The sequence below is a fragment of the Pantherophis guttatus genome, chromosome 4 (assembly GCF_059756535.1).
Source record: "Pantherophis guttatus breed Tessera chromosome 4, ASM5975653v1, whole genome shotgun sequence".
NCBI lineage: Eukaryota > Metazoa > Chordata > Lepidosauria > Squamata > Colubridae > Pantherophis > Pantherophis guttatus.
Window position 1 is genome coordinate 27,381,199 of NC_142066.1, and position 112,563 is coordinate 27,493,761.

The following is a 112,563-nucleotide window of genomic DNA, read 5'->3' on the forward strand; positions in this document are numbered from 1 at the left end:
TCAAGGAATACTTGTAGTAGCAAATCCTTGGCATTTTGATTCATTAAGGATTAAAGCTATTAATATATTATAACAAAGAAGAAAATAATCTTCTGACAAGCCAGGGAGCATTTGTGAAGAACCACATTTTCCTTTTAGATATTTTTACCCCGTTTTCTTTTTTTCACATACAGCTCAAGGCGGCAAACATAGATACTTCTTATTTTCCTAACAAAAACAACTCTGTGCAGTGAATTGGGCTGAAAGAGAGTGACTGGCTCAAAGTCACTCAGCTGGTTTTTCATGCCTAAGGCAGAACTGGAACTCGTTGTCATCTTCTGGTTTCTAGGACAACACCTTAACATCACTGGGACAAACTGGGTCTCTCTGCCTTGCTGAAATCAAGATAGGAGATTATCTAAAATAGCCCGCACAGTTTATCTCTCAGAATAGAAGACAAGATGAGAGATGATAAATATGCTGCGAAAGCCAGGCTAGACACCAAGAATCCATGAGCTCTAGACTCGCCTTAGCCATGAAGCCAACTGGGTGACATTGGGCCAGTCACTCTCTCTCAGCCCAAAGAAGTAGGCAAGGTCAAATCACTTCTGAAATGTTGCCAATAAAACTGCAGAGACTTGTCTAAGCAGTCGTCCGAAGCAGTGGTGGGTTTCAAAAACTTTTACTACCGGTTCTGTAAGTGTGGCTTGGTGAGCATGGCTTGGTGGGCGTGGCAGGGGAAGGATACTGTAAAATCTCCATTCCCACCCCACTCCAGGGGAAGGTTACTGCAAAATCCCCATTTCCTCCTGATCAGCTGGGACTTGGGAGACAGAGAATAGATGGGGGTGGGGCCAGTCAGAATTTTTACTACCGGTTCTCCAAACTACTCAAAATTTCCGCTACCGGTTCTCCAGAACTGGTCAGAACCTGCTGAAACCCACCTCTGGTTTGGAGTCAAAACATTGTCTTGAAGGCACACACACAGAGAAATGGAATTGAGATTTAGTTTTGGGACAAATTAAAAGTATTACAGAATGACTTTGAGTACTAATTGGTTTTACCGAGTTGCAGTTTACTGATTAAGCCACAAATGGTTCAGCTTCACACATACAAAGCTCAAAATCATGATTTACAAACTATAGTACCATGATGGCGAACCTGCGGCATGCAGCACTCTCTCTGTAGGCATGCGAGCCATCGCCCCAGTTCAGCTCTGCGGTGCATGCACGCACGCCTCCCACCAGACAGCTGGTCTTCGGGTCTCTGCCGCGCATGTGCAGGGGGGAAGCATGCAGAGGGACGGGGTGCATGCACGGGAGTGTGCACACATTGCATTTTGGGGGTTCGAGTGTGCGTTTGAGCACTCGGTCCGGAAAAGGTTAGCCATCACTGCTACAGTAATTCAGTTCATATAGCAAATGGTGCAAACTAAAGTGCACGACTTAGCATGCAAGAAGAACCCTTTTGTATCTCTGTTGCTGCCATAGTTACTGTTGCTATGGGGGGGGAGCTTCAAATCACATCAATACAACCTTCAGAACACATCAAGCCAAAGTTAGCTTAATCATGATTTACTAGGGAAAAAAACCCAGCTACCCATTAGGTAACAAATAAGTTGATCACATTTTAGCTTTGTGTACTGTATGAACCCACTCGTAGTATTTTGTTGCGTGTACAAACAGAGCTGTATTGCCTGAAGCAGCTAAAACGATGATTGAAAAATCAATCTTATTTTCTCCTTCAAAACCTAGATGGAGCATTTCTAACCTTCCTACAATCCTAACATGTAGGGTCAATTCAGGAAGTCATAAAATCAAGATGGCGGCCACAACTGCACTATCAAAGCCATGCATCCATGTCATGTAAAAAAGGAACAGGGATGTAATTGTGTTGTCACAGTCAGTCACTATCTTGACTGACAACCTTTCCTGCAGAGGTGAAATGCTCCCGGTTTGGACCGGATCATCCAATCCGGTAGCGATGGCGGCGGATGGTTCGGAGAACCGGTAGCAAAAATCCCTGCGCTCACCCATCCCCATGCCCAGCTGAGCCACAGGATCATCAGACGCTTTTTTTTTTTTTTTTTACTTTTAAAAGCATTTTTTCTACAACCTCTTCTGACGAAAAAATGCTTTTAAAAGTAAAAAAAAAAGCCTCTGATGATCGCACGGCTCAGCTGGGATACTCAGAAGCTTTTCAAAGCATTTTTTTCTGCAACCTCTTGGCCGAAGAGGTGGTAAAAAAAATGCTTTGAAAAGTCTCTGACGATCCCAGCTGAGTTGCCTGATCGGCAGAGGCTTTTCAAAGCATTAGAAAAAATGCTTTGAAAAGTTTAAAAAAAAAAAAAGTTGGCCACGCCCACCCAGTCACATTACCCCACCCCCCCCACCAAGCCACACCCACAGAACCGGTAGTAACAAATTTTACATTTCACGCCTGCTTTCCTGCCATAAGTGAATCACTGCAGTTATTAAGTCAGTAACATGGCTAAATGAATCTGGCTTCCACACGGACTCTGCTAGTCAGAAGGTCACAAAAGGAGATCACATGATCCTGGGACACTGGAAGTCACAAATATGAACCAATTGCCAAGCACCCAATTCTTCTAATCACACGACTATGGGGATGACTCAACAGTTGTTAAATGTGAAAAACAGTCATAAGTCACTTTTTTCAGTGCCGTTATACTTCGAATGGTCACTAAACGAATGGTTGTAGGTTGAGGATTACATCTAGTGCAGTGATGGCGAACCTTTTTGGCACCCAGTGCCCAAACTGGAACACGTGTGCATGTGCACTCGTCAGAGTGCCGGAAACCCAAAGAACAGCTGACTGGCGCGCATGGGTGTGCCTGTCAGCTGGTCTTCGGTTTCCAGCAGGCGTGCTGGCCAGCTGGTCTTTGCATGCGCTGGAGCACCGGAAATCCAAAGACCACCTGGCTGGTGCACACATGCCTGCTTCTTTGCCGTTGTTGGCCATTTTCAGGCCAATTTTCGGGCCACTTTCAGGCCATTTTTGGCCTGAAAACAGCCTGAAAAACAGCCTGAAAACAGCCCAAAAAAGGCCTGGAAAAAGACCCGTTTTTCGGGCTGCTTTCCAATGCTCTGGCACCCGTGAAGACCAGCTGGCTGATGCACCTGAAAACCAGAAGAACAGCAGGCGACAGCACAAGTGCCCACGGAGAGGGCTTTGCATGCCATCTCTGGCAGGCGGGCCATAAGTTCGCCATCACGGCTCTAAGCTGTGTAATAAACTGTGTAAGCTGTGTAATAAACGAGTCAAAGGTATTGCTCCTCTAGACTAGGGGTGGTGAACTATAGCAACTCTACAACCTGTGGACTACAACTCCCAGAATTCCTGAGTCAGCCAAAAAGGCAGCAGCTGACACATACACCTATCCAAAGGAGGCTCTTGTATTACTTCTTCCTTCTCACAACATATCCAGTAGTTTCATATTACCATGAGAGTCTTATAAGGCGGAACAGTCCTGACCAGTGTTTCTCAATCTTGATAACTTTAAGACATGTGGATTCCAACTCGCAGGATTCCCCAGCCAGCATTAAATCCACATTTCTTAAGATTCTCAAGGTTGAGACACACTGGTCCAGACCTTGAGAGAGTTGTTAAATCTCTGCCGCTCTGTCAAATTGGATTGTTAGCTGCCTCCACATCACTGCTGATTCCTGGCAACTGCCTGGACTGTTAGTCCCAACCGTACACTTGGCAAGATTTTTGGAAGTGGTTTGCTCTTGCCTCCTTCTCACTCGGGCTGTGAGTGTGTGGCTGGGCCAAGGTCGCCCTGCTGGCTTTGTGCCTAATTCAGGCTCAAGGTTTCTAGCGTGGTGCCTTTACTACTACACCAAACCGGTGCTCCTACCTGTTTTTACTGGCCATGTTTCTGAAATATTGTTATATAATGGTCTTAGCTCTATGTTGTTACCCTATTCATTGGGACTGGGAGAGCCAGTTTGGTGTAGCGGTTAAGGCACCAGACTACATGTTCTAGACTCGCCTTAGGCGCAAAGCCTGCTCGATGACCTTGGACCACTCACCCTCTCTGTTCAAGGGAGTATTCTAACCCAGGGGTCTCCAAGCTTGGCAACTTTAAGACTTGTGGACTTCAACTCCCAGAATTCCACATCAGAGACAAGGTGAGCTCTCACTGCTGTGTATAAACATGCTGTCACTTGAACCTTATGCCCAGAATGACAAACATCAAGGGGGGGAAAAAAAGATAGTTACATTAAAAACTGCAAATGCTAATCCATATGTATATGATGCAGGTTTAATATAATGGTAAATTAACAGAAATACAATACTGGCCAGCCATATTGGAGAATACTTCAACTGAAATGGCTTATTTCACTGCCCAGGTACTACCGATGGATATTTCCCCTCCCCACCTCTCTCTTGTGGTTAATTATCTTGAGACCAAGGTTGAAGTAGATAAGCTTTCAAGCAGAGGACAGATAAAGTAGGCCCCTTAGCCAGGCAAACTGGACAGGTTTTGTTTCCAAAACATAAGCAAATACCCACATGTGCAGTTATTTTTTTTCAATAAAACATAATACAGAAATGCCCAGATACAAGGCTTACATTCCACAGAAGATAAGGAACTGGGATTTGGTCAGGAACGTAAGTTTATTAGATGTTCAAGGACCTATCAAGGACTTAAAAAATGAGGAGGGATAAAAACCCAGGAGAAGATTCAGCTGTTGGTCAGCAAACAATTCCATATTGGGAAGGGGAGGGGCTACTCCATCAGAACCCAGAATTTGTAGGGATTGGAGAAATGAGTCTGCCCAGCCAGGAAGTCTTATGAGGGGCAGCAGAATGGCAAAAGAATATGAAGCAAAGCCAACCCAGTGTTAGGTTTTCATATAAACTTCAAGAACATACAACTCTTCACTATGTTCTAATTTCTTGTTTAGAGCAGGGGTGTCCAATCTTGGTAACTTTAAGACATGTGGACTTCAACTCCCAGAATTCCCAACCAGCCACGCTGGCTGGGGAATTCTCAGAGTTGAAGTCCACACATCTTAAAGTTGCCGAAGCTAAATATCCCTGATTTAGATAATATGCCTTGCTTTTTAGTTTGTTCTCCGTTGCATATTTAATTATTAACACGTAAATGTGAGCTTTCCTTGTTCCTAGGCCATCGCAATCTTTGAGATGCTACTAGGCACCTAACAAAATCAGCAATTTTAAGTATCATTTTGAAATTATACAGAATCTTAGGCCAACTCAAAATTCCACCCTTCCTACAGCCAACCAAAGGAGAAATATACCAGCTCCTCAATATTACCATTAAAATGACAAATACTCTTTAAATTATTTTGTAAAACATTGCCTTCTATTAAATACTTAGTTTCTCTGCCCTGAAACTTCACACCAAAGCAAAGGAAACTGAGCATTCTTTTGGCTGATAAGTTAAAACAAGGAGAAAACATGTCATATCACAAGATTAAAAATGGGAAACAGAATTCATCCTTCTCAAGCTGCACCAGAGTCCCTCATAAAATTGTTGTTGTGAAGAAAATTTGGACATTGTGTGCTAGAAATGCTGGTGAGAGCTGTAGGAAAAAGATGGGAGATAAATAAAATAAATACAAAAGGCTGATATTTGGAGGGGGGTGGGAAGAGAGAGGCTGTTAAGTTTTGTGATTTTTAAAAAAATCAGTGGTGTGAATTACATACACACTTAAAAAGTGTGAATTACTTTTCAATATCTAATATCCCTTTTCTAATATTCCTTTGGTAGCATATATACTGTGAAGTAAAAGTTCTCAAATCTTGTACTAGTGGGCTTCTCTAAATCAATCTGAACCTTTTTGGAGATTCTCAATTAATTACAATTATGATGTAAACATGTTACCCCTATTTAACCTTGGAGATAATGGCTATTATAAGGGACATAAGATTTCTCTACCTTGAGGAACAGAAAGTACATCTAACTGTAGTCCTATCAAGAATAAAATGGGAAAAGAAAAAGGAAAGAGGAAAGAAAACTACACAGACTAAAGAATGATGCATGTTAGATTTGTGCATATATATCTTTTTGGCCAATTGTGCTGCCTTTTAGTACAAGATCCCAGTACTAAAGTGATTGGGAAATACTCCAAGGGGGAAATATCCAGCAAAGTTTCCTTATTTTCTGGAGCAAGAGAATGACTCTGCCCTAAAGCTCTTTCTCCAGGATTATTGGCCAAGGTCATTTCAGCACTGTTAATAAGATCACCCACACACAAGTACCTTTGGACGCTAGACACTTAACCAAGGGGTTTTTCCTCCTTCTTCCCATGGCTCGGAATATTCCTGTTCTGAAATCAAAAACTTTCTGGAACCGATCAGGGCAATAAACAGGGAGATATTCCTCTCTACCCAACACACCTTATAATTTGCCAAGCATGTGCAATGTACTCTATTAACAGTAGTGGAACATTGGTAAATAATAATAACAATAATAATTTTTTTCATTTCAAGTCCTTGCCTTAAAGTACTGAACTAGGAAGGAGGGTGAGGGCAGGCAGAGTCCGAGAACATCAGGCAGAAGTCTACCTCCAAAACGGGAACATCTGTGGCTGCCACTGTGGGATGGAGGTAGTGCTGGGGAAGGAGGGCTATTCTTAGGGAGTTCAGGATAGCCCTCCTAATCAATCCCTCGGTGCAGCTTGAGATGGCGGGAGAGGTTGCTCAGGGTGATGAACCCCTTGTGGCAGACAGTGCACTTGAAAGGACGCTCGCCACTGTGCAATAGACGGTGCCTTTTCAGGTAACATTCATGCCGGAAGAACTTTCCGCATTCAGTGCACTGGTAGGGTTTCTCACCGGTGTGCACCAAGACGTGACGGTCCAGATCTCGGGGACTGCGGAAGAATTTCTCACATTCACTGCACTTGTAGAGTTTCTTGCTGGGCTGAGTTGGGAATGTCCGGAGATCCAGCTGGGGCAACAGGTGACGTTCTAATTCGCTGCCTGGACCTGGCACTGGCGCTGTGGACACAGCGTGGCTCAGCTGGTGCTCCTCCAGGGCCTGCAAGTTCACAAAAGGCTGGCCACATATGCCACAGGTGAAAGAGGGCTCGCCTCCGTGGGCAGTCAGATGAGCTGCAAGAGTGCTACTGTTGGCAAAAAAGGTTCCACACTCACATTGGTACAACGTGTCTGGGGGGCGAGTATCAGGAGAGTGGCAGGATGGACAGCCTCTGCTGTGCCGCTGGTCCTCCTCCTCCTCCTCCTCCTGCTCACCTCCTTTTGGCTGTTCCTCCATGCCCTTCAGTTCCAGCATCCTCCCATCCCTCTTCTGAGCTTTCTTGGAACAAAGCTGGCATGGTGGGGGCCTGTCCTTGGCATGAGTGAGTTTATGGCGTTCCAAGAGGGAAGCAGCATTGAAGTCTCTCTCGCAATCAGGACATTTAAAGGGTTTGATGTCAGTATGAGCCAGCCAATGACGGCGAAGTTCAGAGGCTAGCTGGAAGTGCCGCCCACAGGCCCCACAACCAAAAGGAGCAGCCCGGCCTCGGCCAGCAGCACAAAGGTGCCCCAAGGCACTCTGCTCTTTGCCGCAGGCCAAGCAGCGCGGAGTAGGCGCTTGAGGGGCTGCAGCGGCAGGAGATGCCCGGTGCTGGCGCTTGAGGTGGCGGCCCAAACTGCTGCGGGAGGAGAAACGAAGCTCACAGATATGGCAGCAGTAAGGCTTCTCTCCAGTGTGGACCACCTGGTGGTGAAGAAGTCCTGTGGAATCCCGGAAGCCTTTGGGGCACATGGTGCAGCGGTACGGGCGCTCCCCAGTGTGGCTCCGGATGTGGTTCACCAAATTAAAAGAATGCTTGAAGCTCTTGACACAGTGAGGGCACTGGAAAGGCTTCAGTTCAGTGTGTCGGGCAAAATGGCGCCGCAGGTCCGAACGGTAGCGGAAGCTCTTGTCACATTCGGAGCAATGGAAGGGGGCTCGGGGGCCTGTTCCATTGACCGTCAAGAGTGAGGGGTCATCCTCAGCATCTGAGTAGAGAACAGCACATTCTTCCTCAGTTCCAGGGGCTGTCCGAACACCTCCTGGAGCCTCCTGGGAACGCTGGCCCTCTGGCCATGCTTCAACATGGCTCTCCATCTACCCAATGTACTTCTAGAGAGCAGTAAGAAAAGAGTCAGAGCTGGAGGGGTTCACAAGTGGTTGAGTTCAAATCCCCAATAAGGATAGCCCCCTTCTCCCAATGTACAGGTAACCCTTGACTGCAATTGGGAACAGAATTTCAGTTATAAGTCATTCGGGTTACATCCATGGAACTGAACCTTATTTTTTTACCATTTTTGTAATGGTTGTTAAGTAAATTCTCCCAAATGCGACTTTTTTTGCCAGAAACTGAGGGGAGGGAGAGATTTCAAAACCCCAGCCTCCCTATGTAACTTCTGCACTTCACCTTTGCTGCTTATGCTTATGCCTGGGACTCTCAACTTTGGTAACGTGACGATGTGTGGACTTCCAACTCGCAGAAATTCTTGCCTATGTGAACTTCAACTCCCCAAAATCCCAACCCAATGTCTGGGATTCGAAGTCCACACATCTCCAAGCTGCCAAGGTTGAGAAACACTGCCAAATGCTTTCCCTGTCATTAACCCAGAAGGGGAGAAAACCCCCAAAAGTCAGTTTAAAAAGCAACCATGGCCTAGAAACCAGCAGCAGCATGAAAAACTGGCTGGGTGACTTCAGGCCAGTCCCTCCCTCTTCTCTCAGCCCAACCCACCTCACAAGGTTGTTGTTATGGGGAAAACAGGAGGAGGAGGACTGTTTAGGTACCTTTTGCACCTTGAGTTGTATATAGGCAAAATAAAAATCTTTTTTTTTTTTTACAAAAACCACAAATCAACTTCTGGGATACTGACCACCCAACACCTCTTATCCTAAGAAATCCACCCACTTTTCTCTTCCTGACTTCAAACCAAAAGACCCTCCAAGTCCTTCCTCTGCACTGAAGATGCCCCAAAAAAGAGGAGTTTTTGCACCTTCCGTGTCCCCCATAAAGCCCCCCAGATCTCCTGGGCTGCCGTTCGCCTAACCTCCAGCTAACCACGGCCAGCTCTGGTTTTCCCAGCCGGTTGAAGTCCAACTTTTGTCTAGACTCCAGGCAGAATTGGGGGGCGGGGGAGGAATAGAGGGATCCTTCCTAACCCATAGTTTCTAGACCACGATATCCCTTTGCTGCTCCCTAACAGCGCTTTGGGGGTAGAAGTAGCTTGCAGGGATCGTAGCTTCTGCCTCTTTTCCACAGGCACTTTTGGGGAACCCGGGATCCGAACTCGGGGCGTTACGACTCTGCAAACTCTCTAACTCCCCCCTCCCCGGCAACCCACCCCCTTCCCCTTGTTGCTCGCCCCCACCCCGTGGGCTAACTAAAGGCGCGCGCGGAGGGGGGGGTTCTCTCCGCTCAGTTCCTCCACCCGCCCCCCCCTTCCACCTCCCAACGTCTACAGTACTCACAACTTCTTATCGGCGCCGACATTTTAGTGAAGGGCAGATCCTTCGACGGACGGCGACAGGGAGGCGAACGTCTGCCCTCACTCCCCCACCACCACCACTCCTCTAGAGAAACTGATCAAGGGGTTCGCCGCGAGGAAGAGTTGACCTCTGGCGACAGTCGCTGCCCCCCACCCTCCAATCCAACCCCGATGGAAGTTAACAGGATGCTCCTCCCCCCGCACCTCCCCCATCTTTTCTGTGGGCAAGGAGAAGAGAGAGGAGTAGAAGCGGCATGTTCCTTGTGGGCAGGCGAACGGTGGCTTCGCTGCGGCGCCATTTTTGATTCGGGCTGCTTTTTCAGGGCGCTAAAGCCTGTTTGTTAATGCGACGGCAGAGGAAACCTTGAGCCTTGATTGAGTGGGGCAATAAAGGGCTGCAGTGTCCATAACTCAAGGAAGAGGGTTGCGATTTGGATGGCAAGGGACGGAAAAGAATTTGGGGTTCCATGTTTAGTACTGGCATTCAAAAGAGCGGAAAAGCCACCATGTTTGCTTTGGGCAACAGGCAACACGGCGAGGCATCCTCTTTGTCGTTGTTGAGACAAGCTCTTCCCTATAGTAGTAATAATAATGATAATAAGGCTTCAGCTGCCATGTTTGATGTGGGCAAAGAAAAAAAAGGTTACAGGACTGACAGTGGGATTTAAGGAGGCGCCAATTTTTCATTTTGATCACCCTAATTTTTTACTGAAGTAGAGAAGGAAGTGGGAGAAGGGATGCTTCTCTTACTGTATGTTAATTATAAAAATGTATTTTCTGCAAGCAAAAAAAGTAGAAATCTTCTCTATCCCAATAAAACGGGGATATAGAAGATAGGGGCCTATAGAAGAATTAGGTGATAGACATCCCTCCCCCTCCCCCAAAAAATGTTTATCTAGGCCATGGGTGGGCAAATGTGGCTTTTATAACCTGTGGATTTCAACTCCCAGAATTCCTGAGCCAGCTTGGCTCTCAGGAATTCTGGGAGTTGAAGTCCACAGGTTGTAAAAGAGCCACATTTGCCCACCCCTGTCTTAAGCTATGTTAATATACTGTCTGAAATTGCATTCTGTGGCACAGGTGTAGAGGACAAAGAAACCATGATATGTGAAAATTAAGTGGCAAGATGAAATGGTGTGGGTAGGAAAATATATATATATAATCAGGAGTTGTTTTTAATTGATTGGTTTACTGGTAGGAAAGTCAAGTCCTTACTTATTTTCAATGACTGCTAAATTAGATCACTGCGAAGAAGACACACCTGGCAGAGAATTTCAGCATGAAGTTACAGTGACCATATGTCCTTTATTTCAGGAAGCTGAAATATGCATTTTCGTACAAGTTTTTTCTTGGCTTTGCTCTTGAATTTTCCTTTGTAAAACGAAGTTATAGTTACCTTACTTATCCTTGAAAGGAAACAGTAATAAGGATATAATAAATAATACTAGAATAAGTAGAAACTTGTTATTCTGTAACTATTAGGTTCTTGTAATACATATATAGCCTTTGTATTTGTATAATACACATATATTGTACCTTTATATCTGTAACACAAATATTTCTTTGTATTTGTATCACATATATTATGCCTTTATATTTGTATCTCCTATAACAAACATATTCTGTTATTAGGCCTCTGTAATGTCGTCTTCTTCCTGTTTTTCTTGTGCCATCTAAGAGCATGGTACCGATCTCAGTTGGAACTGCAGACATCATCTGGGAGATAATTTACACTTCAGCCCTAACTGATACCTTTGATCTGTATAAGATGGTTCCTTGCAGAACCAGGGGGCCAAATGAGCAATTGGGAGAACAAAGGAATGTTCAAGGAAGAGATAACACTAATTGGGATGCTTCTATTCCTTTGCAGGGCAACAAGGAATACACAAATCTAAACTAGGAGGCCAGAATTGGGTACTAAGTTGATGTCTCTGAGGGTGTAAAAAGGACGCCATATCTTCCTTCCTATCTCCTCACATGCATTGTATCTGTATGTTCTGGATATAGTCCCACCCAGTATTTTGTTTTTGGCCATAAATAAAATCTGCTTCTTTTTGCAAGCCTCGTCTTGAATCTCTCTTTTTGGCATTCTGGAGACTCAAGTATATTTTGGGACCTTACATTCTTTAGGATCTCTTTGTCCCTTTTCATATTTGTCCTTTTTTTTTTCCCCCAAGAAAATATACCGGTACTGTACATATGGTCCATATTGATGTGCATTGAGACAGTTGCCAGGGGTGACAAAAAAAGGTTAGTTTTACAACTTGCTTCAGAACCCCTCCCTTCCTCTGGCACTCCAACCTCCTCATTTAGCAGGCAAAGATTACAGAATCCCTTCCTGAAATGCTCCTTTTCTCCCTTTTTAGGTGTGTATGGACTTTCAACAACAATTGAGCCCAAAATTTATGTTGCTAAGTGAAACATTTATTAAGTGAGTTTTGCCCCATTTTACAAGCTTTCTTGCCATGAATCATTGCAGTGGTTAATAACATTGTTATGTGGGTCGGGCTTCCCCATTGACTTTGCTTGTCAGATCACAAAAGCTGATCACATGGACACTTCAATTGCCATAAATATGAATTGGTTGCCAAGCATCTGAATTTTGATCATGTGACCATGAGGATGCTGCAAATATCGGTGTGAAAAATGTTCATATCACTTTTTTCAGTGCTGTTGTAACTTTGAATGGTCATTAAATGAATTGTTATAAGTTGAGGACTGCCTGTATAGGAAAATTTTGGGTTGACCAGTCATTTACACAATGGGAACCATACAAGCACAATGTAAGCAAGCTTTATCCTCCCCTTTTGTTTCATTAACATGGAATTTGCCATCTACTGTTATTCTGATGTCTAACAAACAGGCCTTCCTCATTTATGAGTGAATGTAAAAATATTAAAATAGGATATAAATAAATAAATAGGATTTTATGAGCTGCAGCTCACTTCATAAGATACAGAAGGTGGACTGAGTAGGATTCTAATTGGGATGACTGGGTGAGGCAGATAGGGTAAAAAAGGTTGGTTATGTGCATGCACATCAGATGTGGGGCCCATTACTAGCATTTTATCATTTGGGAACTTCATGAAAAACCCAATATTTTTGCTGAGATTGTGTGGGTGCCTGAAACCATTGAATGTTAGTTTAGAATTTACCAAGTCAGTGGCATTGTTAAAACCCCTTTGGGGCTGGTAGGCAGGGGTCTTGCAAAGTCCACTTTGAGCTATTTAAATGTTAGGTTGTGTTTAAATCACAACCTAATTTCCCTAGATACTGGGCAATCTGATGGTAGATGAAACAGGAAGGCAGTAGCTACTGGCCACCATTATGTCCACATAGCCCAACATCATTATTGGTTGGAGCATGATTTGACCTTGTTGGATATCCAGAAAATTTGAGTTCAGGAACACATATTTTCTCAAAGCAAGTAGAAGCCTTGGGACCTCACAACAACATAGCTAGGAAGTACAATCCCTACATCATGCAAGGTAGTGCAATATGCAACCTTGAAGCTGTTGCTGCCATCAACACCACCTATTAAAGGGCGTTGTGTCAAGTTTCTGATAACAGTAACAATCATTTCTGTTGCAGCAGACAATGACACTTGTGGTGAGGGAAGGCTGTTCAACAATCATTCAATTCCTTGGCAATGTGAAGTACTGACAGCTGGACAGGGATATCAAAAACGCTTGCTCCAGGTGTGCACCTAGGCTAAAACTCAGGCAACTTCTATTGTTTAGTGCCAGTGCAGGATGACAGCTCCAATATACAGCCCTGCAGATGTTTATTATTTATTTATTTATAAAATTTATAGGCTGCCCATCTTACCTCAAGGTAACTTTGGACGGCTGTAATCCATTTGTTGTGCCTTTCGCTTGAATAGCCTAATTTATTTTGACAATGTGGAATTGGTTATAGTCCAATCTAGGATTTCTTAAGACCATTCTTAATTGTATTGCACTAGTTACACTAAATAAAATCACTTGTACTGCTAAAAAATATAGTATTAATTGCTATCTTCACTAGAAATCAGGAACCTGGATTCTGTGTTTCCAATCACATCCCAAAGTCCCAATTGTAAAACCATAATAAATCTCCAATTGGGCCATACAGGACTACACTTTTTCACTGTCAGTTGATCCAAAATGGTTGACACTATTGTGAAAGGGTATGTGGTTCTGATCCTGAAATACAAATCCTACGCTGTAGCCAAATCAAGATGTGCAGTAAACTACAGACTACCTTTCTGAATGTATATTAAAAATATGTACACACATCTCTGTAAAAAGAGAACCAAAATTTAAGACATTTCAATATAGCTAGTCTCAACAACCATTGAACAATCAGCAGCAACCAGTGGTGCACCACTGGAAAACCTGAAGGACCAGATGAGGGACAGATCATGGGAAAAAATTATTTTGACATGAAGAATCAATACCAACTTGATGCCACATACTCACTTAGTCATGACAATTTCGGTAAGCACATCCATTGGGAAGGACACTGCCTATTACTTCTAGTTATTGGGTACTGGGGTGAACTGGTAGTTGACCAGGGGTGAAATCCAGCAGGTTCTGACAGGTTCTGGAGAACCGGTAGCGGAAATTTTGAGTAGTTCGGAGAACCGGCAAATACCACCTCTGGCTAGCCCCAGAGTGAGGTGGGAATGAAGATTTTGCAATATCCTTCCCCCAGGACTGGGGAGGGAATGGGGATTTTGCAGTATCCTTCCCCTGCCATGCCCACCAAGCCACGCCCACAGAACCGGTAGTAAAAAAATTTGAATTTGACCATTCTGGTTGACCATATAGAAGAATCAAATAGAGATAAAGAGGAAATGAAATCTCTATCAAGGAACCTATGACTGTAATAATTCCCTTTGCTCCCCTCCATAAATATACAATTTGTTAATTACTTAACAAAGCTAAGTTTATTAAAGCAACTTATTAAAAGACAAATTATGGAATGTCAGTAATTAAAGAATATGCATAATGTTTTCATAGACACAATATTTTACCATCTACAAAGAAAACAGGTTTTATGAGGCTATTTTTTTCTAAAGAACCATATTTCTCATTTTAAAACAACTATTTGCAAAATGTCTTTATAGGCACTGCTGTGTTACATATACAATGGTCTCTCCCAGCTTTTAATATTTTCAGGTTTATTTAGAGGCCAAGCCAACTCTTAACCATGTTTAAGATCTCCCAAGCTAACAGTAGCACATCCTGCTCTTTGCAGGCAGAGAAGGCCTCATGAGGAATGGTGGGTAAAGCGTGGTATTTGGGATACTGTGTTATCTTGTCATCCACGCCGTGCTCCCTGAGCAGCTCTATCTGCTCAGGGAGCTTAGCCAGCTCACACCCATAAGATGCCGCCTTGTCAGCCAGCTTTGCAAGAGAGAGATTCCTCTCAAAGCCACCTCCCTGGTTGTACTCAACTGCTGTCAGAGTCTTCTCCATAGCCCGGAAAACCATATAAAGCAGCCATTCAGTGCTGCCATTTCCAGCATTGCTGGCTGCTACCTGCAGGTCACATTCTGCTTGACGGAGCCAACGCTTTGCCTCTAGGAAACAGTGCTTTGGTTGTGATCTTGAAGAGTTTGGTCCACGTTGATGGTATGACCAGAAATTGTAATTGCTGCATCCTCCTCCTCCACCACCACCACCTCCACCTCCACCACCACCACCTCTTCCAGCTGACCTTCGGCCGGTAAATTCATAGTGCCACTGTTGATGTTGATGAGCTTGCTGATCCCATTCACTCCAGCAGTCTGAGAAGTTTCTGCGATGGGATGTGCTACTTTTGGATCCTCCATCGGAGCCATTTGACCACATTCCCTTCTCCATCTCCTTGATCTTTTCTTTAAGGTACTTGAAGAGTTCGTTAGCAGAATCTTCTTGGCCAAGATTTTTATCTGGGTGGTAACACAGATATAATCTTCTAAGGGCTTTCCTCTTCTCCTCTTCTGAAAGTCTCCAAACTTGAGCTAGGCATTCATCTATCTCTTTCTTGACTTCCCTCAGTGGCCGTTGGTGCCAATGCTCATTCATATCTGGTCTCGCCATTTGGGCAGCATCAGCGGAATCTATGGGCAGCATTACCATTTTATTTGAATTGGAGACTGGCTTATTTCTCTTGAAATGATACAAGTCATAAGCAGTCACTTCTTCTTGCTGACCTCCCAAGTCAATGCGGTATGTTTGTATTTGACCAGCACCATTCTTCTGTGACTCAAGTACTTCAAGGACAACAGCATACAGGTAATGCTCTTTGGGCTGGGAAGAATCCAGATAGCCCACATAATCTCCCTTCACAAAGGTATGCAGAATGCTCATATCCAGGCTGTCATACCATTCCTCAGGGATGTCTTCTCCTGGAGGAGGAAGGCTATAAGCATTTAGGTTTGCTTGCTGATACAGGGGAACTCTGTGATTCTCTAGGACTGCAGCAATACCTTTAGGTCCCTTGCAAACTAAAATCCCCATAAGAATCCCCATAGCTTTATGATTAAGTCTTTCTCCCAAAAGCTTATTAACTTCAATGGCTAGAATTGAGGAAATATATACTCCCTCTTGCAGACCCATGTTTTCCTGGTGAGTAAGGTAAATCTTTGTCTTGTCATCTGGCATTGTTGCAACATGCACTGTCTTGACACATTGAGTTCCCTCTAAAACTTGCAAGTTGTAGACCATTACAACGGAGAGCTTTTCACAGCACACCACTTCTAGCTGATCTGGAGAGAAGAGTCCATCATTCATGCCTTCTATCTCCTCTGTTTTACTCTGCCATTTCAGTAGTGCAATCAGCGCATTCTGGAATTCAAGAGAAACCAGAAGTTCTTTGAGATTGTTCCGAAACTCACAGTGTTCCTGATAGATGCACAGTTTCAGAGAGGACTCTTCTAGTTGTTCTTCAACGATCTTATTAAAATGCATAGGGCGCAGGTTTTTAGGTAGGACGCGCAGAAGATTCCACTGCTTATACTTGTCCGCTGATATGAAACATTCAGAGAGATCGACCAGAAAGCGAAGTGTGTTTTTCAAAGCAAGGGGTTCTTGGCCAGATGAGTATAAACTAAATACTAAAGTGTTTGATGGATATAACTTCCCATCAATGCAAGGGAGATAAAGTTCTTGCAGCTTTGAGAAATCTATTGGCTTTTTTGCTTCTTTTAGGAGCTGGAAGAGAAACTGAGTAGCCCTGAGCACTGTTTTAGTAAGATTGGGTTGCAGTTTCATCCGTTCCGTAGTCTCTTCTTGGATCCTGGCCAGAACACTGGCATAATGATAGATGGTTGCCTCAGTTTGCACTCCAAACTTCTCAAAGACATCTATATACGCCCCTAACTTGGATGGCAGCATGTAGAGGTATGGCCGAAAGTCACTTGAGTGCTGCAGGTGGACTACCACATTTTCTGCCTCAGCTACTTCATTATCCTCTGTCAGTATCACAGGAAGTCCTCTAAGGGAAGTCACATCTATTTCTTCCTGTTCTGACAGGAATTTGTACATGTGTTTTAGAACTCCTGCCCGAGTTTCCTTATTTTCTAGGTTATCACAGGTCACTTGACATACATTGCTCAAATTTTTCAACACCACTTCGGTAGGTAATGTGCGTATCACACCAAGTTTTTTTAAAACAGCCCTATCTTCTTTCCCTATATAGCCATTAAAAGAGAAAGTAACTGCTGAAGTCCAAAAGAGTTCAACCCTTTCTGAACAGTACAAAGAACCGTGTGGTGCCACTGGAGCTTTGCAAGGAGCGTATGGCAAATGAAGGCTACACAGTTTATCATTGATGACACGCTGTACAAGGAAACGGATCTTGGACAATTTTGCCAGGAAGGAATCAGACAGCTCATCTTTTGCTCTGGAAAACAGGTATTCCAAGAGTGCTTTACTTTTTTTCCGGACATTTTCAGAAGTGGCACCATTGTTGATTGCCTCTTGTTCAACCTGGGCAGCACATTTCAAAAAGTCTTCCTCAGAAATCACTTTCTGCAAGCCCAGGTCCAATAAAAAAAAATTCACTTCCAGCTTTCTGATTGGACGCATTGAATCATAGAATCTCTTTGGTACAAATCGAGCGCCCAATCCCAACTCTTGAAAAATGTCATTATCCTGATAGAAGTATGATACAAGACGCAGCACATTCTCCTTATCCCGAATGAAGGCAAAAGACTTGAATGTTGATATGACATCTGCTTTCTGAGTCTCATAGTCGTCATTATACTGTGACTGGATGCTGAACAGCAACTTCAAGGCTTCCAGTACTTGGACTTCAGGAAGACTGGGTACCCTAGGCAAAAGCACCATAAACTGTTGCAAGTCATTCATTTTTCCAATACCCAAGCACTTGCTCACCCTTTGAATCAGATCGGTGTCCTTCAGTAAAACAGTCCTTGCATCCATTTCATAAAGTTTTGTAAAATTCTCACAGAGCTTTGGATTTTTGGATACCAGGCGATACACTTTTTCATATGAAACTAAAGATACATATTTTCCTTGATATGTCTCAAATACAGGCAAAGCTTTCAGTTTTGCTAATAATCCTTGATTGTTTAGCTTTTTAAGATCCTTACAGAAAAAAATCAAGAGTAAATCAAAATCCAAGGGTTTGAGTTTATTCCAGCATAAGCTACTGTGGATAGACAGTTGCTCTAGTACTACCATAGGGTCTTCGATCTTCAGCAGTTCTGGATTGATGCAGGATACAGTCAACTCTGGAGGCAGCAGTGAGGTATCTATTTTGGCAAAGCCCAGCTTACCAAGAATTTCACAAACTGAGCTTAAGTTATTAGGCAACAACGTACCAAGGGATTCCAGAGGAATCAACTCACTGGAACCACAGACAGGGAGCAGAGTGCATCCTCTGAAGAGAACAATGAAATCTGCAAATAACTGGTTCACTTTTTCCTTATTCCCTGACACACAGATTTGACTTTGAAAGAACTTCCACACTTCCACTAACCAGCTCCTCTGGCGTTTGCGATCATTGCCCCAGCTCTCCAGGGTCAGCATCTCCTGGATATAAGCCACAGATTCATCTAGAGTAAAATCTTTCAGGAACCCCATTTCTAAAAGAAGCAGATTTAGACTGTAATTTACAAAGGCAGAAAAGCAGTGCTGACGATGTGGGAAAAGCTCAGAAGCACTTATATTCTGATAAACAGGTTCTTGTTGGCTGAAACATCTCAGCACATTATCATTGGTCACCAGTAATGGAAGTCCTTCCACACAATTCACATCATCAGAATCTAATCCACTTAGAGAAAAGGTTAGGAGGGCAAAGCAATTGGAACGATTCTTTAGAGGAGTTTGATTTAGGGAGCATGGTAAGAAGTTGAGCAGACTTTTCAAAAAACGACAGAGGGAAGGAGAATTGAGAGTCACTACATCAATTCCTGCCATGACAAATTGCTTATGTATATTTTGTAGCTGTTGAAAGGCAGGGACCAAGCTCATACCCAGCTCCTGAAGAGTGCACTCAAGAAGTGAATCCTCTATTGTATTCTCCAGGAAATAGGGGCCTCTGGTGGAAGCCTCTTCTTTGGGCGCACTCCAATACACAATTATTGTTTCAATTTTATATCTTTTTTTGTAATTAACATTTCTCTGATAGACTGGCAACAATGGAAGCTGGTCTTTATGCATCAGTTTATACAGATGGATCACTAGCTGCTGCCAAACGGCGGGTACATCCTTGGTCACAATTGGGAAATATTGCAAATACTTCCAAGCAAGATGATCATGACATGCCTCCAGTGTGTGGAATTTCAGTGGCTCACTCCCCAGTGACTGGCACAGGTTTTGAAGTAACTGGCCATATAAAGGGGCCAGCAGAAACTGCATGAGTAACCTATTCCAGGTTGAACTGACATCCCCTTCACTGCAGTCCTTCCGCAAGTCACGCCGAGCCGAATCAACAGCAAAGTTCCCATTGACATGGATGGGAAGGCCTGTCCTTCCTGGCAGAGGCAATGTGCAGAAAGCTCTCCCACACGCTTTTCTACTAAGACAAGCAGCCACACCGCCGTACGGAAGTAGCATGCCCTCTATGGTCTCTGTGCTGTCCATTCCAATTTGCCTTCCAACCCACCAGATGCTGGGATCACACGAGAGATTAGTGCTGATCTTCATTTTGTAGAATACAGTTACTGGTTTGCTCATCTCCAGGCCTCCTGCTGCAGCTGCCTGTTGCAGATGTTTCTGGTACTCGAGCCTCCCAGGCTCCCCTCCTTCAGTTTCAACCCGCAACAGCTCTTTGGGTCTCTTGTCTTTCTCACCCATAACAGAGAAAATTACAGTGCGAATGTGATTGAGGAACATCATGAGGCATTCTGCATCCTCTTTAAGAGCCTCCAGTATATTCTCCATATCTGCCTCAGACACCGAATTCTTGCTAATAGGAGAGGTGGCTGCCCCTGCAGGAGTACGCAGGGGCAACCGGAAAACTGTGCCGTGTTCCAACTCAAACACATCAGGCAAAAAGGTGTCATAAACATCCAAAAAGGTATCTCTGAAATCTTTTGTGAGGTTGTACTGCGCACCAGCTGAGACCTCATCGGATTCTGTGAGGTAACGCAATGTGGGGTCAAAGACACATAGTGTTCTGTCCCCTGTGACAAACGCAGGGCAGTCTGTCAAATGGAAAACAGTGTTGAATCCCAGGCCGTATTTTCCTACAGCATCCCGCCTTCCGCCTTTGCCTCCACAGCCTAAGCGCTGGATCCCCTTAATATCGCTCATTTGGAAGGTCCGGTTGTTATAGATGCAGAGGGCTGGGCCTTGAAGGGACTTCCACTCATCGCTGAAGACACGCTCTGTTGGATGCTGGCGGCGATCCCAAAGGAAATGGATGACGCTTGCACCAGCATCGTCAGCGTTCTGCAGCAGCTCCTTCAGCACATCCTGTGAAGAGGAATACTCCCGGAGGATGTTAGACAAGCGGGTACACAGGTCTTCCTTAGCTCCAAAATCTGTGCCCCAAACAGAAAATTTCTGGATCCGACACATGGACAGGCGATGGCTCTTTCTGGTCAATATGCCGCAACGTACAGCAATTTCTCGTGGAATCATACTGTGGCAGAAGAGTATTCCACTCTCACGTTGGAGCCATGCAGTATCATCAAAAAACAGCTTAGGCAACTGTCGTAGGACTTTGTCCTGGTCTGGGAAAAACATTTTCTGGGACAAGTAAGAATCCAGTAGTTGATTTTCTGGCAAAACTCCAGCAAGCCCTGTATTTATCAACCTAAGTACAATTTTTAGTTGCTTCTCAGAAAGAGGCCGTCCAGCTGCATCCTCAGCCAGGGTTTCCAGGACAGAAGCATAATCATCCAAGGTAAATATGTCTCGCAGACCGATACACTCCCACAGATCCTTTTGTTGCTGGTACTCCTCAGGCAATTTGAAGAGGTATGGAGTAGCGTCAAAAGCCAGGTTGTGAGCCACTTTAGACACTGGCACAAAGCCAGCACTGACCAGGACGAAGGGGAATGTCTGTGCCCTTTGTTTCACCTCTACCCTACTTTGATTGTTCCGGACTACATCATTCAGAAAAGCATAACAATTTTGTGTTATCTTAGCCAGCTTTTTCTTGGAGAGAGCATTGGAACAAAAGGATGCTCTCTCCAGTTGCTCTAGCACTGTTCTTACGGGTGGTTTGTATTTCACTCCTAGGAATTCCATTATCTCCTTAGAGAGCTTGGAGCTTTCCCCAAGAGCTTCCTTGTCCAGGATCGGTTCAATCAAATGTACCAAGGAATTCTGCTTGTGGTGGTAAATCTCACTGGGACGGCAGATTTTACACATATTCCCAGGAAGCACTGCCGGCACAAAGGGAATATCTCTAAACAAAACCTGGGTAGTATTTCTGGAACTTTCCTGGAGATGGTCAACAAGGAGATCCAAGATACAGCAGACTTTCTGGCATGCTGTGTCGGGGTTCTGATGCCACAAAGCTTCCACAGTTCGGGCTCTGCTTATCAGTTCTTCCATTGCCACCCAATCTTTGGTCATGCCAAGATGTTCCAAGCGCAACAGCCTCTCCGGCTTCAGAAACTCTTCACCCATAGGAAAGCAGCCATCATCAGGACTGTAGAGAGGTGCAACACAGCCCTCTGGGTGTACAAGTTCTTTAATAGTTTTCAGCGCTTCATTTGGAGTAGTAGGAATGCAAGGCAGGGATTTCAGGTGCTCATTCACCCTGGCATCGTTCATATCTAGGGCACGAAGAATCAGGGCATTACGATCAGGCGCTGCAAGCTTAGCAAGATTGGGTAAAACAAGCTCCTGAAGGAACCGTGCCCAGTTATAAGTGTTTAGTGCAGAGCTGTTTCTCGAGGTGCAGGTGTTGAAGCTCAATTTAACTTTCTCTGGAAGAGAAACTGCAATCTGTGGTTCTGGTAAGAGTAACGAGAAGGCTCTGTCTGCTATAGAACTCAGTTGTGTCTCACAAATGACATCATCATCCAAAATGCAAGCATGATTAAGTGGGCGCCATTTTTGTCCATCAGAGAAGAGAACTGGCTGCTCCCCATTTACTCCATCGATTAGTGCTTGATAGAAGGCTTTGGCTGCTTCAGTGAAAGGGTACTTGATACTGTATACATCAGGCCAAAAATCATAATACTCATAGTCCTCCAGCAGTTCTTGTTCGTACATGTCTCGGAGCTGAGTTAGGGCCCCAAGCCATGCAGCTGTCACCGAATCTCGTAGCAGTGCTATATTCCACTGGCCCTTTTCTGTAGTGTCCCAGAGTCCTTTGCGATTGCTAAGCACAGCGAAGGGGGCTGTGAGATGCAGTGGGAGACCTGATTCAATGGGAAGAGGTAAGAAGCAAAAGGCACGGCCTTTAAAACCATTTATATCTGGGAGCCATCGTCCAACGGTGATACTAGGCCGGAGTGGCAAGGCTATCCTAGCAGAAGGAGGCAAGAAATGGATACCCTTTTTCCTTCCCTTTCTGAATAGTTCCTTGGCTTCTCCAGTAGCTGAGCATGAATGGAGCAGAAAATGGTGGATATCCACAGCTGACTGCCATGTTATTCTCAATCGGATAAGGGGAAAGCCCATCTCATCATTCAGTACTTCTCTGCTTACTGTCGCCAGTGGCTGGGCAACTTCTGGAGAACTGGAACCATGTGTAAGGCAGGAGAGTGATACCTCCTGCACATTGTGTAGGAAAATCAGCAGGTACTGGGACATCTCCTGGAAACCAGTTCCTAGTCCTTTGATCCGGCTGGGTCCAAATGGCTCAGGGCAGATCTGAGATTTTTTGGCCTCCTGTTCGGTGCGGAAAGGCAAACGGATCAGAGTGCCTTGGTATTTCTCTCCAATTCGACATCCAAAGATCCCTCTGAAGGGCCAAAATTGCTCTGGAAACGAAGCGGCGACTGTGGAGGTTAAATTCAAACGGATGCCTGGTCGGGCTGAACCACGGATATGTTTTTGTAGATGGGTGACATTGGGATCAAAGATGAGGACGGTGTGACCACTGAGAAGGAAAGGGACATCAGTCATGTGGTAGACAGTGCAGAAACCTAGGCCAAAGCGACCGATCTTGTTCTCCTGGTGCTCCTTGGTGGCTGCACCTAGTTGGGTAATGTTGGAGAAATCTGCCTCAGTAAACAGTGCATCGTTCTGGGCCCAAAGGGCTGGGCCTTGGCAGGCAGCCATGCCAGGATCCAGAAGTCCTGTAGTAGTGTTATGCTGCCGGAGGTCTATTAAGAAGCGGCAAGTCTGAGCACCAGCATCTTCGGCATTTTGCAGCAGTTCCTGAAACACGTCAGCATCCTGGCTGTACTCCCGAAGGATGTTACGGATCCGGAGAGTGATGGGCTCTGAAGGCCCCCAAGCCTCAAACAGTTCTAAGCCTGACAACTTGGTACTCAGCATCTCCACCCCAAAAAAAGCAGCTGTGGCAGAAGAAACGGCTTCATGCACCAAAATGGGTAAATCTCCACCCAAATCAGCAAGACGGGCCCGATCCATGTCACAATACAGTGCTGAACTGGCAGGGCGAAGAGCAAAACCAACCAAATCTTTGATTTGCACCGGTATAAGCATTTCCTCTCCCCCGTGGTAACTTTGATTGCTAAGCCAGTCCAAGGCAGCGATGAAGAGGAGTAATTCAGACTGCGTACCGCCTTTTGGTCTGGCATTGATTTTTTCTGCCAACTTCCGAAGAGCCTGGTCTACATCTTCCTCGCTGGGTGACTGCTGGACACCCCATTTTGCAAAAAGCTGCTTGTATTGTTGGAAAGCCGGAGGAACTCGTGGCATCAGGAGTGCAAAGTCCAAATCGTATGGAAAGGACAGAACCACGTTTGCTGGCCACGAGAAGCCGTTCCCATTCCACACTGAAGGGCATGCAGGTGGATGCTGGAAATCAAAGAGATGCTGTTGCATGTGTTGATAGATGCTACACAACTTTGCAGTTATCCGGGGAGTCTCTTCAGAGCAATAGGCTTTTACCAGGTCAGCTAAGTTTTCCATCACCTTTTCTGGAGGTGGTGAGCTTTCCAGGCCCAATTTTTCTGCAGCATGGGACCAAAAAGCATTTGTCAGTCCCATCACCTGTCCTACAAGAGCCGCATACCTCTCCGAGCGAATTGATTCAGGAGCTAGGAAGACTCCAGCTGGCCCACGTTTAGAGGAATTGATGGCAGGGACCCAAGGCAAGGACCTCAGCTGCTCTAGCGTCTCAGTAGATAAGCGTGACAGTAGAGGACTCTCGTTGCAAACCCGGATAAGGGCCTGTGATTTGGCCCTGGCGGTTGCCGTTTCACTTACATTTACTTCCCTTGCAGCGGTTATGGCATCTGCTGGAGAGACAGCACTAAGATCCGATTTCAGACCCAGCGTACGAAGGATTCGCAGCATTGCTTGCTCCCGAAAGGGCCCTTGGGGAAAGTGGCTGGGTCTTAATAAAGCCAGCAATGTGCGGTTCTCTGGGTCGTAGAGATGACAGGGACGGAGCAATTCTGTCGATCCACAATCCACAAATGGAAGATCACGGCACAAAGCTTGTAGTTCTTGGCTCTGGCTAAAGAGTGTGTCTCCGTTGTGCAGTAACCACAACATGAATTGCTTGGCATCCTCAGCCCGATTGGCATAGAGCCCCTTCTTCATTGCTCGGACACACAGCAGGCACAGATCCGGCGTCCCCAGAAGCTTTCCACGGATTTTGAAAAGCAAGTTTCGTTCAGCTTCATTGCGACACAAGAGCACAGGTTTTGGGGTCAAGAGATGTGTAGGCACAGGTGGGACCAAAGTCTTTTCTAAAGCCAAATAATCCTGGGCTGATACCAAGCCTGGCTTGGAAGGGGGAAGAAGAGAAGGCATCTTGGAGAACAGTGGCAAATTACTGAGGACTCTGATATCTTTTTGAGAAAATGAGGCAGCCGTAGAGAGAAAAGTGCTCAAGCTTTCAATCTGGCAGGCCGACAAAAATGTCAGGTGATTTTCTACATCTGCTAACCCCAGATGGACAAAAGCTTGCAGGACATTGCTAGGTGTGGGTTCTAGAACGTATTCTTTCAGCTGGTGGTGGGACCAATTGGAGTCCCAGTTCTGGATCACAGTGCAGCCCAACAGTTTCAAAATGTTAACCACTTCATCTGGCAAAGATTGCCCATTATGCCTCTGGAATATGAGGGTAGGGTGAGGCAAAAGCCGGGCCAATTGAATGACACTGGGAGAATTGTGCAGAGGAGTCAGTGGTATTATTGGGCATCCCTTGAAGGGCTCCAGGGAAGAAGCATGGTGTGTCAGGAAAGTCCAGAAAGCAAAAAGCCACTCAAGGGGAGGTTCCCTGGGGTGCTCAGTGGGCCTCCAAATAACAGGAACAGATTTGTTGCCCACCCAATCTCTCGGGAGAGCTCTAGGAAGATTCTTCTCAATGATGGCTTGATTTAAGGAGATCAGATTCTTGAATAACCCTAGAGAGACAAGAAAGACACAAGGATCAAAAACCAATGTTTGTGCATCTCCGTTGGAGGAATGTCTGTGGAGATTCTCAGTCATCCAAGGTCACGGTTGTCTCAAAGGTGCTTTTTCGAAAGGCAACTGGACTTCGGTTTTTTCCTTGAAGAAGAAATTTTGTCTCTCCTTCAAGAAGTTTCATCAATTCTGCCTGGAAGATGGAAGGATTTGTTTTGACATCAGAATTAGTTCTGAATGGTTAGTTTTTTTTTCAGAATTAATCCTTCCTGCTCTCCCCAACTCCAATCCAATCAGAACTGATGAAGCTTCTTGGATAAGAAGCAAAACATCTTCTTCAAGGAGAAAACGAAGTCCAGTTGTCTTTTGAAAAAGCACCTTTGAGACATCTCAGCTGGAGCCAAATTGCTACAGAAGTATTTTTGGTCTGTACTGAAGGCTCTATCGCAGAGGTCTGTGAATGGTCTGAGATCACACTATTGTCAGGTCCTTGGAGGTCTCTGAACATGATTGATTTCCCGCAGACATTTCATTACCCAACTAGGTAACACCTTCAATGCCCCAAGGATCTCTTAGCACTAAGAACCTACAGTTCAACCCTGAGCTACAAATATTAACTTCTATAGGTACCCCACTATTTTTCCAGCTAATTGCAGCTGATGATTCTAACAAGCCCTCAATTTCATTTACTCACATAAACCTTTTTGCCTCATCAAGGCTCCGATCAGAGAAGGCGTGGCTATGTCATCAGATATGTATGTGTCCAGAAGGGTCTCCCAAGGCAAACAGGCCGTGATGGATACCCCAGACTAATACCGATCACAACTGCCAACCTGCATTGGACCAGTATGGCAGATTATGGTCTATTCCAGTGATGGCTAACCTTTTCCGGACTGAGTGCCCAAAGCACCCCGGTGCATGCACTCACGCCCCCTCATGCGCCCTACAAATGTGCAGCAGAGACCTGAAGACCAGCTGGCTGGCGGGAGGCGTGTGTGCATATGTGGCGGAGCCCACAGAGAGGGGGTTGCGTGCCATAGGTTTGCCATCACAGGTCTATTCCTTCCACTGGCCAATAGAACCTCAAAAACGGCCCTCATACCCCCAAGGCCTTAAGGCAGCGGGAAGACCTGCCCGACGACAGAGGGTGCTAAGACACTGGCAAGTATTTCAGGACCAATTGGCAAAAGAAAGCCCAGGATCGTATTGGTTGGAAACATGCGGAAGAGGCCTTCATCCTGCAGTGGATAGACAATGGCTAAAGTGATAATGATGATGATAGGAGGAGGAGGATTCTAACAAGAACGTGAATATGCTGTTGGAATGTGAGGAGCACTATTACATGCACTCTAAGCAGATTTGACAGTCTCACATACTTAAAGGACCTCTGAAGGCAGTTTGTGGCCAGACGTCAAAGCATCTAGTTCACTCTACAACTGCCGGAAAGAGTCTTTGACCTCCTTCAGGAGGAAGTTGCATTTGCTCTTTGTTTTCTATTGGAAGAAAATCCTGAATCCCAAAAATAGCAACAGAACCACAAAAATAGCAATAGCAATAGCACTTAAGACTTATCACAGTGCTTTTCAGTCCTCTCTAAGCGGTCTAGAGAGTCAGCATATTGGCCCACACAAACCACTGCACCACTGAGGCTCCAAAACAGCAAGGAAAATGATTTCCTGCTCCTAAGTGCACCAGTAAGTCAGGTGTATCCTATGGTGAGAAGCAATTGCAATGTGGAAAGGTTCACCGTCATTCTTCTAGGGCCCTAGAACCATGATGGCAAACCTTTGGCATGTGTGCCACAGGTGGCACACCCAGCCCTCTGTGGGCACGTGACCCATCATTCCAGCTCAACTCCACCGCGCATGTGCACATGCCTCCTGCCGGCCAGCTGGTTTTTCTCTCTACTGCGCATGCGGGGCGCATGCGGGGAGAGACGTGTGTATGTGCATGTGGTAGGTGGGGTGCGGGGGGGGGGTCATGTGCGTATGCAAGGAGATGTGCACACATGCATGGGGGAAGTGCAGGGGGTCACATGTGCATGCATGGGGCGGGGGGAGTGGGGAGACAGGGGAAATCATGCGCAGATGAACAGGGACAGGGAGCAGGGGGTCACACACGGATTGCATTATGGGGGGGGTGCACATGCTTTCGGCATGTGATGACAAAAAGTTTAGCCATCACTGTCCTAGAAGAATCTAGGGGATGGTATTTTTCAGTCTGTCTGATCTCAGAGGGCAGCTGGCTGCTGTGTCCACATGGACATGCTAAAACCCATTCATACTGCCCTTCAGTTATATTCAATTAACTCCATCCTCCGCCACCAATATCCCACTGAGATGGTGGGAGCTGCTGTCAACTGGATAAGACTGTACCCAACCACTCTAATGGGATTACCTTGAGGAACACGAATGAGAGCCACAAACCAAGACAACACTGTTACTGTTTTAGTTGTGGCCCTTTTCTTTCTGTTCCTCAAGGTTATTCTCACAGCCCATTACACTCCTGTGTCTGAGGTGCTCACATATGGGAAGGGTAACAACTTACCTTTTTTGGCAATTGCTTGCAAATGCTTCAGCAACACGGGATTTAGATCTTTGGGAAGAAATTGATTGGCCAAACAAGGCAAAAGAATTCTGCAAAACCAAGAGAAAGGTTCCATAAATAAACTAGGTCTTACTCTATATATTTTAAGGTTGTAAATACTACAGAGGCCCATCAAACATTGATGGGTGTCTGAAGTGGTGTAGGGTTTCCTGCCTGGGCAGGGGATTGGACTAGAAGACCTCCAAGGTCCCTTCCAACTCTGTTATTCTATATTCTGTTAAGGCAATCTGGTTTATTTACCAACTCGACAAGGTTAATCCTTGACACTCTAGCTGCCACCACCCTGGATGTTATTTTCCATCGTTTTCTAAACAAACAAGTGCGTTTTCCATTTTCTACAAGCCAGCTGCCATTCTTACTTTTTATATGCTACCTGTTCTATTTGGGGCCTAGCAGTATACTTACAAATTAAAAAGATTTCCATTTAATTTTCTTTGCTTACAACACAAGGTATTTTGGGAAAGTACGTTCACTAGAAGTTTAGAGTGTGACATTTCTAAATGCATCTGTTGACACTGAGCTTCACCTCCTCTGGAACAAATCAGTAAAGTTCCTTTTCCGTTTACGATTAAAGCATTTTGAATTTCTATCTTGACACAAGTTCAAGTCTGACTTGATTCAGATAATCAAATCAGGAGGTACAGTGTGCTGAAGGAGAAAGGATGGGAAAACAAAATTTGACTATTGGGGGTGGGTGGAATGGAGGGAGGCTGCTCACCTGGGAAAGTCAGGGTTCTCAACAAATACAATCTCTCCAGCATCTCCAAAGCAGGTGTAGTGCCCATTGGCTGTTGGAAGTAGAGGCAGATTCTTCAGTTCCAGGTAACATCCATCTTCAACCAAATATTCCAGTAACAACCTTTTCTCAGACTCTGTGAGGCAATTCCAGAGTTTGGCAGCATGTTGCAGAGCCCCTCTCGCAAACTTGGCTGTGGCCTCCTGCACTACTCTCCCATCTTTTGCACCCAATACCAAGGCTTGACGCACGTGAGGAGGGGCAGCTGCCAGCGGTGATCCTGCCAAAAGGAGGGCCTTCTCCAGCACCATACCTATAGGCTTATCCAAGACGGGCTTTGGCAAAAGGATGGCTTCAGAAGGATGGAGCAAGCGAGAGTCCCCCTCTCCGACCCTCACCAAGAGTTTCATGTTCCTTAACCTCTGGCATATTTCAGTTACTAAAGGCTTGTACCGGAGTTGTTGGCTATGAGTTGGGTCTGGCCATGCCCCATATGGGTCCCCAGGACAGGAGGAGGCCAGCACAACCATTTGGCAATAAGCAACAGGCAGTATCTCTTCCATCAGTATGTGGTTCCAGCGGCCCTCAGCCCCCCGCGCCTGGGACCCCTCCTCAGACCATTGCACATGCCTCCTGTCGTCGGTGAGTTGAAAGGGAGCACTGATGTGCAGTGGCAATCCAGTGACGTTTTCCTCAGTGGCTGGGAGAGGCAAGACGCAGCTAAGGCGCCCAGCGCATCTGTCTTGCAAACAGTAGGCCAAGGATAATGCTGGTCTGGATCTCACCTTCTCAGCCAGGTCCCACAATCCTGGGAGGGCAACTTCTTTTGCTTCTGCCGACAGTATGAGCCACTCACAGCTGGCGGCTTTAGCAACCCCAGTACCTTGTAAAGCAAGTGTTTTGATGCAGGCACTGGTCTCCAATGTGGTGCCAAGACTATAATCAGCCAATATTTCCGAGATACTTCTATTGCTCCCATGGTTCGGAGACGCTTTGGTTGGTTTGGTCACGTCTTGAATAGCATTTGACTCACAATATGGACGAGTTGAGATATCAGCCTTTAGCAGCTCACAGATGGCACCATCGGACCCAACGAAGGCCAGGGTCAGTTTCTGGATGTTCCTGAGAAACAGCAAGCTAATGGGGGCATCATTTAAGAACGAGCACAGAAGTTCCTGCACCCGTTGTGGACTGTAGATGTTGTCTGAGATCTTGGAAGGGCTCTGCCGAATAGGGAAGCGAAAGAGGGTGCCAGGGAAGTAGCCCTTGACTGCTGGGCAAGGTTTCCCAAGGGATTCCAGTGTTGCCCAGAATGGCTGGAATTGATCAGATGCCTCCTCCCATTCCTCTATACTCCACAGCTGACCTCCTTCCTCTAATGCCGTTTGCTGGGTGTCCAGCACTCCCAAAAACTCACCAGAGAGAATTGATGGAAAATCTGAAGGATGAGAAGGAGAGAAATTTAACTTCACAAGCATGAGATGGACACTCCTACTTCAATTACTTTCCTTCTTTCTTATTTCAGTCCCTATTAGTCAGTAGTAGTCACTGCCTTACTTTATCTTAGACCTTATTTATTTATTTTATTTATTTATTTTATTCAATTTGTATACCGCCCTTCTCCCAGTGGACTCAGGGTGGTGCACAGCCAGAACTAAAACATATACCAATACAAAATTTAAAATTATTAAAAGAATTACATAACTTTGGCCCAAATTTAACACAATTCGAATTAAAACCCATTGACAATTTAAAAGCTAAAAAAAGACTAAAAAAGACTTAAAAAGGGGGGGGGGTTTCACGACAGCCATGCTTGATGGAAAAGAAAAGTTTTCAGGCACGGCGAAAGACCCGGAGATCCAATATCCTTTGTATCTCCGGGGGCAAATCGTTCCAGAGGGCAGGAGCTGCCACAGAGAAGGCCCTCTCCCTGGGGGTCGCCAACCGACATTGCCTGGCTGACAGCACCCTGAGGAGTCCCTCTCTGTGGGCGCGTACTGGTCGGTGGGAGGCTATCGGCGGCAGAAGGCGGTCCCGCAAATACCCAGGTCCTATGCCATGGAGCGCTTTAAAGGTGGTAACCAATACCATGAAGCGCACCCGGAAGACCACTGGAAGCCAATGCAGCTCATGGGAGCGCCCCCTTGCTCCCATAATCCCCCGCGCGGCCACATTCTGCACCAGTTGGAGCCTCCAGGTGCTCCTCAAGGGGAGCCCCATGTAGAGAGCATTGCAGTAGTCGAGGCGGGAAGTGAGTGACTGTGCGTAAGGAGTCCCGATCCAAAAAGGGACGCAACTGGCAAATCAGGGGGGCTTTTTATCAGGTGATAAAAAGCCCCCCTGGCCACGGCCGTCATATGCTCTTCTAAAGACAGCCATGCATCCAGGAGGACGCTCAAGTTGCGAGCCCTGTCCGTGGCCTTAACAGTATTGTAACCCAATCAATACTTGGACTGCCAGGAAATATTAATGTTGTAGACCAGATAACCGGGCAATGTACCCCAAGAACAGTCAAGCGATTGCAATGGGACAAAATTGTGCAAAACAAAGTTGAAAATGGCAGAGAATGGTAAATCATTGAATTGTTGCTAAGTAAAGAGCAAATGCATTCAGCAGACTTCAATTTCATTCTACAGCCTGGTCCCAAATGTGTTTTTCCAAGGGGCAACTGGACTTTCTGATTTTTCTTTGAAGACATTTTGCTTCTCATCCCAGAAGCTCCTTCAGTTCTCTTCTTGCATGAGAAGCAAAATGTCTTCAAAGAAAAACCACAAAGTCCGGTTGCATCTTGAAAAAGCACCTTTGGAACAACCATGACCTGGATGACTGAGATTCTCCATAGACTAGCTACACATTCTACAGCTGTCTTTCTCAACCTTGGCAATTTTACGATGTGTGGACTTCAACTCCCAGAATTCTGGGAATTGAAATCCACACATTTTAAATTTGTCACAGTTGAGCAACATGTTTAAGAGTGTCTTCGTGATTGTTGAACCAACTTCCGGTTGGCTCCGCGAGCTTCGCTGACGCTCTTTCGTGAGTGCCCGATCCCCGGCATCGTAAATGCCGCCAGAACAGCCGAAAACCAGCTGTCTGGCGGCAAAAAACCCTCTCCCCGGGCAAAGGGGAGAGAGAAGAGCTGACAGGCGGAGGTAGAGCCCCCCAAGTGTGCTAGGAGAAATCCTGGGGCTCGAACGATGTGGGCTCCCTATAGAAGCCTGTCAAGCTGCTCTGGACCTGGGATGACTCCGCGGAAGCGGAGATAGAATTTAATTTAATTTAATTTAATTTCCAATTTATATACCGCCCTTCTCCCTGAGGACTCAGGGTGGTGTACAGCCAAGATAAGAACATAGAATACAAATATTAAAAACAGTTAAATATATATATAAATTTTGGCCCGAAAGTTAAGAAATCACAGACTGATTAAAAGAATTTTAAAATTTCTTCTTAAGCCAACTTGGCTTGCTGGAAAAGATGGGTTTTAAGGGAACGACGGAAGGCATTGAGGTCATGGATTCTCCTTATCTCAGGGGGCAACTGATTCCAGAGGGTAGGAGCCCCCACAGAGAAGGCCCTCCCCCTGGGGATCACCAGCCTACACTGTTTGGCTGATGGCACCCTGAGGAGGCCCTCTCTGTGGGAGCACACGGGTCGATGGGAGGTCGTCGGTAGCAGCAGGCGGTCTCGCAGATAGCTAGGCCCTATGCCATGGAGTGCTTTAAAGGTGATAACCAACACCTTGAAGCGCACCCGGAAGACCACCGGGAGCCAGTGCAGCTCGCGCAGGAGCGGTGTTACATGGGAGCGCCATGTTGCTCCCATCACTACCCGCGCTGCTGCGTTCTGGACCAGTTGGAGCCTCCGGGTGCTCTTCAAGGGAAGCCCCATGTAGAGAGCATTGCAGTAGTCAAGGCGAGAGGTGACGAGGGCGTGAGTGACTGTGCACAAGGAATCCCCATCGAGAAAAGGCCGCAACTGGCGAATCAGGCGAACCTGACAGAAGGTCCCCCTGGTAACAGCCGTCAGATGTTCCTCCAAAGACAGCTGCCTATCCAGGAGGACTCCCAGATTACGAGCCCTTTCAGTGGGGGCCAAAGACTCGCCCCCAATAGTCAGTGATGGACTCAACTGACTATATCGGGATGCCGGGAGCCACGGCCACTCAGTCTTGGAAAGGTTGAGCTTGAGCCTGTTCCTCCCCATCCAGATCCGCACAGCCTCCAGGCACTGGGACATCACTTCAAGGGCATCGTTGGGGTGGCCTGGGGTGGAGATGTACAGCTGGGTGTCATCAGCGTACTGATGGTATCTCACCCCAAAGCCACGGATGATCTCACCCAGTGGCTTCACATAAATGTTGAACAGAAGGGGCGAGAGGACCGATCCCTGCGGCACTCCACAGATGAGAGGCCTCGAGGTCGACCTCTGCCCCCCTGCCATCACAAACTGCGACCAGTCGGAGAGAAAGGAGGAGAACCACCGCAACACAGTGCCTCCCACCCCCAACTCTTCCAGCCAGTGCAGCATGATACCATGGTCGATGGTATCAAAAGCTGCTGAGTGATCTTAACAGGACCAGAACAGAGGAGCAACCCCTGTCCCGAGCCCTCCAGAGATCATCAACCAACGCGACCAATGCCGTTTCTGTGCTGTGCCCAGACCTGAAACCCGACTGGAACGGATCTAGATAAGATGTTTCCTCCAGGAATTGCGGAAACTGTCGTGCGACCACACTCTCAACAACCTTCGCAATAAAGCGAAGGTTGGAGACAGGACGATAGTTAGCCAATATTGCCGGATCCAGGGACGGCTTCTTGAGGAGAGGCCTCACCACCGCCTCTTTCAGGGCAGCGGGGAAGTAACCCTCACTCAACGAAGCATTAATAACGCCCAGGAGCCAGCCTCCCGGGAAGCCAGTACCAACCAGGACGGACACGGGTCCAGTAAACATGTGGCCGCACTAAGTCTCCCCAAAATCCTGTCCACATCATCGGGAGTCACAGCATCAAACTCCTCCCAGATAACATTCTCAAGACTGTTCCTTGTCACCCTGCCCTGATCTACCCAGTCAGAGTCCAAATCCCCCCGGATCTGAGCGATTTTGTCATACAGGTATTGTCCGAAATCCTCCACCCTGCCTTCTAAGGGATCCTCCCGCACTCCCGGATGGAGCAGGGAGTGGGTCACCCTAAACAGGGCAGCCGGACGATTCCCTGATGACGCAATAGAGGTGGAAAAGTAGTTAAACTTTGCCGTCTTTATCGCCACTAGGTAGGTCTTAATATGCGACCTTACCAGTGTTCGATCAGATTCAGCGAGACTGGCCCTCCAACCGCTCTCCAGGCGTCTTTTCCGGCACTTCATTTCCCTCAGCTCCTCAGTAAACCAAGGAGCCGCACGGGATCGGCACCGGGTCAGAGGCCGCAAAGGCACGACTCGGTCCAAGGCCCCACCAGCCGCCCGATCCCAGGCGGCTACCAGGTCCTCGGCCGAATCATGTGCTAGATCCTCAGGAAATGGTCCAAGCTCCGTCTGGAACCTATCAGGATCCATCAGGCGCCTGGGGCGGATCCATCTGATTGGGTCTGCCTCCCTGCGGCGAGGGGTCGCGGTTCGAAGATCTAGGTGAAGGAGTGAGTGGTCAGTCCATGACAAGGGTTCCATGTCTATGTCCCCTATAACAAGACCACTCAACCACTGGCCAGAGACAAAAATCAAGTCCAGAGTGTGACCTCCCCTGTGAGTAGGGCCATGAACTAACTGGGTCAGGTCCATGGCCGTCATGGAAGCCATGAACTCCCGAGCCACCTCAGACGTTTCACCAATGGATGGCAAGTTGAAATCACCCATGACTAAAAGCCTGGGTGTATCTACTGCCACCGTGGCTATCACGTCGAGTAGCTCAGGTAAGGCTGTTGCCGCGTGGCGGGGAGCCAGGTACGTAAGCAGCAAGCCCATCTGAACCCCACGGCCCCACCTCACAAGGAGGGACTCACATCCGGCTATCTGAGGCACAGTGGTCTCCCTCGAACCCAGATCCTCGTTAATAATAACCGCCACCCCCCCTCCCCTCCCCTGGGCCCTCGGCTGATGGAATGCTCTGAAGCCTGGTGGGCACATTTCAGCCAGAGGGACGCCACCCTCCAGGCCCAACCAGGTCTCCGTAATACCCGCCAGGTCCGCTCCTCCTTCTTCTATAAGATCGTGAATGAGGGGGGCCTTATTGACCACGGACCTGGCGTTGCACAGCATCAGCCAAAGGCCCAGATCCTGAGTATCTAAGCCATCTAGTATCCGAGCGGAGCCTTGGGGACCGGGACAAGCAATTGCTCTCAGACAGCGAGTGCGAGCCCCCAACACCTGATATGGTCCCCTGCTCCCGCTATATTTGCCCCTCCCATCTACTGTGCCGATAGTACAACCCTCATAGATATCGTCCCCCATCCCTTTCCCAATCCCTCGTCCAGTGCCCCCCAAATCGTTACCCTGTGCCGGGCACGGCTCTGACCCTGGTGGATTTCCCCCCCCCCCATCTGCCATAGTCGTCTTCCCAGTATCTCTAAAAGAATAATTACAAACCGCCCCCCCAGAACCCCTTAAAATCTTAAAAAATTTCCCTAAAAAACCCCATAAGTTCTTCCTTGCTCCATGCCATCTCTCTGGACTCCAAAGTCCGTCATCGAGATAGGCCCTCGATAATGTGGGGGGCCAAACCTGCGAGAGGGGAGAATCTCCGCCATGACCAAATTCTGCTTATAATAAAGGAGGGGACTTTTAACATCTTTACTTTGATTGCAGACAGAGCGAATGAGGAGAAAAAAGAAAAAAATTTCAAGTAACACTTTAAATCCGTTTTAAAATGAGAAAATGGCGCCTGAGGGCTTGAGGAGGAAGCTATTAGGGAAAGTGCTTGTTAACGCTTGTTAATGATTGTAACATTGATACAGCTACTGGATTACACCTTAAGAGAAAGTTTTAAAGTGGAAGCGGCAAAGAAAAGAACTTGGTACTGATCTCAATTAAGGTTCATTTTTAAACTGTGTGGAAAATAGTTGGAATTGTCGTCCTGATAGCTGGATAAATATAAATTGTCTGAAACATGGCTGACAATAAGGCTGGAGGATCACTGCCTGGTGAATCAGCAAATTTTCAAGCTGTGACTGTTAAAGCTTTTCAAGAACTTTTAGACTCTTTCACCTCCGCTCTTTTGAAAACAGTTGAAAGAGCTTTTCAAAAATATATTTTGGAAAGTCATAATCATTTGTTGGATGGGAAAAAAGAGGAAATTACTCAGAGGATTCTGATTTTGGAGGATCAAGAGGCTGTCAGGACTGAAAGGGAGATTGGCATAAATGGAACAGAGGTCTCGGCAGACGTTTCCACTCAACTGATAGAAAAGCAACAAATAGACTCTATTGCAAGCTCACAAACTTTATGGCAACAAATTTTGGTTTTATGGACAAAGGAAGGTATTGAATGATTATACAAGCAAGAAGAGTCGAAATGGAGACTTTAAATTAGAAAAAGTGATTTCAAGAAGAGAGCGAGTTTTCCAGATACATCAACCTCAAATTAACATTTTTAAATTTTTGAAAATAAAATTGGGGGAAGGAACAATGCTGAAAGAATTAATAAAGAAAAAGGATTGGAAAAAATATAGAAAGAAGAGAAGAATAGAAGATTAAGTTTTTTTTTCTTTTTTTCTTTGGGGAAGGAAGACTTTAGTAATAAATTGGAAAGTTTAGTCACATTGGTTTTGTTAAAAATGGCTAATTGAAAATTTGAAAGATATCTTCCTGTAGATTTTGAAATTTACATTTGGCAAATATGTATTTTAATGGTATTAAGAGGTTTTTAAAATGTTTAACATAAGATTATATTATTTTAAAAGATATATGAGATAAAATGTGTAAGATTTCAAGATGCCCAACTTTTTGAAGCAAAGAGGATTAATGTTAAATTCAGAATTCTATTACAAAATGATAATTAGTTTTGGATAGTAAAAGGGCTGCTTTCCAAAAAGTTAGAGGCATTAAAATGGTTAATTGAAAATTTGAAAGATATTCTCCTGTAGATTTTGAAATTTATATTTAGTAAATATGTGTTTTAATGGTATTAAGAGATTTTTAAAATGTTTAACATAAGATTATATTATTTTAAAAGATATATGAGATAAAATGTGTAAGATTTCAAGATGCTCAATTTTTTGAAGGAAAGAGGATTAATGTTAAATTCAGAATTTTATTAGGGAGTAATGTTTAAAAAGAATGATGTTCGAGGGTATGGAAATGAAATTTATTCATGATTTTTACTGTTCGTAATACTGCTTAAGTATTGGATTATACATCAAGAAAAAGTTTTTTTATAATTAGGAAGAATGAATTTAACTTGATTGGTCTTGAGAATTTATTTATCGGGAGGTTGATGAATTGGAGCAAGGGGAGTTAAAGAACGTGTGGGAGTTTTGAACTTTATAGTTAGTTTATTTTAGCATATGTTTGTTAGATGCTATACCCTGTTTTTGCTCTGGGAAGTCAGTGGGGGGTGGGGAGGGTGGGATAAGGGTTGGGGTGGGAAAAAAGTGTTGAATAGAGAAATGTTTTAACAGAAAAGTAAATATAATAATAAATGAAATGATAATATTAAGTTGCGATAGTTAGAAGATTATAAGAATAAATGTACAATTAGGATGATAATGCAGATAGATAGAATAAATCTGAAAAGAAACTGAAAGAAAGTATCTATGATTAGAATACAGGAGTTGCTCAGATACTAAAGGATGAGAATATTCCACAGCAAAGAAGTAAGGAGAGAGGAGGAGAGGGTAGGAAGAGGAAAGGGAGGGAGAGGAATGGAAGAAAGGAGAGGAGGAAGGGAAGGGGATAGGAGTAGGAGAGAAGGTGAGAAGGGGGAAAAGAAGAGAGAAGTGGGGGAAAGGAAAAGGAAGTAGGATGAGGTGGGAGAGGAGACAGGAGAAAGTAGGAGAGAAGAGGAGGGAGGGAAGGGAAAGAAAGGAGGAGAAGAAGAAGGTTTGTTGTGGAATGAGGGAAGAAAGAGAAGAAGAGCAACTCCAAATGTAATTAAAATGCCTTACTTTAATGCTTTCTTTAAGGGAAACATGTATATGTAGGATTTACTATGTATAAGAAAATGTACATTTTCTATTATGTGGGGAGGGGGAAAGGGTGGGGGGAGAAAATTGTTTGTATTTTTTATAAAACTTTTCAATAAAAAAAAAAGAGTGTCTTCGCTTTACTGGATGCCCGCATATCACATTAGGTTCTAACAGCCATTCCTTCAGGCTAAATCAAACCTGGCAAATCACATTAAGGCTTAGTGCCCTATACAAACCTTATTGCACTAAACCACAGGTATTACATTCACAGTAAGCTACAATTGGCTGGATTTGCACAAATCAATAAATGATAAGCCATAGTTGATAAATCAGGCAGCAAAGTGTGTTTTGTTTGGTTTTAACTTATGGTTAAGGCAATGTGGGAAGCTAAACATTAGAGGATACTGACAAAAAATCTCCTCCCTTATCTAAAATACCGGGGATGTGTCTTGCTGGATTTCATGCGTACAAACTAAGCACAGAACTCCATTTTCTCAAATCATTTCAGAATTTTGGCAATGGCGGTCAAAGGAAAAACTATGCCCAAGGAATGTTTTCAGAAATGTCTGTTGGTTTTGAAATTTGCTCTCCCCTAAATCAAGCCACACAGAGCTACTCACCAGTAATATGGTAGACAGAATTGAAGCCTAAGCCGAATCTACCAACAGTAGATGGATCATCTTCCTTATGACTGATGCCAGGACTTTTGATCCCCTCCCAGTCATCCTCAGTGAAAATGCCATTATTGTAAGCCAGAAGTGCAGGTCCTAAGAGAGAAAAAATGTGGACTTAAACAAACTCCTTTGTTAACGTAAGCGATTAAAAGGTAAGGGTTCCCCTCGCACGTATGTGCTAGTCGTTCCTGACTCTAGGGGGCAGTGCTCATCTCTGTTTCAAAGCTGAAGAGCCAGCGCTGTCCGAAGATGGTCATGTGGCCGGCATGACTAAATGCCAAAGGCTCATGGAACGCTGTTACCTTCCCACCAAAAATGGTCCCTATTTTTTTACTTGCATTTTCTGTGTGCTTTTGAACTGCTAGGTTGGCAGAAGCTGAGACAAGTAAAGGGAGTTTATTCCTTGAAGCATCCCACCTCCGAAGGTCATTTTCCCAGCCCACTTTTGCCGCTTTCTGGCCCCTCTACCCCATGTACTCCTCTTCTTCATTTCCGCCAACCTCTGAATGGTGCATGTCTGCAGGGAATTCCAATAGGCCAGTCAATGTTCCCTTTAACCAATCATAGAAGAACATAAACTGTCATTCAGTCAAGGTTCCACCCACCCACACCCCCACCCTGACTTACATCAGCTCCTGGAGTAAGAAACCTCCCTCTTAAGAGCCCTGGTGGCACAGTGGTTAGAATGCAGTATTGCAGGCTACTTCTGCTGACTGCCGGCTGCCTGCAATTTAGCAGTTCGAATCTCACCAGGCTCGAGTTTGACTCAGCCTTCCAACCTTCTGTGGTGGGTAAAATGAGGACCTAAATTGTTGGAGGCAATAGGCTGACTCTGTAAACTGCTTAGAGGGCTGTAAAACACTATGAAGCGGTATTCATAGTACTTCATAATACTATGAAGCGGCTATTGCTACTGCTTCACACACCCATGCTTCCAGGCTATGCTATGTTTGATCATTTTGCAAAAGTTGTGCTTGTGCTCTGAAGAGAATGTTTCCAAGGTGCCAACTAAACATTGACTATTGAAATGTGCTCTACATAGGGCTACGCTTGAAGAGCATTTGGAAGCTAATATAGCTGGCATAGCGGATACTACATGGGGTCCCTAGAGTAGCCCATGTTATACCACTGTTCCTTGCGCTGCACTGGTTGCCAGTTTACTTCCAGGTCCAATTCAAGGTGTTGATTCTTACCTTTAAAGCCCTGCATGGAATAGGTCCAGACTAGCTGAGGAACTGTCTCACCCTAATGGGATTAGCCCACCCACCACCCCAACTGAAGCAGTATGCTGCAGATCCTGTTGGTTAAGGAATTCCAGCTGATGGGGGAGCAGAAGAAGAGTCTTTTCTGCCACGGCTTCTGTCCTGTGGAACATTGTGCCCCCAAGGTGAAATCTACCCAAAGTGAAACTCTTTCGACTTTCTGAAGGGCCTGAAGACCTGGGCTTGAGGCCCTGATGGGGGCTGATTCTGGAGATGGTTAATGGACTAAGATAACTTCACCTCCTCCCCATATACATCTTGCTCCCTTCCTTCTCATCTTGTCAGTTTTAAATTAATTTAAAATAATTTGAGTATTAATATTTATTGTTTCCATACTTCCACCCAGAGTTGCTTCTAGAAGACATCAGCAGTAGAGAAGTTTAAATCCTATCCATCCATCCATCCATCCATCCATCCATCCATCCATCCATCCATTTATCCATCATTCTTCCTATCTATAAATTCCCACTCATAATTGAGATAATCAAAGAACCCAGTTCTGTAGCCTGGTGGTATCTTATCAGCCTTTCAGTTAGGACAAATCAAAAACCGACAGGACTGGGATTTTAGGAATAAATAATTGTAGTTAAGATAGACTTGAGTCAAACTCTTGACAATTTATCCAAGTTTCTCTCTGTCCCATCTTATAATAAACAACATTAAGGCATGGTTATTTTGACTTTATTTTTCACATTCCCCCTTTACTCAAAGCTTGAAATCTTTTCCGGTCGTTAAATACCACTTGTTCAGCATTTAAGTTTGAACAGTTGCTAAATGAGTGGACATTAAATGAAGACTACTGTTTCCCCCCGAAAATAAGACCCGGTCTTATTAATTTTTTTTGCCTCCAAGAGGCATTAGGTCTTATTTTGGGGGGGGGGTGTCTTCCACTGTCTCACCGGCACCAACAGCCCCGCCCAGCAGGTGCCTGTGTGGCTCTGGGAATGCCTCTGACAGTGAAAAGGGGACCGGGGGCGCCACACAGTTCCTTGGCTGCAGAGATCTTTCCTGAAGGCCTCTGATGATGAAACAGCCCATCCCCCACCCTAGCTTGATTTTTACCTGTGCGCTTCGCCCACCTCGTGCAACCAGATGCAATGGAGTGGGTGGGGTCTTAACTAGGGCTTATTTTTGAGGTAGGGCTTATATTGGGCATACGTGTAAAATCAAGCTAGATCTTATTTTCAGGATAGGTCTTATTTTTGGGGTAACACAGTATTTGCATCAAAACTTTGCAACTAATTAACTCAAGAGTTACAGTTAGTCTCCATAAACCCCATTCTTGTCAGCCTTCCCAAGTGGACCAGATCAGAAAAATGAGCAGATGAGCTAATTCTACCTTATTGTAAGGTTACATTAACAGAATTTTGCTAGTTCAAAAGAACAAGTCTCCTGTACTTTTCTCTCCCTCTCAGGAAAGAAAAGTGTCTCCCTTGCAGCCTTAGGGGAGAGGCCCTTCCGACTCTGCGCCCATTACACAGCAGTGGACTATAATCTCTCTTCTCTGACCATTCCCTAGGCAACATCTCTTCTTTCTGGCTCCCAAGGTCATTCTCATATACCAGGGGTCCTCAAACTTTTTGAACAGGGGGCCACTTCATGGTCTTTCAGACTGTTGGGGGGCTGGACTGGGTGGGTGGGTGTGGCTGGGTGGTCATGTGACTTGGGGGCATGGCCAATTTATCAGTCCATTTTGCCAGTTTAGCAGCCCACTAAATAACACCCAGAAATTAAACTTTAATTTGTTTTCCTCCTGGGGGTGTTTTATTCATTTTTGTTTGACTTTTCTTTTTACAAGATCATTTTTTGTTTACGAGTCTAGTGGTCTACTGCAGAAAATTCAGTTTTGCAGCAATTCTTCTCAGCCCCAAGGAGGTTACAATCAACAAGTCTCTATCTCTCTCATCTCTCTCTCAGGAAAGAAAAGTGTGCTAGAAGAGCAAAGGGAGGTGGGGAAAAGAAACCTTGCAGAATTCCATTCCATACCATTCCCATTCCCATTCCCATTCCATCCCATCCCTATTCCCATTCCATTCTCTCCTATTTCCACTCCATTCATTCTATTCTATTTGCATTGTGGCAGTCTGAATTCGCTTTTGGGATATCACTGGCCACCCTGGAGCTTCCTCCCCATGTGTCAAATGTGTGCAACAGGTTCGGGCAAGGGCTTCCCACGTCTGGTAGGCAGGTTTGGGCCGGGCAGGCATCACTCGGAGCAGATCTGGCAATGAAGCCCCAAGGTGGGGGCTCAGTGGCGCTGATCTGCCGGCCAACCAGCCCTTCCTGACTCCCTCTCCAGGAGTGGAGATGGCTATCCTTCTTTGGAGGGCAGGCAGCCTCGTCCCTATCTCGCTTACATGTTGCCAGCCCTACTTTGCCAACAGGTGCCTGCCGGCTTTCAGGAGCCTCTTTCGGGCCAGCGGCTTGCCCACTTGGAGGATGCTGGTTGATCCCCACCCCGAGTCTGGGAATGGAGGAAGTCCAAACTAAGAAATAGGCAGAGGGACACCATAGTTGCCCAATGCATTAGTCCCCACGGCTGCCATTGGACCCGGACGAGGGTGGGGCCTCTTCCAGGAGGCTGAACCATGCTTGGCTGCTCCCAGCATTGCATCACTAACTCAGCTCTCCCACCATGTGGCTGTCAGAGGGAAGGGAAGGGAAGGGAAGGGAAGGGAAGGGAAGGGAAGGGGGGAAGGAAGGAAGGAAGGAAGGAAGGAAGGAAGGAAGGAAGGAAGGAAGGAAGGAAGGAAGGAAGGAAGGAAGGAAGTAGGTCGTTCAGAGCAGCTGACACCATTGGGTCCAGGAGCGAAAGGTGGCGGCCTTGTAGGGTAAGAGAACTATCAGCCAAGGAAAGATTTACGACCATCGCTCCACTGAGGGGAGAAAAGTGGAATGGTCCCAACAGAGAGGTTGTATCTGTCGCATAATTATGCATCTATTCCAACAATCCTGCTTAGTGCCATGGTGGCCTCTCCCCTGAGGGCCGCCTGCTCGCCATCCCCTCTGCCTCTGGCCCCGCATCCAGCCCAGGACTGGGGGATCCGCCATTTTCATGCAAGTCCGGCCGCCAGGTGAGAGCGCCGCTCTGGGGCTCTGCATGCTCTCAGGCTTCCCATCTCTTTCTGCTTCTGCTCTGCTTCACCCAGGACAAATGGAAAGCACGCAGGTACCAGGAACTAAGCACAACTCTTGGAAGTAATGCGTAATTACGTGGCAGGCGCAGCCTCTCCCATTGGGACCCTTCGGTTTTCACTCCCTCAGCGGAGCAATGGAGGACTGAAATGGTAAATCCCTGGTAAATCTTCAAGATCTTTCCTCAGTGAAAGGCGCATCCCTTTATTGGCCGGCAGAGTGCTTCTTGGGGTGGGGGAGGCCAAAAACGGGTCCCTCGGAGGACTCCTGGGCCTGTTTTTCCCTCCCCCATCTCCACAAGCACTCTGCCAGCCATAAACAAGCTGCGCAAAGGCCTCCCGGGAGCTCCACACGGCTTTTTTTCCTTTCCTCATCCTCACAAGCACTCTGCTGGCCATAAACGAAGTGCACAAAGACCTCCCAGGAGCTCCACGCGGCCAGAAGCACTCTGATGGCCTTGCCTTCCAGTTCAAGCCGTGGGGCTTGCTAATGTAAATCCTGCGCTTGGCTGAAGGGTGGGGGCCAGGGGTGAAATGCTCCTGGTTTGGACCGGATCACCCCATCCGGTAGCGATGGTGGCGGGTGGTTCGGAGAACCTGTAGCAAAAATTCCTCCATTCCCCCATGCCCAGCTGACCCGTGCGATGATCAGAGGCCTGTTTTTTTTACTTTTGAAAGCATTTTTTCCACCTCCTCTTTGGCTGAAAAAATGCTTTTAAAAGTAAAAAAAGAGGCTGTGATGATTGTGCGGCTCAGCTGGGATCATCAGAGGCTTTTAAAAGCATTTTTAAAAGCATTGTAGAAAAAATGCTTTTAAAAGTCAAAAAAAAATGTTGGCTACGCCCACCAAGATCACATTACCCCCCCACCAAGCCACGCCCACAGAACCGGTAGTAACAAATTTTACATTTCACCACTGGTGGGGGCCAGGGGGTGGGCTGGGTGAAGTGGGCGGGGCAGCCTCTGGGTCCCCACGAGCCAGATTAACGGCTTGGGCGGGCCATATCTGGCCTGAGGGCCTTAGTTTGAGGACCCCTGTCATATACCATTAATTCTGCAGTCCTGGTGCTGAAGCTGTGGGCAGCAATTTTGTGGGGTTACCTACTGCAGACCTGTAATCTCCTGGAAAGGAAACAGCATCTCTTCAGCTCCTGCCAGGATTCCCAGGTAAAACCAGACAGGAAATAGGACTAAATGAATGAAGTCTACCTAATTGTAAGGCCATCTGAAAGCACAATCTTCCCGCCTGCCACTTTTAACTGCTTGATCTATTAAGTCAGGTCCTTCCTCAGTTTCCTTCTGTAACCGTTAAGCCACTGAGGGCTCCCGACCATCTTGTCTGATGGTATCCTAGTCATCCTCTCTCTCCTTCTCTTCCCCAAGGTCACCCTTGCATTCCATTACATCAACCTCTATACTGGAGGTGGGGAGATGGTCTATTTGGTGCTGGAAGAACTGGCACCAGCCCCCCTTGCTTCCCCCCCCTTTTTTTTCCTCCCAAGAAGGGAGAATGGCTCTATTGTGGCTATTTCTCTGATCCTGGGGAGCTATGGCATTGTGGGAATGGGAATCTGACCAAAAACAGCATGAGAAGCAAGCCAAAAATGATTCCATTCTCATAGACCTCTAATCTTAGTAGTATCTAAATACTATTGTTAAAGTAATATTTAGCTGCCAGCTACCTGCAATTACTGCAAGTTCAATTCTCACCAGGCTCAAGGTTGACTCAGCCTTCCATCCTTCCGAGGTAGGTAAAATGAGGACCCGGTGTGTGGGGGCAATAAGCTGACTTTGTATAAAATAGAACACCGCTTAGGGGGGGCCAAAAGCCCTACTAAGCAGGTATATACAAAAGTATGAAGGCTATTGCTTAAAAGCATTGTAAGCCGCTCTGAGTCTCCGGAGAAGGGTGGCATATAAATCAAACTAATAATAATAAAATAAAATAAATTAATACCAACTTCCTGGAATCAGAAAACTAACAGATGATCCACAGTCTTCTGTGGCCAGGAATTGATATCAAATGAGGTACAGGTAGTCCTTGACTTACAACCAGTGGTGGGATTCAAATAATTTAAAAACTGGTTCCCTGCCCTAATGACCAGTTGAGTGGGCGTGGCCATGGTGGGCATGGCCAGGGGGTGTAACAGGCAGCACTGGGGCTTCCTGCACCCCCCTGGGAGCAAAAATGGGACGCGGGGGGGACTGTCTCCCATGCCCTGTTTTGGGCCTAGTAGGCCTCCCTACAGCCTCCTGGGAGTGAGTAGGCCTAATAAGCCTCCAGGCTGCCTCCTGGGAGTGAAAATGAGCTGCGGGTGGGGGGGACTCTCCCCCCCGTAGCCCGTTTTGGGCCCAGTAGGCTTCCCTGTATTTACCTGGGAGACAAAATGGGCTCTTGGAAAATACAGGGCAGGGAGGGGTAGGGCCAGCCAGCAATTTAACTACCAATTCACCCGAAATGGCTGAATCCCACCATTGCTTACAACCATTCATTTATTTCAAAATTATAACAGCCCTGAAGAAAGTAGCTTATGACCAGTTTTCATACTTTTGACCATTGCAGCATCCCCAGTCATGTGATCAAAATTGAGACACTTTGCAATTGACTCATGTTTATGACGGTTGCAATGCCCCGGGGGTCACGTGATCCCCTTTTGAGACCTTGTGACAAGCAAAGTCAAAGGGGAAGCCAGATTCATTTAACAAGTTTGACTAATTGAACAACTACGGTGATTCACTTAACAACTGGGGCAAGAAAGGTCTTAAAACAGGGCAAAATCACTTAACAAATGTTTCACTTAGCAACAGACATTTTGGGCTCAGTTGTGGTCATAAGCCGAGGACTACCTGTAACTCCTCTCCCTCCCTCCCCCTTTCTGCATTTGAGGAGAGAACCCTATTCGGCTTCCCTGCATAGGCAGAATATGGGTTGGAAATGTCATCATCACTTGACACAGGCCTTGTTTTCTGCCATCTCCCGTAATGGGGAAACATTTTTTCCTTGCTGCCATGTGACTATCTTCTAAAAAGATTTACTGGCAAGGCTACTTAGGAAGCCAGCCTTGAGAGGAGGGAGTGAAGAAGGAGTTCCTGCTAATGGAAAAAATAACCTAAGCCTCAAACTCCCTTGAGATGCTCTGATGCAAATCACAAAACTAATGTTTCAGCCTTTGGGGGAAAAAAAACAACTTGCTTGTCTGCCAAAAGCAACATGGAAACATCTTGATTGTCACCAAGGCCGCAAGTGGAGGAGCCCAAAACAAAAAAAATTGCACCTAAAAAAACAGCCATTGGTAAACAAACGTTGGTAAAATGCGATCTTGATTTTACAAGCTGAATGTATGGTTTGATCCTAAGAATCAAGGCGGCACAGTGGTTAGAGTGCAGTACTGCAGGCTACTCCTGCTGACTGCAGTTTGGCAGTTCAAATGTCACCAGGCTTATATACTTATATACCACTTCACAGGGCTTTACAGCCCTCTCTAAGCGGTTTACAGCAGAGGTGGGTTCTACTTACCTTTGCTACTGGTTCGCAATGGGATTGCACGTGCGCAAGTGAAGCGAGCACAAGCGCCTTGCTTCTGAACATGCACAGATCGCTGATGACAACATCCAGGGTGGTGGGCGGGACCTCCTGCCAATTTTACTACCGGTTCTTGTGAACCGGTCCGAACTGGGAGCAACCCACCACTGGTTTACAGAGCCAGCATATTGCCCCCAACAATCTGGGTCCTCATTTTACCCACCTTGGAAGGATGGAAAGCTGAATTATCCATGAGCTGGTGAGATTTGAACTGCCGAACTACAGCTAGCAGTCAGCTGAAATAGCCTGCAGTACTGCACTCTAACCACTGCACCACCTTGGCTCAAGGTTCACTCAGCCTTCCATCCTTCCGAGGTGAGTAAAATGAGGACCTAGATTGTTGGGGACAATATGCTGACTCTGTAAACCGCTTAGAGAGGGCTGTAAAGCATTGTGAAGCGGTATATAAGTCTAAGTGCTACTGCTATTGATCTAAGCGTCACCCAAGTTATTCAGATGTGGGTTATCAGTACAGCTAGTCTGGTCAGCTAGTTAAGGAATCAATAGCAAGTGACTTCTGGCGGGGGGAGGGAGGAAGGAGAGAGAGAAAAAGAGAGAGAGAAACTTGTCCAATGAAAACTAACTCAAAGGGTGGCGTGGAGCATAGTCGGGGTGATACACATAGGTGTCTTAAATTAGGATGTCCATGAGGAACCCGCTAGTAATCACCCCAAAAATGCAGTTTATTTTCAACATTCTCTTGTAAGAGCTCATACAGGTAGTCCTTGACTTATAATTTTTCATTTAGTGACTGTTCGAAATTACAACAGCACTGAAAAAAGTGACTCATGACCATTTTTCACACCTATAATCAGATGCTTGGCAACTGGTTCATATTTATGACGGTGCAGCGTCCCGGGATCATGTGATCCACTTTTGTGGCCTTCTGACAAGCAAAGTCAATGGGGAAGCAAGATTCACTTAACAACCCCGTTACTAACTTAACAACTGCAGTGCTTCGCCTAACATCTGTGGCAAGACAGGTGGTAAAATGGGCAAAACTCATGTAACAGCGTTCTCGCTTAGTAACAGATTTTTTGGGCTCAGTTGTGGTCGTAAGTCGAGAACTATCTCTAAAATATGAGGCTTTTAAAAATTTAATTAATTAGCATCAAATTAAATGGGGTAACGAGCCCTGCTGCCTGCAAAGTGCGGGGTCCCCTATTGCCCAATGTACATCTAATAGAAATGGAAAACCATTCCTTAAATCCCTTAACAATGAGTAGTCCTCGATTTACAACAGTTCATTTAGTGACTGTTCAAAGTTACGTGACTGAAAAAAGTGACTGATGACCATTTTTCACACTTATGACCATTGCAGCATCCTTATGGTCACGTGACCAAGATTTGGCCACTTAGCAACTGACTAATATTGCAGCGTCCCCGGATCATGTGAATCACCCTTTTGCAACTTTCTGATAAGCAAAGTCAGTGGGGACGCAAGGATCACTTAACAACCAGGTTATTAACTTAAGAACTGCAATGATTCACTTAACAACCGTGGCAAGACAAGTCATAAAAAGGGGCTTAACGACATAAATTTTAGGCTCAACTATGGTCGTAAATTGAGGACTACCTGTGCAATCTCCTTGTGCTATAATATATCCAGTTTTCCTTCTATCAGTTAAATATGGGTCACAGGTCTTTGTGGCAGGAAGACTGCATCACAAACCACACAATACAGATCTCCACCATCAGGATCCGCCCACCCACCCACCCTTGACAGCCGGAATTATTTCTGGGTTAAGGTGAACAGCTTTTAGTCCTCCACATCTTCTGCTCAATACCTTGGGTGCTTGCCAGTCCATCAGAGAAAAGGCTTTGTGTTCCAAAACTCCGTTCGTCATAGAGTAAAATCACCTCTTCAGCAACTGCATCATCCGCATTCTGGATCAGCTCCTTTGAGAAGAAGCAGAAAAGCAGAGAACATATTCAGGTAGCCGGTAAATATTAAGCTGTGCCTTTACGAATACACCATCCTTTAAAACTCATCTGAAATGAAATGCTACTTGTCCCCCCATGACTCTCTCCCAAAGGTCTTGGGATTTCCCCGAGATTTCCTTTCCAAGGTTTTAGGCTTCATCTCTCCATTTCCTTCAGTTTTAATCTACCAGAGTTCCTCACTGTGATAAACACAAGAGACTAAATGTGCAGTTGAAATATAAGTGTATCTATTCGTGTACAGATAGTCCTTGTTTAGTGAACATAACTGGGACTGGCAGCTTTGCCGTTAAGTGAAGTGATCGCTAGGTGGGAAATCATGTGACTATACTTCGGTATACTTTTCCTTTTCTCATTTCCCTGGTCTTTGGAATGCTCACTTAGTGCTGGAATGAGTAGCAACAAGGGAATTAATATTTGTATTTATATTCATTGGATAGGAAGGGATTACAAGAGAGTAAGGAAGCACGCAATAATGAATATGCACTCAAAGCAATATGAAGGTGCTCAGGGCTACACAAACAGCCCCATGTACTCTTCATATGTCAGCTTACTCTCTTGTAATCCCTTCCTCTCCAATCCCCAAGGAGGCGAAAGAAAACCAAGTAAGGCACAGCACAATGCATACTGACTATGATGGTGATCATGTAAATGAAACTGCTGCAAGATTGTAAAAGTGGTCACTGGTTGTAAAGTTATTTTTCAGCACTTCTAAGGAATGAGGCAGTCAGTACCCTGCTTCCTTGAAAATAAGACATCCCCTGATAATAAACCCAATCGGGCTTTTGAGCGCATGCGCTAAAATAAGCCTCCCCCTGAAAATAAGCCCTCCCCAAAAATATTTAAACGCAGAGGTGGAAATTAGGTAAAATGGCAAGAGGAGCCCCATCTTGCTCCACACACCCCGAAATAAGACCTCCCCAAAAATAAGGCCAAGCAGTTATTTCGGGGTTCCCTAACCTCTTGACCTACATGTGGATGGGAACTGCAGTTGTCAACATTTCCCTTAGCATGGATAGTATAACAGTTCCAAAATCCAAAAATTCCCACTGTGAACTGAATGTATAATTATGCCCCCCTTTCATGTGTATTTTAATTCTAGTCATTCCTTCAATACTTTCCAATTTTATAAGGTAAATTGAAATAATTGAAATACATATATTATTATTATTATACAATAATACATAGATTAACAGAGTAAATTAACAGAGTAAATTATATTTACTTAGAAGTAAGTCCCAAATTACCCAGAAAGGCTTACCATAGCTTGAATTTTTCAGCAATATTGTTAAATAAATTATACACATTAAGGATAATTTTCCTTACTTTTCTTTCATGTGGAAAACAACATGGCTCTTTAGATATTGCTGACAAATAAATTGTGGAATATTCTAAAATTAGGAAGCATGTTCTTTTGCATCAAAATGCAATATTGCGCTTATCGTTATATGCGTATAGGTGCATTTAACCATCCAATTAACCAAAACAAATCAAAAATAGTTCAAGGATACATTGAATTATATTTATGAGATGAGAAGTTATATAAATGTGATGGAATGAATGAATCAATGAATGAATGGACAAATAAAGTAGCTGGAGTCTACTTTTCTGTCAATATTTCCAAAGACAAAAAATTTAGTGCTTAATTCTTCACAAACCCACCTTTAATATCTGCCCTCCATCTGGGTATTTGCGAAGGATACCCTGTAAATATTTGAGGATAGGTGGCGGTTTCTGCCGAAAGCCCTTCCTGAAAGAGACACAAACTTTAGATACAGCGTTTGGAAAGTCCATGGCGTATGGACCTACTAATAGCCAACTTCTAGAAATGCCTGTCCAAATACAATGTGTAGCTACTCCATCTATCTAAAGCCAGCATAGGAGTTTGTGTCCCTGCAGAAGGACTACAGTAGGAACAATAATTTCCAACAAACAAAGGCAACTGAGGAAGGCAGATTTGCTTAATCAAGGCATAATCACTTAACAACTGCTGTGCTTTGCTTAGCAACTGTGGCAAAAAAAAGTCAAAAAATTGGGTATGAATCATTTAACAACTGCCTTGCGCAGTAATAAAAATTCTGGTCCCAATTGTAGTCATTAAGTTGAAAACTACCTGTAACAAATACAACGCCCCATAAAATTATTCGAGCAAGCGAAGATAATTCATGATTAAAACCAGACAAGGAATAACCATAATTTAAATTTTGAATTATTGGCTCCATCAATAAACAGTTTGCTTCATTGCACGGCAGGCAGAGTTTACCACGAATATTTAAAATAGTCAGCTCTGGTTCATATTGTTGCATTCATGCAACGCATTAAGCCATTAACAAACCATATTCTGGCTACATTTAGCCCATCTCAGGCCCCATTTCTCTTAGAATCCTCACAAGGTGATTCTAAATTTAGAACAAAAGGTCCGAGAGTGAGATGGGCCATCTCTAAATTTGATAAATTGATAAAATAGAGCTGTGATCAGTGGGACAACTTAGTCTGATCCCCCACAAGCCTTGGGCATGATCCAGTGGCCATCCAAAAATATTGCCAAATTATAATATTTAATTGGATGGAAGAAGATAATATTAGTTACTATAGCTGGATATACTCTGAAAAAAAAGTACTTTGAATGCTATAGGAGCAGTTAACCTCTGTTCTCTTCTTTAAAACAGCCAGAACAAAAAAGTTGTTTCACTTTAAACATCAAGTCAAGTTCAATGAGTGGTTTCCTTAAAGCAACAGATTCCACTTTTTAGGGTCATAGAATTCGGTTGCTTTAAGGAATAGCAACAGAGGTGCTGCATCTCTATGAGATCCAAAATTCTTTCACCACATTTTATTTGCAACCCATCTTTATTATTTTTGCAAATATTTCAAGGTGTCAAACATATCCAACACATCTTCCTTCTCCTACTTTCCCCACAACAACAACCCTGTGAGGTGGGTTCGGTTCAGAGAGAAACTGACTCAAAGTTATCCAGCTGGTTTTCATGGCTTAAGGCAGGACTTGAACTCAGTCTCCTGCTTTCTAGCCTAGTGTCTTAACCACTAGATCTGAGGTAGCTCTCTTAAATTCACTAGAAAGAATGGTGTTAACTCTGTTCAAAGTCTCATCTAAAATTGCTGGTAGTGAAAAGCAGGCTAGAAACATTAATAAAATATATATCCATGTATTGTTATTTAGAATCAAATTTATGTTATGTTCTGATTCTACCTACTTTGGGGGTGTAACCATTGCCCCCTCCCCCAAAAAACTCTGGGGGACTTTTAAGATCCTTATAGAATTTAGATAAAAAGAAATAGAAAAATATAGAAGAAAATTTGGGCCACCCTACTACAGCAATGGGAGGGATCTGGGACAAAGTACACAATAGTGTAGAAGTCTTTTCTTCTTCTTTTTTTTTGTGTGTTTACATCTACACACAGGGTTTTGTGTTTGTGTGCTCCTACGCTATGAAGTCAGTTTCTGTCTAATCGCTGCAGTTCTCTTGGCAAAGTTTTTCAGAAGTGATCTGCCCTTGTCTTTTTCTTGCTAGGTCTGAGAGAGAGAAACTGATCCAAAGTCACCCAACTGGCTTTGTGCTTAAGACAAGACTAGAATTCACGGTCTCCCAGTTTCTAGCCTGGTAGAGGGTAGGCTGGGACCTGGATCTCCCTCCTCCTAGCCTTCCTAAGGAGGTGCGAGCGCATGTACATCACACAAAATCTTCTATATGGGAATATAATGTCACATTCATGTTTCCCCTAGAAAGTGATATGCAACTCTCTATGCATACACACCCACAATCTGTGCATAATGTAAACATATGCTAATGTTTCAACCATTACATTACACTCACTCCCATGTATCTGGGATTTCCATTTTCACAATTCCCAGCCATAATCCTTCTGCCTTCTCTCACACTCTCTCTCTCTCACACACATACAAACACACACACACAAGACATACATACATATACTTCCTTACTTTTTTCTCTCCTTTTGAGACATCTTCAACCTGCAGGAACAAGAGGAAAATATATAAAATGAAATATACGCATAACATAATCACACCAATTAATTTGAACTGAGTGCAAATTAATTCTAGAGCGAATCCAACAGATCTGATCCTTCCCCACCCAGCTAATCTGGAACAAGTCAATTTTTAGGAAAGCTGGAAACCATTTGAGAGGAGGAATCCATTTCCACATTGAACATATCTTCCTATTTCTATCTCAAATCAAAGCTGGTCTTTCAAAACAGTTTTAAGGCCATTAACCCGCTGACATTTATTGATTAAAAACGAAACTTGGAAACAAAACCCTTGAATCAACTCATTCGCGACTGGGAACGTGATTCAGCAAACCAGAGTCTGACTCACCGCAGTAGATCCTATCCATTCCCTCCTCTCTCAAACTACATTTTTCAAATCCAGCAAGTTGGGATCCCTACGCTGCCAAAACTTCGAACGGAGGCACAAAAATTATTTATATACAGATCCACTTCGCCTCGCTATGGCAAGGCTATTTATTGTAGGGTTTTTTTCCTAATTGGCTTTTTTTTTTTTTAGTGATTACCTTCTAGAAATTAAAAGAATCTATAAAGATCTGTGCAAGTTTCTGCCCGAAGCGATGCTCCCAACTATTCCGGTCGCGCGATTCAGAGATTGAACTAATAATGTTGAGGGGAGATGGGATTAGAGAGCTGGTTTGGATCCTGTCCGGCTTTCTTGAACCGTTCTAGCCCCTTTTCTCTTTACCTCTCCCCCGAAACCTGGCACGCTGCTCCCCATCACTACCTGCACGCCACTCCCGGTCTTCAGGCTATTAGGTAATTCAGTGATGCTCCGTCGCTTCTGAACAGGAAAAGATCCAAGCGGCTCGCCGACGCTTCTCCGCCCAATCAGCAGAGTGTGGGCAGCGGAGATGCCTACAAGCCCTTTAATAACTTTCAACCTTTCCTGCTGGAGAAATGGAAACCGAAAGTGATCCTGGCGGTGGAAGAGAATGGAAACAGAAAGAAGAGCGAAGCGGCCGCCAGGGGGAAGTCTTTGTTTCATTGAGGGGGAAAGTGCGGGGGACTGAGCGCACTGCTCAGAGCAGAGGACCTCCGGCTTCTTTACTCAAGGTGTAAGCTTTAATAAATAAAAATAAAATAATTTATTCTGAAAGGCAGTTCGAGTCTCACCGGCTCAAGGTTGGCTCATCCTTTCATCCTTCTGAGTTTTGTAAAAAAAAAGAACCCAGATGTTGTTGGGGGTGTAGGAAGTTAGCACCCACCCCTTTCCTGGAAGAATGAAATATGTTAGGAAATATTAAAAAGGCAGAATATTATGTTTCCCTGGATGAGAAATGGAGAAGCATGTTTTAAAGACAAAGCAGCTCCCATCTTCCTGCCCCCACCCTTTGTCAATGGGCCAGAGGCAGAAACCCAATCCTTTGTCAATGGACCATCATCTGCAACACAATAGGACCCATCTAGCAACAGAAACTCACCACATGGCACCTGGGAAAATTATATCAGCCAGCAAGGCTAGCTAAAACCACCTACCCCCTGGGAGTCTGACAACCAATCAGGATACTCTTTCTGGGACCCAGGAAGTTCAAAGCCAGAGAGGGCATAAAACTAAGGCACGCTCAGCATCTCCCCCCTTTTCTGTTCAGGAACTCAAACCATGTGATCCTGTCTACCATTAAACCATCTTTCCAAGCAGTCTCCATGTTTCCAGTGTCTTTTTCCCCACTTGGAGCTGAACCCAGAAGGATATTTCTTCCTACAGGGGCAATATGCTGACAATACATAAACTGCTTAGAGAGGGCTGTGAAGCACTATGAAGCAGTATATAAGTCTAAGTGCTATTGCTTGGATGCATAAGGCTGATGGATTGCAGTGTTGGAAGAAATATTCTTCTGGGTTCAGCTCCAAGTGGGGAAAAAGACACTGGAAACATGGAGACTGCTTGGAAAGATGGTTTAATGGTGGACAGGATCATGTGGCTTGAGTTGCTGAACAGAAAACGGGTGAGATACAGCGAGTCGCAGGTTTTTATGCTCTCCCTGGCTTTGAACTTCCTGGGGCCCCGAAAGAGTATCCTGATTGGTTGTCAGACTCCCAGGGGGTGGGGGTCTTAGCTAGCCTTGCTGGATGATGTAATCTTCCCAGGTGCCATGTGGTGAGTTTCTGTTGCTATTGTGTTGCAGATTATGGCCCATTAACAAAGGTGTGTGTGGGGGAGGCAGGAAGCTGCTTTATCTTTAAATCATGTTTCTCTATATCTCATCCATGGAAATATAATATTCTGCCTTTTTAATATTTCCTAAAATATTTCATTCTTCCAGGAAAGGGGTGGGTGCTAACTTCCTACAGCAGGAATAGGAAGTTGAAGTTGTTCCAGAGCTCCGGGTCCCAGCAGCAATGCCAATGGAGGGGGATTCTGGGAAGTTTTATCTGGAGGCCCATAACTTCCTCACTTCTAGAAAGGAGCTCTTCATGTCTATCCTAAATTAAAGTAATGTCTTCCCATGCATTTTGGAACTACAGGATAGAATAGTCCTTGACCTACAACCACCCATTTTGAAAGAAGTGACTTAAAACCAGTCCTCCCACTTAAAACCATTGCAGCTTTCCCACTGTCACATGATCAAAATTTGGGTGCTAGGCAACCAGCATGTATTTATGATGGTTGCAGCATCCTGGGGGTCATGTGATTATCATATGTGACCTTCCCAGCCTGCTTCTGACGAGTGAAATCAAGGGGGAAGCTGCATTCACTTAATGATTGTACAATTCACTTAACAACTGCAGTAATTCATTTAACAACCATGGCGAAAAAGATTGTAAAACTGGGCGAGACTCACTTAGCAACAGAAATTCTGGTCTCAATTGTGATTGTAAGCTGAGGACCTTGTATTGACATTTGATATTTGAACATTTAGAACAGGGTTTTCTAAAGGGGAGGTCTACCTCTTTTTAAGAGATGCAGAGAGTCCAGGGGAGGTATGAAGAACCTTTCAATTACATAAAACCATCTTTTCCAAAGTTTCATAATATGTTTTCATTAAGAGTATCTGTAGCTCAAAGTTAAACTGTGAGGTCCTTGATGCTGTCTGTGGTTGGTTGATTTTTTTGCAGATGTTTCATTAGCCAACCAGGTAAAATAACCAAGCTCAGAGAGCACCAAGAACTCCATTGTTTTTACTGTTGTGTCCATTTTGCTTTGTGGATTTTTAGGGAAGTTATATACATTAAAATTACAGTAAAGAGAGATGTGATGGCAAAAAGTTTAGAAATCCCCAATTTAGAACTACAACCAGGTTATTAACTTAAGAACTGAGAGAGAGAAAGAGGGGGGAGAGAGAAAGAGAGAATGAGAGAAAGAGTGAGAGAGAGAGAGAGAAGGGGGGAGAGAAAGAGAGAATGAGAGAGAGAGAGAGTGGAGGAGAGAGAGAGAAAGAGGGGGGAGAGAGAAAGAGAGAATGAGCGGGAAAGAGTGGAAGAGAGAGAGAGAGAGAAAGACGGGGAGAGAAAGAGAGAATGAGAGAAAGAGTGGGAGAGAGAGAAAAAGAGAATGAGAGAAAGTGGGAGAGAGAGAGAGAAGGGGGAGAGAAAGAGAGAATGAGAGAGAGAGAGTGGAGGAGAGAGAGAGAAAGAGGGGGGAGAGAGAAAGAGCGAATGATCGGGAAAGAGTGGAAGAGAGAGAGAAAGTCGGGGAGAGAGAAAAAGAATGAGAGAAAGAGTGGGAGAGAGAGAGAGAAGGGGGAGAGAAAGAGAGAATGAGAGAGAGAGAGGGGAGGAGAGGGGGGGGAGAAAAAGAGAGAATGAGAGGGAAAAAGTGGAAGAGAGAGAGAGAGAGAGAGAGGAAGGAGAGTGCCTGAAGGACCCTATCCTGTCACTGGGAGTCAAGGTGCTTCAGCAAGCAGCGCGCTGGATTCGTATTAGTGGTCTGTGAAATTTAAAATTATGAACTTGGTGGTCCCTGAGGTCCAAAAGGTTGGGGACCCCTGGTTTAAGGGATATCATGTTAAATCTGCATTCACAAAGGGGATTTAAAAAGTAATGAGCCAGATAGTTGGGGTTGTGAAGTCAAAATAAAATACTTTCTCTTGGGAACCATGGACGTTCTTACACCTGGCTGGAGGAAGGAGGAGTGATGTCACCAGATCAGTGGATGCTGCATTGTTTGGGCCATGTGACTAATTATTTGGGATTATGGGGTGGGGGGGCGACTTTCACTTTTAATTACTGGCTTAACACTTTTTTAAATGTTTTTAATAGGTTTGTTATTGTTTTTTTTAACTATGGGGCCAAACGCATATATATCTTTTTAACTGTATTTTAATGTTTGTATTTATGTTTTTACTTTGGCTGTGCACTGCCCTGAGTCCTTCGGGAGAAGGGCTGTATATAAATCTGAGAATAAATAAATAAATAAATAAATAAATAAATAAATAAATAAATAAATAAATAAAGTGAAAACTGAAGGACCAGATATGCACCAATATGATATTTCCAATAAATATCATTTATTGGAAATAAATATCGGAGTTTTGCTTACAATGGATCTATTACTCAGAACCATGACAAGGAGGAAGTTATTTTATATCTCACCTTTATTATTTTTTTACAAATAACTCAAGACAGTGAGCATGCTTGTTGCCTTGAGTTACATATAAAGCAATAAAGTGAGATAAAAATCTAAAAATAAAATAAATGATGGAAGCTCCAATTGCATGATTGATGCCACATTGCTTTTGAATATGCAGTGGGCTGCCATTTTTACTTAATCTTTATGTTCCACTCCTGCTCAATGACCTGACACCAGAGTACAAAATATGGGAACAAGGAAATCCCATAATGGTTCAGCAGAAGCAACCCAGCTCCATTTTGATGACCTGCGAATTACAGTTCTATTGACTGCATATGCCTATCCGCTGAATAATTAACTTCACAGGTGATCTCACCTAACCTGCCAGGTTAACTAGCCTGAAATACGTCTCCTGCTGAAGATGGTTGTGGCCCCTTTTTGGATATGCTTGTCTTTATTTTGAGGTTGTTAGCCAGATTTATCATTTTATTCCCTACCTATTCTATTTTTATTCTGACCTGTTTGAGCTCTGAGTTGCCCAGAGCTGTCAGGATGCAAATAAATAAATAGCCTCTGGTTGATTGGTATGATGGGTAGACAATCAATGTCAATTGATTCCCTTAAGAACCTCAGCAGGTGGTAGCCCCTAGCCATCCATGTCTGGACTCAGAAGCTAAACTTGGTTAGATGGAGATGTCCAAAACCTCCAAAGGACCAGTGGGGACAAATTCTTTTCATAAAGTTATGAGAAAACTCCATGTGTTCATGTAATAACAAAAAGTCAAACTTGACTCAATGGAGCCATTCCTTTAAAGCAAGAATATTGAGTTTAAGACCTGTGAATTTCAATTCTCAGAGTTCCCCAGCCAGCACTGACTGGGGAATTCTGGGAGCTGAAGTCCACAAGTCTTAAAGTTGTCAAGGTTGGACACTCCTGCTTTTAACAGTCATTAAACTATGGGATCACATATTGTACTATGCCATTAAATGATGTGCTTAGTCTTGGCATAGAGCAAGGCTGGCTGGGGAATTCTGGGAGTTGAAGTCCACACATCTTAAAGTTGCCGAAGCTAAATATCCCTGATTTAGATAATATGCCTTGCTTTTTAGTTTGTTCTCCGTTGCATATTTATTTATTAACACGTAAATGTGAGCTTTCCTTGTTCCCAGGCCATCGCAATCTTTGAGATGCTACTAGGCACCTAACAAAATCAGCAGTTTTAAGTATCATTTTGAAATTATACAGAATCTTAGGCCAACTCAAAATTCCACCCTTCCTACAGCCAACCAAAGGAGAAATATACCAGCTCCAGCCTCCTCAATATTACCATTAAAATGACAAATACTCTTTACATTATTTTGTTAAACATTGCCTTCTATTGAATACTAAGTTTCTCTGCCCTGAAACTTCACACCAAAGCAAAGGCAACTGACATTCTTTTGGCTGATAAGTTAAATCAAGGAGAAAACATGTCATATCACAAGATTAAAAATGGGAAACAGAATTCACCCTCCTCAAGCTGCACGTCCCTCATAAAATTGTTGTTGTTAAGAAAATTTGGACATTGTGTGCTAGAAATGCTGGTGAGAGCTGTAGGAAAAAGATGGAAGAAAAATAGGATAAATATAAAAGGCTGATATTTAGAGGAGTGGGGAAGAGACAGGCTGTTAAGCTTTGTGATTTAAAAAAAATAAATGTATGAATTACTTTTCAATACCTAATATCCCTTTTCTAATATTCCTTTGGTAGCATATATACTGTAAAATAAAAGTTCTCAAATCTTGTACTAGTACTTTTCATTTTGATCACCCTAATTTTTACTGATGTAGAGAGGGAGGTGGGAGAAGGGATGCTTCCCTTAATGTATGTTAATTATAAAAATGTATTTTCTGCAAGCAAGAAAAGTAGAAATCTTCTTTATCTCAATAAAAGGGGGATATAGAAGACAGGGGCCTATAGAAGAATTAGGGGATAGACCTCCCCCCCCCCAATGTTTATCCTAGGCCAGGGATGGGCAAATGTGGCTTTTACAACCTGTGGACTTCAATTCCCAGAATTCCTGAGACAGCTTGGCTGTCTCAAGAATTCTGGGACTTGAAGTCCACAGGTTGTAAAAGAGCCACATTTGCCCACCATAGAGCCACATAGCCACCTAGGCTATGTTATGCTGTCTGAAATTGCCCTCAGTGGCACAGGTGTAAAGGACAAAGAAACCATGCTATGTGAAAATTAAGCTGAAATGGTGTGGGTAGGAAAATATATATATATCATCAAGAGTTGTTTTTAATTGATTGGTTTACTGGTAGGAAAGTAAAGTCCTTATTTATTTTCAATGACTGCTAAATCAGATCATTGCCAGAAGACACACCTGGCAGAGAATTTCAGCATGAGGTAACAGTAACCATATGTCCTTTATTTCAGGAAGCTGAAATATGCATTTTTGTACACGTTTTTTCTTGACTTTGTTCTTGAATTTTCCTTTGTAAAACGAAGTTATAGTTACCTTTTTTATCCTTGAAGGGAAACAGTAATAAGGATATAATAAATAATAGTAGAATTAGTAGAAACTTGTTATTCTGCAACTATTCGGTTCCTGTAATACATATATAGCCTTTGTATTTGTATAATACACATATATTGTACCTTTATATCTGTAACACAAATATATTCTTATTATTTATTATTATTATTATTATTATTTATTGAATTTGTATACCGCCCTACTCCCGAAGGACTCAGGGCGGTGAACAGCCAAGAAGATAAAATACATATAATACAAATGTTAAAAAACCATTAAAATACAATTAAATAAATTGGCCCAGAGAACAAAATTTAAAACACCCCACATTTACAAGACAAATTTAAAATTTAAAAAATTTAAAAACAGTTTAAAAGAGAGGTTAGGCCAGGCCGGCCGGCTGGAATAGGAATGTTTTGAATATCTTTGTATTTGTATCACATATATTATGTCTTTATATTTGTATCTCCTATAACAAACATATTCTGTTATTAGGCCTCTGTAATGTCGTCTTCTTCCTGTTTTTCTTGTGCCATCTAAGAGCATGGTACCGATCTCAGTTGGAACTGCAGACATCATCTGAGAGATAATTTACACTTCAGCCCTAACTGATACCTTTGATCTGTATAAGCTGGTTCCTTGCAGAACCAGGGGGCCAAATGAGCAATTGGGAGAACAAAGGAATGCTCAAGAAAGAGATAACGCTAATTGGGAGGCTTCTATTCCTTTGCAGGGCAACAAGGAATACACAAATCTAAACTAGGAGGCCAGAATTGGGAAACTAAGCTGACGTCTCTGAGGGTGTAAAAAGGATGCCATATCTTACCCAGGGTGTGGCTATCTCCTCACATGCATTGTATCTGTATGTTCTGGATATAGTCCCACCCAGTATTTTGTTTTTGGCCATAAATAAAATCTGCTTCTTTCTGCAAACCTCGTCTTGAGTCTCTCTTTTTGGCATTCTGGAGACTCAAGTATATTTTGGGACCTTACATCCTTTAGGATCTCTTTGTCCCTTTTCATATTTGTCCTTTTTTTTTTCCAAGAAAATATACCAGTACTGTACATATGGTCCATATTGATGTGCATTGAGACAGTTGCCAGGGGTGACAAAAAAAGGTTAGTTTTACAACTTGCTTCAGAACCCCTCCCTTCCTCTGGCACTCCAACCTCCTCATTTAGCAGGCAAAGATTACAGAATCCCTTCCTGAAATGCTCCTTTTCTCCCTTTTTAGGTGTGTATGGACTTTCAACAACAATTGAGCCCAAAATTTATGTTGCTAAGTGAAACATTTATTAAGTGAGTTTTGCCCCATTTTACAAGCTTTCTTGCCATGAATCATTGCAGTGGTTAATAACATTGTTATGTGGGTCTGGCTTCCCCATTGACTTTGCTTGTCAGATCACAAAAGCTGATCACATGGACACTTCAATTGCCATAAATATGAATTGGTTGCCAAGCATCTGAATTTTGATCATGTGACCATGAGGATGCTGCAAATGTCGGTGTGAAAAATGTTCATGTCACTTTTTTCAGTGCTGTTGTAACTTTGAATGGTCATTAAATGAACTGTTATAAGTCGAGGACCGCCTGTATAGGAAAATTTTAGGCTGACCGGTCCTTTACACAATGGGAACCATACAAACACAACGTAAGCAAGCTTTATCCTCCTCCTTTTTTGTTTCATTAACATGGAATTTGCCATCTACTGTTATTCTGATGTCTCACAAACAGGCGTTCCTCATTTATGAGTGAATGTAAAAATAATAAAAGTAGGATATAAATAAATAAATAGGATTTCATGAGCTGCAACTCACTTCATAAGATACAGAAGGTGGACTGAGTAGGATTCTAATTGGGATGACTGGGTGAGGCAGATAGGGTAAAAAAGGTAGGTTATGTGCATGCAGATCAGATGTGGGGCAGATTACTAGCATTTTATCAATTGGCAACTTCATGAAAAACCCAATATTTTTGCTGAGATTGTGTGGGTGCCTGAAACCATTTAATGTTAGTTTAGAATTTACCAAGTCATTGTTAAAGTCCCTTTGGGGCTGGTAGGCAGGGGTCTTTCAAAGTCCACTCTGAGCTATTTAAATGTTGTTTGGACACTCACAACCTAATTTCCCTAGATACTGGGCAATCTGATGGTAGATGAAACAGGAAGGCAGTAGCTACTGGCCACCATTATGTCCACATAGCCCAACATCATTATTGGTTGGAGCATGATTTGACCTTGTTGGATATCCAGAAAATTTGAGTTCAGGGACACATATTTTCTCAGAGCAAATAGAAGCCTTGGGACATCACAACAACATGGCTAGGAAGTACAATCCCTACATCATGCAAGGTAGTGCGATATGCAACCTTGAAGCTGTTGCTGCCATCAACACCACCTATTAAAGGACGTTGTGTCAACAACATGAACACAGTACTCTCTGTTGCACCAGTTACCAGACAATGACACTTGTGGTGAGGGAAGGCTGCTCAATAATCATTCAATTCCTTGGCAATGTGAAGGACTGATAGCCGGACAGAGATATCAAAAACACTTGCTCCAGGTGTGCACCTAGGCTAAAACTCAGGCAACTTCTATTGTCTAGTGCCAGTGCAGGATGACAGCTCCAATATACAGCCCTTCAGATGTTTGTTTGTTTGTTTATAAAATATATAGGCTGCCCATCGTACCTAAAGGTAACTTTAGACGGCTGTAATCCATTTGTTGTGCCTTTCGCTGAATAGCCTGATTTACTTTGACAATATAGAATTGGTTATAGTCCAATCTAGGATTCCTTAAGACCATTCTTAATTGTACTGCACTAATTAACTGTACACTAAATAAAATCACTTGTACTGCTAAAAAATATAGTATTAATTGCTATCTTCACTAGAAATCAGGAACCTGTGGATTCTGTGTTTCCAATCACATCCCAAAGTCCCAATTGTAAAACCATAATAAATCTCCAATTGGGCCATACAGGACTACACTTTTTCACTGTCAGTTGATCCAAAATGGTTGACACTATTGTGAAAGGGTATGTGGTTCTGATCCTGAAATACAAATCCTACGCAGTAGCCAAATCAAGATGTGCAGTAAACTACAGACTACCTTTCTGAATGTATATTAAAAATATGTACACACATCCCTGTAAAAAGAGAACCAAAATGTAAGACATTTCAATATAGCTAGTCTCAACAACCATTGAACAATCAGCAGCAACCAGTGGTGCACCACTGGAAAACCTGAAGGACCAGATGAGGGACAGATCATGGGAAAAAATTATTTTGACATGAAGAATCAATACCAACTTGATGCCACATACTCACTTAAGGTCATGACAATTTCGGTAAGCACATCCATTGGGAAGGACACTGCCTATTACTTCTAGTTATTGGGTACTGGGGTGAACTGGTAGTTGACCAGGGGTGAAATCCAGCAGGTTCTGACAGGTTCTGGAGAACCAGTAGCGGAAATTTTGAGTAGTTCGGAGAACCGGCAAATACCACCTCTGGCTAGCCCCAGAGTGAGGTGGGAATGGAGATTTTGCAATATCCTTCCCCCAGGACTGGGGAGGGAATGGGGATTTTGCAGTATCCTTCCCCTGCCAGGCCCACCAAGCCACGCCCACAGAAGAATCAAATAGAGATAAAGAGGAAATGAAATCTCTGTCAAGGAACCTATGGCTGTAATAATTCCTTTGCTCCCCTCCATAAATATACAATTCGTTAATTGTTTAACAAAGCTAAGTTTATTAAAAGACAAATAATGGAATGTCAAAAATATAAGAATGTGCATAATGTTTTCATAAACACATTATTTTGCAATCTACAAAGAAAACAGTTTTTATAAGGCTATTTTTTTCAAAGAACAATCTTTCTCATTTTAAAACAACTATTTGCAAAATGTCTTTATAGGCACTGCTGTGTTACATATACAATGGTCTCTCCCAGTTTTTAATATTTCCAGCCTCATTTAGAGGCCAAGCCAACTCTTAACCATGTTTAAGATCTCCCAAGCTAACAGTAGCACATCCTGCTCTTTGCAGGCAGAGAAGGCCTCATGAGGAATGGTGGGTAAAGCGTGGTATTTGGGATACTGTGTTATCTTGTCATCCACGCCGTGCTCCCTGAGCAGCTCTATCTGCTCAGGGAGCTTAGCCAGCTCACACCCATAAGATGCCGCCTTGTCAGCCACCTTTGCAAGAGAGAGATTCCTCTCAAAGCCACCTCCCTGGTTGTACTCAACTGCTGTCAGAGTCTTCTCCATAGCCCGGAAAACCATATAAAGCAGCCATTCAGTGCTGCCATTTCCAGCAATGCTGGCTGCTACCTGCAGGTCACATTCTGCTTGACGGAGCCAACGCTTTGCCTCTAGGAAACAGTGCTTTGGTTGTGATCTTGAAGAGTTTGGTCCACGTTGATGGTATGACCAGAAATTGTAATTGCTGCATCCTCCTCCTCCTCCACCACCACCTCCACCTCCACCACCACCACCTCTTCCAGCTGACCTTCGGCCGGTAAATTCATAGTGCCTCTGTTGATGTTGATGAGCTTGCTGATCCCATTCACTCCAGCAGTCTGAGAAGTTTCTGCGATGGGATGTGCTACTTTTGGATCCTCCATCGGAGCCATTTGACCACATTCCCTTCTCCATCTCCTTGATCTTTTCTTTAAGGTACTTGAAGAGTTCGTTAGCAGAATCTTCTTGGCCAAGATTTTTATCTGGGTGGTAACACAGATATAATCTTCTAAGGGCTTTCCTCTTCTCCTCTTCTGAAAGTCTCCAAACTTGAGCTAGGCACTCATCTATCTCTTTCTTGACCTCCCTCAGTGGCCGTTGGTGCCAATGCTCATTCATATCTGGTCTCGCCATTTGGGCAGCATCAGCGGAATCTATGGGCAGCATTACCATTTTATTTGAATTGGAGACTGGCTTATTTCTCTTGAAATGATACAAGTCATAAGCAGTCACTTCTTCTTGCCGACCTCCTCCCAAGTCAATGCGGTATGTTTGTATTTGACCAGCACCATTCTTCTGTGACTCAAGTACTTCAAGGACAACAACGTACAGGTAATGCTCTTTGGGCTGGGAAGAATCCAGATAGCCCACATAATCTCCCTTCACAAAGGTATGCAGAATGCTCATATCCAGGCTGTCATACCATTCCTCAGGGATGTCTTCTCCTGGAGGAGGAAGGCTATAAGCATTTAGGTTTGCCTGCTGATACAGGGGAACTCTGTGCTTCTCTAGGACTGCAGCGATACATTTAGGTCCTTTGCAAACTAAAATCCCCATAAGAATCCCCATAGCTTCATGATGAAGTGTTTCTCCCAAAAGCTTATTAACTTCAATGGCTAGAATTGAGGAAATATATACTCCCTCTTCCACATCCATGTTTTCCTGGTGAATAAGGTAAATCTTTGTCTTGTCATCTGGCATTGTTGCAACATGCACTGTTTTGTCATATTGACTTCCCTCTACAACTTGCAAGTTGTAGACCATTACAACGGAGAGCTTTTCACAGCAGACCACTTCTAGCTGATCTGGAGAGAAGAGTCTGTTATTCATGCCTTCTATCTCCTCTAATTTACTCTGCCATTTCAATAGTGCAATCAGCGCATTCTGGAATTCAAGAGAGACCAGAACTTCTTTGAATTTGTTCCGAAACTCACAGTGTTCCTGATAGATGCACAGTTTCAGAGAGGACTCTTCTAGTTGATCTTCAACGATCTTATTGAAATGCATGGGGCGCAGGTTTTTAGGTAGGAAGCGCAGAAGATTCCACTGCTTATACTTGTCTGCTGATATGGAACATTCAGAGAGATCGACCAGAAAGCGAAATGTGTTTTTCAAAGCAGGGGGTTCTTGGCCAGATGAGTATAAACTAAATACTAAAGTGTTTGATGGATATAACTTCCCATCAATGCAAGGAAGATAAAGTTCTTGCAGCTTTGAGAAATCTATTGGCTTTTTTGCTTCTTTTAGGAGCTGGAAGAGAAACTGAGTAGCCCTGAGCACTGCTTTAGTAAGATTGGGTTGCAGTTTCATCCGTTCCGTAGTCTCTTCTTGGATCCTGGCCAGAACACTGGCATAATGATAGATGGTTGCCTCATTTTGCACTCCAAACTTCTCAAAGACATCTATATACGCCCCTAACTTGGATGGCAGCTTGTAGAGGTATGGCCGAAAGTCACTTGAGTGCTGCAGGTGGACTACCACATTTTCTGCCTCAGCTACTTCATTATCCTCTGTCAGTATCACAGGAAGTCCTGTAAGGGAAGTCACATCTATTTCTTCCTGTTCTGACAGGAATTTGTACATGTGTTTTAGAACTTCTGCCCGAGTTTTCTTTTTTTCTAGGTTATCACAGGTCACTTGACATACATTGCTCAAATTTTTCAACACCACTTTGGTAGGTAATGTGCATATCACACCAAGTTTTTTTAAAACAGCCCTATCTTCTTTCCCTATATAGCCATTAAAAGAGAAAGTAACTGCTGAAGTCCAAAAGAGTTCAACCCTTTCTGAACAGTACAAAGAACCGTGCGGTGCCAGTGGACCTTTGCAAGGAGCGTATGGCAAACGAAGGCTACACAGTTTATCATTGATGACACGCTGTACAAGGAAACGGATCTTGGACAATTTTGCCAGGAAGGAATTAGACAGGTCATTTCTGTTTGCTCTGGAAAACAGGTATTCCAAGAGTTCTTTACTTTTTTTCCGGACATTTTCAGAAGTGGCACCATTGTTGATTGCCTCTTGTTCAACCTGGGCAGCACATTTCAAAAAGTCTTCCTCAGAAATCACTTCCTGCAAGCCCAGGTCCAATAAAAAAAAAGTCACTTCCTCCTTTCTGATTGGATGCATTGAATCATAGAATCTCTTTGGTACAAATCGAGCGCCCAATCCCAACTCTTGAAAAATGACATTATCCTTATAGAAGTATGATACAAGACACAGCACATTGTTCTCATCCCGAATGAAGGCAAAAGACTTGAATGTTGATATGACATCTGCTTTCTGAGTCTCATAGTCTTCATTATACTGTGATTGGATCCTGAACAGCAACTTCAAGGCTTCCAGTACTTGGACTTCAGGAAGACTGGGTACCCTAGGCAAAAGCAGCATAAACTGTTGCAAGTCATTCATTTCTCCAATATCCAAGCATTCGCTCACCCTTTGATTCAGATCGGTGTCCTTCAGTAAAACAGTCCTTGCATCCATTTCATAAAGTTTTGTAAAATTCTCACAGAGCTTTGGATTTTTGGATACCAGGCGATACACTTTTTCATATGAAACTAATGATACATATTTTCCTTGATATGTCTCAAATACAGGCAAAGCTTTCAGTTTTGCTAATAATCCTTGATTGTTTAGCTTTTTAAGATCCTTACAGAAAAAAATCAAGAGTAAATCAAAATCCCTGCGTTCGAGTTTATCCCAGCATAAGCTACTGTGGATAGACAGTTGCTCTAGTACTACCATAGGTTTTTCGATCTTCAGCAGCTCTGGATTGATGCAGGATACAATTAACTCTGCAGGCAGCAGTGAGTTATCTATTTTGGCAAAGCCCAGCTTACCAAGAATTTCACAAACTGAGCTTAAGTTATTAGGCATCAACGTACCAAGGGATTCAAGAGGAATCAATTCATTGGAATCACAGACAGGGAGCAGAGTGCATCCTCTGAAGAGGGCAATAAAATCTGCAAATAACTGGTTCACTTTTTCCTCATTATCTGACACACAGATTTGACTTTTAAAGAACTTCCACACTTTCTCTAACCAGCTCCTCTGGAGTTTGCGATCATTGCCCCAGCTATCCGGTGTCAGCATCTCCTGGATGTAAGCCACAGATTCATCTAGAGTAAATTTCTTCAGGAACCCCATTTCTAATAGAAGCGGATTTAGACGGTAATTTACAAAGGCAGAAAAGCAGTGCTGACGATGCGGGAAAAGCTCAGAAGCACTATTATTCTGATAAACAGGTTCTTGTTGCCTGAAACATCTCAGCACATTATCATTGGTTACCAGTAATGGAAGTCCTTCCACGTAACTCATACCACCAGAATCCAGTCCACTTAGAGAAAAGGTTAGGAGGGCAAAGCAATTGGAACGATTCTTTAGAGGAGTTTCATTTAGGGAGCATGGTAAGAAGTTGAGCAGACTTTTCAAAAAATGACAGAGGAAATGAGAATTGAGAGTCACTACATCAATTTCTGCCATGACAAATTGCTTATGTATATTTTGTAGCTGTTGAAAGGCAGGGACCAAGCTCATACCCAGCTCCTGAAGAGTGCGCTCAAGAAATGAATCCTCTATTGTATTCTCCAGGAAATAGGGGCCTCTGGTGGAAGCCTCTTCTTTGGGCGCACTCCAATACACAATTATTGTTTCAATTCTATGTCTTTTTTTGTAATTAACATTTCTCTGATAGACTGGCAACAATGGAAGCTGGTCTTTATGCATCAGTTTATACAGATGGATCACTAGCTGCTGCCAAACGGTGGGTACATCCTTGGTCACAATTGGGAAATATTGGAAATACTTCCAAGCAAGATGATTATGACATGCCTCCAGTGTGTGGAATTTCAGTGGCTCACTCCCCAGTGACTGGCACAGGTTTTGAAGTAACTGGCCATATAAAGGGGCCAGCAGAAACTGCATGAGTAACCTATTCCAGGTTGAACTGACATCCCCTTCACTGCAGTCCTTCCGCAAGTCACGCCGAGCCGAATCAACAGCAAAGTTCCCATTGACATGGATGGGAAGGCCTGTCCTTCCTGGCAGAGGCAATGTGCAGAAAGCTCTCCCACACGCTTCTCTACTAAGACAAGCAGCCACACCGCCGTACGGAAGTAGCATGCCCTCTATGGTCTCTGTGCTGTCCATTCCAATTTGCCTTCCAACCCACCAGATGCTGGGATCACACGAGAGATTAGTGCTGATCTTCATTTTGTAGAATACAGTTACTGGTTTGCTCATCTCCAGGCCTCCTGCTGCAGCTGCCTGTTGCAGATGTTTCTGGTACTCGAGCCTCCCAGGCTCCCCTCCTTCAGTTTCAACCCGCAACAGCTCTTTGGGTCTCTTGTCTTTCTCACCCATAACAGAGAAAATTACAGTGCGAATGTGATTGAGGAACATCATGAGGCATTCTGCATCCTCTTTAAGAGCCTCCAGTATATTCTCCATATCTGCCTCAGACACCGAATTCTTGCTAATAGGAGAGGTGGCTGCCCCTGCAGGAGTACGCAGGGGCAACCGGAAAACTGTGCCGTGTTCCAACTCAAACACATCAGGCAAAAAGGTGTCATAAACATCCAAAAAGGTATCTCTGAAATCTTTTGTGAGGTTGTACTGCGCACCAGCTGAGACCTCATCGGATTCTGTGAGGTAACGCAATGTGGGGTCAAAGACACATAGTGTTCTGTCCCCTGTGACAAACGCAGGGCAGTCTGTCAAATGGAAAACAGTGTTGAATCCCAGGCCGTATTTTCCTACAGCATCCCGCCTTCCGCCTTTGCCTCCACAGCCTAAGCGCTGGATCCCCTTAATATCGCTCATTTGGAAGGTCCGGTTGTTATAGATGCAGAGGGCTGGGCCTTGAAGGGACTTCCACTCATCGCTGAAGACACGCTCTGTTGGATGCTGGCGGCGATCCCAAAGGAAATGGATGACGCTCGCACCAGCATCGTCAGCGTTCTGCAGCAGCTCCTTCAGCACATCCTGTGAAGAGGAATACTCCCGGAGGAGGTTAGACAAGCGGGTACATAGGTCTTCCTTAGCTCCAAAATCTGTGCCCCAAACAGAAAATTTCTGGATCCGACACATGGACAGGCGATGGCTCTTTCTGGTCAATATGCCGCAACGTACAGCAATTTCTCGTGGAATCATACTGTGGCAGAAGAGTATTCCACTCTCACATTGAAGCCATGCAGTATCATCAAAAAACAGCTTAGGCAACTGTCGTAGGACTTTGTCCTGGTCTGGGAAAAACATTTTCTGGGACAAGTAAGAATCCAGTAGTTGATTTTCTGGCAAAACTCCAGCAAGCCCTGTATTTACCAACCTAAGTACAATTTTTAGTTGCTCCTCAGAAAGAGGCCGTCCAGATGCATCCTCAGCCAGGGTTTCCAGGACAGAAGCATAATCATCCAAGGTAAATATGTCTCTCAGACCGATACACTCCCACAGATCCTTTTGTTGCTGGTACTCCTCAGGCAATTTGAAGAGGTATGGAGTAGCGTCAAAAGCCAGGTTGTGAGCCACTTTAGACACTGGCACAAAGCCAGCACTGACCAGGACGAAGGGGAATGTCTGTGCCCTTTGTTTCACCTCTACCCTACTTTGATTGTTCCGGACTACATCATTCAGAAAAGCATAACAATTTTGTGTTATCTTAGCCAGCTTTTTCTTGGAGAGAGCATTGGAACAAAAGGATGCTCTCTCCAGTTGCTCTAGCACTGTTCTTACGGGTGGTTTGTATTTCACTCCTAGGAATTCCATTATCTCCTTAGAGAGCTTGGAGCTTTCCCCAAGAGCTTCCTTGTCCAGGATCGGTTCAATCAAATGTACCAAGGAATTCTGCTTGTGGTGGTAAATCTCACTGGGACGGCAGATTTTACACATATTCCCAGGAAGCACTGCCGGCAAAAAGGGAATATCTCTAAACAAAACCTGGGTAGTATTTCTGGAACTTTCCTGGAGATGGTCAACAAGGAGATCCAAGATACAGCAGACTCTCTGGCATGCTGTGTCGGGGTTCTGATGCCACAAAGCTTCCACAGTTCGGGCTCTGCTTATCAGTTCTTCCATTGCCACCCAATCTTTGGTCATGCCAAGATGTTCCAAGCGCAACAGCCTCTCCGGCTTCAGAAACTCTTCACCCATAGGAAAGCAGCCATCATCAGGACTGTAGAGAGGTGCAACACAGCCCTCTGGGTGTACAAGTTCTTTAATAGTTTTCAGCGCTTCATTTGGAGTAGTAGGAATGCAAGGCAGGGATTTCAGGTGCTCATTCACCCTGGCATCGTTCATATCTAGGGCACGAAGAATCAGGGCATTACGATCAGGCGCTGCAAGCTTAGCAAGATTGGGTAAAACAAGCTCCTGAAGGAACCGTGCCCAGTTATAAGTGTTTAGTGCAGAGCTGTTTCTCGAGGTGCAGGTGTTGAAGCTCAATTTAACTTTCTCTGGAAGAGAAACTGCAATCTGTGGTTCTGGTAAGAGTAACGAGAAGGCTCTGTCTGCTATAGAACTCAGTTGTGTCTCACAAATGACATCATCATCCAAAATGCAAGCATGATTAAGTGGGCGCCATTTTTGTCCATCAGAGAAGAGAACTGGCTGCTCCCCATTTACTCCGTCGATTAGTGCTTGATAGAAGGCTTTGGCTGCTTCAGTGAAAGGGTACTTGATACTGTATACATCAGGCCAAAAATCATAATACTCATAGTCCTCCAGCAGTTCTTGTTCGTACATGTCTCGGAGCTGAGTTAGGGCCCCAAGCCATGCAGCTGTCACCGAATCTCGTAGCAGTGCTATATTCCACTGGCCCTTTTCTGTAGTGTCCCAGAGTCCTTTGCGATTGCTAAGCACGGCGAAGGGGGCTGTGAGATGCAGTGGGAGACCTGATTCAATGGGAAGAGGTAAGAAGCAAAAGGCACGGCCTTTAAAACCATTTATATCTGGGAGCCATCGTCCAATGGTGGTACTAGGCCGGAGTGGAAAGGCTACTCTAGCAGAAGGAGGCAAGAAATGGATACCCTTTTTTCTTCCCTCTCTGAATAGTTCCTTGGCTTCTCCAGTAGCTGAGCATGAATGGAGCAGAAAATGGTGGATATCCACAGCTGACTGCCATGTTGTTCTCAATCGGATAAGGGGAAAGCCCATCTCATCATTCAGTACTTCTCTGCTTACTGTCGCCAGTGGCTGGGCAACTTCTGGAGAACTGGAACCATGTGGAAGGCAGGAGAGTGATACCTCCTGCACATTGTGTAGGAAAATCAGCAGGTACTGGGACATCTCCTGGAAACCAGTTTCTAGTCCTTTGATCCGGCTGGGTCCAAACGGCTCAGGGCAGATCTGAGATTCTTTGGCCTCCTGTTCGGTGCGGAAAGGCAAACGGATCAGAGTGCCTTGGTATTTCTCTCCAATTCGACATCCAAAGATCCCTCTGAAGGGCCAAAATTGCTCTGGAAACGAAGCGGCGACTGTGGAGGTTAAATTCAAACGGATGCCTGGTCGGGCTGAACCACGGATATGTTTTTGTAGATGGGTGACATTGGGATCAAAGATGAGGACGGTGTGACCACTGAGAAGGAAAGGGACATCAGTCATGTGGTAGACAGTGCAGAAACCTAGGCCAAAGCGACCGATCTTGTTCTCCTGGTGCTCCTTGGTGGCTGCACCTAGTTGGGTAATGTTGGAGAAATCTGCCTCAGTAAACAGTGCATCGTTCTGGGCCCAAAGGGCTGGGCCTTGGCAGGCAGCCATGCCAGGATCCAGAAGTCCTGTAGTAGTGTTATGCTGCCGGAGGTCTATTAAGAAGCGGCAAGTCTGAGCACCAGCATCTTCGGCATTTTGCAGCAGTTCCTGAAACACGTCAGCATCCTGGCTGTACTCCCGAAGGATGTTACGGATCCGGAGAGTGATGGGCTCTGAAGGCCCCCAAGCCTCAAACAGTTCTAAGCCTGACAACTTGGTACTCAGCATCTCCACCCCAAAAAAAGCAGCTGTGGCAGAAGAAACGGCTTCATGCACCAAAATGGGTAAATCTCCACCCAAATCAGCAAGACGGGCCCGATCCATGTCACAATACAGTGCTGAACTGGCAGGGCGAAGAGCAAAACCAACCAAATCTTTGATTTGCACCGGTATAAGCATTTCCTCTCCCCCGTGGTAACTTTGATTGCTAAGCCAGTCCAAGGCAGCGATGAAGAGGAGTAATTCAGATTGCGTACCGCCTTTTGGTCTGGCATTGATTTTTTCTGCCAACTTCCGAAGAGCCTGGTCTACATCTTCCTCGCTGGGTGACTGCTGGACACCCCATTTTGCAAAAAGCTGCTTGTATTGTTGGAAAGCCGGAGGAACTCGTGGCATCAGGAGTGCAAAGTCCAAATCGTTAGGAAAGGACAGAACCACGTCTGCTGGCCACGAGAAGCCGTTCCCATTCCACACTGAAGGGCATGCAGGTGGATGCTGGAAATCAAAGAGATGCTGTTGCATGTGTTGATAGATGCTACACAACTTTGCAGTTATCCAGGGAGTCTCTTCAGAGCAATAGGCTTTTACCAGGTCAGCTAAGTTTTCCATCACCTTTTCTGGAGGTGGTGAGCTTTCCAGGCCCAATTTTTCTGCAGCATGGGACCAAAAAGCATTTGTCAGTCCCATCACCTGTCCTACAAGAGCCGCATATCTCTCCGAGCGAATTGATTCAGGAGCTAGGAAGACTCCAGCTGGCCCACGTTTAGAGGAATTGATGGCAGGGACCCAAGGCAAGGACCTCAGCTGCTCTAGCATCTCAGTAGATAAGCATGACAGTAGAGGACTCTCGTTGCAAACCCGGATAAGGGCCTGTGATTTGGCCCTGGCGGTTGCCGTTTCACTTACATTCACTTCCCTTGCAGCGGTTATGGCATCTGCTGGAGAGACAGCACTAAGATCCGATTTCAGACCCAGCGTACGAAGGATTCGCAGCACTGCTTGCTCCCGAAAGGGCCCTTGGGGAAAGTGCCTGGGTCTTAATAAAGCCAGCAATGTGTGGTTCTCTGGGTCGTAGAGATGACAGGGACGGAGCAATTCTGTCGATCCACAATCCACAAATGGAAGATCACGGCACAAAGCTTGTAGTTCTTGGCTCTGGCTAAAGAGTGTGTCTCCGTTGTGCAGTAACCACAACATGAATTGCTTGGCATCCTCAGCCCGATTGGCATAGAGACCCTTCTTCATTGCTCGGACACACAGCAGGCACAGATCCGGCGTCCCCAGAAGCTTTCCACGGATTTTGAAAAGCAAGTTTCGTTCAGCTTCATTGCGACACAAGAGCACAGGTTTTGGGGTCAAGAGATGTGTAGGCACAGGTGGGACCAAAGTCTTTTCTAAAGCCAAATAATCCTGGGCTGATACCAAGCCTGGCTTGGAAGGAGGAAGAAGAGAAGGCATCTTGGAGAACAGTGGCAAATTACTGAGGACTCTGGTATCTTTTTGAGAAAATGAGGCAGCCGTAGAGAGAAAAGTGCTCAAGCTTTCAATCTGGCAGGCCGACAAAACTGTCAGGTGATTTTCTACATCTGCTAACCCCAGATGGACAAAAGCTTGCAGGACATTGCTAGGTGTGGGTTCTAGAACATATTCTTTCAGCTGGTGGTGGGACCAATTGGAGTCCCAGTTCTGGATCACAGTGCAGCCCAACAGTTTCAAAATGTTAACCACTTCATCTGGCAAAGATTGCCCATTATGCCTCTGGAATATGAGGGTAGGGTGAGGCAAAAGCCGGGCCAATGGAATGACACTGGGAGAATTGTGCAGAGGAGTCAGTGGTATTATTGGGCATCCCTTGAAGGGCTCCAGGGAGGAAGCACGGTGTGTCAGGAAAGTCCAGAAAGCAAAAAGCCACTCAAGGGGAGGTTCCCTGGGGTGCTCAGTGGGCCTCCAAATAACAGGAACAGATTTGTTGCCCACCCAATCTCTCGGGAGAGCTCTAGGAAGATTCTTCTCAATGATGGCTTGATTTAAGGAGATCAGATTCTTGAATAACCCTAGAGAGACAAGAAAGACACAAGGATCAAAAACCAATGTTTGTGCATCTCTGTTGGAGGAATGTCTGTGGAGATTCTCAGTCATCCAAGGTCACGGTTGTCTCAAAGGTGCTTTTTCGAAAGGCAACTGGACTTCGGTTTTTTCCTTGAAGAAGAAATTTTGTCTCTCCTTCAAGAAGTTTTATCAATTCTGCCTGGAAGATGGAAGGATTTGTTCTGACATCAGAATTAGTTCTGAATGGTTAGTTTTTTCTTCAGAATTAATCCTTCCTTCCTCTCCCCCACCCCAAATCCAATCAGAACTGATGAAGCTTCTTGGATAAGAAGCGAAACATCTTCCTCAAGGAGAAAACGAAGTCCAGTTGTCTTTTGAAAAAGCACCTTTGAGACATCTCAGCTGGAGCCAAATTGCTACAGAAGTATTTTTGGTCTGTACTGAAGGCTCTATCGCAGAGGTCTGTGAATGGTTTGAGATCACACTATCGTCAGAGCACTATGACATGCACTCTATGCCTGATCCAAAGCGGATTTGACAGTCTCACATACTTAAAGGACCTCTGAAGGCAGTTTGTGGCCATATGTCAAAGCATCTAGTTCACTCTACAACTGTCAGATGGAGTTGTTAGGATATGGTTTGAGCCTAACTATGTTGTCCAGGCAATATAAGTGAAGTGAAACTTTAATCTGAAAATGTATTATGTGACTTTAATGCTGAGTCATGCTGTAATTAGATAATGACTGGTTGTGAGAGTATTTAAGCAAGGTATTGTAACATGTTCAGTTGCTGCTATGATATGCTGCCATTGATGATGAAGCTGCTATACTACGCTGCCATTGTGTGTGAAGATGATGAGATGATGAAGCTGCTATGATAAGCTACCATTGAGAGGAGTTGTTATCTGCTAATCATCATTTGATGGATCTGCAACCATCGTGGTTTATGAACCAGAGTGAGTTTGTTATTCTAACCAACTAATATTTGTTTGATAAGAAGATATCTGTAACTACTGGACTGATTTTACTGGCAAAGACTTGGAATTTGTTTAAAGACTATGAGACTGTTTTTCTACTATAAAGTAAGCTTTTGATAAACCAGTTTGCATAACTCTTATTCATTGCTCTCAGCAACGTTTCCTTGTGCATTTACTCTGCTGGTTGGTAACACAACAACAATATCCTTAACAGGAGTCTTTGACCTCCTTCAGGAGGAAGTTGCATTTGCTCTTTGTTTTCTATTGGAAGAAAATCCTGAATCCCAAAAATAGCAACAGAACCACAAAAATAGCAATAGCAATAGCTCTTAAGACTTATACACCGCTTCACAGTGTTTTCAGTCCTCTCTAAGCGGTCTAGAGAGTCAGCATATTGGCCCACACAAACCACTGCACCACTGAGGCTCAAAAACAGCAAGGAGAATTATTTCCTGCTCCTAAGTGCACCAGTAAGTCAGGTGTATCCTACACTGAGCAGCAATTGCAATGTGGAAAGGTTCACCGTCATTCTTCTAAGTCCTAGAACCATGATGGTAAACCTGTGGCACACGTGCCACATGTGGCCCGCAGAGCCCTCTGTGGGCACGTGAGCCATCATACCAGCTCAGTTCCACCGCGCATGCGCACGCGCCTCCTGCTGGCCAGATGGTTTTTGTCTCTACTGCGCATGTAGGGGCGCATGAGGGAGAAGCGCATGCATGCGCATCAGGTAGGGTGTGCGCAGGGGGGTCATGTCTGTATGCAAGGAGATGTGCACACATGCATGGGGGAGTGTAGGGGGTCACATGCGCATGCATGGGGGTAAGGGGCGGGGTGGCGGGGGAAGTCATGCGCAGATTGTATTTGGGTGTGTGCGTGTGCATACACTTTCGGCATGTGACGACAAAAAGTTTAGCCATCACTGCCCTAGAAGAATCTAGGGGATGGTATTTTTCAGTCTGTCTGATCTCAGAGGGCAGCTGGCTGCTGTGTCCACATGAACATGCTAAGTCCCATTCATACTGTCCTTCAGTTATATTCAATTAACTCCATCCTCTGCAACCAATATCCCACTGAGATGGTGGGAGCTGCTGTCAACTGAATAAAACTTTACCCAACCACTCTAATGGGATGTAACAATTACCTTGAGGAACACGAATGTGAGCCACAAACCAAGACAACACTGCTACTGTTTTAGTTGTGGCTCTTTTCTTTCTGTTCCTCAAGGTTATTCTCAAAGCCCATTACACTCCTGTGTCTGAGGTGCTCACATATGGGAAGGATAACAACTTACCTTTTTTGGCAATTGCTTGCAAATGCTTCAGCAACACAGGATTTAGATCTTTGGGAAGAAATTGATTGGCCAAACAAGGCAAAAGAATTCTGCAAAACCAAGAGAAAGGTTCCATAAATAAACTAGGTCTTACTCTATATATTTTAAGGTTGTAAATACTACAGAGGCCCATCAAACATTGATGGGTGTCTGAAGTGGTGTAGGGTTTCCTGCCTGGGCAGGGGGTTGGACTAGAAGACCTCCAAGGTCCCTTCCAACTCTGTTATTCTATATTCTATTGAGGCAATCTGGTTTATTTACCAAATCAACAAGGTTAGTCCTTGACACTCTAGCTGCCACCACCCTGGATGATGTCTGTTACCCTGGATGTTATTTTCCATCGTTTTCTAAACAAATCAGTGCATTTTCCATTTTCTACAAGCCAGCTGCCATTCTTACTTTTTATATGCTACCTGTTCTATTTGGGGCCTAGCAGTATACTTACAAATTAAAAAGATTTCCATTTAATTTTCTTTGCTTACAACACAAGGTATTTTGGGAAAGTACGTTCACTAGAAGTTTAGAGTGTGACATTTCTAAATGCATCTGTTGACACTGAGCTTCACCTCCTCTGGAACAAATCAGTAAAGTTCCTTTTCCATTTACGATTAAAGCATTTTGAATTTCTATCTTGACACAAGTTCAAGTCTGACTTGATTCAGATAATCAAATCAGGAGGTACAGTGTGCTGAAGGAGAAAGGATGGGAAAACAAAATTTGACTATTGGGGGTGGGTGGAATGGAGGAAGGCTGCTCACCTGGGAAAGTCAGGGTTCTCAACAAATACAATCTCTCCAGCATCTCCAAAGCAGGTGTAGTGCCCATTGGCTGTTGGAAGTAGAGGCAGATCCTTCAGTTCCAGGTAACATCCATCTTCAACCAAATATTCCAGTAACAACCTTTTCTCAGACTCTGTGAGGCAATTCCAGAGTTTGGCAGCATGTTGCAGAGCCCCTCTCGCAAACTTGGCTGTGGCCTCCTGCACTACTCTCCCATCTTTTGCACCCAATACCAAGGCTTGACGCACATGAGGAGGGGCAGCTGCCAGCGGTGATCCTGCCAAAAGGAGGGCCTTCTCCAGCACCATACCTATAGGCTTATCCAAGACGGGCTTTGGCAAAAGGATGGCTTCAGAAGGATGGAGCAAGTGAGAGTCCCCCTCTCCGACCCTCACCAAGAGTTTCATGTTCCTTAACCTCTGGCATATTTCAGTTACTAAAGGCTTGTACCGGAGTTGTTGGCTATGAGTTGGGTCTGGCCATGCCCCATATGGGTCCCCAGGACAGGAGGAGGCCAGCACAACCATTTGGCAATAAGCAACAGGCAGTATCTCTTCCATCAGTATGTGGTTCCAGCGGCCCTCAGCCCCCCGCGCCTGGGACCCCTCCTCAGACCATTGCACATGCCTCCTGTCGTCGGTGAGTTGAAAGGGAGCACTGATGTGCAGTGGCAATCCAGTGACGTTTTCCTCAGTGGCTGGGAGAGGCAAGACGCAGCTAAGGCGCCCAGCGCATCTGTCTTGCAAACAGTAGGCCAAGGATAATGCTGGTCTGGATCTCACCTTCTCAGCCAGGTCCCACAATCCTGGGAGGGCAACTTCTTTTGCTTCTGCCGACAGTATGAGCCACTCACAGCTGGCGGCTTTAGCAACCCCAGTACCTTGTAAAGCAAGTGTTTTGATGCAGGCACTGGTCTCCAATGTGGTGCCAAGACTATAATCAGCCAATATTTCCGAGATACTTCTATTGCTCCCATGGTTCGGAGACGCTTTGGTTGGTTTGGTCACGTCTTGAATAGCATTTGACTCACAATATGGACGAGTTGAGATATCAGCCTTTAGCAGCTCACAGATGGCACCATCGGACCCAACGAAGGCCAGGGTCAGTTTCTGGATGTTCCTGAGAAACAGCAAGCTAATGGGGGCATCATTTAAGAACGAGCGCAGAAGTTCCTGCACCCGTTGTGGACTGTAGATGTTGTCTGAGATCTTGGAAGGGCTCTGCCTAATAGGGAAGCGAAAGAGGGTGCCAGGGAAGTAGCCCTTGACTGCTGGGCAAGGTTTCCCAAGGGATTCCAGTGTTGCCCAGAATGGCTGGAATTGATCAGATGCCTCCTCCCATTCCTCTATACTCCACAGCTGACCTCCTTCCTCTAATGCCGTTTGCTGGGTGTCCAGCACTCCCAAAAACTCACCAGAGAGAATTGATGGAAAATCTGAAGGATGAGAAGGAGAGAAATTTAACTTCACAAGTTAACTTCACGGACACTCCTACTTCAATTACTTTCCTTATTTCTTATTTCAGTCCCTGTTAGTCAGTAGTAGTCACTGCCTTACTTTATCTTAAGTTTAAGTTTAAGTTTAAGTTTAAGTTTATTAGATTTCTATACCGCCCTTCTCCCGAAGGACTCAGGGCGGTGTACAGCCATATTAAAACACATAGATTTATAAAATTTAAAACCAAATTAAAATCAATATATAAAAATTGGCCCGCAGATTTAAAACACATACACCCATAATAAAATTCTTATTAGGCCAGTCTGGCTTGCTGGAACAGGAGGGTCTTAAGGGCGCGGCGAAAAGTACGCAGGTCGGGGCTAAGACGGAGCTCTAGGGGCAGCTCATTCCAGACGGCTGGTGCCTTAGACCTTAACAATGTTGTAACCCAATCAATACTTGGACCGCCAGGAAATATTAATGTTGTAGACCACATAATCGGGCAATGTACCCCAAGAACAGTCAAGCGATTGCAATGGGACAAAGTTGTGCAAAACAAAGCTGAAAATGGCAGGGAATGGTAAAGATCAACCATCATTGGATTGTTGCTAAGTAAAGAGCAAATGCATTCAGCAGACTTCAATCTCATTCTTCAGCCTGGTCCCAAATGTGTTTTCCAAGCGGCAACTGGACTTTCTGCTTTTTCTTTGAAGACATTTTGCTTCTCATCCCAGAAGCTCCTTCAGTTCTCTTCTTGGATGAGAAACGAAACATCTTCAAAGAAAAACCACAAAGTCCAGTTGCATCTTGAAAAAGCACCTTTGGGAAAACCATGACCTGGATGACTGAGAATCTCCATAGACTAGCTACACATTCTACAGCTGTGTTTCTCAACCTTGGCAATTTTAAGATGTGTGGACTTCAACTCCCAGAATTCTGGGAGTTTTGAAATCCGGACATTTTAAATTTGTCAAAGTTGAGCAACACTGTTTAAGAGTGTCTTCGCTTTACTGGATGCCCACATATCACATTAGGTTCTAACAGCCATTCCTTCAGGCTAAATCAAACCTGCCAAATCACATTAAGGCTTAGTGCCCTATACAAACCTTATTGCACTAAACCACAGGTATTACATTCACAGAAAGCTACAATTGGCTGGATTTGCACAAATCAATAAATGATAAGCCATAGTTGATAAATCAGGCAGCAAAGTGTGATTTGTTTGGTTTTAACTTATGGTTAAGGCAATGTGTGAAGCTAAATATTAGAGGATACTTTTGACAAAAATCTCCTCCCTTATCTAAAATACTGGGGATGTGACTTTCTGGATTTCATGTGTACAAAGCAAGCACAGAACTCCATTTTCTCAAATCATTTCAGAATTTTGGCAATGGCGGTCAAAGGAAAAACTATGCCCAAGGAATGTTTTCAGAAATGTCTGTCGGTTTTGAAATTTGCTCTTCCCTAAATCAAGCCACACAGAGCTACTCACCAGTAATATGGTAGACAGAATTGAAGCCTAAGCCGAATCTACCAACAGTAGATGGATCATCTTCCTTATGACTGATGCCAGGACTTTTGATCCCCTCCCAGTCATCCTCAGTGAAAATGCCATTATTGTAAGCCAGAAGTGCAGGTCCTAAGAGAGAAAAAATGTGGACTTAAACAAACTCCTTTGTTAACGTAAGCGATTAAAAGGTAAGGGTTCCCCTCGCACGTATGTGCTAGTCGTTCCTGACTCTAGGGGGCAGTGCTCATCTCTGTTTCAAAGCTGAAGAGCCAGCGCTGTCCGAAGATGGTCATGTGGCCGGCATGACTAAATGCCAAAGGCTCATGGAACGCTGTTACCTTCCCACCAAAAGTGGTCCCTATTTATTTACTTGCATTTTCTGTGTGCTTTTGAACTGCTAGGTTGGCAGAAGCTGAGACAAGTAAAGGGAGTTTATTCCTTGAAGTATCCCACCTCCAAAGGTCATTTTCCCAGCCCACTTTTGCCGCTTTCCGGCCCCTCTACCCCATGTACTCCTCTTCTTCATTTCCGCCAACCTCTGAATGCTGCATGTCTGCAGGGAATTCCAATAGGCCAGTCAATGTTCCCTTTAACCAATCATAGAAGAACATAAACTGTCATTCAGTCAAGGTTCCACCCACCCACACCCCCACCCCGAACTACATCAGCTCCTGGAGTAAGAAACCTCCCTCTTAAGAGCCCTGGTGGCACAGAGGTTAGAATGCAGTATTGCAGGCTACTTCTGCTGACTGCCGGCTGCCTGCAATTTAGCAGTTCAAATCTCACTAAACTCGAGATTATAAACTCAAAAGATTTACGACTATCGCTCCACTGAGGGGGGAAAAGCTGAAGGATCCCAACGGAGAGGTTGTACCTGCCGCATAATTATGCATCTATTCCAACAATCCTGCTTAGTGCCATGGTGGCGCTTTTCCCTGAGGGCCCCCTGCTCGTCATCCCCTCTGCCTCTGGCCCCGCATCCAGCCTAGGACTAGGGGATACGCCACTTTCGTGCAAGTCCGTCCGCCAGTTGAGAGTCCCGCTCTGGGACTCTGCGTGCTCTCAGGCTTCCCACCCCTTTCTGCTTCTGCTCTGCTTCACCCAGGACAAATGGAAAGCACGCAGGTACCAGGAACTAAGCACAACTCTTGGAAGTAATGCGTAATTACGTGGCAGGCGCAGCCTCTCCCATTGGGACCCTTCGGCTTTCACCCCCTCAGCGGAGCAATGGTGGACTGAAGTCCCTGATAAATCTTCAAGATCTTTCCTGAGCGAAAAGTGCATCCCTTTATTGGCCGGCAGAGTGTTTCTAGGGGTGGGAAGGCCAAAAACGGGTCCCTCGGATGACTCCTGGGCCCGTTTTCCCTCCCCTGTCCCCACAAGCACTCTGCCGGCCATAAACAAGGTGCACAAATGCCTCCCAGGAGTTCCGCACGGTCGTTTTTCCTTCCCTCACCCTCACAAGCACTCTGCCAGCCATAAATGAGGTGCCCAAAAGCCTCCCAGGAGCTCCGCACGGCCCGTTTTTCCTTCCCTTGCCCCCAGAAGCACTCTGATGGCCTTGCCTTCCAATTCAAGCTGCAGGGCATGCTAATAGAAGTCCTGCATTTGGCTGAAGTGTGGGGGCCAGCAATTTTGTGGGGTTACCTACTGCAGACCTGTAATCTCCTGGAAAGGAAACAGCATCTCTTCAGCTCCTGCCAGGACTCCCAAGTAAAACCAGACAGGAAATAGAACTAGATGAATGAAGTCTACCTAATTGTAAGGCGTCTGAAAGCACAATCTTCCCACCTGCCATTTTTAACTGCTTGATCTATTAAGTCAGGTCCTTCCTCAGTTTCCTTCTGTAACCGTTAAGCCACTGAGGGCTCCCGACCATCTTGTCTGATGGTATCCTAGTCATCCTCTCTTTCCTTCTCTTCCCCAAGGTCACCCTTGCATTCCATTACATCAACCTCTATACTGGAGGTGGGGAGATGGTCTATTTGGTGCTGGAAGAACTGGCACTAGCCCCCCCTGCTTCCCCCCCCTTTTTTTCCTCTCCCAAGAAGGGAGAATGGCTCTATCGTGGCTATTTCTCTGATCCCAGGGAGCTATGGCATTGTGGGAATGGGAAACTGACCATAAGCGGCATGAGAAGCAAGCGAAAAATGATTCCATTCTGGTAGACCTCTAATCTTAGTAGTATCTAAATACTACTGTTAAAGTAGTATTTAGCTGCCAGCTGCCTGCAATTACTGCGAGTTCAATTATCACCAGGCTCAAGGTTGACTCAGCCTTCCATCCTTCCGAGGTAGGTAAAATGAGGACCTGGTTTGTGGGGGCAATAAGCTGACTTTGTATAAAAAAGAACACCGCTTAGGGGGGGGGGGCAAAAGCCCTACTAAGCAGGTATATTCAAAAGTATGAAGGCTATTGCTTAAAAGCATTGTAAGCCGCCCTGAGTCTCCGGAGAAGGGTGGCATATAAATCAAACTAATAATAATAAAATAAAATAAATTAATACCAACTTCCTGAAATCATAAACTAACAGATGATCCACAGTCTTCTGTGGCCAGGAATTGATATCAAATGAGGTACAGGTAGTCCTTGACTTACAACCAGTGGTGGGATTCAAATAATTTAAAAACTGATTCCCTGCCCTAATGACTAGCTGAGTGGGCGTGGCCATGGTGGGCATGGCCAGGGGGTGTAACAGGCAGCACTGGGCTTCCTGCACCCCCCTGGGAGCAAAAACAGGATGTTGGGGGGACCACCCCCTGCCCCGTTTTGGGCCTAGTAGGCCTCCCTGCAGCCGCCTGGGAGTGAAAATTAGCTGCGGGGGGGGCACCGCTCCCCCCTGTAGCCCGTTTTGGGCCTAGTAGGCCTTGTCTAACTCCTCAGGGAAAGCTCGGATTTGAAAACTGAATGTGTTTTGGGGGCTTTTCAGACCGTGGAGAACATGAATATGTGTTTCTTTTGCAAATCTGAGTTCTGTGTGAAAAGTTACGTTTTCTGACTGAATTGAGTCCTGCTGCCAATTCTGAGATACGGATTGGTCTAACTCGTCAGGCAAAGCTCGTATTTTAAAATTGGGAGACAAAATGGACTCTTGGAAGATGCGGGGCAGGGAGGGATGGGGCCAGCCAGTAATTTAACTACCGATTCGCCAGAAACGGCTGAATCCCACCACTGCTTACAACCATTCATTTATTTCAAAGTTATAACAGCCCGAAAAAAGCAGCTTGACCAGTTATCATACTTTTGACCATTGTAGCATCCCCAGAGTCATGTGATCAAAAGTCAGACACTTGGCAATTGACTCATGTTTATGACGGTTGCAGTGTCCCGGGGGTCACGTGATCCCCTTTTGAGACCTTGTGACAAGCAAAGTCAATGGGGAAGCCAGATTCACTTAATAACAGTTTGACTAACTGAACAACTATGGTGATTCACTTAACAACTGGGGCAAGAAAGGTTTTAAAAAGGGGCAAAATCACTTAACAAATGTTTCACTTAGCAACAGACATTTTGGCCTCAGTTGTGGTCATAAGTCGAGGACTACCTGTAACTCCCCTCCCTCCCTCCTCCTTTCTCCATTTGAGGAGAGAACTCTACTTGGCTTCAGTGCATAGGCAGAATATGGGTTGGAAATGTCATCATCACTTGACATGGAAAACAACTTGCTTGTCTGCCAAAAGCAACATGGAAACATCTTGATTGCCACCAAGGCCGCAAGTGGAGGGGCCCAAAACAAAAAAAATTGCACCTAAAAAAACAGCCATTGGTAAACAAATGTTGGTAAAATGTGATCTCGATATTACAAGCTGAATGTACGGTTTGATCCTAAGAACTAAGGCGGTGCAGTGGTTAGAGTGCAGTACTGCAGGCTACATGTTGCACCGGTTGGCGGGGTTGGGGGTGGGGGGCACCGTTCTGCGGTGGTTCTCCTCCTACCTCTCTGACCGGTCGCAATCTGTGTTGACGGGGGGGCAGCGGTCGACCCCGAGGCACCTTGCTTGTGGGGTGCCACAAGGGTCGGTCCTCTCGCCCCTTCTGTTCAACATTTATGTAAAGCCACTGGGTGAGATCATCCGTGGCTTCGGGGTGGAGTTCCATCAGTACGCTGATGACACCCAGCTGTACATCTCCACCCCAGGCCACCCCAACGATGCCCTTGAAGTGATGTCCCAGTGCCTGGAGGCCGTGCGGGCCTGGATGGGGAGAAACAGGCTCCGACTCAACCCCTCCAAGACCGAGTGGCTGTGGCTTCCAGCGTCCCGATATAGCCAGCTGACGCCATCGCTGGCTATTGGGGGCGAATCACTCGCCCCCACGGAGAGGGCTCGCAACTTGGGCGTCCTCCTGGACGCACGGCTGTCTTTAGAAGACCATTTGACGGCCGTGGCCAGGGGGGCTTTTTATCAGGTTCGCCTGATACGCCAGTTGCGCCCCTTTCTAGATCGGGACTCTCTACGCACAGTCACTCAGGCACTAGTCACTTCCCGCCTGGACTACTGCAACGCTCTCTACATGGGGCTCCCCCTGGGGTGCACCCGGAGGCTCCAGCTGGTCCAGAATGCAGCCGCGCGGGGGATTATGGGGGCGACGAGGCGCTCCCATGTGACACCTCTCCTGCGCGAGCTGCACTGGCTCCCGGTAGTCTTCCGGGTGCGCTTCAAGGTGTTGGTGACCACCTTTAAAGCGCTCCATGGCTTAGGGCCGGGGTACTTACGAGACCGCCTACTGCCACCAATAGCCTCCCACCGGCCAGTACGCTCGCACAGAGTGGGCCTCCTCAGGGTGCCGTCCGCCAGACAATGTCGGCTGGCGACCCCCAGGGGGAGAGCCTTCTCTGTGACGGCGCCCACCCTCTGGAATAACCTTCCCCCGGAGTTACGTATAATAACAGACCTCCGGATTTTTCGTCGGGCCCTGAAAACTTATTTATTTCAACTAGCTGGGCTGGCTTGAGCTAAATTTTAAATTGGTTTTAAATTGGGTTGTTTTAATTTACGGCCAGAATATCTAATTATTTTAATACTGTTTTTTAAATTTTGTATGTTTTGTTTTTACTTAGGCTGTGCACCGCCCTGAGTCCTATTGGAGAAGGGCGGTATAGAAATTTAAACAAATAAATAAATAAATAAATAAATAAATAAATACTCCTGCTGACTGCTGGCCGACTGCAGTTTGGCAGTTCGAATGTCACCAGGCTTATATACTTATATACCACTTCACAGGGCTTTATAGCCTCTCTAAGCAGTTTGCAGCAGAGGTGGGTTCTACTTACCTTTGCTACTGGTTCGCAATGGGATTGCACGTGCGCAAGCGAAGCGAGCACACGCGCCTTGCTTCTGAACATGCACAGATCACTGATGACAATATCCGGGGTGGTGGGCGGGGCCTCCTGCCGGTTTTACTATCAGTTCTTGCGAACCGGTCCGAACCGGGGGCAACCCACCACTGGTTTACAGAGTCAGCATTTTGCCCCCAACAATCTGGGTCCTCATTTTACCCACCTTGGAAGGATGGAAAGCTGAATAATCCATGAGCCGGTGAGATTTGAACTGCTGAACTACAGCTAGCAGTCAGCTGAAATAGCCTACAGTATTGCACTCTAACCATTGCACCACCTCTGCTCATGGTTGACTCAGCCTTCCATCCTTCCGAGGTGAGTAAAATGAGGACCCAGATCGTTGGGGACCATATGCTGACTCTGTAAATCGCTTAGAGAGGGCTTTAAAGCATTGTGAAGCGGTATATAAGTCTAAGTACTATTGCTATTGATCTAAGCGTCACCCAAGTTATTCAGATGTGGGTTATCAGTACAGCCAGTCTGGTCAGCTAGTTAAGGAATCAATAGCAAGTGACTTCTGGGGGGGGAAAGGAGAGAGAGAAAGAGAGAGAGAGAGAGAGAGAGAGAGAATGTCCAATGAAGACTAACTCAAAAGGTGGCGTGGAGCATAGTCAGGGTGATTTCTGTACACATAGGTGTCTTAAATTAGGATGTCCATGAGGAACCTGCTAGAAATCACCCCAAAAATCCAGTTTATTTTCAACATTCTCTTGTAAGAGCTCATACAGGTAGTCCTTGACTTATAACTTTTCATTTAGTGACTGTTCAAAATTACAACAGCACTGAAAAAAGTGTCTCATGACCATTTTTCACACCTATAATCATTACAGCATGGTCACATGATCAAAATTCAGATCCTTGGCAACTGGTTCATATTTATGACGGTGCAGCGTCCCGGGATCATGTGATCCACTTTTGTGGCCTTCTGACAAGCAAAGTCAATGGGGAAGCAAGATTCACTTAACAACCCCGTTACTAACTTAACAACTGCAGTGCTTCGCCTAACATCTGTGGCAAGACAGGTGGTAAAATGGGGCAAAACTCATGTAACAGCGTTCTCGCTTAGTAACAGATTTTTTGGGCTCAGCTGTGGTCGTAAGTCGAGAACTATCTCTAAAATATGAGGCTTTTAAAAAATTAATTAATTAGCATCAAATTAAATGGGGTAATGAGCCCTGCTGCCTGCAAAGTGCGGGGTCCCCTATTGTCCAATGTACATCTAATAGAAATGGAAAACCATTCCTTAAATCCCTTAACAATGAGTAGTCCTCGATTTACAACAGTTCATTTAGTGACTGTTCAAAGTTACGTGACTGAAAAAAGTGACTGATGACCATTTTTCACACTTATGACCATTGCAGCATCCTTATGGTCACGTGTCCAAGATTTGGCCACTTAGCAACTGACTAATATTTATGACACTTGCAGTGTCCCCGGATCATGTGAATCACCCTTTTGCAACTTTCTGATAAGCAAAGTCAGTGGGGACGCAAGGATCACTTAACAACCAGGTTATTAACTTAAGAACTGCAATGATTCACTTAACAACCGTGGCAAGACAAGTCATAAAAAGGGGCTTAGCGACATAAATTTTAGGCTCAACTATGGTCGTAAGTTGAGGACTACCTGTGCAATCTCCTTGTGCTATAATATATCCAGTTTTCCTTCTATCAGTCAAATATGGGTCACAGGTCTTTGTGGCAGGAAGTCTGCATCCCAAACCACACAGTACAGATCTCCTCCATCAGGATCCGCCCACCCACCCACCCTTGACAGCCGGAATTATTTCTGGGTTAAGGTGAACAGCTTCTAGTCCTCCATATCTTCTGCTCAATACCTTGGGTGCTTGCCAGCCCATCAGAGAAAAGGCTTTGTGTTCCAAAACTCCGTTCATCATAGAGTAAAATCACCTCTTCAGCAACTGCATCATCCGCATTCTGGATCAGCTCCTTTGAGAAGCAGCAGAAAAGCAGAGAACATATTCAGGTAGCCGGTAAATATTAAGCTGTGCCTTTACGAATACACCATCCTTTAAAACTCATCTGAGATGAAATGCTACTTGTCCCCCCATGACTCTCTCCCAAAGGTCTTGGGATTTCCCTGAGATTTCCTTTCCAAGGTTTTAGGCTTCATCTTTCCATCTCCTTCAGTTTTAATCTACCAGAGTTCCTCACTGTGATAAACACAAGAGACTAAATGTTTAGTTTAGTTTAGTTTAGTTTAGTTTATTTGTATACCACCCTACTCCCGAAGGACTCAGGGCAGTGAACAGCCAAACAATAAAATACATAGATACAAAAAATTTAAAAACCAGATAAAATCAAATTAAATCATTTTGGCCCAGACAGATTAAAACACCCCAATAATTTAAAAACAGATTAAAATTTACATATTTAAAAAAGGGAAGAGATTAGGCCAAGCCCGCCTGATGGAATAAAAAGGTCTTCACAGAGCGGCGGAAGGTGCGCAGATCCGGGATCCTCCGTATCTCTGGGGGGAGCTCATTCCAGACGGTAGGTGCCCCCACAGAGAAGGCTCTCCCCCTAGGGGTCGCCAGCCGACACTGTTTGGCTGACGGCAGCCCTACGTACTCTTCATGTATCATCTTACTCTCTTGTAATCCCTTCCTCTCCAATTCCCAAGGAGGAGAAAGAAAACCAGATAAGACACAGCACAATGTATACTGACTATGCTGATGATCATGTAAATGAAACCACTGGTGGGTTACTCCCGGTTCGCAAGGACCGGTAGTAAAAATTTTTAGTAGTTCGGACTTCCGGTTGGTGCTGCCGCCGTCGCTAGATGGTCTCTTCAAGACCGCCAGCCCCGCCGCCCGTAAAGAGCCGCCTCTACAGCTGAGAGGCGGCTTGAAAAGCTCCACGATCCTGAGGAATTGGGAGGAGAGCCAGCGAGACAAGGTAGAGCCCCCTGCGAAATCCCCAGACTATCTTTTTTGCTTCTGGGGAGGGTGAGGCTCCGTATCCAGCTCGCCGAGGCTCCGGACTCCGGGGACAACTCTGCATTTAGCAGAGCCAGATGACGCGACCAACATAACTAGCGAAAGCCAAGAGAATTACCAAAAATAAACAGGGTGGAATCTGGACTTGAAATTCAAACGGCAAGTATTTCTATTAGCCCTGTGAATGAATTTAAGAACTGAGAAAAAGTAAAAAAGTTTGCTAAAATGGCGTCCGGCTTCAGCGATAGGGAAAGCTGAAAGCGAAAGTGGATTTGCCTGAGTGTTTAATACGTTACAAAGTATCTAAAAGTAACAGCACTGGCTAGAAGAAAAGGGAAAAGTTGTTTTTAAAGTGATTTTGATCTGTTCCTTCTCCCTTGAGACTTGACTAAAGCTGGGGGAATTTCTGAAAGGATTCTGTGGTGAAAAGGGAGGGAGGACTTCCTTCTTAGAAAGAATCAGTCTGCGTGGCAGAATGGCTTCAAAGCAGACAAAGCCAGCCAAAGCTGCAGGGGGGGGTTTTCCCCCACTCACAAGCCACAAGAGCAGTCCTTAAGTTTGCAGACTCAGAGCCAAGCACAGGAGACTGGTTTTAAAGATTTGAAGGAATTTATTGCTGCGGCTCTGTTGAATCAAAATGAAGTTTTGGACCAGAAATTTGAAAAATCTCAACAGGAAATAAAGGAGGTGGTTCAAGAAAAATATGACAAGATGAAGCGTGACATACTGACCGTTGTGACTGGCTTGTCAGAAGCAGTTGTCCAGATTGATAAAAAAGTGGAAGAACTTAGTTCAGAAGTTGAATCTAAAATGAAGGAAGCTGATTATAAAATTTCTAATGTTGATAATAAAACGCAAAGGATTGAAAATGAAGTGACAATGATGCAATTTAGATTCATGGAGTTTGCTGTAAGACTGAGAAGAATAAAAGAGAACAATAGAGAGGATTTGAGAAGGGTTTGTGTTGATGCCCTGGCTGTGATGCTAAAGGTTGACCCTGAGGAGATTTTGTGCAAGATTGACAAGGTCTATAGAGTGAATTCTTGGGTGGCAAGGCAAAGGCAATTGCCTAGAGATGTGGTGATCTATTTTACAGATAGAAGAATAAGAAATGATATCTTACAAAAGTCTTTTGTTTCTACTGTTCAAGTGGATGGAAGGGAGATTGGGATCTACAAGGAGCTGCCACCTAAGATGCTAAGAGATAGAAGGGATTTTGGATTTTTGGTGACTGAATTAAAGAAACAACAAATTCCATTTAGATGGGATGCTCCAGTTGGCATAATATTGAGGTATCAAGGAGAGAGATATCGATTAAATACTGTTGAAAAAGCAGAAGAATTTTATTTCAATGTTCTCAAAACTGGTGCAGCATCTCCACATACATCCTCAGTGTTAGGTATAGTGGAGGGTGAGAAAGAGAAGCAATTTGAACAAGAGCTTGAAGAGCAGCGGAAACAGATGGAGGTGGAGGCAATGGAAACTCAAGGAGCAACAGGGGGCTTTTTAGATGAACCGTTGCTAGATCTTCCCCTAGAGGCTATAAGTGGAACACCTAAAAATACAAGAGAAGTGGCAGCGGATCTCGACCTGATGTTGCACAATGCTAAAGACCAGCGTATAACTCGAGCAGCTTATAAACAAATTCTAGAGAAACAACAACAGCAGAGGTCTAAGCCACCACAAGACAAGCAGGGAGTCAATGGTAAAGCACAAAAATCCGAAGCTATGGGAGGAGCTAAGCCGAAGACTATTAGTTTAGAACAGAAACTTCAGCAAATGCTCTTAACGCTTCAGGAGACTACAAATGACAATTAAGTTTTTATCTTGGAATGTGAATGGACTGAATTCACCACAGAAAAGAAGGAAGATATTTCATTATCTGAGACAATTTAATAATGATGTTATTTGCTTACAAGAAACTCATATTAGAACACAAGATCAAAAATATTTGATAAATCCTAGATTAGGAGCACAGTTTACAGCCTCAAATTTGGAGAAAAAGAATGGTGTAATGATTTATATAAATAAAAGATTGCCAGCAAAAATTTTAGAAGCAGATGATTGTGGAAGATATATAGCAATTGAACTTTCTACAGATAATGGTCCAATTTTGGTGATTGGAATTTATGCTCCTAATCAGCAACAAGAAATTTTTTATAAAATATTGTACTCTAAAATATTACAATGGGACTATAGATCTATCTTACTTATGGGAGATTGGAATGGAGTAATAGATTCTAAAAAAGATAAAAAGAGTTTGGCAAAGTCATGTGTTAAATTACCACAGATCTTTTTTGATATGAAAGAAGATTTGGAACTGAAAGATATATGGAGAGTGCATAACCCAAAAGAATTGGACTTTACTTTTTTTTCAGATAGACATAGATCCTTCTCTAGGATTGATTTTATTCTACTTACGGTTGACTTACTTTTAAAAACAAAGAAAACAAAGATATTTCCAAGGACTTTATCTGACCATAGCCCAGTATGGATAGAAATAGAAATGGGAAAGAATGAGAGAAGATCTTGGAGAGTAAATGAAAACTTGTTTAGATATGAAAAGAATGTAAATAAACTTAAAAAACAAATGAAGGAATTTTTTGAAATGAATTTGAACAAGGGTACCCCTATTGAAATTGTTTGGGACGTGAGCAAGGCGTATATGCGGGGGGTACTGATCTATATGAATTCTAAACATAAATCAGATCGACAAAGAAAAAGATTAGAACTGGAAGGGGAGATAAAGAAAAAAGAACAGTTACTCATAAAAAATCCAACAGATGAAAAATTACAAGGAATTATAAAACTTTTGAAAGATCAATTTCAAATGCTCACAGCGGAACAAGGAGCAACTAATTTACAATTTGCGAAACATAATACATTTTGCAACGCTAATAAACCGGGCAGGTGGTTGGCTTACACACTGAGGAAGCAGCAGAGTACTCAGACTATTGGTAGTATTGAGTATGGAGGGAAGGAAGTGTTTCAACAAAGACTAATCAAAGAAGCCTTCTTAGATTATTATACCAAACTATATGCCAATGATGATATACAGAATGAACTTATAAATAAATATCTAGAAGAAAGGAGAGTTATAAAAATTTCTAGTGATCAAAAGGAAAGAACGAGTCTACCAATAACAGCTGAGGAGATTATTGTCGCTATTAAACAACTGAAAACAGCTAAAGCTACAGGAACAGATGGTTTAACTGCGGTGTATTATAAAACTCTACAAGCAGAAATGATTGAACATCTTAAAGACTTATTTTGTAGCATACAACAAGGGGGTAAAATACCCCCTTCATGGAAAGCAGCTTTTGTTTCTTTGATACCGAAAGAGGAAGGTTGCAGGTTCTACAAAACCGGAAAATTTTAGACCAATATCTTTCCTCAATACGGATTATAAAATTTTTGCAAAAGTATTAGCCAACAGATTAATGCCAGTTATTCAAGAGGTGATTCATCATGATCAAGCAGGATTTATAGAAGGCAGATACATGAAGGATAATGTGAGGCAAATTATAGATTTATTGGAATATCTTGAGAAGAATAAACAGATCTCTGCAGTGCTGGTGTTTTTGGATGCGGAGAAGGCCTTTGATCGAGTGAACTGGAATTTTCTATTAAAGACTTTAAGAAAGATGGACTTTGGGGATCAGTTCGTGCAGGCGGTTTCAGCAATTTATCAAGAGCAAACAGCACAAATTATTATTAATGGAAGTTTAACTACGAATTTCAGTATAGAAAAAGGCACAAGGCAAGGTTGTCCGTTATTCCCGTTGTTGTTTATTCTAACTCTAGAAGTCTTGTTGAACACAATACGGGACTCGAGCACTTTGAAGGGAATAGTTATAAGGCAAGAGGATTACAGAACAAGGGCATTTGCAGATGATCTTGTTGTTACCCTAACACGGCCGATGGAATCAATAATTCAGATGAAAGACATTATAGAAGAATATGGTATGGTAACAGGATTTAGATTGAATCAAAAAAAACCCAAGATGATAGTTAAAAATATGACAGTTGATCAAAAGAAGGAACTGGAAAGGAAGGAAGGCTTTGAAATAGTACCAAAGTTGAGATATCTAGGAGTTCAAGTTGCAGATTCAAATATAAAACTGTTCCAAAACAATTATGAGGTGTTGTGGAGAAAGGTACAAAAGGATATGGAAACCTGGAAAAAACTGCAGCTGTCTCTACTTGGAAGAATAGCAGCAGTTAAAATGAATGTTCTACCTAGATTTTTATTTTTGTTTCAAATGATTCCGGTGCTTAAAAGTGACAAACAGTTGATGGAATGGCAAAAAGGAGTGAATAAGTTTGTTTGGAATGAGAAAAAGCCAAGAGTGAAATTGAAAATTATGCAAGATGTTCGTGAAAGGGGTGGTCTTAAACTCCCAAACCTGCGATTGTATTATGAAGCAGCAGCGTTGACACAAGCAAGTGATTGGTTTGGAAGGACAAAGACTGGAATATTGAATATAGAGAGTTATGATCTTGAACTTGGTTGGCATGCATATTTATTCTATGAAAATAAAGTGGATAAAGTATTCAACAGCCATATGCTTAGAAACTCCTTGATGAGAGTATGGAAGAAGCACCGGCTCAAATGGGATTATAAAATACCGTTGTGGTTGGATCTTGGTCATATTATACGGAATATAAATATAAAGTCACTTGGGGGGGGGTTATATAAAGAAGTACTTTTTAGTGATGGGGGCAGATGGCAACTAAAGACATTAAACATACTGTTGGAAGAAGGGATTAATTTAACTTGGTTACAGTATAATCAACTTCAACTGAGATGGAGAGAAGATCAAAAAATTGGATTAATGTTGCATGAAGAATTGGTTAGACAGATAAAAGAGAAAAGCCCAATGCATATTAAGAGGGTTTATAATGTTTTGTTAGAAAGAGACTCAGAAAATGAATTGGTTAAAGATTGTATGATAAAATGGGCGCAAAATTTTGCAGAACCAGTTATGATGGAAACGTGGGAAAAAATATGGGTTCAGAATGTTAAATTTACACAGTCACAGAACTTGAGGGAAAATTTTTACAAAATGTTTTATAGGTGGCATTTAGATCCTAAGAAATTGTCGTGTATGTATCCTAATGTTCAACCAAAATGTTGGAGATGTGATTGCTTAGATGCTACATATTATCATATATGGTGGACCTGCAAGAAAGTGAAGGCTTTCTGGATAAAAATTTGGTGGGTTATGCAAACTTTTTTGAAGAAAAAACTCCAATTTTCTCCTCAATTGTTTTTATTGGGTATAGTTAAGGGCTTTTCAGTGGGTGAAACAAAACTGATACTGTATATGGTGACAGCAGCTAGGTTACTGATTGGTCAATATTGGAAAAAGGATGTTATGCCTACAATTGAAGAAGGGACTTTTGAAGATGGCCAATTTTTCAGAAATGGCGAAGATAGCAGCATACTTAAAAGACCGGACTCAAGAGACCTATGCATGGGAGTGGAAGAAATGGATAGATTATGTGCAGAATAAATACCAAACTAGGAAGTACTAGATAGCTTTTAGCTGAATATTGTGTAGAAATGTATAGTATATAGGGGGTAGAATAGAAGGGTGGTAAAGTATGATATAATATAATGTGGATGGATTTCACCTTGGGGAAGTCATGGGAGGAGGGGCGGGTTAGGGAGGGAAAGGGGGGGGGAATGGGAACATTTGTATCTGTAAAACTTTTTCAATAAAAAAAAAAATTTAGTAGTTCGGTGAACCGGTAATAACATTAGCTGGCCACACCCCTGAACCGGTCCCCGGCCCGGTTGCTGCTCACTTACCCCGCCTAGCTCATCAGAGGCTATTTTCTTTTTTTACTTTTAAAAGCATTTTTTTTTACAACCTCTTTGGCTGAAAAAATGCTTTTAAAAGTTAAAAAAAAAGGCTCTGATGATCGCACGGCTCAGCTGGGATCTCAGAGGTTTTTAAAAGCATTTTTTCTACAACCTCTTTGGCCGAAGGTTGCAGGGAAAAAATGCCTTTAAGATCCTCTGGCAATCCCAGCTGACTTGCCTGATCGTCAGAGGCTTCTAAAAGCATTTTTTCTGCAACCATTTTTCTAAGGTTGTAGAAAAAATGCTTTTAAAAGTTTAAAAAAAAAAAGTTAGTCACACCCATCCAGTCATATTAACCCCCCACAAGCCACGCCCACAAAATAAGCCACGCCTACAGAACCGGTAGTAAGATATTTTAGACCCCACCCCTGAATGAAACTGCTGCAAGATTGTAAAAGTGGTCACTGGTTGTAAAGTTATTTTTCAGCACTTCTAAGGAATGAGACAGTCAGTAAGTAGGGTCTACCTATACATTATTATATGACTAAATGAAATAGGTATACGAAAATATACCTAACCCAAATGGCTTCTGTCCCCAAAACATCAAACTTCCCTAACCTGTTGACCTACATGTGGATGGGAACTGCAGCTGTCAACATTTCCCTTAGCATGGATAGTATAACAGTTCCAAAATCCAAAAATTCCCACTGTAAACTGAATGTATAATTATGCCCCCCTTTCATGTGTATTTTAATTCTAGTCATTCCTTCAATAGTTTCCAATTTTATAAGGTAAGTTGAAATAATACATAGATCAACAGACATAATTATATTCACTAAGTCCCAAATTACCCAGAAAGGCTTACCATAGCTTGAATTTTTCAGCAATATTATTAAATAAATTATACACATAAAGGATAATTTTCCTTACTTTTCTTTCATGTGGAAAACAAAATGGCTCTTTAGATATTGCTGACAAATAAATTGTGGAATATTCTAAAATTAGGAAGCATGTTCTTTTGCATCAAAATGCAATATTGCGCTTATCTTTACATGCATATATGTGCATTTAACCATCCAATTAACCAAAACAAATCAAAAATAGTTCAAGGATACATTGAATTGCATTTATGAGATGAGAAGTTATATAAATGTGATGGAATGAATGAATGGACAAACAAAGCAGCTGGAGTCTACTTCTCTGTCAATATTTCCAAAGACAAAAAATTTAGTGCTTAATTCTTCACAAACCCACCTTTAATATCTGCCCTCCATCTGGGTATTTGCGAAGGATACCCTGTAAATATTTGAGGATAGGTGGCGGTTTCTGCCGAAAGCCCTTCCTGAAAGAGACACAAACTTTAGATACAGCGTTTGGAAAGTCCATGGCATATGGACCTACTAATAGCCAACTTCTAGCAATGCCTGTCCAAATACAATGTGTAGCTACTCCATCTATCTAAAGCCAGCATAGGAGTTTGTGGCCCTGCAGAAGGACTACAGTAGGAACAATAATTTCCAACAAACAAAGGCAACTGAGGAAGGCAGATTTGCTTAATCAAGGCATAATCACTTAACAACTGCTGTGTTTTGCTTAGCAACTGTGGCAAAAAAAGTCAAAAAATTGGGTATGAATCATTTAACAACTGCCTTGCGCAGTAATAAAAATTCTGGTCCCAATTGTAGTCATTAAGTTGAAAACTACCTGTAACAAATACAACGCCCCATAAAATTATTCGAGCAAGCAAAGATAATTCATGATTAAAACCAGACAAGGAATAACCATTAGATTTAAATTTTGAATTATTGGCTCCATCAATAAACAGTTTGCTTCATTGCATGGCAGGCAGGGTTTACCACGAATATTTAAAATAGTCAGCTCTGGTTCATATGGTTGCATTCATGCAACGCATTAAGCCGTTAACAAACCATATTCTGGCTACATTTAGCCCATCTCAGGCCCCATTTCTCTTAGAATCCTCACAAGGTGATTCTAAATTTAGAACAAAAGGTCCGAGAGTGAGATGGGCCATCTCTAAATTTGATATTGATAAAATAGAGCTGTGATCAGTGGGACAACTTAGTCTGATCCCCCATAAGCCTTGGGCGTGATCCAGTGGCCATCCAAAAATATTGCCAAATTATAATATTTAATTGGATGGAAGAAGATAATATTAGTTATTATAGCTGGATATACTCTGAAAAAAAAGTACTTTGAATGCTATAGGAGCAGTTAACCTCTGTTCTCTTCTTTAAAACAGCCAGAAAAAAAAGTTGTTTCACTTTAAACATCAAGTCAAGTTCAATGAGTGGTTTCCTTAAAGCAACAGATTCCACTTTTTAGGGTCATAGAATTCGGTTGCTTTAAGGAATAGCAACAGAGGTGCTGCATCTCTATGAGATCCAAAATTCTTTTACCACATTTTATTTGTAACCCACCTTTATTATTTTTGCAAATATTTCAAGGTGTCAAACATATCCAACACATTCCTTCTCCTACTTTCCCCACAACAACAACAACCCTGTGAGGTGGGTTCAGTTGAGAGAGAAACTGACCCAAAGTTATCCAGCTGGCTTTCATGGCTTAAGGCAGGACTTGAACTCAGTCTCCTGCTTTCTAGCCTAGTGTCTTAACCACTAGATCTGAGGTAGCTCTCTTAAATTCACTAGAAAGAATGGTGTTAACTCTGTTCAAAGTCTCATCTAAAATTGCTGGTAGTGAAAAGCAGGCTAGAAACATTAATAAAATATATATCCATGTATTGTTATTTAGAATCAAATTTATGTTATGTTCTGATTCTACCTACTTTGGGGGTGTAACCATTGCCCCCTCCCCCAAAAAACTCTGGGGGACTTTTAAGATCCTTACAGAATTTAGATAAAAATAAAGAGAAAAATATAGAAGAAAATTTGGGCCACCCTATTGCAGCAACGGGAAGGCTCTGGGGGGAAGTACACAATATTTCCCAATGTTGCAAAGATACAGTAAGTCTTTTCTTCTTCTTTTTTGTGTGTGTTTACATCTACACACAGGGTTTTGTGTTTGTGTACTCCTACGCTATGAAGTCAGTTTCTGCCTAATCGCTGCAGTTCTCTTGGCAAAGTTTTTCAGAAGTGATCTGCCCTTGTCTTTTTCTTGCTAGGTCTGAGAGAGAGAAACTGATCCAAAGTCACCCAACTGGCTTTGTGCTTAAGGCAAGACTAGAATTCACGGTCTCCCAGTTTCTAGCCGGGTACCTTAAGCATTACACCAGAGTGGCTCATCCATGCATAATACCTACTTTTTTTCTGGGCTGAGCTAAGAGACCTTGTCCCAAATTTACCTAATGAGCTGAGGGAAGATTAGAACTTGGAGCTCTTCTTGCTCCTAGTCCAACTATTTCATTATACCAGGTTAGTTCTTGTGCTGAGGGTAGGCTGGGACCTGGGTCTCCCTCCTCCTAGCCTTCCTAAGGAGGTGCGAGCGCATGTACATCACACAAAATCTTCTATATGGGAATATAATGTCACATTCATGTTTCCCTTGGAAATTGATATGCAACTCTCTATGCATACACACCCACAATCTGTGCATACATGTAAACATATGCTAATGTTTCAACCATTACATTACACTCACTCCCATGTATCTGGGATTTCCATTTTCACAATTCCCAGCCATAATCCTTCTGCCTTCTCTCACACTCTCTCTCTCTCACACACATACAAACACACACACACAAGACATACATACATATACTTCCTTACTTTTTTCTCTCCTTTTGAGACATCTTCAACCTGCAGGAACAAGAGGAAAATATATAAAATGAAATACACACATAACATAATCACACCAGTTAATTTGAACTGAATGCAAATTAATTCTAGAGCGAATCCAACAGATCTGATCCTTCCCCACCCAGCTAATCTGGAACAAGTCAATTTTTAGGAAAGCTGGAAACCATTTGAGAGGAGGAATCCATTTCCACATTGAACATATCTTCCTATTTCTATCTCAAATCAAAGCTGGTCTTTCAAAACAGTTTTAAGGCCATTAACCCGCTGACATTTATTGATTAAAAACGAAACTTGGATACCAAACCCTTGAATCAACTCATTCGCGATTAGGCACGTGATTCAGAAAGCCAGAGTCTGATCCATCGCACTAGATCCTGTCCATGACAATCCCCTCCTCTCCCAAACTGCATTTTTCAAATCCAGCAAGTTGGGATCCCTACGCTGCCAAAACTTCGAACGGTGGCACAAAAATTATTTATATACAGACCCTCTTCGCCTCGCTATGGCAAGGCTATTTATTGTAGGGTTTTTTTCCTAATTGGCTTTTTTTTTTTTTTTAGTGATTACCTTCTAGAAATTAAAAGAATCTATAAAGATCTGTGCAAGTTTCTGCCCGAAGCGATGCTCCCAACTATTCCGGTCGCGCGATTCGGAGATTGAACTAATAATGTTGAGGGGAGATGGGATTAGAGAGCTGGTTTGGATCCTGTCCGGCTTTCTTGAACCGTTCTAGCCCCTTTTCTCTTTACCTCTCCCCCGAAACCTGGCACGCTGCTCCCCATCACTACCTGCACGCCACTCCCGGTCTTCAGGCTATTAGGTAATTCAGTGATGCTCCGTCGCTTCTGAACAGGAAAAGATCCAAGCGGCTCGCCGACGCTTCTCCGCCCAATCAGCAGAGTGTGGGCAGCGGAGATGCCTGCAAGCCCTTTAATAACTTTCAACCTTTCCTGCTGGAGAAATGGAAACCGAAAGTGATCCTGGCGGTGGAAGAGAATGGAAACACAAATAAGAGCGAAGCTTCCCCTTCCAAAGGGGAAGTCTTTGTTTTATTGAGGGGGAAAGTGCGGGGGACTGAGCGCACTACTCAGAGCAGAGGACCTCCGGCTTCTTTACTCAAGGTGTAACCTTCAGGGACGTTAAGTGGGAGTTATTCTAAGTAATTACTGCAGAGGTGGTATTCAACAGGTTCTGACCAGTTCTGGAGAACCGGTAGCAGAAATTTTGAGTCGGAGAACCGACCTCCTCTGACTGCCCCCCCCATCTATTCTCTGTCTCCCCAGTCCCAGCTGATGGGGAGAAAATGGGGATTTTGCAGTAACCTTCCTCTGGAGTGGGGAGGGAATGGAGATTTTACAGTATTCTTCCCCTGCTAAGCCCACTAAGCCACGCCCACCAAGCCACACCACGCCCACCAAGCCACGCCCACAGAACCGGTAGTAAAATAATTTTGAATCCCATGTAAAGCATTGCAAGCCCCAAAGTGCCATCCTATTCAAGAGGAGACTTTCTGCTGGGATAACACATACAGAAGCGTCCTAAAATAACGAGTGTTGAGGTTTATCTTGACCTGACCTAAAAGCCATATCTGTCTATGGCTGAAACATCTTGATTGGTGGGCATTAGCTAGGTTCGGAATGGCTCTGCGAGATAATACATTTTGCATTCACACAACATGCTAAAGGTAAAACTTTTGGAAAAGATGAAAAGAATTGCATTGCAGTGAGATGGGTAGCAAACAAATTTAATAAATAAAAATAAAATAATTTATTCTGAAAGGTAGTTTGAGTCTCACCGGCTCAAGGTTGGCTCATCCTTTCATCCTTCTGAGTTTGGTAAAAAAAAGAGAACTGATGTTGGTGGGGGCAATATGCTGACAATACGTAAACTGCTTAGAGAAGGCTGTGAAGCACTATGAAGCGGTATATAAGTCTAAGTGCTATTGCTTGGATGCATAAGGCTGATTGGATTGCAGGAATGGGAAGTTGAAGTTGTTCCAGAGCTACAGGTCCTAGCAGCTCCAGCAGCATGGCCAATGGAGGGGGATTCTCCATTGGCCATGGAGAATCTCCAGAAATTCTCCAGAATTTTTATCTTGAGCCCCATAACTTCCTCACTTCTAGAAAGGAGCTCTTCATGTCTATCCTAAATTAAAGTAATGTCTTCCCACGCACTTTGGAACTACAGGATAGAATAGTCCTCGACCTACAACCACCCATTTTGCAATTGTTCAAAGCTAAAACAGCACTGAAAGAAGTGACTTAAAACCAGTTCTCGCATTTAAAACCATTGCAGCTTTCCCACTGTCACATGATCAAAATTTGGATGCTAGGCAACCAGCATGTATTTATGATGGTTGCAGCATCCTGGGGGTCATGTGATCATCATATGTGACCTTCCCAGTCTGCTTCTGACAAGTGAAATCAAGGGGGAAGCTGCATTCACTTAATGATTGTACAATTCACTTAACAACCACAGTAATTCATTTAACAACCATGGCGAAAAAGATTGTAAAACTGGGCGTGACTCACTTAACTTCCTCAGAATTTGATTGAGAAATTCTGGTCTCAATTGTGATTGTAAGTTGAGGACCTTGTATTGACATTTGATATTTGAACATTTAGAACAGGGTTTTCTAAAGGGGAGGTCTACCTCTTTTTAAGAGATGCAGAGAGTCCAGGGGAGGTGTGAAGAACCTTTCAATTACATAAATCCATCTTTTCCAAAGTTTTGTAATATTGTTTTCATTAAGAGTATCTGTAGCTCAAAGTTAAACTGTGAGGTCCTTGATGCTGTCTGAGGTTGGTTGGTTTTTTTGCAGATGTTTCATTAGCCAACCAGGCAGGGTGGATTTGATTTAAATCAAACTGATTTAAATCACGATTTAAATCACTAGTCAGAAAGGCTTGATTTAAATCATAGTTTTCTACATAAAGACTAATTCTTGCTGGTATAACTTTAATATGCAAGTAGATGAAGATTTTTAGAATAACAACTTTTCATATTAGTTTTTTTATCCCCAGTTTAAAAGGTTAATCATTCATATTTGGACAACTTTTCTGTTGTACTTAAGAAGGAGAAAAATAATCATTACCTTAATAATAACAATTTAAATAGATTTATTCAACTGAAACAATAACATTACAGCATATGTTATTTGCTTAAACAAACATCCATGTTTGTTAACTAATTTGGCTAAACAATATATATATATATATTAAGAAACTTAGACTGTCAGCCCAGCCTACACATGAAAAACTTAAATACTGTCCTCTGTAGCTCACTCGTCATCTTCATCTCCTTTGTTCATAATCTGGAAAAGAAAAACAAGCTTTCCTGCTTTATCGGGTCCCAAACGATTTATCAATTTAGAATGAACGAGTCCAAAGGAAGAGAATATTCTTTCAACGCCTGCAGAAGAAGCTACTGCTGTTAAAAGTGAAATCATTACTTGAACAGTCTCTAAATCCAAGTGCTTAAGTGACTTCCACCAGTTCACTGGTGTGACTTTCTTTAAAATATCTTCAGCAAGCATATATTTCTTGAATGGTTCCCCCTTAGCTTTGAAGTTTATTATAGTTGGCATTACAGATGGATGATTGCTGGATACCCATGTCTTAGCTAACTCCTCTTCCTCAGCACTTAAGTTTTGACCCTGATACTGGATATTGACAATATTTGCCAAACAATGAGCTGGAGACAGTACTTGTCCCATTTGTTTTTTTAATGCTTGTAATTTAATTCTGTCCATGTGTAGTTCTGTTTTTAAGTGTTCACTCAGTTCCTTCCAAATTTCAACAGCATCAGCAATAAAACAGCAATTTTTCTGTATTTTGTTTAAAGCTTCAGAGATGGGTTTCAGGATGCTCAGCATATGTTCAACATTTCTCTTAAGCCCAATGTTGAAGATTTTGGCCGTGACAGTGCCATCTATTTTATCTCGATTTTCTTCACAAACTGTCATCAGAATAGGCCAGTTCTTGATATACTGCTCAAAACAGTCCACCACAGAGTTCCATCTAACATCTTGTGGGAGCGTTAGATTGGTGCCACCCATCCTTTTCAGAGCTGCTGCAGCAAAATGATTGTTACGGAAGTATTTAGCAATTCAACAACATTAGTCTTTATTTCTGGAACACTTAAGTCTTTGGCTAAGAGGTGCAGCAAATGAGCACTGCAACCATATGTTATTAGCTTTGTATTCCCTTCCTGCTCTTCTAAATTTCTTCTCATCTTGGATACGTTTGCAGCATTATCTGTGACCAAACTGCGTACTAGACATTTGAATTTTTGTTCACATGTTATTATAGCTTTTACTGCCACTTCTTGTAAGTATTCTGCTGTGTGTGCATTTCCTGATGTATCAACTGTTTGTGCAAGGAAGACTTTAATATCAATTGTATCAATTGTATATGCAAGCACATACAATAGGATCATTGTGGACATTACTCCACCCATCAATACTTAGGTTAACAATTCTACCCTCCAGAGCTGTTGCACATTGCTCCATTTCTCTGTCATACACTTTATCCAGCAGTTTTCCTGCAACATCTGCTCTGCTGGGTGGACTGTATCCTGGTCTCAGTGACTGAACCATATTAATGAAATGTGGGTTCTCACTCAGACAGAAAGAAGAGTTCGTTGCATAAACAAACTGGGCAATTTTTTCATCAATTAACTCTTTTTCTAATCTGCTAGTTTTTATCACAAACTTGTCTATGGTGGTTCCAGGAGGGAAGGATTTTTTCTTTCTTTTAGGTGATAGTGATATGTGGCTGTGGATGTCTGATGATGATGATGCTAATGAAGCACTATCCTGGATGGATAACTCTGAAACTGTAGAACAGGAGGATGGTGATCTTGAAGGTGGATAGTTTCCAGAATCCATGAATTCCCCTAAACAAAAAAGTCAATGCTGTTATTTTATTGTTTATACAATTTCTGCTTATTGTACACAGCACTGCCCCAAAAGGAATATTTGCTTTTCTTCATAACTGTACCAAATGACAGTAACATGCAGTAATAATAAGAAATATAATTTTGCTCAAACATGACAGTTCAAGGCAGTCTTTAGAAATATGATTCAATAAAAATGTTTACCAACCTGAAGATCCTGCCTGTTCAAATGTGTTTCTTTGGTCATCTTCATCACAGCACTTCTCATGATGTTGCCTCATTCGGGCCACCAGGCCTTGCATTTCTTTGTTGCAGTGTTTGCAGTTTGCACGCATGCCTGCCTTACCGATAGGTAAAGGAACTTCATTAAAATATTGCCAAACTGGGTCTCTTTTACGGCCTGCTGCCATTATAGGTTTTTTCCTCCAAGGAAAGAATGTGATAAACCTCAGGTCATACACACAAAAAGATCCAAAGACTTGTCTGTCTGTGGCTGTGCAGTATTGTGCTCAGAAAGTTTCACTTTCATTTTGTACTGCTTGTCTGCTTGCCCCTTCCTCCTCACACTTAGTTTCACTTTCTTCTTGTGCAGATTTATTCCACTCCAAACAATCAGAAAAATATTGTTTCTATTCTATTCATTGAACTTCTTGAAACTTAGCACTGAAGGGTTTCATTCTGTATTCATAGGTTTGTAGAACAATAGGATTAAGGTCTTTTTCTCAACTCTGTTCATGTTATAACATTTTTGCTGTGAAGAAGAGGCATGTGATCTCTGCTGAGTCAAATTCAGTTTTGAGAACTGCAAAAGTAAACCAAGCATCTGTGATAATATCTTATAGGCAGAGAAACTGGCCAATAATCTTACAAAAACCTCTGGAAGAGCATGATATTGTGAATGGATTAATGGAATTTATTTACCAAAAAAATTAAACATATACAGCCTTATTCTACATAATTAAAAAACTAATCTTTATTTCATGATGGAATAACCTTTGGATGGTAATATATTTTCCTCAAAAAGCATTTTATTTAAAAAAATCCGATTTAAATCAAAAAAATCCAATTTAAATAAAAAAAATCTGATTTTTTAAATTTTTTTTTAAAAAATCATTGATTTTTATCCACCCTGCAACCAGGTAACATCTTCATCCGCAAAAAAATAACCAAGCTCAGAGAGCACCAAGAACTCCATTGTTTTTATTGTTGTGTCCATTTTGCTGTGTGGATTTTTAGGGAAGGTATATACATTAAAATTACAGTAAAGAGAGATGTGATGGCAAAAAGTTTAGAAATCCCCGATCTAGAACTACAGATTGCTGAAAGTTGCTTTAAAACTCCCACAAGCAAATTATCTTTGCTGTTTCTCTAGATGGACATAACTTGGCTTTCCAAGGAAATCCTTCTGTTGGTTTTCTTGCCACGTAAAATCAACTCAAATTCCAGGAACAACATGAATCGTACCAGGAATATTGCTATATTGAGATATATGCATATGCCTGAAGAGAAAAGTTTTCGATCAGTGTGTGCTACCTGTTTTAATGCATGCCAGCAAAACATGGACACTTGTTGTGACCCAGGCCCAAGAAAGTAGTAGGAAAATCAGGCAGTGAAAAAACAAGCAAACTTTATTCGAACAGCTGAGAATTACTTCATTCCCAGCTTCGTTCAACTAAATTAAAGCAAATTCCTCCCAACACAAATTCCTCAATCCTATCACAAACCTTAGTCCAATTAGGCAAATTGCCAAAGGCCTTTCTTGGCAAACCTTCAGAAGTCACAGATACAAAAATAAATACAAGATGTAGACGAAGAAGATGAAGCTACCAATGTTGTTTTCCAGCAAAGCCCGAACGCTGTAGCTGGTCTGTTTGAAGCCTTATGGGAGGGACCAATCATCTCTTGGCGCTACTCCTGAGTTGTCCTCTTTGCTTGAGCTGCTCTTGCCTTCTGGCAGCTCTTCTCATGCGTGCATTAGGAACAGGCTCCTCCTGTTCCTCTGTGCCACTCCTATCAGTCTCTGGAGTGCTCCGGAGTCCGCACCTCACTCCCCAATGGCCCTGGCCCCATCTCTGCCTCTGACGCAGAACCCTCATCCGGGCCTGACCCATGTTCTTCCTCAGCCTCATCGCTGTCTGACTCTGCTGCCAGCTCCGCAGGCTGCTGGCGGACCAAAACACTACCCTCATAATCAATACAAAAGCTACGAGTGGCTCAAAGAGCCATGAAAAGATACATGCTCAGCATTACAAGACAAAATAGAAAGACCTGCACATGGATTAGAGAACAACTAAAGTATACGATGCTGGCAAGAGAGTAAAAGAATTGCAATGGAAATGGGTTGGTCTCATAGCAAGAAGAATTGATGGCAGCTGGACCAAGGCAAACATAGAATGATAATCTATGGGATAATCTATTTTATCCCACTTGATAAAAGAAATGTAAAACAAGATGGATCGACATCAACAAATATTGCAGGCCCAATTGGCAAAAGAAAGCTCAGGACTGTATTGGTTGGAATCATGCAGAAGAGGCCTTCATCCTGCAATGGATAGAATAGATAATGACTAAAATGATGGTGATGATGATGATGATAAACACACATACAGGATAGGAGTCAGTAGCCAAGTGCCTGAATTTTGATCACATGATCGTGAGGATGTTGCAGCAGTTATGTGAAAAATGGTCATTAGTACCTTTCAGTGCTGTTGTAACTTCAAACAGTTACTAAAAGAACTATTCCAAGGCAAGGACAATCTGTGTAAACATACATGCATACATACATATCTTTAACTGTAATGTTATATTACAGTAGTCTTCTCCCAAATGTCTTTTAGTAAGAAAAAGGCAATAAACTTGCTCAACTTCTCATGTGATTTCCTCTGCCTGAAGTAACTTTCAGAATCTTTAGTTTCATTTCTTTGCACCACACTTAAGAAATAGAAACACAAACCACTGAGCAAAACCTTTTCCACAATCAAGCTTTTTTTAAAACTATAAAATCTCAAAAAGTTTACACAAACTCACCCATTGCTATGTAGGAAGTTAGCACCCACCCCTTTCTTGGAAGAATGAAATATTTTAGGAAATATTAAAAAGGCAGAATATTATATTTCCCTGGATGAGAAATGAAGAAACATGTTTTAAAGACAAAGCAGTTTCCTGCCTCCCCCCCCCACACACACACCTTTGTTAATGGGCCAAAGGCAGAAACTCAATCCTTTGTCAAAGGACCATCATCTGAAACACAATAGGACCCATCTAGGACAGAAACTCACCACATAGCACGGGGAAGATTACATCAGCCAGCAAGGCTAGCTAAGACCCCCACCCCCTGGGAGTCTGACAACCAATCAGGATACTCTTTCGGGGCCCCAGGAAGTTCAAAGGCAGAGAGAGCATAAAATCCGGGGACTCGCTGTATCTCGCCCCTTTTCTGTTCAGGAACTCAAACCATGTGATCCTATCACCATTAAACCATCTTTCCAAGCAGTCTCCGGGTTTCTTTTTCCCCACTTGGAGCTGAACCCAGAAGGATATTTCTTCCAACAGCTACAACTTGTTACCCTCAAGCTAGCTAGCCTATAGAAGGGAGTGAACATGTAAGGGAAGGGCATAGGAAAGAAAGGAGAATGGGAAATAGGGGAAAGAAAAGTCTCATAAGAGCTCTCCAAATATCCACCTGAAAATAAGTATCTCTCATGGTTGGTCTATTCAGAGATGGGATCAGATGCAGCAGGGAAAAAAATGATGGTGAAGTGACTAGATCAGGGGTGTCAAACTGGCAGCCCGTAGGCCAGATGTGTCACACGCAGGCCACGCCCACCGCAGCTCTGCAAACGGAAAAAACGTTGCAATACAGCAACGTGATGCAGCAAGCTTGAAACCTGTAGACTAGATCTTTCTACCTGTTGCAGCACTTCTCAATTAAAGCTCAAAACTTCTTAGTGTGATGTCATCTCTCACTAATTGATTTTTTTAATTTCATTTCCCCCTATATGACCAAGAATCTTTCATGCTTTGTTTTTCATTACTCTCTCCTGGCTGAACCTGGAGCTTTGAACCTGGGTTGAAGTAGCTTTTTCAGGGTCCATCATAACATCAAACTATACATTGAGAACTTTCTGTATACTGGAAGCCCATGACCTACAACCATTTATTTAGTGACTATTCAAAGTTACAACGGCCCTGAAAAAAGTGACTTAAGAACCATTTATTGAATGATTATTTGAAGTTACAATGGCACCAAAAAAAAGTGACTTATGACCAGTTTTCACACTTAAGACCATTGTAGCATCCCCATGGTCACATGATCAAAATTAAGGCAACTGGCATGTATCTCTGACAGTGGCAGCTTCCTAGGGTCATGTGATCACTATCTAAATCCTTCCCAGCTGGCTTCCAACAAGCAAAGTCAATGGGGGAAGCTGGATTCACTTAATGTCTGATTCACTTAACCACTGTAGTGATTTGCTTAATAACTGACAGAAAATGTAAAAAAATGGGGCAAAACTCAGTTAACAACTGCCTTGCTTAGCAACGGAAATTTTGGGCTCAATTGTGGTTGTAAGCCAAGGACTACCTGTATGAACCAGAATACAGCCGAGGATTGGGTGGGAATGTGGAACAGCTGCTGATAGCACAGTGCAAGAAAATAATGACTGAAAGAAGATTATAGGTAGTCCTTGACTTATGACAGATTCCCCCTCTCCCCAAAGCTATTTACCATATAACTTGGTTCTGAAGTTCCAACAGGTGCCCCCTTGTGGTCATATTTTCTGCAGTAGAGTTTGGAGCGGTCTACCTTAAGTTTGTATCTATTGTGTGTTTGTGTATTATTGCAGTTGAAGCTGAAATAGTCATTGACAGGTAGGAGGTTGTAGCAGATAATTTTATGTACTACGCTTAGGTCAGTCCGTAGTCAGCGTAGTTCTAGGTTGTCCAAGCCCAAAATTTCGAGCCTGGTAGCATAACGTATTCTATTGTGAGCAGAGGAGTGGAGTACTCTTCTCGTGAAATATCTCTGGACCTGCTCAATTGTATTAATGTCCGATATATAGTGTGGGTTCCAGGCAGAGGAGCTGCATTCAAGAATTGGTCAATTGATCAGAAAAGTTACAACCATTGGTGTACGTTGTACATTGTACTGTGCAAGACAGATCTACTATCTAAGAGAGCAACTGCATATGATCTTAAGTGTAAGATTCAAAACATATTTTGCTTGGATTCTTGTCCCATCCATCGTGTTTTAGTTATATTATATTAGTTTTTATGTACAATGAGAGCTTATGCACTGAAGACAAATTCCTTGTGTGTCCAATCATACTTGGCAATAAAGAATTCTAATTCTGATTCTGATTCTAACTCTATTCCATCCCATTCCCATCCTTTCCTTTTCCTTTTCCTTTTCCTTTTCCTTTTCCTTTTCCTTTTCCTATTCTATTCTATTCTATTCTATTCTATTCTATTCTATTCTATTCTACTCTACTCTACTCTACTCTACTCTACTCTACTCTACTCTACTCTATCCCTATCCCTATCCCTATCCCTATCCCTATCCCTATCTCTATACCTATACCTATACCTATACCTATACCTATTCTATTGGCTGTGGGCCGAGAAAATCCTGTGTGTTGATTTCAGGAAAACCTCTGAAGAAACAATCCAAAATGGGAATGAGGTTTTTGTTTTAAAATAAAAAAATTATTTTAAAAAACCAAAAAACCAAAATGGGAGCGGGGATGGGGACGTAAAGGAAAAGACAGAAGGGAAGATGTGGGGAAATAGAGCAACTTGCTAATATTTTATTTTATTGTCCCACTTTTATCATTTTTTATAAATAACTCAAAAGTGATGAACATACCTAATACTCTTGAACAATGATCCTTATCCAACAAAATGAATTTCAATGTAGAGAAAAGCAAAGTTTTACATTTAGGCAGGAAAAATCAAAGGTATAAGTACAGATTAGGTGAGACCTGGCTCAAAAACAATAACCGTGAGAGGGACCTTGGAGTCTTAGTGGATGATCATTTGAATATGAGCTAGCAGTGTGCAACAGCTGCCAAAAAACCTAATGCAATCCTCAGTTGTATAACAGATGCATAGAATCAAGATCATGTGACGAATTAGTACTGCTTTATAAAACCCTAGTAAGACCACACCTGGAATACTGCAACCAATTTTGGTCACCATACTACAAAAAAGATGTTGTGACCTTGGAAAAGGTTTAGAGAAAAGCAACTAAGATGATCAAAGGCCTGGAGACTAAACCATATGAAGAACAGCTGCAGGATTTGGGTTTGGCTAGTCTAAAGAAAAGAAGAATGTGGGGTGACATGATAGCAATATTCCAGTATTTGAGTAAGAAGAGGGGGTCAAATTATTCTCCAAAGCACCAGAAGGCAGGACAAGAAATAATGGTTGGAAACTAATCAAAGAGAGAAGCAACCTGGAATTAAGGAGAAACTTCCTAACAGTGAGGATAATTAACCAGTGGAAAAGCTTGCCTCCATAAATTGGGGGTGCTCCATCACTGGATGTTTTTAAGAAGAGTCTAGACAGTCACTTATCTGAAATAGTATAGGTTCTCCTGCTTGAGCAGGGGGCTGGACTAGAAGTCCTCCAAGATCCCTTCCAGCTCTATTCTATTATCTATTCTATTCCATTCTATTTTCCCCACAGCAACAACCCTTTGATGGGTGAGGCTGAGAGAGTGATTGACGCAAAGTCACTCAGATGGCTTTCATGCCTAAGGCAGAACTAGAACTCTCAATCTCCTGGTGATTGACCCAAAGATACCAAGCCTGTTTTCATACCTAAGGAGGGACTAGCACTCACAGCCTCCTGCTATCTAGTCTGGTGCCTTAACCATTAGACCAAACTTCCTTATAATGTTTTTCTTTGTGTTTCTTTTTTTCTTCCTATCCTAACTAGATGGGATATTACAGCATCAGAGTTAGCAAAATGGCTATATTCTTTCATTTTAATTGTGCCCACGAGGTTTCTGTGCATTCCATCAGCCGGGGTAACAAGAAAGGGGCGGGGGGTGGCGGTTGTCATTAAAGAAGGTCTCAGGCCAAGGAAGGCCACCGTCCCTCAGACTGCCGGATGTGAGTCCCTCCTTGTGAAGTGGGGTCATGGGGTACAGATGAGTTTGCTGATCATGTACCTGGCTCCCTGTCACATGGCAACAGCCCTGCCTGAGCTACTCAACGTTATAGCCGCGGTGGCAGTTGACACCCCCAGGCTTATGGTCATGGGGGATTTTAACTTGCCATCCATGGGTGAGACGTCTGAGGTGCTCAGGAGTTCATGGCTTCCATGATGGCTATGGAACTGACCCAACTAATTCATGGCTCTACCCACACGGGGGGAAACATGCTGGACTTGGTTTTTGTCTCTGGACAGTGGTTGAGTGATCTCGAGATAGGGGACATAGTCATTGAGCCCTTGTCGTAGTCGGATCACTCTCTCCTTCGCCTTGATCTTTGAACCACTGCACCTCGCCACAGGGAGGCAGAGCCAGTAAGATGGTTCCGCCCCAGGCGCCTGATGGTGCCTGATAGGTTCCAGATGGAGCTTGGGCCATTCCCTGAAGCTCTGGCTCACGCCCCGACTGGAGACCTAGTGGCCGCCTGGGACAGGGCGACTGCTGGAGCTTTGGATCAGGTTGTGCCTTTGCGGCCTCTGACCCGGCGCCGGTCTCACTTGGCCCCTTGGTTTACTGAGGAGCTGAGGGAGATGAAGTGCCGGAAAAGACATCTGGAGAGCAGTTGGAGGGCCAGTCTTTCTGAATCCGACCGAACACTGGTAAGATTTCATATTAAGAATTACCTAGTGGTGATAAAAGCAGCAAAGTGTAATTATTTTGCTGCTCTTATTGCGTCATCAGAGAACCGCCCGGCCACCCTGTTTAGGGTGTTTAGGGTGACCCGCTCCTTGCTCCACTAGGGAGTGCGGGAGGACCCCTTGGAGGGTAGAGCCGAGGACTTTGTACAGTATCTGCATGACAAAATCACTCAGATTCGGGAAGGTCTGGACTCCGACTGGGTAGTTTCAGGGGGGAGGACTGAGGTAGGTCTTGAGAATGTTACCTGGGATGAGTTTGATCCTGTGACTCCTGACGACGTGGACAGGATTCTGGGTAGACTGAACATGACCACATGTTTGTTGGACCCGTGCCCCTCCTGGTTAGTGCTAGCTTCTTGGGAGGTGATGTGAGGCTGGCTCCAGGGGATTATAAATGCTTCATTGAGTGGGGGTGACTTCCCCGCCGCCTTGAAAGAGGCGGTGGTGAGGCCTCTCCTCAAGGATCCTTCCCTGGATCCGGCAGTGTTGTCTAATTATCGTCCAGTCTCCAACCTTCGCTTTGTGGCAAAGCTTGTTGAAAGTGTGGTTGCGCGACAGCTCCCCCAGCACCTGGATGAAACGGTGTATCTGGATCCATTCCAGTCGGGCTTCAGGCCTGGGTACAGCACGGAAACGGCATTGGTCGTGTTGGTTGATGATCTCTGGAGGGCTCGGGACAGAGGTTGCTCCTCTGTCCTGGTCCTATTAGATCTCTCAGCGGCTTTTGATACCATCGACCATGGTATCATGCTGCATCGGTTGGAAGAGTTAGGAGTGGGGGGGGCACTGTGTTGCAGTGGTTCTCCTCCTTTCTCTCCGACTGGTTGCAGTCTGTGTTGGCAGGGGGGCAGAGGTTGACCCCGAGGCGCGTCATATGTGGGGTGCCACAAGGGTCGGTCCTCTCGCCCCTTCTGTTCAACATTTATGTAAAGCCGCTGGGCGAGATCATCCGTGGTTTCGGAGTAAAGTACGCTGATGATACTCAGCTGTACATTTCCACCCCGGATCACCCCAACGATGCCCTTGAAGTGATGTCCCGGTGCCTGGAGGCCGTGCGGATCTGGATGGGGAGAAACAGGCTCAGGCTCAACCCAGCCTGGCCTGAATAGGTTTTATGGGTTAGTTTTTTAATTGTATAGCTAGGGGTTTTAAATTGGGAGGCCGATTAATTTAATTTATTTTTAATTATCTTAACTTTTATATTGTATGCTATTTTAATTCTCAGCTGTTCACCGCCCTGAGTCCCTTCGGGGAGAAGGGCGGGATATAAATTCAATAAATAAATAAATAAACCCATCCAAGACCGAGTGGCTGTGGTTTCCGACGTCCCGATATAGTCAGTTGGTGCCATCACTGACTATTGGGGGCGAATCGATGGCCCCCATGGAGAGGGCTCGCAACTTGGGCGTCCTCCTGGATTCATGGCTGTCTTTAGAAGAGCACTTGACGGCCGTGACTGGGAGGATTTTTCATCAGGTTCGCCAGTTGCGCCCCTTTCTGGATCGGGACTCGTTACGCACGGTCACTCATGCCCTCGTCACCTCCCGCCTGGACTATTGCAATGCTCTCTACATGGGGCTCCCCTTGAG

The 112,563-nt window shown here is 43.9% G+C and overlaps 3 protein-coding genes across 5 annotated transcripts; all 3 read right to left on the bottom strand.

Annotated features, from left to right (window-relative positions):
* Positions 1-4,249: 4,249 nt before the first annotated feature.
* FIZ1 (FLT3 interacting zinc finger 1) lies at positions 4,250-9,699 on the bottom strand. Its single transcript, XM_034419604.2, has 2 exons — positions 9,461-9,699; positions 4,250-8,107 (listed from the first exon to the last, which is right to left on the bottom strand). The coding sequence occupies exon 2, from the start codon at positions 8,090-8,092 to the stop codon at positions 6,632-6,634; it is 1,461 nt and encodes a 486-aa protein (XP_034275495.2). The 5' UTR covers positions 8,093-8,107; positions 9,461-9,699; the 3' UTR covers positions 4,250-6,631.
* Positions 9,700-14,385: 4,686 nt separating this feature from the next.
* On the bottom strand, positions 14,386-53,417 carry LOC148113938 (sacsin-like). 2 transcript variants are annotated; one of them, XM_087891817.1, is made up of 8 exons: positions 53,254-53,417; positions 52,444-52,473; positions 50,142-50,229; positions 48,326-48,437; positions 38,506-38,652; positions 28,750-30,205; positions 27,972-28,060; positions 14,386-25,423 (listed from the first exon to the last, which is right to left on the bottom strand). In XM_087891817.1, the coding sequence occupies exons 2-8, from the start codon at positions 52,464-52,466 to the stop codon at positions 14,646-14,648; spliced, it is 12,693 nt and encodes a 4,230-aa protein (XP_087747943.1). In that variant the 5' UTR covers positions 52,467-52,473; positions 53,254-53,417; the 3' UTR covers positions 14,386-14,645. The 2 variants fall into 2 exon arrangements, with proteins under 2 accessions (XP_087747943.1, XP_087747944.1); XM_087891818.1 differs by having other exon boundaries at positions 53,033-53,290.
* Positions 53,418-63,420: 10,003 nt separating this feature from the next.
* LOC148113939 (sacsin-like) lies at positions 63,421-99,179 on the bottom strand. Of its 2 annotated transcripts, none has more exons than XM_087891819.1 (8): positions 99,016-99,179; positions 98,198-98,227; positions 95,706-95,793; positions 87,521-87,632; positions 80,328-80,474; positions 77,379-78,834; positions 76,582-76,670; positions 63,421-74,316 (listed from the first exon to the last, which is right to left on the bottom strand). In XM_087891819.1, exons 2-8 carry the CDS (start codon positions 98,218-98,220, stop codon positions 63,533-63,535), a joined length of 12,699 nt encoding a protein of 4,232 aa, XP_087747945.1. In that variant the 5' UTR covers positions 98,221-98,227; positions 99,016-99,179; the 3' UTR covers positions 63,421-63,532. The 2 variants fall into 2 exon arrangements, with proteins under 2 accessions (XP_087747945.1, XP_087747946.1); XM_087891820.1 differs by lacking the exon at positions 99,016-99,179 and adding an exon at positions 98,795-98,886.
* Between the last annotated feature and the right edge of the window lie 13,384 nt (positions 99,180-112,563).

Coding starts and splice junctions, on each gene's coding strand:
- FIZ1 (XM_034419604.2), bottom strand. CDS start 8,092: ATGGAGAGCCATGTTGAAGCATGGCCAGAGGGCCAGCGTTCCCAGGAG.
- LOC148113938 (XM_087891817.1), bottom strand. CDS start 52,466: ATGTCTCAAAAGGAGAGAAAAAA. Junction 48,438..50,141: donor ATGGAGGGCAGATATTAAAG/GTGGGTTTGTGA, acceptor TTCTTCTCAAAG/GAGCTGATCCAGAATGCGGA. Junction 25,424..27,971: donor GCAAGCAATTGCCAAAAAAG/GTAAGTTGTTAC, acceptor TTGTCTCTCTAG/GGTTATTCAAGAATCTGATC.
- LOC148113939 (XM_087891819.1), bottom strand. CDS start 98,220: ATGTCTCAAAAGGAGAGAAAAAA. Junction 95,794..98,197: donor TCTCAAAAGGAGAGAAAAAA/GTAAGGAAGTAT, acceptor TGTCTCTTTCAG/GAAGGGCTTTCGGCAGAAAC. Junction 74,317..76,581: donor GCAAGCAATTGCCAAAAAAG/GTAAGTTGTTAT, acceptor TTGTCTCTCTAG/GGTTATTCAAGAATCTGATC.